At 40.1% G+C, this 140,478-nt stretch overlaps 3 protein-coding genes across 17 annotated transcripts in view; 1 reads left to right on the plus strand and 2 right to left on the minus strand.

Moving 5' to 3' along the window:
- sez6l (seizure related 6 homolog (mouse)-like) overlaps positions 1-19,488 on the plus strand; it is a 111,614-nt gene extending 92,126 nt beyond the window's left edge. The window contains exons 10-17 of one of the 8 annotated variants that reach the window (XM_005449465.4): positions 1-126; positions 7,183-7,377; positions 10,396-10,587; positions 11,209-11,403; positions 15,530-15,565; positions 15,915-16,023; positions 16,399-16,504; positions 16,666-19,488. The exon at positions 1-126 is cut by the window's left edge and continues 71 nt beyond it. In XM_005449465.4, the coding sequence (XP_005449522.1) occupies positions 1-126; positions 7,183-7,377; positions 10,396-10,587; positions 11,209-11,403; positions 15,530-15,565; positions 15,915-16,023; positions 16,399-16,504; positions 16,666-16,695 (989 nt within the window). In that variant the 3' untranslated portion in view covers positions 16,696-19,488. Of the gene's footprint in view, positions 127-7,182; positions 7,378-10,395; positions 10,635-11,208; positions 11,404-15,529; positions 15,566-15,908; positions 16,024-16,398; positions 16,505-16,662 lie in introns of those variants that run through there. The other 7 variants (XM_005449463.4, XM_005449466.4, XM_005449464.4 and 4 more) reach the window with 7 other exon arrangements.
- Positions 19,489-53,890: 34,402 nt separating this feature from the next.
- Positions 53,891-121,173, minus strand: slc4a5b (solute carrier family 4 member 5b). 3 transcript variants are annotated; one of them, XR_003221138.1, is made up of 28 exons: positions 121,109-121,173; positions 117,079-117,143; positions 116,279-116,494; positions 98,799-98,928; positions 98,562-98,722; positions 93,633-93,788; positions 93,352-93,459; positions 92,593-92,648; positions 84,880-85,037; positions 84,706-84,793; positions 84,472-84,626; positions 84,013-84,138; positions 83,751-83,925; positions 83,538-83,671; positions 83,266-83,446; positions 82,765-82,855; positions 80,506-80,564; positions 76,238-76,429; positions 75,177-75,290; positions 71,655-71,816; positions 71,061-71,239; positions 70,619-70,691; positions 70,447-70,515; positions 68,340-68,513; positions 67,517-67,681; positions 63,455-63,566; positions 63,090-63,142; positions 53,891-54,475 (listed from the first exon to the last, which is right to left on the minus strand). XR_003221138.1 is itself a non-coding variant. In XM_025909319.1 (28 exons), coding segments are annotated over exons 2-28 (3,393 nt in total). In that variant the 5' UTR covers position 117,143; positions 121,109-121,173; the 3' UTR covers positions 62,375-63,140. The 3 variants fall into 3 exon arrangements, 1 of the variants encoding a protein (XP_025765104.1); XM_025909319.1 differs by lacking the exon at positions 53,891-54,475 and adding an exon at positions 115,338-115,430 and having other exon boundaries at positions 62,375-63,142; XR_003221139.1 differs by lacking the exons at positions 116,279-116,494; positions 117,079-117,143; positions 121,109-121,173 and adding an exon at positions 100,923-101,525.
- Positions 121,174-124,047: 2,874 nt separating this feature from the next.
- On the minus strand, positions 124,048-139,449 carry scarb1 (scavenger receptor class B, member 1). Of its 6 annotated transcripts, none has more exons than XR_003221099.1 (15): positions 139,109-139,449; positions 137,829-137,989; positions 136,310-136,451; positions 136,009-136,212; positions 135,768-135,863; positions 135,552-135,667; positions 135,302-135,468; positions 133,629-133,747; positions 130,096-130,169; positions 129,881-129,932; positions 129,593-129,739; positions 128,497-128,547; positions 127,730-127,799; positions 124,713-124,904; positions 124,048-124,611 (listed from the first exon to the last, which is right to left on the minus strand). XR_003221099.1 is itself a non-coding variant. In XM_019360752.2 (15 exons), exons 3-15 carry the CDS (start codon positions 137,948-137,950, stop codon positions 124,900-124,902), a joined length of 1,365 nt encoding a protein of 454 aa, XP_019216297.1. In that variant the 5' UTR covers positions 137,951-137,989; positions 138,141-138,177; positions 139,109-139,449; the 3' UTR covers positions 124,675-124,899. The 6 variants fall into 6 exon arrangements, 4 of the variants coding, with proteins under 4 accessions (XP_005449531.1, XP_019216297.1, XP_005449529.1 ...); XM_019360752.2 differs by lacking the exon at positions 124,048-124,611 and adding an exon at positions 138,141-138,177 and having other exon boundaries at positions 124,675-124,904; XM_005449472.4 differs by lacking the exon at positions 124,048-124,611 and having other exon boundaries at positions 124,675-124,904.
- Between the last annotated feature and the right edge of the window lie 1,029 nt (positions 139,450-140,478).

Below are 140,478 nucleotides of genomic sequence, written 5' to 3' on the forward strand. Positions count from 1 at the left end.
GCTATGTTGGAGGCAGCAGCCCCTTCAAGCTCTCCTCAACGACCCCTGATCTGACTGTGACCTTCCACTCTGACCCGGCGGGGCTTGTCTTCGGCAAGGGGGAAGGCTTTATTATCAACTATATAGGTGAGAATAACCGCTAAAGGTCTATCTTTGCTTTATGTGTTAAAAAAAGAGTATAAGCTGCGAAAAAGAATCTTAAAATCTACCCATCCATCCATCCATCCATCCATCCATTCTCTTCTGCTTATCCAATTTTGGGTCATGGGCTAGGGGGTTGGGCATTGGATGTGTACTTCTCACAGCAATCTAACATTAGATTCCACACTCAGTTATAGTTCACTATTTTAGATTTACACTGCATCTTGGCAATAAATCTTACGGAGTTGGAATGCCTGTTTGACTTCCCCTTAATGGTGCCACATTTGTACGGAAAATGGATTTAGGGTTTAGCAGCATTTTAGCAAGATTTTTTTACTCAACTCTGTAAAAATGATTTGGGCTTTATAGATAATTGGGACACTTTCTGAAGAAAACCTGGTCTTGTTAGGAGACATTGCAACTATCCCAACTATAGTGAACGGATACTGGATGGAACAGCTGTCATTTCTGGAAATCTGGCCAAATTTATTAAAGTGCCAAAACTTTAAAAAACTAGAACATACCACTATTCATCACTGAATCAACACCATTGATATTTATTTAGATTCTTTTTCTATAATCGATCTTTCTGAGTTAACTTCAGTAATTATTTCCTCCAAATCATCTCTTTTAGACCCCATTCCTACAAGACTGCTCAAAAAAGTCCTACCATTAATTAATGCTTCAATCTTACATATTATCAGTCTATCTCTTTTAATCCTGAAAAAGTTGATTCTGTTCATCTCGACGTAGCATTTTCAGTTGAAGAAATGTTTTATCACTCATCCAAATGACTCCTTAGGTCTCAGCTGACTGCAGTTTTCTCCAACCTTTTAAACAGTACATTTGCACAATGACTGGAACTAGCAACACCGGTGAACAATGGGCTGTGAGGTCAGTTCCTTCATTATTATGCAAATTTTTATGACCACTGATCAACAACCAGTACTCAAATATCATTAATCAATGACAACGATCAATGGCCATGAGTACCAGAGTTGGGGAATCATAGCATTGTGAAAGATGTATTCTTAGGCCTCGATGACAAAAGACGATCTTTCCCTTTTCATGGAAACGGCCTCCTTGACTCCCTTCTCAAACCAGCAGGATCTGTACATCCTCATCATTGAAAGAGTGGCCACTGGCCTGTAGGTTTGAATATGCTGTGTCCTTGCCTCACAAGTTAGCTCTTCTATGTTCTGCCATCCGCTTAGCAAGAGGATGTTTGGTTTCCCAATGAATGTATCAAGGCAATGCTCCTGGCACTTAACACTGTACACTATATTGCTCTGTTTGTGCCAAGGGACGGGTTCTATGCACAAACATGCCAATTTTTGGCACAGTGTGTTTTGGGGTTTAAAAGCCACACAGACACTGTGTTTAGATAAAATGCGTCTCAACTGTTCCGATACTCCTGACACATAAGGGATCAGTAAGGGTTTTCGCTTAGGCTGTCATGGTCCTGGGTCTGGTGACCCAGAGTTCATGTGTTTTTGAGTTTTTGTTAATATTCCAATGTCATTCATGGTTTACGTTCTCTTTATGGGTTTTGTGCCTATGTATAGTTTATAGTCTTTAGGGTTGTGTCTCGATGTCTTCCCTGTGTCACCGTGTTTCATGTTTCCTCTCGTCTCTCCAGTTAGTAATGTCCCCCTGTTTGGTTCTCCCCCGTTCTTGGTGTTAAGCTTGTGTGTCTTTGTCTGGTTTTTCATATTTGTCGTGCTTCCAGTTTTATTTTGATAGTCCTTGTTCTTCGTAAAATGTATTCAGTTTTGCTTCCCCTTTGTCTCCTTATGTCAGATTAGTCTCCAGCTGTGTTCCCACCTGTTCCCCATCCTCTCGTTATCCTGTGTATTTAATCCCTCAGTCTCCCTCTATTTGTTGTCACATTTTCCACGTTAGTGGTATGTCCAGTCATTAGTGGCCAGTCAGGAGTGTCTTAGTTTCTAGTTTATGTTTGGTTTGTTTCTTTAGTATTCATGTATTTTGTTTTTTAGTTAATTTTTCCTAGAAAATAAAGCTGCTGCTTTGAGTTAGGTTTTCCATATGAGAGTCCTGTGTTTGGGTCCTAACCCAGCCTGCCACACAGCTTACCACACAGCTCACCACATAGGTAGCAGTTGTCCTTCTTCTCTCCTGGATTGCCTGGAGCTTTCTTTAGGCGCCTTCCCAGCTTTGATTAATGCCCAGCTTGAATAACCACATTTACTCAGAGCCTTCTTGATATGATGTTCTTCTGCTTCCCTTGCCGCCTTATCTGTGGGGATCGTGTTCGCTCTGTGTTGTAGTGTCCTGATGACACCCAGTTTGTGTTCCACTGGATGATGAGAGTTAAACCTTAAATAGTGATTCATATGTGTTGTCATTTTTCATATCCTCCCTGGTGAACTTGATGTGTTGGTCCAGTCAGTTAATGTGATCAGTGAATTGTGGTATGTCCGGAGAGTTGATTCTCACCCATGTGTCATCCACATACCTGAGCCAATGACTTGGTGGTGTTCCACGATAAGGATAACAGAGCCTTCTTTTCCACTTCTTCCATGTACAAGTTGGCCACAGTGGGTAAAACTGGGGAACGCATGGCACGCCTATGTTTTTGCCTGTAGTACTGACTCTTGGATGTGAAATATGGGGAATGAAAACAGTTCTAAGAGCAAACACCTTTGGTCAGTGCTGAGAGTTCAAGGTTCTTTATTTGCCATTTGTGCATAAAACCAGCAGTCAAGGCAGATTGGAGTTCTTGTGCAGAGCTCTCTTAGTCATAGTAAGCATGTTAGAAAAATAAACAAGACAATACAATGCTAATATAAATTGTAAATTCTAAATTATACTCCCTTTACAAGAGGGGTGGCAGTATATTCCCAAGAGTCTAATTAGATATTAGACTCAGATATTGCACAATTAGGTGTGCACATTTCTCACTTGTCATTTACACGTGTAAAGTGGCATGGTTTTTGTTTTGCCATCAGTCTGACTGTGGTGGGGAAGAAGCTATTGAAAAACCTTGTTCTGTGAGTGATGATGCTGTCCGCTCTGCTGTGTCTTAGGTTATGTGTGCAGTTCTTGGGTCGGAGCTTTTGTCTGGATGGAGAGAGTCCCTGATAATTCCCTCTTTTTCCCTCTTTTCCGGCAGCACTGTGTGTGAGTCCATAGATGGAAGTTTTGTTGTGTTGCTGAGATTGGGGTTTATCCTGTAATCTCTTACGAACTACCTCCACTGCTTCAGTAAATGGCACACAAGTGAAGAGCGATGTAGCATCATACAAGGCCATTGTTTCATCTGCCTCCATAATGACATCTTTCACCTTCCCAACAAAATCCAAGGTATTCTGGATGTGGTGTTCAGAGCTGCCTACCAACGGGTTGAAACTTTGAGATGTTATAAGTGACTGAGTTGATCATACAGACAATTGGTCTTAAAGATAGACCCTGTTTATGTATCTTAGGTAAACCATACAGACTTGGTGTAGCTTCCCCTGGGTCTCATTTTAGGGGCTCATAAGTATTTTTGTCACTGAGCTGTGACAAAATTTTCTCATGATAGTCTTTCTGGTTTAGCAAAACAACTACCCTTGTCTGCTGGAAGGATGATAATATTGTTGTATTTCTCTGTTTGGGTGAATTGCCTGTCACACATATTTTTTACCCACTTGTCCTCATCCTCGTTGTGGCATTTCTTCTAGCTGCTGAGGGCATTCTCACTTTTCATGCTGTGCTAGAAGAGCCTTTTCAGTTAATTTAAACACCTTTCGAAGAATATTCTCTAGAAGCATTGTAAGACACTGTCAGATCTGCTCCTCTTTAGATTTTAGCACATCGATGGTAAAGATGTATTTGTCTCAGCTATTCATTGCGGATCTGGTTCTGTGCCTTCTGGAGGATTTTTGCTGCCCGGAGGCCCGATCAATGGTCATTGATCAATGATCTTTGATCACTGGCTGTTGATCATTAGTCATGACAATTTGCATATTAATGAAGAAACTGACCAGCTCATTTTTCACCAGCAGTGCTAGTTTCAGTCATTGTGCAAACTTACTGTTTAAAAGGTTGGGGAAACCTGCAGTTAGCTGAGAGTGAAGAAGTCACTTGGATGTGTAACAAAATATTTCTCCCACTGAAAATGCACAGATGAACAGAATCAACTTTTTGGGATTTCCTTTTCTGAATGATTGAGCATACATCAAGATATCTCTATTAATCACTAACAATTTGCTGCTTGGGGATTATAAAGATATTGATAATTTTATTTCTCGCGTTTGCTATCATGGATCTGGGCACAGAATAAACTAGGCATGAATCATAACAGACATGTGTCCGATATTAGATCTGTATATCTGCACTAAGGGTATCAGTTGAGGGAACAGCTTATATAGACTGGCACTTAATTGATCTGATCTGCAGGGATTGAATTTGTAGAGTGTCTTATTTAGCACTGTGCCTAATTTATTGTCTATTATTCTTTCAAAAGTTGTGGTAGGTTGTGGTAGAAAACACTGGGTTGCCAGCTTAAGCCCAAAAGAAGGGAACTCAAAAACATTAAGCGCTAATGCATACTTGTTTTAAACTTTGGTTATCACTGACAATCTGAACAGAAAATAAAAAGGCACTGGAATTACCATTTAAACTTTAATTTACTTTTCTAACTCATTTCAGTTTTGTCCATTCTCAAGTTGTCCACTTTACTTTTCATCTTCTATTTTCTGTCCTCTCATCTTTACTTGTTTTTTACTTATATTACTCTGCTCCTATTCAATCACATCCTATTTATTTCACCATCTTGAAATCATGCTCACAATCCTGAAGTTTCACAAAAACCCTAAAGAAGCTCTCCTGCTCTTTTACTATTCTGCAATGCTTCCCTTATCAACACCTTATAGTAATTTCTATGGGGACTTAGACACACTGTACAATTTACTCATGACACGCTCACTGCAGGTTTCCCCAGGGATTAAATCAAGTTAACAGTATGAATACATAGTCTGCTGTCTTTGACTATATGTGGGTGTTGCAGTGTGTGTTTGTGAAGAGAATAAATGACAGAGCACACACACTGAGGCTGCACAGAAGAAGAGACACAGCTCAATAGAGAATGAAAAACTGATTCAGGAACTTCGGTTTACAAATCCCTAGAGGCCCATTATATCCTACAGTGTAATACAATACTGTACACCCTCTGATCAATCATCAGAATTACATATCTACAGTCTGCACATTGGTCCCAGGAGGAGTCTGCTTACGTATGTCTCTCTTGGCTAACTTTTTAAGTATTCAATATTTAGTAGGAGCTGCTGAAATTGGTTTTGTTTATTTTTTTGTTTGCACTTGAGACATTATAACTTTATATTACAATGCATTACAACATCATAGGGCGAATAACAATAAACTGATTGTAAAGATATTAATTGATATTAATATTGATCATTAAATTTATCTGTGTTTGCTATCATGACTCTGGGCATAGAATAAATCAGTCATGAATGATAACAGACATGAGTGAGAAACGACATGGGGTGAAGGTGGGTCGCAGAGTGGCTTGTAGAGGAAGCTGCAACCGTACGCAGGCCAAAGCAAGCTTAATAATGTGTTCGATATATATAAATATAAAGCATCTTGAGGCAACTACTGTTGTGATTTGGCGCTATATAAATAAAATTGAAATGAACTGATAAGGTCTATCTGCATTAAAAAGATATAGACAATGCTGTATATGATTGATCACATAATTATATTTTGTATGAACTGCTTTTCAATACTGACATCGGAGAACAAGTCAGAATAGACAAATCATAGAATAATGTAATTTTCTCTGCAGTCCTTTATGAGTCTTCGTAAGTCACATTTGGAGGACTTGTTTAAATGGTTGTCTCCCAAAATGTGCCCTCTGAAAGGGCAAATTCTACAAAAACCTATGCCATTAAGACAGTTACAAAAATAAGTGTGTCCATGTCAGCTTTGTTCCTCTTTATAATATTAAAATAAAAAGCCAGATCTGCCCAAGAGCTAACATAGCAGGAGGGTTTGAACTGCACACTTTAATGCTGGAAAGATCAGATGAAATCCAAGATCAAATCAGTTTGTTTAAAAAAGCTACTCAATGATGAGGAATGCATTGATCTTGCTGAATCTCATTCTGTGTAATTAATTCATGATGTCTGAGGGCTTCTCACCATAACCGCATTAACGCAGCAAATCTCCATTAGCGAGTTAGCGCGGATCGCCCCGTGTGTGGGGCTGTGCGACGCTAATGTGTTGGGGCCAAAGTGCTGTGTTGTCTAAGCTGGCTATGTTCATCTTTTATAGTATAGTATTTGTTTTTTCTTTCATTAGAGCTCTTTGAGGGAGCACAAAGTCAGCCATTTGTATTGTTTTAACTCAAAGGTATGACTTATACTGTCCAGAATCTGCTGGATTAAGGCAGCAGCAGAGATTCACATGAGAATGTGTTAATTTAAATACATTCTGTTACTTTGCAGCAACCCCCCAAAATTATGACTGGTGGCACATCAACACAGCCAAGACAATTGCCTAAGAGCTTTTAATAATTTTGTTGAGGACACCTTCAGTGGAAATTTGAATTCAAACTCTGTCTTTTCATCAGCAGCTTTAGTAGCAAGGTGTCTGTGCCAGAGTGAATGTGCTGGAGAGTTGATATTTGAAGACAGTCCAACACTGAGGAAATCCATACTTCCATCACATTCTATCATATCGGGGTGGCTGTAGCTCAGGAGGTAGAGCAGATCATCTACTGATCGGAAGGTTGGTGGTTTGATCCCTGGCTCCCTCTAGTCTGCATGCCAAATATCCTTGGGCAAGATATTAGTCGCTCTCCAACGCATCCATCGGAGTATGAATGTGTGTTATTTTAGATAGTAATACAAAAACATTTACTATTTACATGGAAATCAGCTGTGCTGTTGTTTTGACTTGTTTTTTTTTTTTTTCTTGACTTGCAGCTACCTGAACTAAGCCTGAACAATGTATATTGGCATCGTAATAACGAAGCCATTAATCAGACTGTCTTTTCTTTTGTACTTTTGTCAGAGGTGTCTCGAAACGACTCTTGTCCAGATCTGCCTGAGATCCAGAATGGCTGGAAGACAACATCCCATGTTGCACTGGTGCGAGGGGCTTGTATAACCTACCAGTGCGATCCTGGTTATGACCTGGTGGGGCGAGAGACTCTCACCTGTCAGCTGGATCTTTCCTGGAGCTCACAACCCCCATTCTGTGAAAAAAGTCAGTTCTGCTTGTTTTATTTGTTTGTACAATAACCTTTATCTGTTCTTCATGGAATTAATTAATTTTAGGTATTTCCTTGGTCCCTACAGGAGGAATTTTTAATATAGTTGTTGACAAATTGGCCATTCATCTACTGCCATGGGCCTCATTTATCAGTGTGATTCATCAATATTATCATGTGCATGCGCATGAAATTGTCCAAAATGTCTTGGTATGCTGAAGGATTAAGAGTACCTTTCACTGGAACTAAGGGACTGAGCCCAACTACTGAAAAACAACCCCACACTATGATCCCCCTCCACCAAACTATACACTTTGCACAGTGCAGCCAGATAAGTACCCTTTTCCTGGCAACTGCCAAACCCATACTCATCCACCAGATTGCCAGATGAAGAAGTGTGATTTGTTGCTCCAGAGAAGGCCTTTCCACTGCTCTAGGGTCCAGTAGCGGTGTGGCTTACACCACTGCAACTGATGCTTTGCATTCCATTTGCATCTAGGACTCAACAGCTGTCTATCTGCATGGGTGTTGGACTTCCTCAATGAGATCTCATGCGGTAAGAGTGAGTAGGTGTGTCTCTGACAGCATCGCCACTATCTCGCCGCTGCTGTACTCCCTCTATACTTCTGACTGTGTGGCCACTTAAGGCTCCAATACATTGTGAAGTTCGCTGATGACGCAGTGGTGTTGTGCCTCATCTCCAACAATGATGAGGTGGCCTACATGGACAAGGGGACGAACCTGGCATCGTATGCTCCTTGGTTTGCAAGACCAAGGAGCTGGTGGTGGACTTCAGAAGGAGTAAACACAAAGTCTACAAGCCCCTTATCATCAATGGCGCTCCAGTGGAGAGGGTGCTGTCCTTTAAGTATCTCAGTGTCCACATCTCCTCAGACCTGACATGGTCTACTCACATTCAGGCCCAGTCCAAAAAGAGCAAGGCAGAACCTGTACCATCTCCACCAACTGAGGAAGTTCGGGGTCTCTCCAGTGATCCTCAGGACTTTCTATTCAAGCGCTGTGGAGAGCATCCTCACACAGAACATCACATCCTGGTATGGGAATAGCTGTGTTCAGGACCGAAAAGCTCTTCAGAGAGTGATCCATGCAGCAGAACACTGCTGCAAGTAGGTTCTCCCTCCCTATAGGACATTTACACCAGGAGATGTTGGTCCAGAGCAGCTCAGATATTAAAGGACAGAAGGTTCTGCACCATCAGGGCAAAAACAGAGGGACTCAAGAGAAGCTTCTATCCTCAGGCCATCCGAGTCCTAAATCTGAACATGCCCCCCCTCCCCTCATAGCATCCATAAGTGACTGAAACAGGACCTCATATCATATTCTCGTCACATTCCAGAACTGTCACGGTCATCTTTAATACCATATCTGATTCATTATTACATCACAGGCTGCTACACTGATCATGCTGGTCACTCTGTTGAATTACTCTGTTTATATTACTCTGGTCACTTGTTTACTCTATGTGCTATTAATACATTGCTACTATGGCACAAAACACTGTAACATTCCATTGCATGTACATTTTCAGATTTTTAATTTAAAATTTCCAGATTTTTATTTATTTTATTTTATTTATTTACTTATTGTCTATAATGTCTTGCACAGTTAAATGAGGAGCTCAGGGCACATTTCATTGTGTGTTGTACTCGTATGACTATGCATGTGACAAATAGAATAGACAAGAATCTTGAATCTTGAATCCACTTGATATAAGGCTTGGATGCAGCTGCTTGATCATGGAAACACATTCAATGAAGCTCTCTGTGCACTGTTCTTGGCCTAATCTGAAGACCACATGAAGTTTGGAGGTCTGTAGAGGTTGACTCTGCAGAAAATTGGGTACCTCTGCACCGTATGCACTTCAGCATCCACTTACCGCACTGTAATTTTATGTGACCTACCACTTCATGGTTGAGTTGCTGTAATTCCTAACTGCTTCCACTTTGCTATAATTCCACCACCAGTATACTGTGGAATATTTAGTTGCATGGAAATTGTTTGACTTGTTTCACAGCTGGAATCCTATCATGGTACCAGACTGGAAACATGCTAAAAATGACATGCTAAATAAATTTCCTTACCATTTTGTATAGAAGCTTATACAAAATTTAAAAATGCGGTTCATAATGGTAGCAGTAGCTATAACTAGTTTTAGCCTTAAACTACCCTAATGGATTTCCATCAGAATACTCAAGGTTTCTAACACTGAGACAGGCCATTAAGAAAAACAACTTTACCTGATTTACATTTGGCTGATCTTGTTTTCAAAAGTATCTTCTCAGGCATGATGCTACTATATTGCTATTTTTGGATCACTCTCCTGTGTGTAGAGGAGGTAGTGAGCTGTTTTCAGCAGTTTGTAGTTTTTAGGCTTGAAGGGAGTGTATCAGGTGAGGAATGAGTATAGGGTCATGATCCTCATTTGTTTAACTTTCATCTCCCCTTTTGACTTTTGTCTATTCCAGGAGCTCCAGCTGTAACTGGACATTTTAAACAGTATAAAATGGAATTTGGGAGCGGGGGGCGTGTTGTGGATACCCTTAGTTCATTCTTACTCTTACAAATTAACTGGCATTTGTAAATGACCTTTTTTAGTTTTACTGATCGCCAAAGCTTTATGTAGCTCACACAGTAAGACCTCTGCCTCACTGTGCTGATATAAAAGACAGATAAACTTGTCAGAATTTTTGTCATCCTTTCAGCAAAACCAGGCTTGAACATATACACCCTAAAAGTAATAAAACCCCACTCTAAATATGTAACTTTTACTGCTTGGAACCATATTTGTGCATTTTGGATCTCACACAAGTTACCTTGAATTAAAAGAAATAGCCCTAGCAAGTACATTCATGTAGATTGTACCTGCTCTGCTCTGCTCGGCATATAATAGTGTCTATCTCTGGTCTTATGTTATTTTTATCAAAATGTATTATTGTTTTTCTAAAATTATATCTCTTATCATTCATCACAGTCTCTGCTGTCTTCTTTCTCAGTCATGTACTGTTCAGATCCTGGCCATGTTGAGCATGCAACCAGATCCCTGTCTGACCCGAAACTCCTAGTGGGGACAACCATTCAGTATAGCTGCAACACAGGCTTCATCCTACAGGGCGGTGCCACTATCACTTGCTATGGACGTGAGCCAGGAACGCCTGTGTGGACGTCTCATCTGCCTCACTGTGTCTGTGGGTATTTGAAAGAATGTTTCCAGACATAAAAGAAGACATGGGAGGTTAGTCAGTTCTCTACCGGCAATTGCTGATATGTATTTTAGCAAACTGGTGAGCTGAAAAAGGGTCCTGTAGTTTGCTAGTAGTATGCCAGCATCAGAATTTCGGAAGCCTATCATCTGAATAGGCAGTCGCATATGACAGCTAACTGAAGATAAGAGGCTGTTTCCCTGCTTTTTTCAGTCTAACATGAGGGGGTTGGTGTGATTTCTTGCAAAAAAGGCCTGGCTCTCTTTTTCCTTTGCTAACAAAGATCACAGCGTCTCTGCATGCCAGAGACGATGCTTCATCACCCGTATTTTATCTCAGCACTCATGATATTTGCGTACGTGTGTGTGTTTTCAGGGTTATTAATGTTTGGGTGAAGTGTTTGATATGTAAATGCGATGCTAATGCACCATAGCAATCAACCCTCAGCCACCTGGAGGTGGAGGCGGAGATTATCCGTGAGTCATGTCATCTCAGCCAGAGTTTGTCAAAACCTGTCAGTCGAGCTATGACGCAGAAACCTCTGATTTGTGCTGAGAAACTCAATGAGTTCCATGCAGTTTCTTTTTCTTTCTTCTTTTTATCTAGCTGAGGATTCTGTTTCCTGTGAAAACCCCGGTGTCCCTGACAACGGCTACCAGATCCTGTCCAAGAGACTTTACCTGCCTGGCGAGTCCCTAACCTTTGTCTGTTACCAAGGTTACGAGCTCATAGGAGAGGTTGCAATTAAATGCATCCTTGGAAATCCCTCTTTTTGGAGCGGCCCACTTCCACTCTGCAGGGGTGAGAATTTTTGAGGACATTTTATTTTAATATACATTATCATGGAAAATTTTTAGAGGCTTTGGATTATCCTAATTCATGAGAACTCATAACTCCTGTAACAGATGGTTTGGTCCCCAAAGCTCAGTATAAGTTGTTTTCACACAAACTCCAACACAGGGCAGCAGAATTAGAGCCGGCTGTCTACCAACTGGAAGGTCATTGTTCTGTCCAGAGCTCCTCCAGCTTATGTGCTGTAGTGACCTTGGTCAAGCTATTGAAAGCCAGATACATCTGCCACATGACAGTTAAAATGCTTAAAAATATAGAATGAAGTGCACCATGAATGCAGTTGCGATCAGATGTTTATATCCACCCATCATGCACATGAATGTCAAGGTAATATGGGGTTTCTAATGATTTCTTTGATTTCTTTGAAGTATACATCTAGGCTCATATATACATATATATATACACACATATATACATACTATATATACATATATATATATGCACACATACATAGTGAGAGAGAGAGAGAGGGAGATTGCCCGCAGGGGCTAGAGGGGTATTTTTTTTATAGAGCTATCCCCTCTCACCCCTGGGTGCAATCTATCCTTCAAGCTCGGGTTCTCTACCAGAGGCCTGGGAGCTTGAGGGTCCTGCGCAGTATCTTAGCTGTTCCCAGGACTGCGCTCTTCTGGACAGAGATCTCTGATGTTGATCCTGGGATCTGCTGGAGTCACTCGCCTAGCTTGGGAGTCACCGCACCTAGTGCTACGGTTACTACTGGGACCACTGTTTGTTACCTTCACCCTCCACATCTTCTCCAGCTCTTCTCTGAGCCCTTGGTGCTTCTCCAGCTTCTCGTGTTCCTTCTTCCTGATGTTGCTGTCATTCGGAATCGTTACATCGATCACTACCGCCATCTTCTTCTGCTTGCCTACCACCACTATGTCTGGTTGGTTGGCCACCACCATTTTGTCCATCTGTATCTGGCAGTCCCACAGGATCTTAGCTCGGCCATTCTCCACCACCCTAGGGGGCATCTTCTATTTTGACCTCGGGACTTCCAGGCCATACTCGGCAAGATGTTTCTGTATACTATGCCGGCCACCTGGTGGCTTGTCTGGTGTGATAGACCCCAACTTCTATGGACTTTATGCTCAGAGCTTGTTCCCGTGCTGCCATGATTAGTGCCTCTGTGCTGTCTTTCAGTCCAGCTTTGTCCAGCCACTGGTAGGATTTCTGGATGTCAGCCACCTCCTCTATCTGCCGGTGGTACAATACCGTACAGGGGCCTGTCATTCCATGATGGTTCCTCCTCTTCCTTGGGTTTCTGCTGCTTGAGGTGTTCACTGAGCATGCGGTTGGTTGGGGCCATCTTCCTGATGTATTCGTAGATGTTTGTTCTCTCATCCTGGACGGTGGTACTGACACTTACCAGTCTCCAGGCTCCTTCCTTCCGCTTAGCATACAGCCTCAGGGTGCTGGACTTGGGGTGAAACCCTCAATGCATGGTCAGGAGCTTCCTTGTCTTGATGTCAGTGGCTTCCATCTCCTCCTTTGGCCAGCTTATTATCCCAGCATGGTACCTGATCATGGGCAGGGCGTAGATGTTGATACCCCAGATCTTGTTCTTAATATTCAGCTGACTACTCAGGACTTGCCTTACCCACTGCAGGTACTTGTTGGTTACAGCTTTTCTAGCGGCCACTTCCCATTTGCCTGTGGGATCCCCAGTTAGCTGTAGCTGTCCTCTATGTCTGCAATGTTACCTTCTGGTAATACAATTCACTCAGTTCTGACTACCTTCCCTCTCTTTGTTATCATCTAACTACACTTCTCCATTCCGAACAGAATTCCCATTTTATTGCTGTATATCCTGGTGGTGTGGATCAGTGAATCGATGTCGATCGATGTCTTGATGGTGACTTGTGCCGTGGGCTTGAAGTTGGCCTCTAGTGTTGTACGCCACATCCCCATTGAGTTCCTCATGAAGGCTCTTCGGGTCTTGTTGATCTTGTACAAGTCTAGGCATTCCAGAATCAAAAGGTGTGGAGCATCGAGTCATAGGCGTTCTTGTAATCAGCCCAGGCAGTGCACAGGTTGCTAAGTCGACTTTTGCAGTATCAGGCGACTACTCGGTCTACCAATAGCTATCTATGTGTATTGCCTCTGTACTATTTTTAATTCATTATGTAAATCTCCAATAAACTAGGAAAATGAAGGCCATGTCATAGTTATTGTGTGTCTTTTCCATGCTGTTATCCTTGTATAGCTTCTGCTGTTGTGCTGAAAGCTTAGAAAACTCAAGGAGATGAGTGCAGTCCAATCCAGTCAGGGTGCTGTCTTACTGCAGGGAATCTTCAGGCTCAATCTTCTTAGAATAGAATAGAATAATCCTTTAATTGTCCCACAAGGGGAAATTTGGTTGTAACAGCAGCCAAAAAGACAAACAAACAGTACACAGGACACAGAACAGAAACATACACAATTTTTTCTTACATATTTACAATGGACAATGGTTACTATAAACAGTACTGTACAGTTATTAAATTAAATATAAATAACTACAGATAAGAAGCAAACCAGGTTGTAGTGCGAATCGGTTGATTAACTTATTGCAGTTACAGCGCAGATGTAAACATCTATGATTGTTGGGAGCAGTTCTGATTGTACAGTCTGATAGCTGCAGGGAGGAAGGACCTGCGGAAACGCTCCTTCATGCTTCTAGGATGCAGCAATCTCTCACTGAAGGAGCTCTGCAGTTCAGCAACATTTACATGCATGGGGTGGGAGACTCTGTCCATCAGAGATGTTATTTTGGCCAGAGTCCTTCTGTCTCCCACCACCTGCACTGGGTCCAGGGTGCATCCCAGAACAGAGCTGGCCTTCCTGATGAGTTTATCCAACCTCTTCCTCTCAGCTGCCGATAAACTGCTGCTCCAACATACCACACTGTAAAAAATGACAGATGCCACCACAGAGTCATAGAAGGTCTTTAAAAGCGCTCCCTGTACTCCAAATGACCTCAGCCGCCTCAGCAGGTAGAGTCTGCTCTGACCCTTCCTGTAAAGAGCATCACTGTTGTGGCTCCAGTCCAGTTTATTATTCAGGTGAACACCCAGGTACCTATATATTCTTGAAGGTTCCCAAGCTCAGAGAGAGTTAGGAGACAGAAAAACACAGAAAATGTTAGACATACCTGTGCAGGTTGGTTAGGTAAATTCATCAGGAGATGATATGTGTGGGGGTTTTTTTTTTTTTTTTAATTACCCAGCTTATTTTAGTGTAATGAATTAATAAATTAGTTGTCCATGTTAAACAAAGTGTCACTAGTCACTATTAAGTTATGCAGTCAATATGTACTAATACAGTGATTAATTGGATTAGTGTGATATTTAGTTTAATTCATAATTTATTTTTGATTCTTTTACAACTTACTGTATATGGGTAATTTTTTAAAGTTGGAGGCATATTTTAAATGTCTTTTTGGTCTTTCACCTTCCCTCTGCTTTTACCATCAGCTGAGCTGCAACATAATATAGAGGGCAACATTCCATAAAATTGCAAAACCTAAAAACAAGAAGTCTTGAATATGCTCTGTGAACATTTATTTATAGACATTTATCACAAAAATAGCTGGCCGTGTCACTGAATATTTTGCAATTATCATTTTATTATACCAGGTCATACTCCCAGTGGACCAGCATTATGGTGGATGGGATGGATAGGGCTTAGTGCTAAATTCTGGAAATTACTGTGAGGCTCATGATTCACCTTTTCTGAGAAAAAAAAAAAAAAGCATCTCTTGCTTGCTTAAAAGCTCTGTTTAACTCAAATCTCAATCTTTTTTAAACTGGAACAAAAATAATTCCATGTGCAATTTCAGAGCACATGGAATTAATGTTGATGGATTAAATAAAACTGATCAATTAAATATTACATAGTCCCCTAGTTCACAAAATGCTGTGAGACAGGGTTGAATTGGAATACATAAGAAAAGAAAGATTTCCTATTGCCCACTTCTGTCAGAGTGGGCATAAGCAAACATACAATTCAAGAGAACGTTATGTAAATAAATTCAACACAAAAAGTTATGTCAATTTTCATATGCACTGACTGACAGAATGATGTCTTGCAGCCAACCAAGACTGCTTTGGCAACCATGCTTTGGAAGGTGAGTGTGTCTGTGTACAGTATGTGCTGTGGGCTAAAACCCTATACAGTCTGTTTTATAGAATTTAAAAAACAAACAAACAAAAAAAAAAAAAAACAACCCTCAAACAAACCACCACACAGGCAACAAAGCTTTACCTATCTGTGTGCTCTCCCTGCATTTGCATCAACTTCATTCCCATGTTTTGTTTCTACCACCAGCTGTGTTTATCCATGTGGTTTCACAGAGCATCCATCTATGTTTGCTAAACCACCTCTAATGAAAGCTTTAGAAGCTTTATGTATTCTCTCGATAACGATCTCCGGTTAAATAAACCTTGTTTTATTCATGTTTTGTCTGTCAGTTGCAGAAGCGACTGCGGGTTCCCCTTTGAATGGAGGAAACATAGCACTGGCCATTTTCATCCTCATTTTGTTGCTGTCTGTGCTGCTGGGAGGAGTGTACGTCTATGTCACTCGGTAAGATCCTAGACCATGAAATTTATATACAAGGGTGAGACCTTAATTGTTTCTGACTGTTATTCTCTTGATAACATTTGTTTCATTAGCACAGTCTGAGTCACAGCTCATACTATGCAGGCTCTTGGTCAGAACCCCATTCGTGTCACCTTTTAACTCACTTACTGCTACAACTGTAGCAAAAAGTTAGGGGTCTTTCACATAATCTAGACCTCAAAAATAATGCAACATATTTGTTTCTTAGAAAACCAGAAGCTAAATCTTTGACAGTCGCACACTGGCGCTGATCCATTGTGAAGGAACAGGTTCTAAAACTTCGATCTCTGAATTTGTTTTTTTGTGTGTGTGTCTGTTTTTGCTCATTATGTGTATTAGGTGCCGATATAACTCCAACTTAAGGCTGCCTCTTATCTACCCCCACCCTTACCGACAGATCACTGTGGAGACAGAGTTTGACAACCCGCTCTATGAAACAGGAGGAGTAAGTTCTATTCAATTCAGTTCAATTGAATTGAATTTTAATTTAGATACTGCCAAAATTACAACAAATACCTCAAGTGTGGGGTAAAAGCTGCAGGAGTACATTCAATGTGTCTACGTGTCCATTCCTTTGATTTAACAATTCTCTTTCAATTACAGCAGGACACTCGAGAGTATGAAGTATCGATATGAGAATCTTCTCAAAAGATATTTGTGAAGCGTGACAAGACTGACCGCCCTGACCTAACTCTTCACACTCTCCTCTCTCGCTTCTCCACCCAGGAGGAGGCGATGTAAATACAAATAATGATGTCCAGCCCCTTCTGCATTGATGGATCCTGTTCTCTCCTTCTCTGATGTGACAGCTTTTGTAGACATTATGGGAATTATGAGAAGTCACTTGAAGCAAAAAGGAGAAAGACAATTGATAGTCAGCAACTGACCAGTCTACCACTCTGGGAGAGGTTGAATGATAGAGGACATGGGGAAAAGGCCCAAATAACATCCGAGAACATCAAACATGGGTCATTTTCACACATGTACTGCAGTTCCTAACTTCTCTACAAAATGCCTAACTGAGGTCCAAGAGTTGGATTGAACATTAGGCAGTCGTTAACTTGCCAGCTGCCTAGTCCGTGTGATGGCATGATAGTGCAGGTATTATAGCAGGATTAGTGCACCCACTAGTGCAAGTAAATGCACAAGTGTGTGTCGTATGTGCTGCCTAATGCACACTCTATACAAGCAGCTTTCTCACCTAAAACACATGAATCATTTTCCAGAAAAAGCAAATACCTCTGAAGTATTTCTTGTTGTGTATTACATGTAAGGAAAAATGTGGAAAATATTCCAGTTAGGTTCTTGTAAAATTGTCTGAAGTTCATGTGTGAAAGTGGCTATTGTGGGAAATGAAGGAGGGAGAGATAGGAAATGAGAGGAATGTGGGTATCAAAGCACTTTTTAGTATTTTTTCCTTGACTGTAAAAGTCTGAAGTTATAATCCTTAAGATTTTTTTATCATATTTTTGAAACTATTTATCATGATTTTTTCTGCAGTAGTCTTTGAATAGTCTCAAATTCTGTAATCTCAATACATTAATTACCAGTTCCAGGCAGGATTCTAATTGTCTTCACACAAAGAAGACATTCACAGAAATCAAGACTCACAAGTATGCACAGCAGAGTGCTGTATCATTAATCAAATATCTGCTTAAATGTTGAGAAATTTCCAGAAAATCTGCAAAGGGCCCACCTTGTTATGTAAATATTAAGAGCTGGTTTATAGAGGTTAGCAGTTTTGTTTTGTGTTCCTCTCACTGCAGAAGAACATTTAATGTGAAAAACAGCTCTACTGTATTTATAAGTTCCTTTTCTGTACCAGATTAAGCTTAATGTTTATACTTCACTCTGAAACACTGTTGAGCTAGTTTCAGTTTGGAGACTCTAGTTTTAAAAACTGAGACGTTTGTGAAACAATCAAGCACACATGGCTGCCACCTAGAAACTACTTATATATTTCAAATTACACAAGTATGTCTTTCATTCTTCTTCTGTTGGTACTCTTTTCCCATTGCCATGCTTCCTCAGGATATGGACTGCTAACATTACCATTGCATTAACTTTGCGATTAATTCCTATCTGTGTTTAAGCAACTTTGACTGATTAGTACTTGTGTGCTATTAAAACTTTAAACAGTAAAACTTTACCTCAGCACACGTATGATCAGTGTACATGAATAGTCAGTGTGATATGCTTGTGTGTTTGTATAGACACAGGCTGTTTCAGAAACTGGATAAAACAGCATTTTAGATAACATTTTTAGTGCGAATCTGTGGATTTATATTACCCATTGTGTAGTTGTAAGCTAGCTTTCTTGTTAAATTCAGCAATTGACTGAATTTTGCAGAAACTCCAAGAAGCATTTACGGTATTTCCTTAAAGTCTCTCTCCTTTTTTCTTTTCATATTTGTATGTTTATGATTCAGAACTTCGTATACACTGGTCTCCAAAAGTATGCGAACACTACGGTAAAATTTCACTTTACTTTAGCATCATATTTATCACATCATGCTAGCATACCAACTTGATGGATACAGAACTTCTGCAGAATAAGAAAAATTATTATGAAAATTATAAGACAGAATTTATAGTGACCATTGTAATTTTACTGGCAGCCTGTTTCAGATGTACCTCAGATGTTGGTGCCCAGTGGAGCACTTTTAAAGGAGTTATATGACGAACAATATGATCTGCTGTGTGGTACAGCCCATCCAATAGGTTTGGATATTTTCACTAAGGCTATACTATATAATCAATCTAGTACTTAACTCTAGTTAGCTGATATTTGTGTCTTTATATTGTACACATAAACTTTAGGAAAACAACATGCTAAGCATGCTCACTAGCATTAAAAATTATTTTATGGCAACACTGATCTTACTTAACACATCTATGTTCTGGTAAAAGCGGTGTTTGTTATTACTATGGTAAACACAGGTGTTGTTAAATTACCCAGGACTGAAATCTTAAGGATTACAACTTCTAAAATGTCATATAGAATGCTAAAGGTGGGTTTATTTCACATATCCATTTCATATCCACATTCATGGGTCATGAAAAGTCCTGTCTTTTCATAAACTGAAAATCAATATTTAGAAAAAAGTAAAGGTCAGTGCTTTCTTTTATTTGTTACCCAGTCTGACACAGGATTTGCAGTACTGTTGTTATATTTCTCTCACATGTAGTTCAATTGATGGACTGTAACAGACTGGCCTCAGTATTGCTGGGTCTGGACTAGCAGCGTAAATAGTGTAGCTGTAGTTAACTTATTGGTCTTCTGGTACAAGCTCAGCAAACCCACCAGATAATGTATTTATTTTGATGTACTGTACATGTGATGTTTTATGCGGACGGATAAATGTACATTTTCATTATGAGAATACAAATGTTAACAGTTTCCCTAAATAAATGGTAAAACCTTAAAAACTTCAAATGATTCTTTTTAAACACTGAGGTATTTTGTTTTGTCTTATTTTGTTAAAGGAAACAAATGCAAAAATTATTACACCTTTTTTTTTTAATCCAGCGTCTAGCCAGACAAGACATCTGATACTCCCAAAAAGTTGATTTTGTTCATCTGGATGTAGCAATTTCAGTGGGAGAAAGATTTCAAAACTCATCCAAGTGACTTCTTAAGTCAGCGTCCCTCCTTGTCCAGGATGTGACTTCCTTATCATTGAAAGTCCTGCCTAGTCCTGGCCTGACAGTTAGCTCTTATGTGTTGTGCCATCCACTTAGCCAGAGGTTGCTTGGTTTTCCTGATGTATAAATCATGGCTATCCTCCTGGCACTTAAAGGCATACACTATATTACTCAGTTTGTGCCGGGGAGATTTCCATCAGTAATGGGGGGCGTTTAAGACGTATACTGTAAACCAACGCATACAGATAGTATTGACTCTTATTGTACAAGTATTGACTCTTACTCTGTTTGTGCCAGGGAATGAATCCTTGGGGTGGACCAATTTTTGGCGCAGTGTATCTTAGAGCTTGAAAGCCACAGAGACACGGCGGGCTGGCTGTAGCTCAGGTGGTAGTGCAGGTTAGCTACTAAACGGAAGGTTGGTGGTTCAGTCCCAGTCTGCATGCCAAGTATCCTTGGGCAAGATACTAACCCCATGTTACTCTCTGATGCATCCATCAGAGTGTGAACGTTAGATAGGAAGCACTTAGAAACAGCATTAAAAAGTGCTTGTGTGAATGGATGAATATGCAAGTTGTGTAAAGCCCTTTGAATGCTCAGATAGAGTAGAAAAGTGCTATATAGGAACTAGTCCATTTACCATTTTGGGAGAAAATGTATCTCAGCTGTTCCAATAATCCTGACACATAAGGGATCACTGAGGGTTTTCGCTTAGGCAGCAGTTGTCCTTCTTCTCTCCTGGATCGATTGGAGCATTCTTTAGGTGCATTCCCAGGTTTGACAAATGTCCGGCTTGGATAACCATATTCACTTAGGGCCTTCTTGATATGATGTTCTTCTGCTTCCCTGGCAGCTGTTTCTGTGGGAATGGTGTTCGCTCTCTGTTGAAGTGTCCTGATGACACCAAGTTTGTGCTCTAGTGGACGATGAGAGTCAGTACTATCCGTATGCATCGGTATACGGTATACCTCTTATAATCTCCCCCATTACTGATGGAAATCATTAACTTTTTTTTAACTAACATCTTAACTGTCTTTAGTAACTTAATATATCTTTAGTTATAGTATTGCATTATATTCAAAAGGTAAAGCTAAAAAATGACTATATATGGAAAAAAAAAAAAAACATATTATATGGAGGACCAGGGCACCCATTAGAGGTGAAGTATGACTACCTACCTCTAAGTCAGGGATAGGGAACTCCAGGCCTCGAGAGCCGGTGTCCTGCAGGTTGTAGATGTGTCCTCCAACACAGGCTTAAATGGTTCTGATTTCTAATTTAAAGTTCTACAGAGGCCTGGTAATGAACTAATGATGTGATTCAGGTGTGTTGACCCAGGGTGAGATCTAAAACCTGCAGGACACTGGCACCAAGGCCTGGAGTTCCCTACCCCTGCTCTAAGTCACAGGTGTCGAACTCCAGGCCTTGAGGGCCGGTGTCCTGCAGGTTTTAGATCTCACTCTGGGTCAAGACACCTGAATCACATCATTAGTTCGCTACCAGGCTTCTGGAGAACTTCAAGACATGTTGAGGAGGTCATTTAGCAATTTGTATCAGCTGTGTTGGATCGAGGACACATCTAAAACCTGCAGGACACCGGCCCTCGAGGCCTGGAGGTCGACACCTGTGCTCTAAGTGTATTAACATTAACAACCTCAATTAAATGTAGGTAAATTATGCTTAATATATTATAAAACACACACCACACAAGTTTTCCATTAATGACTTCTCATTTATTTTGTAACAATTGTAACAACAATTTAATACAATTTCTCCTCTGTTATTTTCTTCAATGCCATGTTCCACTACAGATCAGAGCAGCTACCTACTGTAAACTCTACTCTCACAGAGCTTGATTATCTTGTTAGTAGTTTTAGATTTTCATATGCATATGCATATACATACAACTTTGGATACTATGGCTCATCTGAAAAAGAATCAGAAATAAAGGCTGAAATGTCACCTGAAATGTAGATAACTTGTGAGCTGGAGAGGAATGGTTCTCACTAATTTAGAAGATCTTCACTTATCTTGGAAAATAGTTTGTTGCCCTACAAAAGAAAAAAACATCTGTAAAGCTATAACACCTTATAATATCATCAGTAAGAACTACCCAAGGTTTCCCTTCAGTACTTCTCACAACTCTGCAGAGCAAGGTTTTCCTTTAACCTTAACTTGTGATGACTTCATGAAATTCTTCACAAATAAAATTTTAAACACTGGTGAAACAAATTATTCGTAACCATCTCACAAATGTATTATATACTGCTACTTTCAATGCCATTGATATTTATTTTAGCTCTTTTTCTCCAGTTGATTGCAGTTAACTTCAATGATTACTTCCTCTAAACCAGTGTTTCCCAACCTTTTGGAGCCACAGCACATATCTCACATTAGAAAAATTTGAATTTTCTCCAAGACCCAGGTCAGATTGACTACTTTTTCTTTTCAAATATTCATCTATTGCTATTATGCACTGCGTTGTCTCACTCACAGCATGAATATAGTAATCTTCCACGGCATACCTGATCATGTCTCACGGCACACCACAGTGGTTGGGAAACACTGCTCTAAACAAGACTGTTCAAAGAAGTCCTACAATTAATTACCATTTCAATCTTTGTTATCTCAAAAATTATTGAAAGAGTGGTTGTAAAAAGGCTATGTGATCATCTGCCTGACTGAAACTCTTATTTGAAGAGTTTCAGTCAGTTTTCATTGCTGTTCACAGTACAGAAACTCCTTCAGTGAAGGTTTAAAATGATCTCCTTATGGCATCTGACAGTGGACTGTCATCTTGTTAGTTTGTCTTGCTGGACCTTAGAGCAGCATTCAATACTGCTAACCATAATATTTCATTACAATGATTAGAGCATCTTGTAGGTCTTAAAGGTACTGCGCTACAATAGATTGCATCATGTCTATCTAATAAACTCTCATTTGTTCATGAAAATGGGGAAGCTAAGCATCGTTGGCCTAATTAGCACTTAGATCGGAGACCGCCTGGGAATACCAGGTGCTCTAAGCTTGAGAAAGACACCCTTAAAGGGAAGTTTTTCCTTCTCACTGTCACCAAAGCACTTGCTCAGAGTGTGTCATATGATTGTTGGAGTTGTCTCTGTTTTCTTTGTATTATTGTATGGTCTTGTTTCACCAAGGCAGTATGACTAGAAGGCATAGCAGGCATTTTCATTGCTATGCAGATGATATCATGGATAGATAACTTTATTTATCCATGAAGCCAGATAAAACAGACCAAGTAGTTAAACTACAGCACCTGAATGACCTCTAATTTCCTGCTGAGGTTTTTGCACTCGGCACAAAAACCTTTCTTTTCTTCAATTTGTGCAGTAGCTTAAAATTAGAAACATCCTGTCCCACAGTGATGCTGAAATACTAGTTCATGCATTTATCTCTTCTAGGCTGGACTGCTGGAATTCATTATATCAGGATATTCTGAAAACCCCTTGAAAAACCTTCAGTTCATCCAAAAGGCTGAAGCAAAAGTACTCAAAGGGACTAAAAAGAGAGAGCATATTTTGTCCATACTTCAATGACTTCTTTTCATTGAACCCTTGAATTCAAAATCCTTCTCCCACCCATACAAGGTCTTGAATATTCAGGCCCCATGTTATTTTACAGACCTCAAGTACCGTATCACCCCAATAGAGCATGCCGCGCTGTGGTTCATAGGTCATTTGAAAGTAAAACGAGGGGCAGAGTCTTCTGTCAGCCTGGAAGCTTATATCTGTTAATCAAGTGCAGCAGCGGATCATCATTCTTCGCCAGATCGTCTGCTGATCAACGCTGGTAAATTGGCTTAGTAACTTCCTAACTTTATTTCCTCCAGTGATTTCTCTGTTTAATCTTGTAATCTCATCTCTTCAGTGATCAGCACCTTCTCCATTCCTACCTGGCCCCTTTTCATGTGCTGCTGCCCTAACTCTTGGACTTCACACCCGTGACTCTTTCTAAGGAAAAGAACAGAACTCACCTGCCTGCCCTCCAGCCCTCTGCTGCTGTCTGCTGCACCTCTGGAAGACTCACCAGATTACTCCTCTCCGCTGACTGCCCACCGACTCCCACAGAGCTTTCCCTCACCTCCATTGCTTCACTCACCTGGAACCCAGGTAACACAAACCTCTATCTACGAACACACATATCTTATCATAAGATCAGTACAGAGACTATCTCTGTTCTCTTCCATTACAGAGTAACCTGCCCCTGTTAAACTCTCCTAGTGTCTGGTTTTGCCTGTCTGACAAAAAAATCAGTTAAGGACTTTGAAAATTTGACTTTTGTGTCTGGTTTTGGGTCTATCCTTGCACCACTCATGACACCTTCAGCTTTCAGACCCCTCTTCTGTGGAACCAGCTTCCAGTTTGAATTTGGGAGACAGACACCCTCTCTTTGAAGATTAGTGTTATAAGGTTCCTTTTTAACGACACATATAGTTAGAGTGAAGAAGAAAATCCAGCCCTATCTTCTTGTTTTTTTGTTTTGTTTTGTATGTATGTTTGTTTGGTTTTTTTAGAACTCACCACATGTTTATACACCACTCTGTATTTAATCATTAGTTATTATTCATCTCTGGCTCTCTTCCACAGAATGTATTTGTCCTATTCTGGTCCTCTCATCCTCAACCAAGCTTTGTATTAATTTAAGGTCTTTACATTACAAAGTGCCTTGAGGCAACTGTTGTTGTGAATTGGTGCTATATAAAAATATAGCTGAACTGAACTTAACTGAATTTGGAACGAAATTCCCAAAGATACAGATTGTTTTAGAGTGTCAGCAAAGCGAAATTCTAACCTTGCCAACTTAACCATTTACATGTAACAGGTCACTTCTGATAGGTATGGTGAGGGTTAGGTCAGATTTGCTTTAAAAAAAATAGCTTCAGAAGAATGAAATGAAAATGCAATCTCATTAAATGCATGTTGGCATCACAGTTCTTCTAAGATTTCTATTTGGGTGTCAGAAAATATGGGCTCAAATTGTGGTCATAAATATTTTGTACTTGTAAATCAGGATTTGTATGTGTAAAAAGAATTTGTGTGTGTGTAAAAAAGATTTGTATGTGTTAAAAGAATTTGTGTGTGCGTAAAAAAGATTTGTATGTGTAAAAAGAATTTGTGTGTGCGTAAAAAAGAATTTGTGTGTGTGTAAAAAAGATTGGTATGTGTGAAAAGAAATTGTGTGTGCGTAAAAAAGATTGGTATGTGTAAAAAGAATTTGTGTGTGCGTAAAAACGATTGGTATGTGTAAAAAGAATTTGTGTGTGTGTAAAAAAGATTTGTGTGTGGACTTGGCCAAAAAATACGTGTGAAACTCTGCACTCAAGTTTCAAGTTACAAGTACGAATTTTGACCCCAATTTGAGTCCATACTAAAACAGAAAAAAATTCCATTACAAGTGTGGACGTGAACCTAACTCTTACACATCTGCAACACTCAATAGTAACCTGGTGGATGTTAGGAGGTCAGGTATAAACTCACTTTCCCTACTTCATACAGTTTTGACTAGCTTTCTATTTGACAAGGAACATTTCTTTGAACAGAGAGCTGTTGTCCTGCAAATACACACCAAAGGGTTGGAGGCAAATCCTGCCTTGCAGCATTTTCCTACCGCCAACCCAGATTTCATCTATTTCATCTATGAATGCTAAAATAAGAGGATCATTCTTGGCATAATAACAATTTCCACAGGCCTACCTGCTGAGTGTAATTCTGCTGGTGAGAAGGTTTTAACCAGATGCTAGACAACTGCAGATGCTCTGAACAAACCGAGTGCTCGCAACACAAGTTTAATCATCATTAACAGAGAGTGAAGTAAATTACTTTAATGTATGATTTTAAGGGATTTAGTTGGTCTCATTATGCAGAGAAACTCATAATGAAAGCAGTAATAGAACAAAATCTTTATTATTACAACCAGCTAACAGCGTGGGTCAGTTCACTGAGGCAGAAAATGGAACAAATACTGTGTTCAAGTGGTGCAAGTGAAACTTGTGAATTCCATCAAATATATAGAATACTTGAGATACATTTAAATATATGCGTTTATATGTGAGAATTGCAAGTCCTTAACCTTTTTCAATAGTTAGTTTTTTGTCCTGCTTGTTATTTTTGGTCTTTCTATGTTCCTCTTCCCCCCTCCTCACCAAAGTGGTTATGGCAGATGACCAGCCCTCCCTGACCAACTGGAAGAAGTGGTGAAAGTCAGCTGTTGTTGTGAACTGACTATAGAAATGTAATTCAGTTTCATTCAATTCAGTTTCATTTATGTAACTCAAATTCACAAGAACAGATGCCCCAAGGTGCTTTACATTGTAAGGTAGACCCTACAATAGTACATACAAAAACCCGAATAATCAAACAAATCTCTTTGAGCAAGCGCTTGGTGACAATAGGAAAAAATCTTCCCTTTTGACAGAAAGAAACCTCTGGAAGAACCAGGGAGGGCAACTGGTTAGGGGTGAAGAGAGGGAAACAGTACAAAAATCAAGCTATGTGAGAGAGAGTCAGAATATAAGTGAATAAATAAAATTGAACTGAATAGTTTGCATCTCTTTTTGATTCCCATTATTGTTGTTTCTCTTTGCACAATGTTAAATCTAGTAGCATTTATTTTTATTCTCTTTACAATCCTATTTAAATGTCTTTGGAGTAATTTTGTCACATGCCTGGTGTTGCATTCATTTATGTTGCTGTGTTGGATCCATTTTCTAGTCACTGTTTTGTTACTGTTTGCTTGACTTTCCAATAAGCAAGCAGGAACAAAACAGTTATGTCAAACTGAAGCTCTAGATAAGAACCCCCATTGCCAAATGACCCCCTGCGTGCCCCATGTAGTCCCATTGTGTAATTACTCTTATGAAGCTTTTGAAGTGTATCTGTTGTTGTGTATAATAAGAACACAAAATGTGATTCTTTGGGGCTCAAATTAAAGGTCGCAAGTAGTTTTTTTCATTGGCAGCTTATTTTCACAAATACTGTGCTCCAGGCAGAAGATGAACTTAAGACCAAATCTTGTGTTAGTGATTGTCTGAAATCAGAAGGTAATTAGAAAGCAATGTGCAAGTGATACAATGTACTCCTCTCCCAGAGCCTAATCATATGTAGTTAGTAATTAGTCTTTCAAAAGGTGCTTTATTGCCTAAAAACTGAGTAGTAATGAAGGGTAACATAAAATATTAAAATTTTCCTTCTGTTGGGAACAAAATGCATAAACACTGAGACAGTGCATGACTAATGACTCGGGGTAACTTGCTTATTTAACTGTTTTGTTTATTATGTCCTTACCTCCAAATATGAACTGTGCCATCATTAACCTACTTCTTAAACCAGGCAAAGATCCCACACTCCCATCCAGCTACTACCCAATCGCACGGACAACCCAACTGTGAAAGCCCCTCACTTTATACAGCCTCTAAGAACAGGACAGGTCACTAACATTCTGGAAACTAAAGATTTAAGAGTGAACATAGACCTTTAAATACCCCTCAAAGCCCTTGCCAGAAGTTTAGAAAAAAATCATTCATTCATAATACGTCCTGATCAGACAGGTTTTATCAAGGGCAGACAACCAACCAATAATACACGCAGACTAATTAATGTAATAGATTATTGCTCCGTCAAAAATTTGGAAACCACAGTTGTCTAGTTAGCTTAGGTATACATTTTTCCACCAAGCTCTCAGACTTGGCTCGATTCAATCCTAATTCTCTACTATCAGTGGTAGAAGATTATCTCACACACTGGAATACTTTACCTGTATCACTCATGGGAAGAGTCGCCACAATTAAAATGATGGTTCTGTCTAAAATAAACTAAAAAGACTCAAACATCTTGAATTTTTTTATGGAAAAACAAACCATAAGTTTGAAAACTCCACAAAACCCCAAAATACAATGGCGGTCTAGAACTACCAAACTTTTATTATTTCTTATCCAATAGATTGCTATATGTTTCAAAATGCATCAAACCAAGCACACTATAGAGCCCAAGGCTGGACCTAGAGCGAGCATTCTGTGAAAAAGTAGAAATCTCGAATCTGCCTTTCATGAGCTTCAACATTTAGCATCAGAACTGCTTTAAAAGCCTTAACATAAATACCTTTCTGACAGTCTTCCGAGGGACTGAAATAACTAAATCTCAATTTGCTCAGTGTAAACTAATGCACATTTGGAACAATCCAGATATCTGCCAGGAAAGAGAAGGACTATATTTTCCGTCATGGCAACAAAAGGAAATGAAAAAAAAAAAAAAAAAATCATTAAAATGTTATTCAAGATGGAAACTTTATTTCATTTCAGGAACTCATATCAAAATATGGAATCAACAGCAATAGGCGTCTTGAATATCAGCAGCTATAATCCATAACACAGAAGAAATTTCATCTCAGTGAACTGAACTTACAAATAACTACTTGGGTAGCAGAGTTTTTATATTTCAGCACCCATAAATTGTTATCAAAAACATGTGAGTTCTTATTTAAAATTGATCATTCAATCTCCCTCCCAACCACAAAGATCTTTCCATCAATCCAGATCAAAACTTCTGGACACAAATATGTTTAATGAAGTGCTTTCAAAATGACTAAAAGCACCAACTTGTTATGTGAGGGCTGCGTGTAGGCAGGAATGGTGGACCCAAAGTGCAGATGCTCGGAGGCAAAAGGTGAACTCAAAACAGCTTTAATGCTGAACTCCAAAAAAAAAAAAAAAAAAAAAGTGTAACAAAACTCAGACTCCAAATAAACTCAGGCAAGCAGATAGAACACACAGCATAGTAAATGGTAGATCGCGACATGGACACAGAGAAACACAGGGCTTAAATACACAGAGGGAGCAATCAGGGAATGGGTAACAGGAGGGAAACAGCTGGGGCAAATCAGGCCTAACGAGACAAAGGAAGCAAAACCAGACGCATTTACATGAGACACGGACTTTCAAAGTAAAACAGGAAACATTACACAGACTCACAGGCAGGCACTACAACAGAGGGAAGAGAGACATGGGACCAGAGCAGACAGACACTGACTGGAGATGGGGAGATAGCAACAAAGGATTACACAGAGACATAAACCAACAGAACTCTAAGAAACCAAAGACTAGAAATGATAAATAATATAATAAACTCAAAACCCTGGGTCAACGACCCATGCATCCTAACAGTACCCCCCCCCTTAAGGACTGGCTCCCAGACAGCCCAAACCTGAACAGCAAAACAAACAAAAAAAAAAAAAAAAAAAAACACACACACACACACACACACACACACACACACACACACACACACACACACACACACACACACACACACACACACACACACACACACACACACACACACACACACACACACACACACACACACACACACACAACCCAAGCAGGGTGGGCGGTGGGGGAAACAGGACGGAGGGGTCGCAACAGAAAACAAAAGCAGGCCACAGGAAACACCAGAGCCCAAGAAAGTAGCCCAAACACAGTTCAGTTCAGTTGTGCCGACCACACGGAAGGCAGTGGCGGCGACGTGGAAACCGTTCAGGGGCCGACCGTGCGCACGGCAGCGGCGGCGACCCAGGCGAAGGGGTCCGGAGGCCGGCCAGGAAAACAGTTCCGAAAAAGTTCAGGGGGCCGGTCCGGAGGCCGACGGCACAACAGTCCAAATCCGGGCGGTTCAGGGGGCTGGCCACGGAGGGCGACAACACAAAAGCCCAAAAAACGGTCCTGGAGGCCGACCGTGCGGAAGGCAACGGCGGCAACAACGACGATGTCCAGCCAACGTCCTGGAAGGCGGCCGGACAGGACGAGAATGTGCAGGCCGGACAGGACGAGGTGAGGCAGAACCACACAGCATGGAGAACTCAGGCGCAGACGAAGCAAGACGGGGTGAGGCAGGACCAGGCGACACTGAAGGCGAAGACACGGAGGCAGCCGCAGGCGAGGGTGACGAGTCGCAGGCTGGACCAGACGAGGATGGCGCTGCAGGCGACGAAGGCTGGACGGGCCCCTCGGACCCTCCAGCGGAGGCAAACAAAGGCTGGTGCGGTTCTCTAGAACCCCCAGCGGGAACAACAGATGAAGGGCGGACGGGCCCCTCGGACCCTCCAGCAGAAACAGGTAGCTGGACAGGCTCCTCGGGCCCTCCAGCGGAGACAGAAGGCTGAACGGGCCCCTTGGGTCCTCCAGCGGAGACCGAAGACAGCTGGAGCGGTTCTCCAGAACCCCCAGCAGAAACAGACGGCTGGACGGGCCCCTCGGTCCCTCCAGCAGGAACAGGTGGCAGAACAGGTGACTGAGGAGAGGAGTGGCGGTGGCGCCGTTTCCTTCGGGATGAGGGAACAGGAACTGGTGGAGAAACAGAGACCACGTCCTCACCCTCCAACCAAATAGCTGCCAGGAAAGAGGCTGGTGAACGGACAGGCAAACAAGGTCCCGGCTGGCGTGTGGAAGGAGAGGAAGTCCGTGGCAGCGTAGAGGCAGGTGAGCAGTGTATGTGGCACTGGGGCAGCAATGAGGAAGAGTTAGTGAGAGAGAGAGCAAGCTCACTAGCCCTGACTTGCTCTTTCCACGCAGCTATAGTGCTGCCCAGCTTTGTGTCCTTAGCAAACTGGGTAAGCTGAGGGTTATGTCGAATGATGGTATCTACTGCACTCAGCCCGACTGCCATGGTCCTCAAATCTGGGGATTGGGCGATGCGGTCGAGCAGGCTCATCATCCGCTCCATCTCAGCGTTGTACTCCGAGGCGAAAATGTCTGCGGGGTCCATGTTCTGGTCGCGATCTTCTGTTATGTGAGGGCTGTGTGCAGGCAGGAATGGTGGACCAGACGCTCGGAGACAAAAGGTGAACTCAAAACAGCTTTAATGCTAAACTCAAAAAAGGTAACAAAACTGAGACTCCAAATAAACTCAGGCAAGCAGACAGAACACACAGCATAGTAAACGGTAGATCGCAACATGGACACAGAGAAACGCAGGGCTTAAATACACAGAGGGAGCAATCAGGGAATGGGTAACAGGAGGGAAACACAGCTGGGGCAAATCAGGCCTAACGAGACAAAGGAAGCAAAACCAGACGCATTTACATGAGACACGGACTTTCAAAGTAAAACAGGAAACATTACACAGACTCACAGGCAGGCACTACAACAGAGGGAACAGAGACATGGGACCAGAGCAGACACAGACACTGACTGGACATGGGGATATAGCAACTAAGGATTACACAGAGACATAAACCATAAGACAGAACTCTAACAAAGAAACCAAAGACTAGAAATGATAAATAATATAATAAACTCAAAACCCTGGGTCAACGACCCATGCATCCTAACACAACTTACATCTCATACAATACAAAACCCTCCACAGAATGCACTATACAGGACAAAGTATGTTATTATTGCAGTCTCTCACCCTAATTTTTTTAAGTACAATCTATGAAAAACACTCATACATAGACACCTTTTCTCTCTCTCTCACACACACACACACACACACACACAGCAAAATTGTATATATGTTTTTGAACCTCCTGCTGGTTTGTCTTTTGGGTGCTGTGTATCATTTGAGCATTCCGTGTTTTAAAAAAAAGCAGCAGTTGGAGACCAAGCATGTCTGTTTACTTCACCCTTGACTTTTTCCTCCATTTCCATTCTTTTCTATTTCTCTGCTGTTTTCTTATCTTTGTTCAAATCTGGCCTTTACCCCCTGTCTGCTCGTGCATAACATCCACCAGACACTAATATGAATAATGAAATAAAGTAAATAAATAAAACAAAAACAAGAGGAGCCTGCAGAGAGTCTACAGTGCTCCTTGAGGGAAAGCAAATATGTCTGGCACTACAAAGCATTCAGACAATACTTCTGCTTGCTACAACTGCTGGACAGGACACGTTTTTAAACACAAAAAAGTAAAACTTAAAAGAGATAGATCTAACATTTCTCATCCTTCATGTTTATTAAAGTGACTTTCACTCAAGATGTGAGGCAGTTTAGACTCTGTTTAGGAGAAAATTGGCACATGGCATTAGGTTTTCATTTTCACTCATATCTAGCAGCATTTGTGAGCTCTTTCAGTCAACCAACTGAATTAAATGTAATTGGAGAAAAGTGTCAAGAACAGAGCTACCGATCTTTTTGTCTTCATTCAAAGGCATTTTGTCTCCTCTCTCCTCTTCTTAGCTACAGGAAAGCTGTGAAGACTAATTTATTTCCATTCCACTAATAAGTATGACTGAAAGCAGCAAGGTGACAGTGCAGTGTAGCTTTTGTACACCTAAGACCCACAAGTTCAGTGACTTTGTGTTTCTTTTAGGGTATTATGCTCCTGTAATTGTAATTGACTATATCCAAAAGAATCAATCCAATAATTTCTGAGCTGTATTGACATATATCAACCTTGTGACCAATTCAAATCAATTCAGTTTTATTTTTATAGCACCAAACCACAACTATTGTTGCCTCAAGCTGCTTTATATTGCAGGGTTAAGACCCTACGATATTACAGAAAAAATGGAGAAAACCCCAACAATCATCTGATCCCCTATGAACAAGCACTTTGGTGACAGTGGCAAGGAAAAACTCTCTTTTAACAGGAAGAAACCTTTAGCAGAACCAGGCTCAGGTAGGGGTGGCCATCTGCCATGACTGGTTGAGGTTGACTGGATGAACACAGTACAAACACATGCTGTGCAAGAGAGCCAGAGATTGGTCCTAACACAGAATCCTGTGGAAGTTAACCTCAGTGTGTGAAGAGGACTCTCCATTTACATGAACAAACTGGAGTCTAATAGATAGATATGATTCAAAGCACTGCAGCACAGTACCTTCAATACCTGCTCTAATCACTGTAATAAATTACTATGGTCAACATACCATATGATGCAGTATCCAACGCCGCCCTGAGGCTTAGCACTATAAGCACAGGTTAGGTTTAAGCTTAAGTTTATAAGGTCCCCATTAGCTACAGCAATGCAGCACATATTTTATGGGCTCAAAATGTGGTCATAAATATTTTGTACTTGTAAATCAGTTTTGTACTTGTAAATCAGGATTTGTATGTGTAAAAAGAATTTGTGCGTGCATAAAAAAGATTTGTATGTGTAAAAACAATTTGTGCGTGCGTAAAAAAGATTTGTATGTGTAAAAAAGATTTGTGTGTGTGTAAAAAAGATTTGTATGTGTAAAAAAGATTTGTGTGTGGACTTAGCCAAAAACCCCCCTGCAAGTCACAAGTACGAATTTTGACCCTATTTTTCTTCCTTTCATCTGATTGGTCAATGTCATGTCAATCACAAATGTAACAATCCAATCAGAGAACAGATGGGTTTGGCTGTCGGAGGGGCGCTTTTTTTGAACTGCAGGTCTTTGAAGGGAATAAATGCCCTTTTACATGCCAACCCAGCGTTTTCCTTCATCACCACAAAGGAAAACAGTCTGTGGTCGTCCGAGTTTGGTGATTTTTGTGTCACAGGTCTACGTGTTTAATACAGCGCTGCGGACCGCGGGGGGGGGCAGTGTTTTGGAAATGACAGTCTTCATTACAAAGCTTTCTTCGTTATGAATTAGCATACATGTTTTTATTGAACATTTGAAGAACTAGCAAAAAAATCAGAAACTCTTGTAGAGGACATAAAGTCAGAGATAGAAACGACAAGGAGCAGGTGCATCTAGTACAGGTAGAGCTGCTGCAAAAACCCACAGAGCTCAGCAGCCAGTGCAAGAAATTCTGGATCCTTTGCTTTTAGTTAGCAGTTAGCATTAGCAGCACATCCTGCGTCCGATGTGAAAGGACCTTTATGCTGCGCACTGTGAGTCACAGCAATGGTCCTGGGTCAACCCTGACTTTGTGTTAAACTAATCCTAAAGTAATAATGGTATTTCTAACCACTGATATACCACAACTTTATCCTTTCAACAGCTGCTGAAAGTTAGCAGACCTAGCTGCTATCGGATATTTATATAGAGATCCTCCAGCTTCAAACTGTCTTACCCTTCAAGGACCTGCAGTTCAAAAAAGTGCCCCTCCGACAGCCAAACCCATCTGTTCTCTGATTGGATTGTTACATTTGTGATTCAATTCAATTCAATTCAATTTTATTTATATAGCGCCAAATCACAACAAAAGTCGCCTCAAGGCGCTTTATATTGTACAGTAGATAGCACAATAATAAATACAGAGAAAAACCCAACAATCATATGACCCCCTATGAGCAAGCACTTTGGCGACAGTGGGAAGGAAAAACTCCCTTTTAACAGGAAGAAACCTCCGGCAGAACCAGGCTCAGGGAGGGGCGGCCATCTGCTGCGACCGGTTGGGGTGAAAGAAGGAAAACAGGATGAAAGACATGCTGTGGAAGAGAGACAGAGATTAATAACAGATATGATTCGATGCAGAGAGGTCTATTAGCACATAGTGAGTGAGAAAGGTGACTGGAAGGGAAAAACTCAATGCATCATGGGAATCCCCGGCAGCCTACGTCTATTGCAGCATAACTAAGGGAGGATTCAGGGTCACCTGGTCCAGCCCTAACTATATGCTTTAGCAAAAAGGAAAGTTTTAAGCCTAATCTTGAAAGTAGAGATAGTGTCTGTCTCCCGAATCCAAACTGGAAGTTGGTTCCACAGAAGAGGGGCCTGAAAACTGAAGGCTCTGCCTCCCATTCTACTTTTAAATACTCTAGGAACAACAAGTAGGCCTGCAGTGCAAGAGCGAAGTGCTCTAATAGGGTGATATGGTACTACAAGGTCATTAAGATAAGATGGGGCCTGATTATTTAAGACCTTGTATGTGAGGAGCAGGATTTTGAAATCAATTCTGGATTTAACAGGAAGCCAATGAAGGGAAGCCAAAACAGGAGAAATATGCTCTCTCTTTCTAGTCCCTGTCAGGACTCTTGCTGCAGCATTTTGGATTAGCTGAAGGCTTCTCAGCGAGTTTTTAGGACTTCCTGATAATAGTGAATTACAGTAGTCCAGCCTGGAAGTAATAAATGCATGAACTAGTTTTTCAGCATCACTCTGAGACAGGATATTTCTAATTTTAGAGATGTTGCGCAAATGGAAGAAAGCAGTCTTACATATTTGTTTAATATGTGCATTGAAGGACATGTCCTGGTCAAAAATGACTCCAAGGTTTCTCACAGTGTTACTGGAGGCCAAGGTAATGCCATCCAGAGTAAGAATCTGCTTAGATACCATATTTCTAAGATTTTCAGGGCCGAGTACAATAACCTCAGTTTTATCTGAATTAAGAAGCAGAAAGTTAGCGGCCATCCAGGTCTTTATGTCTTTAAGACATTCCTGCAGTTTAACTAATTGGTGTGTGTTACCTGGCTTCATGGATAGATAGAGCTGCGTGTCATCTGCATAGCAGTGAAAATTTATGCTATGTCTTCTAATGATGTTGCCTAGGGGAAGCATGTATAATGTAAATAGAATTGGTCCTAGCACTGAACCCTGTGGAACACCATAATTGACCTTAGTGTCTGAAGAGGACTCTCCATTTACATGTACAAACTGGAGTCTATTAGATAGATATGATACAAACCACTGCAGTGCAGTACCTGTAATACCTACAGCATGTTCTAATCGCTCTAATAGGATATTATGGTCAACAGTATCGAACGCAGCACTGAGGTCTAGCAGGACAAGCACAGAGATGAGTCCACTGTCAGAGGCCATAAGAAGATCATTTGTAACCTTCACTAAAGCTGTTTCTGTGCTGTGATGAGCTCTGAAACCTGACTGAAACGCTTCAAATAAGCCATTCCTCTGCAGATGATCAGTTAGCTGTTTGACAACTACTCTTTCAAGGATTTTTGATATGAAAGGAAGGTTGGAGATTGGCCTATAATTAGCTAAGACAGCTGGGTCTAGAGATGGCTTTTTAAGTAAAGGTTTAACTACAGCCAGCTTGAAGGCCTGTGGTACATAGCCGATTATTAGAGATAGGTTGATCATATTTAAGATCGAAGAATTAATTAATGGCAGGACTTCTTTGAGCAGTTTTGTAGGAATGGGGTCTAAAAGACACGTTGATGGTTTGGAGGAAGTAATTATTGAAGTTAACTCAGAAAGATCAATTGGAGAAAAAGAGTCTAACTTAACATCGATGGTACTAAGAGTAGCTGTAGATAATATTACATCTGTGGGATGATTATTGGTAATTTTTTCTCTAATGATAAAAATTTTATTTGTGAAGAAGTTCATGAAGTCATTACTAGTTAACGTTAAAGGGATGGTTGGCTCAGTAGAGCTCTGACTTTTTGTCAGCCTGGCTACAGTGCTGAAGAGAAACCTGGGGTTGTTCTTATTTTCTTCAATCAGTGACGAATAGTAAGATGTTCTGGCTTTGCGGAGGGCTTTCTTATAAAGCAGCAAACTATTTCTCCAGGCTAAATGATGATCCTCTAAATTTGTGACACGCCATTTCCTCTCCAGCTTACGAGTTATCTGCTTTAGGCTACGTGTTTGAGAATTATACCACGGAGTCAGGGACTTTGGATTTGAGGCCTTAGTTTTCACAGGAGCTACAGTATCCAGAGTCGTACGTAGTGAGGAGGTAAAATTATTAACAAGATAATCGACCTCTGTTGGAGTAGCGTTCAGATAGCTGCTCTGCTCTATGTTGGTACAGGGCATTGAAGATGATAACAGTGGGTGGATTATATTCTTAAACTTAGTTACAGCACTTTCAGAAAGACATCTACTTTGATAAAGTCTACTCTCCACTGCTGTGTAATCAATTATTGTAAATGTAAATGTTATCAGGAAATGATCAGACAGCAGAGGGTTTTCAGGAAACACTGTTAAATATTCAGTTTCTATGCCATATGTTAAAACAAGATCTAGAGTGTGATTAAAGTGGTGGGTGGGTTCTTTTACATTTTGAGAGAAGCCAATTGAGTCTAGTAACAGATTAAATGCGATGTTGAGGCTGTCATTTTTAGCATCTACATGGATGTTAAAATCACCCACAATAATTATTTTATCTGAGCTGAGCACTAAATCAGATAAAAAGTCTGAGAAATCAGAGAGAAACTCTGTGTAAGGCCCAGGTGGACGATAGATGATAACAAGTAAGACTGGTTTCTGAGTTTTACAGCTGGGGTGGACGAGGCTAAGCATCAGGCTTTCAAATGAATTAAAAGTCTGTCTTGGTCTTTCGTTAATTAATAGGCTGGTGTGAAAAATTGCTGCCACACCGCCCCTCGGCCTGTGCTTCGGGATTTCTGGTAGTTAGAATGACTCGGGGGTGTTGATTCATTTAAACTAACATACTCATCCTGCTGCAACCAGGTTTCTGTAAGGCAGAGTAAATCGATTTGTTTATCAATTATTAAGTCATGTACTAACAGAGACTTGGAGGAGAGAGACCTAATATTTAATAATCCACATTTCACTGTTTTACTCTTTGGTTCAGATGTGGATACTGTATTGTTCTTTCTTTGTGATTTTTTATGTTTAAGTTGTTTATTGCTGGTTTTTAGTTTGTTTTTTGTCTGTTTGGGAGCTGACACAGTCTCAATGGAGATGGGTTTTTGGGGGGGTAGCAGGAGGAGAGAAGCTGCAGAGAGGCGTGTAAGACTGCAACTCTGCTTCCTGGTCCCAACTCTGGATAGTCATATTTTGGGGGGTTTAATGAATTTGTCCATATTTCTAGAAATGAGAGCTGCTCCATCCAAAGTGGGATGGATGCCGTCTCTCCTAACAAGACCAGGTTTCCTCCAGAAGGTTTGCCAATTATCTATGAAGCCCACATCGTTTCTGGGACACCACTCAGACATTGTCATTGACATGACATTGACCAATCAGATGACAGGAAGAAAAATAGGGTCAAAATTCGTACTTGTAACTTGCAGGGGGGGGTTTGGCTAAGTCCACACACAAATCTTTTTTACACATACAAATCTTTTTTACGCACGCACAAATTGTTTTTACACATACAAATCTTTTTTACGCACGCACAAATTGTTTTTACACATACAAATCTTTTTTACACACACACACAAATCTTTTTTACAAACATACAGATTTGTATGTTTTTTTACACACTGTTGAAAGATTTTATTATGTTTATGTTTAGAAGTACATTTCATTTAAGGTTTTCTAGATGTGTTTGCTCTTTTTACTAGAGAAGTTACACTGTGCAAGCTCAACAGGAAGCCTGCACACTGTGCAAGCTCAGCAGGAAGTCTGCACAGTTGTATGTTATCTCTTCCTGCATGTTTCTGAGACGCAAACATGCTTGAGTATAAATAAAGGCTGACAACTGCTCCAGTGTGTGAGTCTCCTTCGAGCTCTCACCCGTGTGCACGTTAATTTGTAAAACCTGTCTGAGTGTCATTTATTCCAACCTGAGTTGCATTACAGGGAAACTCCTCACATTTCTTGGTCCTCCGAGCCGGAGGAACTTAACACTTTTGTGTGATCCCACGGGAAAACCTCATCGAGTCCTGACATCGTGAGAAGCCCGCGCTGAAGTATGTCGACAGCTCCTGTCTAGGTACAGGATAAAAGACCAGAGATGTGAATTCGGGTTCTGGCCAGCGTTTTTAGAAGTGGTCCACGACGGTGGGGGTCGATGAGGAGGACCTGACAACCCGGCAATAACTCAGCAAGCAGGTGAATATTGACACTCTGAGACACGTTGCGTAAAACCGTGTAAGCTCGCCCAGAGGGGCTGGTAGCATGTAAAAGCTCGCCTGAAGAAGGCTGGTAGCATTTTAAAATAAAATAGAGCTCGTCTGAAGTAGGACTGGTAGCTCCCCTATAGTGGGTAAAGTTAGCGCGCGCATAAAGGTATTTATTGTTTTATTTTTGTGTTGATGGAATAAGTTGATTTTACAGCACAATAAGGAGGCTGAACTATTCCACTAATTTGTTTACTGTTGGCCACCCAAGTACTGGTGAAGAGAGAAAAAGGTCGTGTTTTATCACGTAAAGCTGACACCGCTTTCAAGAATAGCTTGAAAGTAGAAGGCCGTGTCAACTACCTCTCTCGATTCTCGTGCCAGAGAAGGTGCCGCAGTTGTGTAGTTGTAAAGGATTAAAATGGGTAACGAAGCTTCAAAACTCACTGCTGACGAGCAGTGGTTAGAGAAAAAATGTCCAGGCGCCGGACAAATTAGTGCATGTAGATGGAGAAATCCAAAAAAAACTAAATGTCCCACATGGGAGGGAAAATGTAGCCCCTCCGCATTGACTAAATTAAAAGAAACCCTCCAAGTAGAAATAAATACTGAAAAGAATCCAAAAAAGAAAACAAAACGTATTCAAGAGTTGCAATATTTTAAAGCATGGAAAGAGGAGGAAGAAAGACGTAGTGAAAATAGACAAAAAAAAACAAAAGAAAAAAGAAACAGCGTTACAAAGCCCACAGCCACCCCCTTATGTATCAATGCCGTCAGCACCAGAACCGCAATCAAAAAATCCGTTTATCAACCAACCTAACCCCTATGCTCAAGCCCGAAACGCATTAAACTGTATGACTGTAAATAAAAATCCACAGGAAGACATAGGGAAAGATCCGTCAGGCAGGGACATGGGAGGAAGTGTTGACCCCCCAGGACCCTCTGAATTATTACCAATGATAGCCACACCTAATCCTAGATTTGGACAGCTGACCAGTGGTGCAAATAATGAGCGAGATGAGAACCCAAACATATTTGTTTTTAGACCATGGTCACAAAAAGATAGACAGAATGTACTCAAAGATGTCCCACCTTTAAATGAAGGCTTCATACAGTGGAGAGAAGCTGTCGAGTTAATTAGAAGACAGTGGTATTTAAATGGCCATGAAATGCTCCAAGTGATACAAGACTTGTTAGGATTAAAAATGGGAACAGTGAGGGAAGATTTTACAGGATCAGACGAACATGGTAGGGCCCTAGCTCCTGTATCTGCTGACTTACAAACTGCCATAACACACTTGTATGAGCGGATTAGAGTCCGCCTGGCCCCCAGAGCAGATTATGCAAAAATAGGAGAAGTAAAACAAAAGGAAACCGAGACAGCATCAGACTTCCTCGACCGGCTACGCCCGGTTTTTAGACAGCGTTCAGGCCTAGATTATGAAGAAGGCCCAGAGAGACCATACCAACAGCAATTAAAGAATGCATTCTTAAATGGTCTCCTTCCCCCAGTTAGAGCCCATGTTGAAAAACACTGGGTGACAATGAACACCGGTAACCTAACAGATGCTCTGCAGTATGCAGAACATGCAACCCGAGTTCTAAAAAAGAAAGAGAAAGGAGGTGTTTTCACTGTGGATCCTGAAACAGCATTCGTGGCATTTGCTGGTGGATACAGAGGACAGAGACAGGGACAGCAGAGGAACAAAGGAAGGAGAAGAGCAGGTTTCAGAGGAGATAGAAGGGACAAAAATGATAGAGACAATCGCTGTTATAACTGCGGAAAGGAAGGACACTTTGCAAGAGACTGTAGGAATAGAAGTGAGGATCAGAGTAAGTGACTAGAACAGGAAACAGAAGATTAAACAGAAATTTTCAACATAGAACAGTTGCTCCTAGGTTCTGAACACAAACCCACAGTAACAATCCATGTCAGTGGCCAACCTATAACCATGTTATGTGACACTGGAGCATGTAAAACCGTGCTAAATCAAAAGCCCCAAAATTTTAAATACTCAAGTGACACCCTGATAGTTAAATCTGCGTCAGGCCACACCAGTGTTAAATCATTAACAGAAAGGATTGTTGCTAGCAGGGCCGTTGCTAGCCATTTGGGTGCCCTAAGCACAAATGCTTTATGGTGCCCCCCCCCCCGCCACTTAAAAAAAAAAAAAAAAACATTAATACTTTTGAATTTCTCAGTGGAATTTGTTTAATTAAATAACAACAAACATGACAGTTAAACAAATAAATAAGGTTAAAGGAGGTTAAAAATACTGTTACAAATAAATACTCAGGCCCCTTTGGAAAATTAAAATCAGAGCTGACATTAAAAGGACCTCTCCGCACAATTTCAACACGATCAGCATCTACAATGTGAGCTGGCCAAAGAGCAGGATCGGTTGAAGGGGGCACACATGTCTCCACAGTGTCACTTTCTGATAGTCTCTCAGTGACAGGACTCTCAGTGGTACTTGTGTATGGAACTGTACCTGAACTGGTGGTTGATGGTTCTTGTTCTTCTTGGCTAGGGATTGTTGCAGGGTCTACAATGGCTGGTGGTTGATGTCCAGGGATGGCACTACTACTGGATGGTTCATCCTGTCCTTGAGATCCTCCTTGAACATATTTAAGCATTGACCCTGCATACAAGAGAAAATATTCAGGGATTTTACAGAAATACAATTTTGAATCTACAGTAGGCCTACGAAAAATTGCATTATAAGACTAATAAATTAAGTAAGTCACTGGTACATTTAAAAATTACTAACTATATTTTACATGTATAGATTTTCATAATGGCAAATGGCAATATAAACATGCTGTACATAATTTGATATAAATGCGCAAGTAGGAAATCTATATTACTGGAAGATATAGGTTTCATATTACACTGTAATATGAAACCTATATCTTATTTATGCCGCATAAATAAGATATGCGTCTTTATAGATATCCTGAAATGCAGCAACATACAAAGTAATCTTGTCTAATCTGATAATAATACTTGACTGCATCACTGACCTATCCCAAAGTTAAGGTTAATCAGTAGCATGCATGACGTTAGCCAGCTAGCAACCTGAGGAGGGAAATGCTAGTCTCACGATTGCTAACGTTATCTGAAAACCGTCAATTGAGTGACCATGATGAGTTGCTTTTAGTAGTCCATTCTATATTCATATCCACAACGTAAACAAACTACCCAACATCAATCATTTGCAACATTTGTTAACACAGTATGAACACTGCTAACAGGAGCTATCACAGAGTTGACGGACATGAGCGTGCAAGCAAGGGCTACAATAATGAACTTTTTTTATTGTTATTATTTAAACATTGCCTTACCGGCAAGCGACGCCTGAGTTTCATCACGCTTCCTCTTCTTCTTTCTTTTCTCCGCTCCCGACTCCTGTTGCCGTTTCGAGGCCATGTTCAAACAGGTGTTTACCAATACCGAATTGAGGCATTATAGAACAGACCACTGGGAGTGGGGGGGGGGGGGGGGGCACCAGGAGGAGACTGGAGACAGGGCACAAAGCAGATTCACCCCTTTTCTCGGGAAAATTGTTTTATGTTGCTTTTGTATTGTTTAACCATATTAATGCATATGATATTTATAGTATTAATATGGTTTACTTTTTTTTTTTTTTACGACCCTGATTTTTTTGGTGCCCTACCGGCCATTTGGTGCCCTACGCAGTGTGCGTTATGTGCGTTTGCGGAGCTACGGCGCTGGTTGCTAGTACACAAAGAAAGCGGCAGAAGTTGTAAGAACCAATGTATATATGACCCATCCTGCCCAGTCAACCTTTTAGGGAGAGATGCTTTAGAAAAACTAAAGATCGGTGTAGTGCCAGGGCCAGAGGGCATGTATGCTAAATTAATGTTGCATGAAGAGCAAAGTCCTGAGGCCCGTCAGCTTACTGTGTGTGAAGGACAGGGTGAACCCCACTATTATTGGACACTAGACCTGCCTCCATTAGAACCCTTGTAGCATATAGCAAATCGCTATTTGCCAACTCATTCAAGAAAGCTAGACTTTACTGATTACCACAACACCTTAAGGTTCAAACAAAGCCCAGGTCATGACTCCATATATGACCAACAAGTGCACAGACTAGGACCGCAGAAACTCACACTGCAACACCTTTATGTTACCCAAAGCGGCAACGCAGTGTGTTCTGTAATACAGCCAGAAAAGGTACAAGAGCTAAACAGGATGCCAAAACCACATGTGTCAGTAGCACGCAATGACAATACAGACTGGAAAGACTTAGGCCGCATCCTCACTCAGGTTGAAAGGGACAGATATGAGAAAACTGAAGAAACACATGAAGGGTGGTTTCAGGGCCGCAGAACAGGATGTATGAGGTACACATTAGGGTGGGTACTCACAACACAGCCAGCAACCCACATGACTGACTGCGCAGATGCACACATGCACGAAGTTAGTGAGGATTGATACACACTCTCTTTAGAGCAACATCCAGAACTAGAAGAACTACCTGCAAAGCTGTGGTCTATAGGACCAACAGACGTAGGACTAATTAAAGGAGCAGATCCTGTTGTAGTAAAAACTACCACAACTTACAGGCCTTTAAAACCACAGTATCCCCTCACAACAGAAGCCAAAGCAGGAATAAAACCAGTAATTGCAGACATGGAAAAGGCAGGCATCTTAATAAAAACAACTAAAGTAACCTGTAACACACCTATTTTCCCAGTGAAAAAAGCAAATACGGGAAAGTACCGTCTAGTACATGACCTCAGAGCAATAAATGAAGTAACAGAACAAATCCCGCCTGTGGTAGCAAATCCACACACACTCCTGAATCAAGTGACCCCCAAGGAACAGTGGTTTTCAGTTATAGATCTGTCAAATGCATTCTTTTCTGTACCACTGCACCCTGACTCGCAGCATCTGTTCGGGTTCACCTTTGAGAGTCAAAAGTACACATACACAAGGTTACCTCAGGGTTTTCAGAACAGCCCCACCCTGTACGCAGAGGCTCTAAAAAAGTCCATGTCACTGTGCACACTCCCCGCGCCGGGGCAGTTTCTCTTGTATGTAGATGATATACTCATCACAGGGTACACACAAGCAGACTGCAAAGCAAACACAATGACAGTGTTATACCATTTAGTTGAGCAGGGCCATAAAGTCTCACAGCACAAACTACAACTGTGGAGCCCAAAGGTCACATACCTCGGACACACACTCACAGGGGAAGGGAAAACACTGTTAGACAGCAGAAAACTAGCAGTACAAAATGCTCCAAAACCACTCACGAAGCAACAAATGATGAGCTTTTTAGGTCTTTGCAATTATTGTAGAAGTTGGATACCTGAATATGCTTCCTTAGCTCAGCCTTTGCAGAATCTAATTTATGGTAAAAATCTAGCACTGAAAGATAAATTAGAATGGACACCAGAAGCAGAAAAAGCGTTCAGCAATCTAAAACTCGCACTCCAAACACGTAGAGTTTTAGCATTGCCAGATTATGACAAACCTTTCTACTTGCATGTAGACGGAGGTGCAGGCTACATGAAGGCCGTCCACTTGCGTTTTACTCGTGCAAATTAGACTCGGTTGCATCAGGTTTGCCTACGTGCGTGCAGGCCTGTGCAGCTGCAGCAGAGGCAGTTAAAAAGTCTGCTGATATCGTTCTGGGACACATATTGATTATCAAAGTCCCACATGCTGTAACCTCCATCTTGTTGCAAGCAAATTTGTCTTATCTCACACATGCAAGACAACTTTCCTATGTAGGCATTTTGCTTTCACAGTCACATATCAAAATTGAGAAGTGTGGCCAGTTAAACCCCAGCACACTTCTCCCCACTCTGCAAGATGGTGACGCACACTGCTGTATAAAGAAGCTAGATGAGGAAACAAAACCACGCGCTGACATTTACAGCACACCACAAGCTGGTTTCGTTAACATGTTTGTAGACGGTTCAGCGTTCAAAAATAGCTTCGGGCGAAACTGTGTAGGTTATGCAGTAACCACAGCAGACACAATTTTAGAAGCAAAAGCATTAACTTCCTCACACTCTGCACAAAGTGCAGAACTTACAGCTGTTATACGTGCGTGTCAACTGCATGAAGGACAAGACATAAACATACACACTGACAGCCAGTATGTTTTTGCAGCAGTACATCATTTTGCAAAAATTTGGCAGAATAGAGGTATGATTACTTCTACTGGCAATCTAGTGCAACATGGAAATCTTTTAAAGGCACTATTGGAAGTGATAACATTGCCAAAACAGTTAGCATTATGTAAATGTGCTGCACACCAGAAGGACAACTCAGAGGTCACGAAAGGCAATAACTTCGCAGATCAAGCTGCAAAAGCAGCAGCACAACAAACAATAGACACATTAATGTCTGAATCCTCAATGCAAATACCACTTGATGTGCTTAAAAACGAACAAAAAGCCGCACCAACTGCAGAACAAAAGAAATGGTTAAAATGTGGTGCACAGCTAGAAAATGATTTGATGACTTGTAATGGTAAACCAATACTACCAAAATCCCTACACAAAACAGCAGCATTAGTGACACATGGTTTCACTCATGTGTCAACGGGAGGAATGGTAGATATACTTTCTAAACATTTCTTTACTCAAAATTTCAAAAATTCAGCAAAGGAATTTGTCAGAACATGCATGATTTGCCAAAAACATAATGCACAGGGAAACCTCAGACCAAGAAGAGGTAACTTTCCCACACCACCTCATCCTTTTCATACAATTCACATGGATTTTATTGAACTAAATGAATGCCAAGGCTCAAAATACGCTCTAGTGATTATAGACGTATTTTCAAAATGGCCAGAAATTTATCCAGTAAAAAAAGCAGACGCCATCTCAGTAGCAAAATGTTTGTGCAACCATTTCATTCCAACATATGGCATCCCCACTCTGATAAGATCAGACAATGGGACACATTTTGTTAATGAAGTAATCAGCAAGGTCTCTGAAGCACTAGGATTCAGCATCAAACACCACTGTGCTTACCACCCACAAAGTGCCGGACTAGTGGAAAGAACTAACGGCACGATAAAACAGAGACTGAGAAAATGCATGGAAGAAACAGGGAGACCATGGCGTGAGTGTATAGGCCTGGTAAAAATGTGGATGAGACTGACACAAAGTTCTCAGAAACTCACACCTTTTGAAATCATTCACGGTAGACCATTTCCACTACCAATCACAAGTGAGCCCATAGATAAGTCAATAAGAGAAACTACACTAGCTGAATGGATGACTAAATTGCTTGAAAATAAAGAGATTGTACTAAACAACCAACTGCCGAGTGATATCTCTCCAGTGTCTTGCAGGTTGAAACCAGGTGATTGGATCCTGATCAAAGTACTCCAAAGGAAAAATTGGAGCTCACCAAGGTGGGAAGGTCCTTATCAAGTGCTACTCACCACACCAACTGCCTGCAAAATAGCAGAAAGACCGTCCTGGATTCATCAAAGCCACTGCAAAAAAGTGAGTGACAACCTAGACGTTTAGACGCCGACACCCCTAACTTCTGGTGATCTATTGGTGAAGGGAGGGCTGATCGGGTACACCCCGCCCTCTACTTCTTGCCGGTAGTCTACTCATCAGAGGTCACAGGTGTGTCTTGTCATCATGAAGACGCTCGTCCTCCTAGTGGCTAGTGTTGCACTCCTGGTGAGTTTATTGACACTCACCCGAAAGAAAGAAGATGAACAACACCACCTGCAGACAAGATGGACACATGACAACTCACACCTCCGTGACATGACACAAGACCACATTCACCCATGGATGAATAACGCATGGTATCGCTACGTACATGACAGAACTAAGGGAGAGCCTAACAACACTGCATGTTACGTCTGCTCCCACATGCCAAGCACCTCGACACATCCCACCTTTTATGTAGACTACATGAATAAAACACAAGCGAAGTGCGCTGCCAGTTTCGCGGGCATTGGCTATCAACATAAGAAAATCATCATTAATGAGACAAGCTCTACCATTCACTCGCTTAACCTGTTTAGTATGTTTACGGGACCACCACAATATGAGTTGATCACCACTGAAAACGCTGGATTAGATAATAGAACGTGTGATCAACTTTTCTGGATCAACTTCAACGTGACGAACCGGAACACATCCATTCACTTCCCAGTATTCTTGGACCAAACCCCAGGGAAGAACCACTCCATGTGCTACCGGCAAGACAACGGTAACAGACCGCTTGGAAGCACCACTAATTGTAATCAGATCGCTGGAAATGGAGAAGGTGCCCCTGTGAACACAGCCAACCGCTCTAACGGCACTTACTGGGTGCAAGGAATGGCCTGGCTATGTGGACAACGTGCTTATTTCATACTACCCCCAGGCTGGACCGGAGTTTGCGCTCCCATCTTCATATCAGATCACACCTTCAAAATAACTGTGGGAAACACTACGATGCCTCGACGACAACGACGAGACGTCTCTGCAGTCCAACCACACGACCCGATCTGGGGATCAGATGTCCCCCAGGATTTCAAGCTCTGGATCACTGGACAGAAAGTGGTACATGCCCTGTTCCCATGGGTCGGAGTTGGGAAACATGCCCTGCGTATCGAGACGTTGGACTACCGTTTTGGACTTTTTCTGAACGCTTCATGTAAAATCAACGACAGACAGAATCAAGAAATTGACGCTCTGCGCATTGCAGTAATGCAACACAGGGTAGCATTAGACATGATTCTCGCTGAGAAAGGAGGACTATGTGTCCTCTTTAACAACACATGCTGCACATACATTCCAGATAATGTACACTCATCCAACATGACTGATGCTCTGAAAACACTTAGACAACTCAGGGATGCACAACAACAAGACTATGTTACAAACACAGAAGACTGGCTCACGTGGTTGTTAAGCGGCTCTTGGAAGTCCCTGCTGATTAAAGGACTTGTTTTAGTTGGTGTTCTACTATTGTTATTATGTCTTTCCACTTCGTGCGTCATACCTTGTTTGAAGAACATGGTGTCAAAAATGGTAACTGCTTCAATTAATGCTTACATCACCCTACCACAGAATGAAGAAGATGATAATGAGATAGACATTTGGATATAATATATTCACAAAACCCACTAATTAATGATGTCCTGGCTAAAAATGTTTTACAAGTGGCCATAGACTGATACAGTGTTAGTGAGTTGCTATGTATACAGGGAGTGCAGAATTATTAGGCAAATGAGTATTTTGTCCACATCATTCGCTTCATGCATGTTGTCTTACTCCAAGCTGTATAGGCTCGAAAGCCTACTACCAATTAAGCATATTAGGTGATGTGCATCTCTGTAATGAGAAGGGGTGTGGTCTAATGACATCAACACCCTATATCAGGTGTGCATAATTATTAAGCAACTTCCTTTCCTTTGGCAAAATGGGTCAAAAGAAGGACTTGACAGGCTCAGAAAAGTCAAAAATAGTGAGATATCTTGCAGAGGGATGCAGCAGTCTTCAAATTGCAAAGCTTCTGAAGCGTGATCATCGAACAATCAAGCGTTTCATTCAAAATAGTCAACAGGGAGAAGCGTGTGGAAAAACCAAGGTGCAAAATAACTGCCCATGAACTGAGAAAAGTCAAGCGTGCAGCTGCCAAGATGCCACTTGCCACCAGTTTGGCCATATTTCAGAGCTGCAACATCACTGGAGTGCCCAAAAGCACAAGGTGTGCAATACTCAGAGACATGGCCAAGGTAAGAAAGGCTGAAAAACGACCACCACTGAACAAGACACACAAGCTGAAACGTCAAGACTGGGCCAAGAAATATCTCAAGACTGATTTTTCTAAGGTTTTATGGACTGATGAAATGAGAGTGAGTCTTGATGGGCCAGATGGATGGGCCCGTGGCTGGACTGGTAAAGGGCAGAGAGCTCCAGTCCGACTCAGACGCCAGCAAGGTGGAGGTGGAGTACTGGTTTGGGCTGGTATCATCAAAGATGAGCTTGTGGGGCCTTTTCGGGTTGAGGATGGAGTCAAGCTCAACTCCCAGTCCTACTGCCAGTTTCTGGAAGACACCTTCTTCAAGCAGTGGTACAGGTAGAAGTCTGCATCCTTCAAGAAAAACATGATTTTCATGCAGGACAATGCTCCATCACACGCGTCCAAGTACTCTACAGCGTGGCTGGCAAGAAAGGGTATAAAAAAAGAAAAACTAATGACATGGCCTCCTTGTTCACCTGATCTGAACCCCATTGAGAACCTGTGGTCCATCATCAAATGTGAGATTTACAAGGAGGGAAAACGGTACACCTCTCTGAACAGTGTCTGGGAGGCTGTGGTTGCTGCTGCACGCAATGTTGATGGTGAACAGATCAAAACACTGACAGAATCCATGGATGGCAGGCTTTTGAGTGTCCTTGCAAAGAAAGGTGGCTATATTGGTCGCTGATATGTTTTTGTTTTGTTTTTGAATGTCAGAAATGTATATTTGTGAATGTGGAGATGTTATATTGGTTTCACTGGTAAAAATAAATAATTGAAATGGGTATATATTTGTTTTTTGTTAAGTTGCCTAATAATTATGCACAGTAATAGTCACCTGCACACACAGATATCCCCCTAAAATAGCTAAAACTAAAAACAAACTAAAAACTACTTCCAAAAATATTCAGCTTTGATATTAATGAGTTTTTTTGGGTTCATTGAGAACATGGTTGTTGTTCAATAATAAAATTATTCCTCAAAAATATAACTTGCCTAATAATTCTGCACTCCCTGTATATATAGGAGAAAAGATCAAACAACAGGAGGGAATGTTGAAAGATTTTATTATGTTTATGTTTAGAAGTACATTTCATTTAAGGTTTTCTAGATGTGTTTGCTCTTTTTACTAGAGAAGTTACATTGTGCAAGCTCAACAGGAAGCCTGCACACTGTGCAAGCTCAGCAGGAAGTCTGCACAGTTGTATGTTATCTCTTCCTGCATGTTTCTGAGACGCAAACATGCTTGAGTATAAATAAAGGCTGACAACTGCTCCAGTATGTGAGTCTCCTTCGAGCTCTCACCCGTGTGCACGTTAATTTGTAAAACCTGTCTGAGTGTCATTTATTCCAACCTGAGTTGCATTACAGGGAAACTCCTCACACACACACACACAAATTCTTTTTACACATACAAATCCTGATTTACAAGTACAAAACTGATTTACAAGTACAAAATATTTATGACCACATTTTGAGCCCATACATATTCCTTCTTACATTTTGACAGTGCATTGTAAGACAGACACATATATATACAATATAACATTCTGACAAGATAAACCTCACATACACACAACAAAACAGCTCCATACAACACAAATTAGACCTCATATCAGGGTACATAACATAAGACTTATGTACCATGGGTTACCACTGTAGCACCATGTCATTATACACACACATAGAGACAGGCTGGAGCCATTCACTCTGTTCTGTTCTGCCCTGACTCCAACTCTGTTCAGTCTCAGTGCGTCTCTGCTCCTCCAGACCCCAGCAGCTACTAAAATAAGGAAAAAAGGTAATTAGTGTGACAGGCATCAGCTGTTTCTGCCAGCATGCTCTTCCCTCCCCCTCCCCCTGCAGCTGAGCCCCAAACCGCACCCTGCCACATACTCCCATCGCTTGGGGAGCCTATGGATAACCTTGAACTTAAAAGCCTGTAAGGCCAGATACCAAGACATGATTCGGGCATTGGCATCCTTCATGCAATAGAGCCACTGCAGCGGAACTTGATCTGAACAGAGGGTGAAAGACCAGCACAGGAGGTAATATCGAAGAGAGTCAATTGCCCACGGGATCGCCAAGCACTCCTACTCAAGTATGCTGCTGACTGCAGGTTTCCCCAACCTTATAAACAGTACTTCTGCACACTGACTGAAACTAGCCCGCTGAATGAACAATGGGCTGTTAGGTCAGTTCCTGGATCATTAATATACATATTGTCATGTTTGAGTGACGAGACATTTCTCCCACTGAAAACGTTACATCCAGATGAACAGAATCAACCTTTTGCGTTTTGAAAGAGTCCATTGGGTGGGAACCAAGAGGACTGATGCCCGGAGTCCACATCCTGTCGTGGCTAATTTCGGACATTTCAAGCAGAAGAAGTAGGTCAAGATTCGGAGCTGGGGGCTGAAAGGAACAGACTTTAGTGTAATGACCAGTTTCCCAAAGACACAAGGTCCTATTCCCAGTCCGACGCAGCTTCAAGCAGATGGGCTTTCATGCTGCCATCGCCGTGAACTGGCTCTACGTCAATGGACAGCTTTACTGTGACCCCAGCACCACTCCTTGATTGTATTAACGCCACTCCAGATAAGTATCTGCAATATTTTTTTATTCTCTGCTTCTGCAAATCTTTGCATATCTGCATGGCACAATCACGTGCATACACACTCAGCATCAGCATGTCCACTACAGCATCACAGGGCACAGACACATATAGGACACACACACAGGCACGCACACACTTGCTCATATAAGTTAATGGGCACACACATAATTAGACAACACCAAGCACCACTCGGGTCTACGTACTGCACTCTTATTGAACCTCACACCACACTTTTTTACACCTGATGGACTGTTTTTTCTCATTCATTTGAGCATCACATGCAGTGTGCAACACTAGGTACACACACAAACTACAGGCACACTAAGGCTTATCACATGGAATGTGTTTTATTTAGCTCCAGAGAAAAAAGGTTAATTATATTTATCCACCTTAAAAGACTACAGGCAAACATTGAGTCATAGACCTGTCACAGACTCATAGACCTGTCACAGCTACAGATGAGCTTGAAACACCTGAGTTTCGTAATGTGTTCTCAGCCTTCTATAACTCTAGGCAAAGAGTAGCAATTTATATAATACATAAAATTGTTAATTTAACAGTACTGAACGAAGTTAAAGGTCCAGAGTGTATCTCCAAAAGTTGATTCTGTTCTTCTGGACGTAGTGTTTTGTAGGAGAAATGTTTCGTCACTCGTCCAAATGACTTCTTCAGTCTCAGCTGACTCCAGGCTTCCCCAATCTTATAAACAGTACATTTGCATAATGACTGAAACCAGCCCACTGAAACCAGCCCCTTGAACGTCTTCAAGCAACTCAAAGAAGTCCAGACGCTTTTCTTTGCAAACTCCTTTGACAGCCCACTGAAGGAACAATGGGCTGGGAGGTCAGATCCTTAATCTTAATTATGCAAATTCTCATGACCATTGATCAACAACCACTGACCAAAACCCACTGATCAAAGCCCACTGATCAATGGCCATGAGTACCATTCACAGAGAGTTGGGGAATGGCTGCAATCACAGCATTGTAAGATGGTGAAAGATGTACCCTTAGGCCCCCTCCTCGATTCAGAGATGGTCTTTCCCTTTACACGTAAATGGCCCCCTTGATTCCACGCTCAAACCAGCGTTCCTCCCTGTCCAAGATGTGTACATCCTCATCATTGAAAGAGTGTCCACTGGCCTGCAGGTGTAAATAAACTGGCCTGACGATGTTTCTCCCACTGAAAACGCTACGTTTAGATGAACAGAATCAACTTTGGGGGAAAAGTTTTCCGGTGGATAAGAACCCGTAGAAAAGTACATGAAAATCTCCTCCCATTTGCTTTTTTTTTCTTTTTTCTTTTTTTTTTTTAAAGAATTGCTATAAATGAAAAAATAAACAAGGAAGGAAGTCCTTCAAAGGTTAAATACTGGCCTTTTAAAGAAATCCACCTGGCAACTGCAAACTATAGTATTTTTGTTATTAGATTTAGAGCATAGGTGTCTGCCAGAATATGTAAAAAATGCCAGAATATGTAAATAAACTACCTGGCATAACTGAACATTACTTTAGTCATGGCCTTAACTATTACATGCCCTTAACTTTTACTAAACCACTTTACCAAATAATGCAAAGCAGGTAGGCAACGTGACAGAAGTTAATGCAGGTCTTACTTTTTGCAGGGCCTCTTGCAGTCACATTATAAAATGCTAGTAAAATTATTTCTGAGTAGAAATATGAAAAGACAGGCCAATTTGTGTATTTGGTTTTAACGGGTCAAGACAAGCTTGCATTTCAAATTAATAATGCAGATTTTGGTTTCATCATTGTTAAAAGAAAATTGTACATAATGTGATCAGCTACATGAAATGTGCTCTTTTTTGGATCACTAAGCAAACCACATGTCTACGTGACTTCTCACCTAATAACTCTTGTGATGATGAACTTATTCAGCTACTAACGGCTTCCTGTTTTCAGAGAACATTCAGATGTAGAAAAGGGAAAAACCCGCTGCTCTGAGTGACGCTGTTATCTTTGTACACACACACACACACACACACAGACAAATATGAATAAAGCACGCAGACAGTGATGAGACGCAGGTCTTGCGTTCCATGACTGCCCTCGCGAGTAAAAGACAACTGCAGTGTTTGTGTTTTCTAACTCAGGTGTCTCAGCTGAAGAACTACGGGGTGATTTAAAGAAATCCCCTGTCGATCATCGACTACATTCTTGATACTATTTTTTTGTCTTCCCTGAAAAGTGTCTGGCAGTTTCCTCACCGACTAAATTACTTTCATGAAACTGCATTTCTTTTTCCAAAACTGCATTAAAAACGGCTAACTGTGTAAATGCACTTAAAACTGCAGTTTTGTGGTTTTAATGGTTTTGGTTAAAGTGATTTTGATTAAATGTAAAATAATCAGTGTAGAAAGGACAGACTGAGAGCAAGTTTGAGTGTTATCAGTGAAAAATTGCAGATCTTTGTAAGGACTGGTAAAACAGTCACCCTGGAATGTTGAGAACGTGAAGACTAAGATCCGGACCAGCATAGGATCATCTTTGCATTCCTGAACCCTTTCTGACTACAACATGCAGAAGGAGTCCAGCCTCTACCTAGTGCTGCGTCTCCATGGAGGAAACAGAAAGAGATGTGTGCCTATTCCAATGTCCAAAGCACTCCTGATTCTATGTCTCAATTCATTAAAAATAAAATTCCAATAAAGTTTACCATTTGTAAATTTTACCTTAACTAAAACTGAAAGTTCACAGGTTTGGTTGTCTAAAATTTGAACGTTGATGAAAGCAGGATAGCTTCTGTCACTTCTGAACCTTCCACTGGGATTTTTTTTTGTACCACTGAACTGGAAGGTTCAGGAAGGTACATCACAGATTCATACATGAGCTAAAACTGCTTCAGAAAATGTAATGGGTCAAATAAGGCATGCTGGTGTTGTGATGGCATGCCATTGCATTGAACTGATTCTTTCATTAGCTGTGATTAGAAGGCCAAGATGTATTTTATATAAAAGTTCAAATTTAATGAACACGCCGCTGCATGCTATCATTTGTTTTACAAATTGAGATTTCATATTACAGAAAGTACTGCATTATACAGTACATTAAGTATCATTTATTCTACAATACAAGTAGGGAAACTCTGGGGAAAGCATTTCCTGACAAGAAAATGAATTGCATGAACGCTGTTATGACAAAAACAAACCAAAAGCTTTTAAATGGATGTTTCTTTTTTTATTTTTTATATCAGGGTTTTACATCAGAAATGTGCATAAACATGTAGATCATGCTTGACCACTCATCAAATACACTGACCTATTAAACTGACCTATTCATCAGTGACCTAATTGCTTCAGAGAGGGATTGTGCATTCATTAATATGCTTTGGTTTTTATCATTGGAACTACAAGAAGCTGGTTTCCAAAGCAGACCTGAGAGCTGATAATTAAAAAAAATCACTTAAACGATGTTAGACATGATCTGTGATCAGTAAGCAACACTTTGCACCTTTCAACATTCTTTGTTTTTACAAAATGGTTTCAGCACAGGAGTTGTGAAAGTGATCTTGCATTTTCCTGCAAGATTCTTTCTCTATTTTAGGCAGTGGCCGGTCATCAGACAGGTAGACGTTGTGCTGCTGCTGTCTGTAGTGGAAGCCAGACTCCTCGCAATCGGACTCCACACGGATGCTGACCCTGGGCACAGGCTGGTGTTGTGGGTGTTGCAGAGGAGGGCTGAGGCTGAGTTCAGAGTCGGCACGTGAGGGGGGACAGGAGATCTTCAGGTGCAGAGTGATGCTGAGGAACAGTGGTGATGGAACACTTTTACTCTCCATACTCTTTCACAGTTTCTAATTTTCCAATGTTTTAGGAAATCTGACCTCAAACTGAAAGTGCAGTCCTGCAACAAATCATCCCTTTGTAATGTATTTCTATATATTGCCTATTTTTATATATTTTAGGGTATTTATTATTATTCATTTTATAATTTCTTCTGGCTAAAACATCTTTTTATTAGTACCAAAAAATGAAGCTTTATATATATTTCTCTACAGCGGTTGGCAATTACCCTCTGCAAAATGTAACCAAAGGTTTAACCACTGAGGGGCAGTGTTTAATAAGTTGGAGTGTTGAGGGTTTTTCATGTGCTGTTGTTCTTTTAACTTTTAATATTTCTGTATTGCCCCATGTCCTCAAGAGGCTTTGCATTGCACAGGTCATCACTGTAAATGAGAATGTGATCATAACATAGACTGTATATAAATGATGGGCATAGCCACTGTGTCAATAACTAGTGATTACTCTGTGCCACAGTGGCTACATCCTGCCAGAAAACTTGAATGTGAGTGTTTTTGGTATAACCATCTGGTGTTTTGAAGCTGGAAACAAAGAGCACGGGGTAGATCTGACTGTGAAATTAAGGACTCAGGCTCATAAGCTATCAACTTGTAACTGATCAAATCAGTCAATGAGTGTATGCTCGATAATTCTTCTGATTCCAATATTGACCATAATTTATATAATAAACTTCATGTTTTATTGATTGACCTGAAACTAGCAATTGAGTTTACAATTTCATGAAAAAAGAAATTAAGGAATTCATAATTATATATTACCCTCTCGCCCCTGTGGGTCCTCTACAAGAAGCCTGGGAGCTTGAGGGTCCTGCACAGCATCTTAGCTGTTCCTAGGACTGTGCTCTTCTGGACAGAGAGCTCAGATGTTGTTCCTGGGATCTCCAGGAGCCACTCGCACCTAGTGCTCCAATTACCACTGGGACCACTGTTACCTTGACCCTCCACATCTTCTCCAGCTCTTCTCGGAGGCCTTGGTACTTCTCCAGCGTCTCGTGTTCCTTCTTCCTGATATTGCTTTCATTCGGTATCGCTACATCTATCACTACCGCCATCTTTCTCTGGTTTTCTACCACTACTATGTCCTGTTGGTTAGCTATCACCATTTTATCTGTCTGTATATGGAAGTCCCACTGGATCTTAGCTTGGTCATTCTTGACCACCATAGGGGGCGTTTCCTATTTTGACCTCAGAGCTTGTTTCTGTATATTATGCCAGCCACTTGGTTCTGGTGTTGCCCTGCATGGCATGGCGTGTATGCCCTGCCTGCTAGCATCTTGCCCCCGGCTGTTATGTCCTGGATTGTTTCAAGGACAACTTTGGACAACCTGCACCTGAGGTCTTGCCTGGTGTGATAGTCCCCAGGCTCTATGAATCTTGTGCTCAGAGCTTGTTCCTGTGCTGCCATGATTAGCGCCTCTGTGCTGTCTTTTAGTCCAGCCACTGGTAGGACTTCTACATGTCAGCCACTTCATTTATCTGCTGGTGGTACATGCCGTGCCTATCCTTCCATGATGGTTTATATATATTGTGGAATGACATTTGGGAAAATTTTATATATATAAATTATTTTTAAAAAGTCTGAATATATAGAATGAACAATGAATATATTGATTGAAACATTTATAATATAAGATATATTATATATATTACCAGTCAAAAGTTTGGACACATTCTCATTTATTGTTTTTTCTTTATTTTAATGACTATTTACATTGTAGATTTTCACTGAAGGCATCAAAACTGTGAATGAACAGATATGGAATTATGTAGTAAACAAAAGAAGTGTGAAATAACTCAAAACATTATGGAAAGAACCATTTAGCTAAGTAAAAAGAAAAGACAGTCCATCGTTACTTTAAGAACTGAAGGTCAATCAGTCCAGAAAATTGCTAAAACTAAAAGAATCTAAAATATAAAACATGTTTTGAGTTATTTTAAAGAGTGCAGTGGTGAAAACCATCAAGCACTATGATGAAACTGGCTTACATGCGGACCGCACCAGGAAAGGAAGACCGAGAGTCATCTGCTGGTGAGGATAAATTCATCCAAATCACCAGCCCCAGGAATCACAAGTTAACAGCACCTCTGATTAGAGCCATAATGAATGCCACACAGACTTCCAGTAGCAGACGCATCTCTACAGCAACTGTTCAGAGGAGACTGCACGAATCAGGCCTTTATGATCTAATAATGAAATGGACATTAGACCACCTCTCTGTGAATCGCTACCTTATCGTGGTGGAGGGGTTTGTGTGTCCCAGGGATCCCAGGGGCTATGTTGTCTGGGGGCTTTTGCCCCCTGGTAGGGTCTCCCATGGCAAATTGGTCCTGGGTGAGGGACCAGACAAAGAGCGATTCAGAAGACCCTTATGAAGAAAACATCGAGGGAACAGTTTACCCTGCCCGGGATAGGGTTACCGGGGCCCCGCCCTGGAGCCAGGCCCGGGGAGGGTGCCCGAGGGCGAGCGTCTGGTGGCCGGGCCTTAGTCCATGGGGCCCGGCCGGGCACAGCCCGAAGAGGAGACATGGGCCCATCCTCCCGCAGGCCCACCACCCGCAGGAGGCGCCATAGGGGTCGGGTGCATTGTGTGCTGGGCGGCAGCCAGGAGCAGAGGCCCTGGCGGACTGATCCCCGGCTGCCAAGACTGGCAATAGGGACATGGAATGTCACCTCTCTGGTGGGGAAGGAGCCTGAGTTAGTGCGTGAGGTTGAGAGGTACCGGCTAGATATAGTCGGGCTCACCTCTACGCATGGCTTGGGCTCTGGAACCAGTCTCCTAGAGAGGGGCTGGACTCTGTCTCAGTCTGGAGTTGCCCCTAGTGAGAGGCGGCGGGCTGGGGTGGGTATTTTAATATCCCCTCGGCTTTCTGCCGGTACGTTGGGGTTTTTCCCGGTGGATGAGAAGGTTTGTTCCCTGCGCCTTAGGGTCGGGGAAAGGGTCCTGACTGTCATCTGCGCTTATGCGCCGAGTGGCAGTTCAGAGTACCCAGCCTTCTTAGAGTCCCTCGGGGGGGTGCTGGAAGGTGCCCCACCGGGAGACTCTGTTGTCCTGCTGGGAGACTTCAATGCTCACGTGGGTAACAACAGCGAGACCTGGAGGGGCGTGATTGGGAGGAACGGCCTCCCTGATCTGAATCCGAGCGGTGTTTTGTTATTGGACTTCTGTGCAAATCACAGTTTGGCCATAACGAACACCTTGTTCGAACATAAGAGTGTCCATAAGTGCACGTGGCACCAGGACGCTGTAGGCCGCAGGTCGATGATCGATTTTGTAATCGTATCACCAGACCTGCGACCATATGTTCTGGACACTCGGGTAAAGAGAGGGGCTGAGCTGTCAACTGATCACCACCTGGTGGTGAGTTGGATCAGGTGGCGGGGGAGGACACTGGACAGACCCGGTGCACCTAAACGCGTAGTGAGGGTGTGCTGGGAACGTCTAGCAGAGGCCCCAGTCCGCGAGATCTTCAACGCACACCTCCGGCAGAGCTTCAACAGCATTCCGAGGGAGACTGGGGACATTGAGTCCGAATGGACCATGTTCAGCGTCTCCATCGCCAAAGCTGCTGCATTGAGCTGCGGCCGCAAGGTGGTTGGTGCCTGCCGTGGTGGTAATCCCCGAACCAAATGGTGGACACCAGGGGTGAAGGGAGCTACCAAGCTGAAGAAGGAGTCCTATCGGGCTTGGTTAGCCTGTGGGACTCCGGAGGCAGCCGACAGGTATCGACAGGCCAAGCGGAATGCGGCTCGGGCAGACCATAGTGGCTGAAGCAAAAACTCGGGTGTGGGAGGAGTTCGGAGAGGCCATGGAAAAAGACTTTCGGACCGCCTCGAAGAGATTCTGGCAAACCGTCAGGCGTCTCAGGAGGGGAAAGCGGTGCTCTACCTGCACTGTGTATAGTGCTGGCGGAGCGCTGCTGACGTCGACTGAGAAAATTGTCAGGCGGTGGAAGGAATACTTCGAGGACCTCCTTAATCCCACTGACACGTCTTCCGAGGAGGAAGCAGAGTCTGGGGATGAGGGGAGTGACCCGCCAATTTCCGGGGGCGAGGTCACTGAGGTAGTTAAACAACTCCTTGGTGGCAGAGCCCCTGGTGTTGATGAGGTCCGCCCCGAGTTCCTGAAGGCTCTGGATGTTGTAGGGCTGTCCTGGTTGACACGCCTCTGCAATGTTGCGTGGAGATCAGGGGCAGTACCCCTGGACTGGCAGACCGGGGTGGTGGTCCCCATCTTTAAGAGGGGAGACCGGAGGGTGTGTTCCAACTACAGGGGGATCACACTCCTCAGCCTCCCTGGGAAAGTCTATGCCAGGGTGCTGGAAAGGAGAGTTCGTCCGTTAGTCGAACCTCGGATACAGGAGGAACAATGCGGTTTTCATCCTGGTCGCGGAACACTGGACCAGCTCTTTATCCTCTCAAGGATACTTGAGGGTGCATGGGAGTTTGCCCAACCAGTCTACATGTGTTTTGTGGACTTGGAGAAGGAATTCGACCGTGTCCCTCGGGGTGTCCTGTGGGAGGTGTTGCGGGAGTATGGGGTGTCTGGCCCATTGCTACGGGCCATTCGATCCCTGTACAACCGTTGCAAGAGTTTGGTTCGCATTGCCGGCAATAAGTCGGACTTGTTCCCGGTGGGTGATGGGCTCCGCCAGGGCTGCCCTTTGTCACCGGTTCTGTTCATAATTTTTATGGACAGGATTTCTAGGTGCAGCCAAGTGGCGGAGGGCTTTCACTTCGGTGGCCTCAGAATCTCATCTCTGCTTTTTGCGGATGATGTGGTTCTGTTGGCTTCATCAGGTGAAGGCCTCCAGCTCGCACTGGAACGGTTCGCAGCCGAGTGTGAAGCAGCGGGAATGAGGATCAGCACCTCCAAATCTGAGGCCATGGTTCTCAGCCGGAAAAGGGTGGAGTGCCCACTCCGGGTCGGGGATGAGTTCCTGCCCCAAGTGGAGGAGTTCAAGTATCTCGGGGTCTTGTTCGCGAGTGATGGGAGAAGGGAGCCGGAAATCGACAGACGGATTGGTGCTGCGGCTGCAGTGATGCGGACGCTGCACCGGTCCGTCGTGGTGAAGAGGGAGCTGAGTGTAAAAGCGAAGCTCTCAATTTACCGGTCGATCTACGTCCCTACCCTCACCTATGGCCACGAGCTGTGGGTAGTGACCGAAAGAACGAGATCGCGGATACAAGCGGCGGAAATGAGCTTCCTCCGAAGGGTGGCTGGCCTCTCCCTTAGAGATAGGGTGAGAAGTTCGGCCATCCGGGAGGGGCTCAGAGTAGAGCCGCTGCTCCTCCACATCGAAAGGAGCCAGTTGAGGTGGTTCGGGCATCTGACAAGGATGCCTCCTGGGCGCCTCCTGGGTGAGGTGTTCCGGGCATGTCCCACCGGGAGGAGGCCCCGGGGCAGACCCAGGACACGCTGGAGAGATTATATCTCTCGGCTGGCCTGGGAACGCCTTGGTATTCCCCCGGATAAGCTGGAGGAGGTGGCTGGGGAGAGGGAGGTCTGGGCTTCTCTGCTTAGGCTGCTGCCCCCGCGACCCGGCCTCGGATAAAGCGGATGAAGATGGATGGATGGATGGATGGATGGACATTAGACCAGTGGAAGGCTATGCTTTGGTCTGATGAGTCCGAATTTGAGATCTTTGGTTTTACCAAAGAAAAGGTGAACGGATGGCTTCTAAATGCATGGTTCCCACCGTGAAGCATAGGAGGAGGAGGTGTGATGTGTGGGGGTGCTTTGCTGGTGACACTGTTGGGGATTTATTCATAATTGAAGGCAAAATGAACCAGCATGGCTACCAAAGCATCTTACAGCAACATGCCATCCAGTTTGCGCTTAGTTGGGCCATCATTTATTTTTCAACAGGACAGTCACCTCAAACACACCCCGGTGCTGTGTAAGGGCTATTTGACCAAGAAGGAGAGTGATGGAGAGCTGCACCAGATGACCTGGCCTCCAAGGTCAGCTGACCTAAGAGTGTGCAAAGCAGTAATCAAAGCAAAGGGTGGCTTATTTGAAGAATCTAAATTATTAAACATGTTTAGTTTAATAAACATGTTATTTTACACTTTTTTTTTTTACTGCATAATTCTATATGTGTTCAGGAAACACAAAATGGGTTAATAATTTAAAGCTATTCTGTAGCAATGGAGGGTGATCAAACCTTGAAATGTGGTGTTACTAATTCCTACAGGTGTTCCACTTTTCTGGATTACTTACAACTCTCTCTGTCTGCATAAAAGCAGTGTTGAAACGCACTGTGGTACTGTACCCTCATGAGCTTCAGTTCAACAGTATTCTACTTCAGAAAGTAGTGCGTTGCTACAAAAATGGCGAGAAAAAGGCAATAAACAGTGGAAGCGAGACAGACCATCATAACACTTAAAAATGTAGGTCTTTCCTACAGAGAAATTGCAAAGAAAGTCAAGGTGTCAGTGAGTACAGTTTCTTTCACCATCAAAAGGCACTCAGGAACTGGAGCAAACTCTGACAGGAAGAGGTCTGGCAGACCCGAAATAACAACTGAATCAGAGGACAAGTTTCTGAGAGTTAACAGCTTGCAGGATAGGCGGCTCTCAGGACAACAGCTTCAAAGCAGAGCTTAATAGTGGTCATAGTAAGCAAGTCTGTTTCAACTGTGAAGAGAAGACTTCGAGTTGCAGGTTTGACAGGATGAGTTGCAGCAAGAAAGCCATTGTTAAGATGTCAGAATAAGACAAAGAGGCTTTCCTGGGACACGAAACACTGCCACTGGACTACTGAATACAGGAAGTGGGTATTATGGACTGAAAAATCAAAATTTGAAATCTTTGGTTCATCAAGCAGGATCTTTGTATGCCAACGTTAATTCCAATTGCTTATTTGTACTATGCTTTAATTTCAGAGTGGAATGATGATGATGATGATAATTTTATTTTTTTTTAAAATGGAAAAAAAAAGCTTGTCTGTCTTTCTGTTCTTTCATTATAAAAGATGGATGTAGCTACTGTGACGTCCTCCATTGGTTTCTAAAGTCTAATACTGAAGTCTCAATACAATTTCCACTATTACCATCTTTTTAAAAATTGATTTATATCTCATCATAACAAAACAAGCAGTAAAAAAACTAATAAAGAAAGAAGTTGGCTGAAGTTTTCAGTGCCCTCTTTCACAGATTGTATTTGTCTCTGTCCACCAGGGACCCTCAACATGTTCTTTTTTTAAGAATAGTATAAACCTGATCCTATGTTTCTCTGTGCTATAGTGTTTAGCACAGAGCTAACTACCAGATAGCATGACACTAACCCTCAAAACATCACTGGTAGTTTTTCGTTTAGTTTTTGTTGTTTATCTTTTACATTCGAATCCAAAGTTACTGTACAGTATGTTGCATATACTTTTTTCAAATAAGATTTCAGTCACAACATTATCTATATAGATACCAACTGTATAACTAATTTTCTGCTAACTTCTAATCAGCTGGATCTCGTAAATCCTCTCGGATTCCTAAATGCTGCAATTTATTGTGACACCTGGGGGATGTTGTTATTGGAGCTAAAATGGACTGTTTTTAATGTATTTGAAATGGCTAATGACACCAGGCTGAGTGGACTGAGCTGTATGGACGCACATTCAGTCAAAAGCTTCACTTCATCACAAAGCTTTGAGAAAAGATAATTGATTGCAGGACTGTTGTATCAGACTACTAGTTTGAGCTAAACGGAGTGTCATGTGCACATAAACAAGATGTAGGTGTAGTGTGTGTAGTGTGGGGGAATAAAGTTATAGTGGTCTTTTCTTCATCTTCTGGTGTTAATTAGTTTTGAAGAGTTTAAAATGATTTCAATGGACAATTGTGCAATAAGTAATTTTGTTATTGAAGCCTGATTTCTTTTAAGTGTTATACAGTTGTGGGAAAACTCGGCTAAAATTCAGTGAAAAGAATAAAATAAAAAATAATAATAATTGTTGCAGTCACAAACTTACGAGCAATATTTATAGCAGGAATCAGAACAAAGCTATAAAACAATTGTCACGTAGTACCAATGGCTCAGATTTCACTCCTATTGGTGTCAAAATGTCACAGGCGACAACACACGTTTTGCTTATAACTTCTTACTGTTAACAAAATCACAAAGTTACAGTAATGGAGATATCTGTCAAATACCAAACATACAGATCTGCATAGAAATAACAATAATAATAATAACAATTAAAATGACAGTTTCATACACTGCACTACACAGTTTCTATGAAAGCGCACTGAATTACATCTCCTTTGTCTATATACGCCATTGTCTATATACTGTATATCTTTCCAATACAGAAACATTACAAGCTTTCAAATATAAGCTCTACAAATAAAAATGCCTAAGTCTATGATAATCTAAATCATCACCCTACATACTAGGGATAGAAATACAAGTAATACAGAAGCTGATAATTCAATGAAATGTGTGTTTCTGATTTATAACTGTGTTTTGTGGCCCAGAAATAACAGTTTTGTCCCCAATGTTCCTGTCAGGTGAATATATCAGATCACTGTAAGGCACGTGCAATTTCAGCACACAGTACCTGTGGTCTAGCTCATTTTGATCAGATGTGACTGTCGAGTAGGGGTTCATCTCCTGTAAGAAGCCACATGCACACATACGGAGAGAGAACATATGCACAAAACAACACCAAACAAGCATACACAGGCATGTAAACACATAACATAAATACAAACATAGAAACACAAGAAATTAATAAGTACATTCACTGAAAACTGGCAATTACTGTGCATTACTTCAACAGTCAAAGTGAAATCTACAAAAGATCCACTTTCACAAACAAGCTCAAATGCTTTTTGCACCTCATCTGTGTTAGTTAATAACACTGAATATTTACAACATAAATTATGCTGACACATAGGTAATAGAAATGATTAGTGTACTCACAATCTGAGGATAGGCTTTGGGTGGGAGAGTTATTTTGGGAAAGGTCTGACTTTGAGTAGGGCTTTGTGGTCTCCATGTGAATCTTCACTGGAGGGTTTGCAGAGCTGTCAGGCTAAGTGACAAAAAAAGGAAGCAGTTGGCATGCAGGAGAAATTAGAATCTTAAAGGATAAGACTTGATGTTTTTATTAGAGACCTTAAAACCCAGGTACACCAGCATATAGCAGCACGCAGCAACCATCACTCCTGTTCACAAGTCATCTACCTTAAAGTGTCTCAGACCTATCACCTTAATGTCTGCAGTCACGAAATGCTTCGAGAGGCTGATCCTGCAACAAATAAAGGCCTCCCTCCCACAGAACCTAGACTGTCATCAGTTTGCCTACAGCGCAAACAGATCGACAGAGGACGCCATTGCCACAGCCCTCGACACACAGCAATCTGCCACCTAGAGCAACCAGGAAACTATGTTGAAATTCTGTTCATAGAATACAGTTCAGTGGTCAGTACCATTATTATTCCTGGAATACTGGTTGACAACCTGATTAACATCAGTTTACCCCCCTCCACCTGTGCCTGGATCAGGGACTGTCCACCCAAGACTGTCATCAGGCTGGGCCCTGGCTGCCCCAGTCTGCATGCCAAGTATCCTTGGGTAAGGTACTAACCCCAAGCTGCTCTCTGATACATCCATTGAGTCGAGTAGGCAAAAGGATGGTTCCACAGTGTGGGGCCTCAACTTTAAAACATGGAGGAGGAACTGTGATGGTCTGGAGCTGTTTTGCTGGATCTAGGGTAGGTGACTTTTACAAAGTGAGGAGCACCCTGAACCAAAACAGCTACTACAGCATTCTGCAGCGCCATGCAATACCCTCTGGTATATGCCTAGTTGGACGACAAGATAATGACCCAAAACATAAGTCCAAGCAGAACTACCTCAGAAAAAAAGAACAAGATGGTAAGTTCGAAAACATGGAGTGACCAGCACAGACTCCATACTTAAACCCCATTGAGTTGGTTCGGGATGAACTGGACAGTAGAGTGAAACCAAAGCAACCTTCATGTCGCACACATAGGAACTTCTGCAAAAGATATGTGAAGAACTTTCTGAAGAATATTTGATTTCTATTGTAGAAAGAATGCCACAGGTGTGTTCAGCTGTTATATCTGCCAAAGGTGGCTACTGGCAAGGGTGGTTGGCCATCACCATTTTGTCTGTCTGTATCTGGAAGTCCCACAGTATCTTAGCTTGGTCATTCTCGACCACCATATTGACCTCCCATGTCTACCTTGGGACTTCTGTTTATGTATATTATGCTGGCCACTTGGTTCTGGTGTGCCATGTATACCCTGCCTACAAACATTTTGCACCCTGCACCCATTATGTCCTGGATGGTCTCAGTGGCATCTTTACAGGACCTGCACCTGGGGTCTTGCCTCGTATAGACCCAAGCCACTATGGATCTTGTACTTAGAATTTGTTCCTGTGCTGTCATGATTAGTGTGTCTATGCTGTCTTTCAGTCCAGCATTGTCCAACCACTGGTAGGATTTCTGGATGCCAGCCAGTTCCTCTATCTGCCAGTTGAACATACTGTGCAGGGGCCTCTCCTTCCATAAGGGTTTCCCCTCTTGCTCCTCTTTCTTGGGTTTCTGCTGTCTGAGGCAGCCCAACCTTATGTGTTAAAAAGGTGTTGAAAATGGCCAAACTCCTAAAACAGAGCTTTTCCCTATCTGCTAGTAAATAGATCATCTTTATTGTTAATCAAAGATAAATCAAAGCTATAAGTCTGATCAGTATATTAGTAGAGAGATGTCTGATTATTGAACTATCTGGTGTCTAGATTTTGTGTTTGTAGTCATGATCCATCATCCATCAACTTTTTTATTAAAGTTTTAGTTTGAGAAGATAACAACTGTGTCATCAACCCCTCATTATATTTTTCTTCAAGAAAAATAATTTTAAATGTTGTGAGGGGTAAACACAGAATTATGATTCTTATGTGAATTTGCTGATAGTTAATTATGCTCAATAATGATCAGAACACAATCAGTAAATATAAAGACGTTTGAGTTTGGCTAAAGATGATTAATAGGAATAGAAAGTAAAAAAAGGAAAATAATGAGTTTAGAGACAGGCGTAACTCGGGCTTAGCTGACAGCCTGTGAAGAAATAGCCTTGAGAAATATGTGAGTAGTGTGTGTGAGTAAATGAGAGCACACACAAGACACTACACTCCTGCTACACTGCCTGACTTGTAAAGTGTTTTATTTAGTGAGGAATATAATGTGTATATTCTATAGAGTAAACTGTGATTGACAAACAAAGAGTTTTAAAGAGAAACGTATTTGAATTAAAAGGGACTATGCTAAAGTGAATGTGCTAATGAAATCTGAACTGAAGCTTATTCATATGTGACTAAATGGTCAAATGGAATCGGATTTTCCATGTTACAAGAGAGAGATAGAAAGAGTGAACAAGGTGGGGCTGAACATCAGTGAATCATATGCACTTATTGGGATGCCTGGAGGCATTCTGGGTCAGTCTCCAGCACCCTGCAAGATGAGCACTTTGAAAGATTGGATTCCATAAGTTCACCGCTGAAGATTCCAGCAGAGGGGACAAAGGGAGATTTGACTCTGTTCCTGCTCATTGCCGTATCGGAAGATAATTCTGAAAAGGATTTGGGCTTCCATCATTTTCCAAGTGGTTTGCAGCTTCCTAAGACTTTCAAAGTTTTCCCTGTTGATTATAACTTTGAGAAGATGTAGGATCTATCAAAGAATTATGTTTTCCCGATTATTTCCCTTAAGACAGAGCACTGACTTGTAACATAACATCAGTGCTGGCCAGCTTGGGGGTCACTGCACCAAGTGCGCCAATTACCACTGGGACCGCTGTCGCCTTAACCCACCACAACAATACTTTGGAACTTCAGGTTCGGGGTTTGACTCCTGACCAGGACTAACAAGGACTGCGTCAGGTGTTGGGAAACCAGGACACACTGATGAGAAATATCTCTCTCTCTCTCTCTCTCTCTCCATATATATATACATATATATATGTACATGTATTACAAATATGGCGAACTTACAGAGGCTCAGTGTTCCAACATTCAGAAGAAGGAGCTGCTCTCACGGCTAGAAATTACATTTTTTAAATTTATGTTTTCATGTTGTAAATTCTTTTTTGAATCCACATGCTCTATGTGCCTGTTACTTTTCTGCTGGAACACCTGAATTTCCCTAATGAGGGACAATAAAGAACATTTCTATTCTATTTCTATTCTATCTCAGCCATATTTAGATCTCAGTTCCAGCCCACATCAGCTCATGGTTCAGCTTATACCCTTCCACAGATTTTCAAATCTCAGAGAGGGCCGTTTCAGTTCCTTCAGCCGCAACAAGCTGCTTTGCAACCCACATCCACTCCTGCTCCTCCACTTACTTTCATGTCTGTTTTCATGGATGATCGCTTTGGTCTGTGCTGGGTTTGTGACTGAACTGAAGAGTATAGTTTATTAACTGTGTTGCACAACTCTGTAAAACATCTCCCCCAGGCATGAATAGCAGAGGCTTATGAGACAAGAATTTCATTTTTTTTTCAGTGAACTAGGCAAAGTTAATACTGCTGATAGTGACCAAGATAAAGATAGTAATAAAAATTTGATCAATAACACCAGGCTTATCCTTTAAAGCCATCAATGGGCATCACTTGTGCTTCTACACAGCTGTCAAGCAACCCTTTTAGTATAGACAAAGACTTGGATGAAGCATAAATACAAAGGGTACACGTAAGCAAACGCACTGTTTCTAAAGGTTGGAACAAAGTGGGAGAGGTGAAACATGTACTGAAAAGATGATGGACAGACAGGAAGGCTGTAGTAAGAGGGAATGGAGTGCCTTTTCAGCAACACTGTGGGAGAGGAGAAACATACAGTATTAGTTAGAGAACATAAACCCAGGATCGACACATCCACAGCAGATGGAGTGACACACACTTAAATACACAGTTAATACTAAGAAAGACAGATCCACACTTGCCAAATAGTGCATTTCCTCACCTCCTCATCACTCTCAGGCTCTGGTGCTTTCTTGTCTTTCTTCTTCTTCTTCTCATCTTCCTTCTTCTTCTTGTCTTTGTCTGGCAGGATATCATCCAGCCAGGCCAAGTCATGTTGTGAGAACATCAAATCCAGCAGCTTCCGTACAACCATGAGACCGAGAATCTACAAAACCAGGTAGATTAACATTATCTTGTCATTGCTGTAAATTGCAGCTATATAAATAATACAGAATTGAAGAGAATAGTACTACTACTAATACAATTATTATCATCATATCAGTGAATGAGGGCCAGTGGCTCAGTAGCAGACTTTCTGAAATAGAGGGGCCTGGGTTCATTTCTAAACAAAGCAAGTTACCAAGTAAAAATGATACTCCCTGGAGAGATCATTTTAAAGTTGGTTTTGATGTGACAAAAACCAACTTGTTGTACAAGCCACCATTGATTAAGAACACTGGTGATTTACAGTGGCGGATTGTACATGGTATCATTGCGGTTAATGGTTTTGTGTCTATCATTAAGCCTGAGGTTTCAGATAAATATTCCTTTTGCTCAGTAAGAGAAACCATTTTTCATTGTTTTTTTACAATGAAAAATGGATTTATTTTCAGTACTTAGTTGTATTTGGGAACATTTGGAGAATATTTTATGAAAGTGTTTTATTTTCATGTTTTCATATGACAAAAGAAAGAAGAAAAAAGGACGCAAGTTGGAGGAGGAGGCAAGTTGTATACAGTGCTTTGAGTGTTCTGGGAGCATAGAATGATGGTATGTAAGAATCAGTCCATTTACCCAAACAGAAGAACACAGAACACCCTCACCATTACTGGGAAGATGATGGCCAGAAACGTAGACTTAAGGATCCAGAGAACAGCCAGACACACAATCTGGACTAGGGTGAAAAGGTGGACGCGTCTCATAGGGACATGACGCAGGAAGGAGAAGTCTGGCTGGTGTTTTGGTGGCATTAGATACAGCTTGATGCGCTCCCAGAACTGGAACAAAGAAAAGAAGAAAATATTTTCAGGTATTCTTTTATTTAGTGGTTTAGAGTTGAAACAAGGATTACACCAGTCTAGCAAGTTTGGAAAGAAAGTGTCTCACTCCTCATCCTAGATGAGAGGTGAAGTGTAATAATGAAACAAAAGCTGGCTCACTCGACCACAGGCACAATGGCTTCAGTAAATATTGTTCGAACACTTTGAGGAACCTTGAAGTCATTTTTGACCAATATATGTCCTTCAATGCACGTATTAAACCAATATGTAGGACTGCTTTCTTGCATTTGCACAATATCTCTAAAATGAGAAATATCCTATCTCAGAGTGACGCTGAAAACTAGTTAATGCATTTATTACTTCTAGGCTGGACTACTGTAATTCATTATTATGAGGAAGTCCTAAAAACTCCCCAAAAAGCCTCCAATTAATCCAAAATGCTGCAGCAAGAGTCCTGACAGGGACTAGAAAGAGAGAGCATATTTCTCCTGTATTGGGTTCCCTTCATTGGCTCCCTGTTAAATCCAGAATTGAATTCAAAATTCTGCTCCTCACATACAAGGTCTTGAATAATCAGGCCCCATCTTATGACCTTGTAGTACCATATCACCCCATTAGAGCACTTCGCTCTCGCACTGTAGGCTTACTTGTTGTTCCTAGAGTATTTAAAAGTAGAATGGGAGGGAGAGCCTTCAGTTTTCAGGCCCCTCTTCTATGGAACCAGCTTCCAGTTTAGATTCGGGAGACAGACACTATCTCTACTTTTAAGATTAGGCTTAAAACTTTCCTTTTTGCTAAAGCATATAGTTAGGGCTGGACCAGGTGACCCTGAATCCTCCCTTAGTTATGCTGCAATAGACATAGGCTGCTGGGGGACTCACATGATGCATTGAGTTTTTCCTTTTCAGTCAACTTTTTCACTCACTATGTGTTAGTAGACCTCTCTGCGTTGAATCGTTCTTGTTATTAATCTCTGTCTCTCTTCCACAGCATGTCTTCTATCCTGTCTTCCTTCTCTCACCCCAACCGGTCGCAGCAGATGGCTGCCCCTCCCTGAGCCTGGTTCTGCTGGAGGTTTCTTCCTGTTAAAAGGAAGTTTTTCCTTCCCACTGTCACCAAAGTGCTTGCTCATAGGGGGTCATTTGATTGTTGGGTTTTTCTCTGTATGTATTATTGTAGGGTCTACCTTACAATATAAAGTGCCTTGAGGCGACTGTTGTTGTGATTTGGCGCTGTATAAATAAAACTGAATTGAAAAACTTAAAGCAGTCCCGTCACTGTCTTCCCAAACTCCTTAGAGCCTGGTTCTAACAGAGGTTTCTTCCGGTTTCCTGTGTAAATCATAAGGGGTCATCAGGGGTCAAGCGGTCATTGGTTTTCTGTTTTCTCTGTAATATTGTAGGGTCTTTAGCTTATAATATAAAGCACCTTGAGGCAACTCTTGTTGTGATTTGGTGCTATATAAATAAAACTGAATTGAGTTTAAGTGCTTTAATTGATATGCAAGTTATATAATATTAGAAGTTATTATAAACTAATTAATATCCATAAGCTTGTACAATCTGGCCCTCTGAGAAAAAACAAAATTGTGGTCCACCTTTTTCTCTTCCAGAAAATAATAATAGTATAACATTTGAAAAAGCAATTTGTGTGAAAATGTGACACATTACAAACACAAATTACTTTTGAGTCTAGACATTCTTAGCAGTTTCTTATTCAGCTGCTATTTCTGCCTATCAAGTAAAGGTCATGTAATGTTTGAAAATTAATTTGTATACACTGAAAAATGCTATGCATGTTGTTATTCCTGTTTTTTTCTTGTCTGAATTTTCATCTATGCACAATTTTCTTTTAGTATATATAGTATAAATCATATAGTACATATAGTTTCCATTAAAAAAAACATATCTATGTATTTTTTGTAGTATACCTGGATGCCACTAAGTGAAGCCACTCCCATGTAGAGGAAGACACCATAAAGGACAGGCATGGGGATGTACTGAAACAAACAGAACAAAAGTTTTAAAATAAAACCACATGATGCAATGAAAAGTGATCATATAAACTTATCATATAAATATCAGTCTCATCTGCAAACTTACCTGAAGTATAGGTGCAAGAAAGACTGAGAGTCCTGTTAGAACAAACACCAAAGTGCCTGTCAACCTCTGCTCTCTGGAAGTGAAGAATCAAAAGCATAGTATAAAACTTTATTCTAGGTCTACAAAAAAATAGATTTAGGCACCAATGAGAAACCACACAGACCTTAATTTGAAATAAGGACTCTTTTATATGCAGTATATCTTTCAGATCACTGTCTAAAGCCTTCCTTCAAACAGCCAGCAAGGTGACACTCCTCTGGTTCCAAAAATATGTTTTACAGAATTTATTCCCTCATTTAGTCCCCCAAATTAATTCCATCAAACTTAATTGATATATTAGCAGCCTATGAGCATGCAATGTCTCTTCGTCAGCAAGTGTCATTTGGTTTCAAAACACCAAGCTGGTGATGGTTAGCTTTTTTTTGGGGGGGGGGTGTCCTACCTGACTCCAAGGAACTGTGGTTGCTCTCCAGGGGCGCTAGATTCACTCTCCATCTTCAGTGAGTCGATATGAGCAATGGAGATAACAGTGGCTGCTACATACCATGGCATGCCCACGAAAGAACACACGGCCATCAGTACACCTACCCAGAACAGGTCCAAGTGGTAGCCACAGCCTTTCTGAAATTGGGTGCAATAACAGGAAATTACCCAGAAGTTCCACTCCATGTAATCCTGAACTGCATAAACAGTTCAAACATTTAAATGTTAGTTACCAAAAAGGCCAATAATAAATTTGCTTTAAATTTGAGAAACAAATCATGACACCTTCATTGCTGTAGTATAGTATTGTATTGAAGCAGTAGCGTAGTACTGTTACAATTCAAGTTACAATTGTTCAAGTTGTAAACATGTATTTTTTCTTGTCATTACCTTCCCCCTCATGACCAGAACAATTCAACAAATATATGTCCAACTGCAAGCTACTTACCAGAACCGATATCTATAATTTTTAACGTTTAGGCAGAAATTAATTTTTTATGTACGCTATATATTTATCTCTTCTGTGACCATTTCATCTTAGGTGTTTGCAGACCTTTAATTTGTTTTCCTTGCGGTTGACAATGACAGCACTAATCTGCTGGTCCATGAAGATGAGGATGGTGACCAGAAGAGCAGGAACGAAACTGGCCAGATACCACCACCAGGGGTTCTTACCAAAGGGCATCACCAGCCAGCCCCGGTCACTACGTGTAGGCTGTATAACAACAAAGAAGAAATATCTTATATTTCAAACCTATATAAATACAGTGAACCTACCATACTAGCAGAAAATAGTGAAAGAGGAAATGAGAGAATTGTGTTACGTTACAACAGCAAAATAAAAATTGCATTTTCTAGAAAACATCAAAATACTGCAGTATCTGGTATAATTTTTAGTTATACAGATGATTAAATGCTCATCAATCAATTAGTCAAGGCAGAGATAACTGGCTCGTCTCAGCCACTATGATGATGTGTCAATTTCTTTCTAGACTACAATTTTTAAACCCCAAAATCTGTGTTTAGCCATTTTATTTATTTGCTTTAACAGGGGTGGAACATTAAGGATTCACCTTTTATCAGATTTGACCGATAATAGTGATTAAGGTGGCATTTACTGATATTTGTCTATTATGCCATATTACTTTTGCATTGAAGAACAGAGACTGAAATGGACACAAAAAGGGGAACATGGAAAAAATAAAGCAACAAAATTGGCCAAAATTTTATTTTAGACACTGAAAAAGAATTGCACATTGTATCTCTGTATGTTTTATAAACATGCACATGATGAGCTGCACATATAAACGATAGCATATTTATATAGCTTAGATAATTTCTATGGGTTTGTAAAATTCCATTCTAAGTGGGCCAGTGCCATACCTTAGTTAAACTATTTAAGTCTTTTTTCTTTTTGGTGTTAAATTATTTTTAAAAAGTAATTGCAGTTGCCATACACGCTCATTGGTTGTTTAGGTATACCTGTTAAAATGCACACACATCTAGCACAAATATCTAATCAATTAATCATATGACATAAATCAATTGATTTAAGACTGTAGACTTGGTCAAAAATTATTGTAAAATGTTCCCTGGTATGATGAATGATTATTCTTCTTTGATCAGAATTTGGCACAAACAGCATGAAAGCACGATTCACTCTTGCCTTGTATCAATGGTTCAGGTTGCTGCTGGTGTAACTGCATAGGGGACCATTTCCTGGCACACTTTGGGGACTACCTGACAGCCTACCTGATTATTATTGCTGACCATGTCCATCCCTTTAGGACCACAGTGACTGCATCCTAGTAGCAGGAGTTGGTAGCACCTGCTACTAGCATAATAACGAAGGAGAAATTTTCAGCGTGAAGCCCCGAGCAGCTTAACCTAATTGCAGCATAACAAAGGAAGGATTCAGGGTCACCTGGTCCACCCCTAACTATAAGCTTTGTCAAAAAGGAAAGTTTTAAGCCTAAACTTAAAAGCAGAAAGTGTGTCTGTCTCTCGAATCCAAACTGTGGGCTGGTTCCACAGAAGAGGGCCCTGGAAGAAGAAGGTTCTGCCTCCGTTTCTACTTTTAAATATCTTAGAAACCACAAGTAAGTCCACAGTCTGAGAGCGAAGTGCTCTATTGGAGTGATATAGTAATATGAAGTCTTTAAGATAAGGCCTGATTATTTCAGATCATGCAGTCTTGAGATCATTTACCAGGTGCCTCAACCCCACTCACCCTTGGGACTAATAAATTCTATATGACCTTACTCACATCTTGCATCAGGTGACCTCAATAGGTCACATGATAGGGTGAGGCAAGGTCTCTCAGTGATTTCACCCAAAACCTCTGATGGCAATGACCCATGCCTTTTTTTTTTTTTTCGCACATTGGCTCACCTAATAATGCACATCATTAATAGTGGGTCAATGACCACCTTCCAAGGGACAACCTCCAGTAGGGCTTTAATACCTGGAACTCTTCACCTTTTGGTTTAAAAAACTGAAGAAACCTCCTGCCTGAGAGGTGAAACATATTCCAAAAGTTTAAAGTCCAATTGCTTTAGCCTACCATGAGCTGGATGAATGAGAACCTATGTAAACATATTTTCCACCACCTTGTTGAATCTATTCTACAAAGCATTAAGACTAAAGCTAAAATGGGGTTTACACTGCAAGGCATATCTAATAAAGTGTCCAGTGAATGTTAATCTGGAATAGTTCCCTCTAAAGAGCTACATAGATGGCGATATTGGAAGCATAATTCATATCATGTTGAAACTATAAGAACTTGACCAATATGATAACAAGAATATAACAACAACTACATTAATAAACCTGCAAAGTTATTTTCTGACCATTGCTAGCATGCACCCAGAATTAAGGAGGGAATAAACCCAAAATTAAACATATATATAGATAGATAGATAGATAGATATACACACACACACACATGTATATATCTATATATCTATATATATCTATATATATCTATATATATATATATATATATATATATATATATATATATATATATATATATCTATATATATATATCTATATATATATATATATATATATATATATATATATATATATATAGAGAGAGAGAGAGAGAGAGAGAGAGAGAGAGAGAGAGAGAGAGAGAGATAGATAGATATATAGATATATAGATATATAGATGTGTCAAGGACACAGCACGTGTGAAAATCAGTAAAAACTTTATATAACCCACTATTTTTTATGGTTTTTAAACTTCACATTAATATACTAGGCCTTGGGGGACATGAGTACCATTTGATGCAGAGTACTATTTGATCTTCACAGTTAAGGCTCAAGGTCAAAGTTGATTTTGGGAGAAAAAAAATTCAAGGAAACATATTGAGTAACTTATTATATGAAACGGCATGGAGAGAGATGTATTTCTATTTTTTCAATGCGACGACCTATGATGTCAGAATAATGCCATGAAGTTCCACAAAAATCATACACTGCATTGGTAAATGGTAAATGGACTGATTCTTATTTTTTTGCTTTTTTACTCTACCTGACCATTCAAAGTGCTTTATACAACAATATACTTTTGAAATATATTAAAATCTCAATTTTTTACAGCTTATAGAAGCCAAAGATTTTAGCCAATTCTGGTCCAAACATATAGGTAAAGATAACAAAATATAAGGTCAGGTTCCCACAAATTAGGAAAAAGCTTTAGTTTCCATTGAATCATTTCCAAACTTTAAAGATTGGGGACATAAGCCCTTTATTTATTTGAGCTCTTCAAAAACTTTTTTCTTTTCCACTACAACATTATGACTTCATAATGACACAAAAAGATTAATATACTGCAAAAGATTTCCATATTGTTCTGACATCAGCACAAATTATCTACGAAAGCAATGCCAATGTCATGATTGGGGATTTCACCATTACCAATGCTGACATCAGTATAAGTTTTAGTATAGCTCTTGCTGTTTGGGGGGAGTTGGGCTCATTAAGTGCTCTTGTTAGAAGTATAAATATTCTTTGAAGTGACAGAATACATATATATTTTTAAAAAATAATTTTGTGAAAAATCAAATACCTTGAACTCTGTTGGCACGATAAGTTTGGGTGTGTCTAACCCCATCAGCATATCGAGACCCACAAAGGACATGATTGACATGAAGATGGCAAAGTCACTGATTAGCTTCCTCAGCTATAGGTCAGCCCATAAACAATAACACAAGACAAAAGGAGGGCAAAGACAAATGTGCACAGTAAAAGTGATGATGGGAAACATACGTTCAAGTATAAGAAAGTGGTAGATACATGAGGAAAGCAAGACAGTGAAAAGAGAAAAGAGATTATTTACTCAGTTAAAGTGTAAAATTGATAAATCCACACACTCCAAAACCTGTTTAGATCTGTAAAAACTACATTGCTGAGGAAAGAAATGAGTGACCAGCAGTGTCCTAAGAACAAGGTCTGACAAGATGGGAGAGGTATTTAGGAAAGGGTGGACCTTGAGTTCAGTGGGTACATGCAGTTTGGGTGTGTCCAGCGCCAACAAACAATCCAACCCACAGAAGACCAGGATAGAAATGATGATGGCAAAATCACTGATCAGTGTGCGAAGCTGGAACACGTACGTGGAGGCAGTGGGGGGAAAACAACATGGAGAGAACATTCTGGTAAACATATGGAAGTGTAAGGTTGGTTGTCTGGATAAAGAGCACGTACTGTGTAGGTGAAGTTTTAAAGTAAAAAGCTGGCAATATTCTACATTTCTAATGAGTATATTTAGATGGACTAAGTAGGTAAGTAGACAAAGTACATATAATTATACATATACATATGTACATATACATATAACCATTCAGATCCCAAACATAGCTAAACAAGCAGATCATCTCATTTGAAGAGGCTCTAAAACTAGCCTTTTAGTCTAAGTGGCTGATTATAGTAAAAATGAGTTTTACAATAGCCTACTTGGTTGACCTTAAAAGGAATATCACCAGCCTTGTTCTTTAAATGTCACTACTTTGATGCTGTAATTATAGGCATAACACCAAATTAAAGGAAACCAGGATTTCACATGCAGGAATTAAAGGCAGCCTGGGAGAGTTTTCTTCCTGCAGTTATTGAGTATAAGGATTTGCTTACCTTTGTTGGGAAGTAGCGGCTAAACTTGAACTTCTTAAGAGAAACTGTCATGGAGTAGGTGCCAAAGAAGAGGATGAAGGACATGAGGGCCAGGTCAGGAACATACTTACAGGAGTTCCCCACCAGCATACCACCATACTTCACACATTCTTTCTTACTCAGCTGACTCCAGTCCAGATCTGTTAAGTTAAACTAAAAACGACAATGGCAGGAGAAGCAAAAGTAGAGAATCGAGAGGATGAAGGACGGGGGGGTTCAAGAAACCAACAGATGAGGAAGGAAGAAGCATAGCAGAGAAGGGAAAATTGATGGATAGGTAGCGGAGTGGAGAAAAAGCAGACACAAGAAAGAGAAAAAAAACAAGCAATAACAAAAGAAAAAAATACAACACATATAACTGAGAGCCACAGTGCTTTCTGATGGCTGAATTAACACCCCTGTCTCGGCCCATATTTATCAAGCAACTGGACTCAATCATAGGAATCACACTGAACTTCATTCAGGAGCTTTACATTATTTTTAAAAAATGTTGCCACGTAGGAGAAAGCACTGTATCCCAGCTTTATGAAATTTAGAGTTGCAAATTAAAAATCATGATGGAATTTGTATCATTTTCCTGCTGCTTTCTGTGGAATAGACTAATACAGGGAGTGCAGAATTATTAGGCAAATGAGTATTTTGTCCACATCATCCTCTTCATGCATGTTGTCTTACTCCAAGCTGTATAGGCTCGAAAGCCCACTACCAATTAAGCATACTCATTACAGAGGTGATGTGCATCTCTGTAATGAGAAGGGGTGTGGTCTAATGACATCAACACCCTATATCAGGTGTGCATAATTATTAGGCAACTTCCTTTCCTTTGGCAAAATGGGTCAAAAGAAGGACTTGACAGGCTCAGAAAAGTCAAAAATAGTGAGATATCTTGCAGAGGGATGCAGCAGTCTTAAAATTGCAAAGCTTCTGAAGCGTGATCATCGAACAATCAAGCGTTTCATTCAAAATAGTCAACAGGGTCGCAAGAAGCGTGTGGAAAAACCAAGGCGCAAAATAACTGCCCATGAACTGAGAAAAGTCAAGCGTGCAGCTGCCAAGATGCCACTTGCCACCAGTTTGGCCATATTTCAGAGCTGCAACATCACTGGAGTGCCCAAAAGCACAAGGTGTGCAATACTCAGCGACATGGCCAAGGTAAGAAAGGCTGAAAGACGACCACCACTGAACAAGACACACAAGCTGAAACGTCAAGACTGGGCCAAGAAATATCTCAAGACTGATTTTTCTAAGGTTTTATGGACTGATGAAATGAGAGTGAGTCTTGATGGGCCAGATGGATGGGCCCGTGGCTGGACTGGTAAAGGGCAGAGAGCTCCAGTCCGACTCAGACGCCAGCAAGGTGGAGGTGGAGTACTGGTTTGGGCTGGTATCATCAAAGATGAGCTTGTGGGGCCTTTTCGGGTTGAGGATGGAGTCAAGCTCAACTCCCAGTCCTACTGCCAGTTTCTGGAAGACACCTTCAAGCAGTGGTACAGGTAGAAGTCTGCATCCTTCAAGAAAAACATGATTTTCATGCAGGACAATGCTCCATCACACGCGTCCAAGTACTCCACAGCGTGGCTGGCAAGAAAGGGTATAAAAGAAGAAAAACTAATGACATGGCCTCCTTGTTCACCTGATCTGAACCCCATTGAGAACCTGTGGTCCATCATCAAATGTGAGATTTACAAGGAGGGAAAACAGTACACCTCTCTGAACAGTGTCTGGGAGGCTGTGGTTGCTGCTGCACGCAATGTTGATGGTGAACAGATCAAAACACTGACAGAATCCATGGATGGCAGGCTTTTGAGTGTCCTTGCAAAGAAAGGTGGCTATATTGGTCGCTGATTTGTTTTTGTTTTGTTTTTGAATGTCAGAAATGTATATTTGTGAATGTGGAGATGTTATATTGGTTTCACTGGTAAAAATAAATAATTGAAATGGGTATATATTTGTTTTTTGTTAAGTTGCCTAATAATTATGCACAGTAATAGTCACCTGCACACACAGATATCCCCCTAAAATAGCTAAAACTAAAAACAAACTAAAAACTACTTCCAAAAAAATTCAGCTTTGATATTAATGAGTTTTTTGGGTTCATTGAGAACATGGTTGTTGTTCAATAATAAAATTATTCCTCAAAAATACAACTTGCCTAATAATTCTGCACTCCCTGTACTTTTAAATAATGCTTAATGGTATTATACAGTTTTTTAAAAGCTGTATAATAATCAGGGTAGCCATCAGAAAAATCTGCTTTAAAAACACATGCTTGACTTCCAGCCAGCCGAGGTCACCTATAGTCAGTATCAGTACACTGATTCTGAGTATTTAAACACTCTAAAATAACCATCTTTAAACACAAGTCAGCTAAAGCTATTCATTTAATGTAGGTTAATAACAGAGCAAAATTTCATCATTATTCATACAAGAATTGTGAAGCTTTGAGGATCTTATCACACACTATCATTGTTCAAGTTTATGAGTAGCTGGACCCAGGGGAAGAGTGCGTACGCTACATGGCGTGTGCTACCAGCCATATATGATCCTGTGCATAAGTAAGGGTGAAATGCAGCAATCGCTTCACTCAGAGGATTGCAAATCTGCAAGCCGGCTCTATTTCATGTTTGCTCTGACCATGCTGGAGATGTTGATGCGAGCCAAAACTGAATCAGAGGACACGTTTCTGAGAGTTAACAGCTTGCGTGATAGGCGGCTCACAGGACAACAGCTTGAAGCACGGCTTAATAGTGGTCTTAGTAAGCAAGCCTCAGTTTCAACTGTGAAGAGAAGACTTCGAGCTCAGGTTTGACAGGACGAGCTGCAGCATAAAAAGCCATTGGTAAAAAGTCAGAATAAGGCAAAGAGGCTTTCCTGAGACATGAAACACCGCCATTGGACTACTGAAGACCGGAAGAAGGTATTATGGACTGATCAATCAAAATTCATCAGTCTGTATATATGTATGTATCACTCTTACAGTAACTCTTTAGTAGTAGTATCTGCCATCTGTAGGCGAACTTTAATGGTCATATTTTTTTTCTCTTGTGAATATAGAGCAAAATATAAAAGCTCGTGTTTTTGCCTTTTAACATTAATGAATGCTATGAGTGTCATTCAGGAGGTCGTCCACTATATAAGATTGTCATTAAAACTGTGGCTGCTCCTGTCTACATCGCAATCTCTCTATGTAATATACTTACGATGAAAAGTAGTTTAGTCTCGGCGAAAAACTTCCTGTGTGACTATGGCATGTAGTATAAAAGGAGGTATAATTTTAGATCTGGTAAAACAGAGTTATACTGACCAGCATAGCATTTTGTGGTTGGAAAAAAAAGAGACATCTAGAACTGTACATCATAGGTGTAGCTTCCAAATCTAAAAATTAAAGCCAAAGTGGAAGTGTCTTAAGCCTCAGCAGTTCTTTCTAATAGCCAGGTGAGGAGTCAATGGAAAAAAATAGATTTTGGTTTCCTTAATTCTCTAATGCCAGTAAACACTTTAGAGTGAGTTAATGGACTCCATTTCAAGTTGTTTTGAATGCAATGTGATATTCATTTTTTTAAATTATGATCCTTAGGAGTGTCCAGAAGGATGAAGAAATGGGTGGGCCTTCCTTGACAGTTAGTGACAGGTTGCTACTGATTGAGCGTGGACTGTCCAGAGCCTCCCCTCACTCCAGTGAAGAGCAAAGATTGCAACACAAACAACATTTAATTCTAGGCCACAAAAACTTGACTTTGCAAATCAATGTGAGATATTTTAGTAACAACATAGAGTTTATGTACACAACATCATAATTCTAAATGCATTAAATATAAACCATTTTGTCTGAAAAAAAGCCAAAGCAATTTGTTAAAAATGGATGACAGCCATTTTTTCTAAATCAAAAGGGTTCAGTTTTGTTTAGTAAATGACAAAAAAATAAATAAAAGTTAATTATGATTAAATTAGATTAGGATTCATTACATAATTTAAGAAAGCTGAAAAAGTGTTTAAAGTTGGCAGATCTAAAGAATTATTGTCCCAGGCTAACTTCCTTCACTAAAATGCTTGATAAATAGGGGCCTCAATTACTTCACTCAGTCTTCAGTTCAAATTTGTTCATATCATACCATGTGCAGATCAAAACAGCCAAATAAACTGAGATACAAATTATTTTCACCAATGGGAATAATGAAAATTCATGAAAGTGAAGCCAATTTCACTCTTTGCGGTCTTCTGTCACTTACCAGCAGAGTCATATTATCATCTGCAAGTGGAGCTGAAGCATTCAAGCCCAGTGCAGGTGCTGAAGAGGAAAATGCATAAGTTGAAGAAGAGAAAGAAAAAAAGAATGAATGCTGGATAATATAAAATGTAAAGCTTTAAGTAATAGTGTTAATAATGCAATATAACTTTCTATATCCCAGTTCAATCACAATTTTTTCATTATATTGGAATGTTTACAAGAGATATTTAGATGCGTACTCACTTTTTTAGTGAGCATTCAAAAATGAAGCAGAAAAAAAAGTACACAAAATCATGACAGAGTAAAAACTAAACACATGCTTCTTATGCAATCAAATATGTCCATCAGGAACACAGACAACCAAACATGTTTTAATATTAGACAAAGATAAAATAAATAAATACAAATACAGTCTTTAAAATGATGATTTCATCCCTTAAGGAAAAAAAAATATCCAAACCTACCTGATACAATGTGAAAAAGTAATTACCCCTCCTTGTAAATCAAGTTATTTCTCAGGCTTTGGGACTTCACCAAACCATGGTGAGAGCCAAGATCCACAAAGGAAAAACAATTTGGAACAGTGGTCACTGATTTCTTAACAAGAACATTATAGCCATAGTCAAACTTGGTGGTAGTAGTGTGTAGGCTACTTGAAGACCTGGACGATTTACATAATTGATAGAATTAATGAATTTTGCTCCTGAATCCTGAAGGAGAATATCCAGCCATTAATTCATGTCATGATGCTCAAGCACACTTGAGTTATGTAGCAGGACAAAATACACCAGCAAGTCCATCTCTGAATGGCTCAATTAAAAAAAAGAAAAGAAGGTTTTGGCGTGGCCAAGTCAAAGTCCGAACTTAAATCCAATTTAGATGCTTTGGACTCAGATCCAGAGCCATAAGAAAGATTCTCTGGTAGTTATCGCAAATGCGTGATAGCACTTCTTGCTGCCAAAGGTGGCACAACCAGTTATGAGGGGAAAATTACTTTTTCACAGATGGTATTGATTATTTTTTTTTTTACCTTAGCATGTGCAATAATCATTTAAGAACTGCATTTACTCAGGTTATCTTTGTCTAATGTTAACATTTGTTTGATGATCTGAAACATGCAACAGTGACAAATAGGGGAAAAAAATAAAAATGAAATCAGGAAGGGAGCAAATACTTTTTCACAGTATCCTAATAATTCTTTGCAATGCATTTAAAAAGGTAGAGGGACTTCCTAAGTCTATTAATGATGCTAAAAAGTAACTTAATTAAATGTATCCAAAATTGATTCCAAACACCTTATATCCACACATTGTATAACACATGGACAAAAGTACTGAGCCATCTACACATTGCCTACAGGGGCTGCTCAAAAACCCATACAACAAAGCTCTTGGTGCACTGTGCTGATGTTAACTTTTGGTTTTTGGGACGCTGCAGTCAGTGCTGGGAACTATTATTTAATGTGAACTAGTGACAACACTCTGTAAATGTACATGGTTTGTCACTTTATGTCAAATTTGCTGTGGTTTCTAAATGCTTCCACTTTGCAATAAATATCATTTATAGATGATATTGGATATTCCACGATCATCTATAAATGATTGTGAAATTTAGTCTTGGAAGGGATGAAATTTCACAGGTTGAAGTGTTGTGCCAGTGACATCCTGTTACAGTACTATCCCCAAATTCAGTGAACTAATTAGAATAACCCAGAGCCAGGCAGACTGCATGGCTAGGTCCCTTACTTTTATACAATTGTGGCAATGGGACCAAAAACAACTGAATTCAAAAACTAAGAGATGTGACCTGGTACTTGTGGCCATTAAGTGTGTATGTCACATAACAATAATAATAATAATAATAAATTTTATTCGTGGGCCACCATACAAAGCACAGAAGACATCATCTTCTATGTTTTGTACGACATCATCTCATTGCTCGCCCTTTTTCCATACTGACATGGAAAGACCAATATCAATCTCGTGGGGATTTCTGATATAATTAGATATATCAACATACAATTAAAGGAGCTCAGCATTGCAAATGGAGTGGAAGCAGGAAGAAACAGGTAACCCTCTATATTTCCAGAGTTCAAAGACACAGCAATCAAATCCTCTGATGCTCATGTATTAACAAGCTCCATCTCATTTCTGTAATCTGTACCTGGTCATTAATGTCCACCCCACCCCGGCAATAACAGAAAATAAAATTAAATAAAATATTAACATAAAATAATAAAAAAAATAGTTTGAAGACTCACCCTGGTCTGGAGCGATGCATTCACACTTATAAGCTGTAATGTAATCAGGTTTGAAGCCACGGTTGATTGGGTAATATTTAAAGGCTCCGACCTGCGAAAAACAAACCATTTTTCTCTTTGTGTAACACCTAAATTCCCATTGTAATTTTTTTTTTCTTGCACAAGATATTTTTGCACAAATGTATATTCTTCTACACAGAAGATTGGACTATAACTTGTATGCATAAAATAATAATTTTTATGCACAAGATCATCTGTTTTCCTGTAAGAACCTTATCTTGTGAGAAATATTTTTTCCTACAAGATAATTATCTAGTGTGTGCCAGATTTTTTTCAATGTCAGCTTACTGGACTTTATGGGCTCTGTACTATGGTGCATCAAAAGTGTTGTGTCTCTGTTGTGTTAAATGTTTGCAGAGTGTACGATAAAAGGAGATGCAAGGATAAAAGCAAAAAAAACATTGGATGCTTAACCATATTAGATTAAAGAATATTACCTACCATCTTCTTGATTGCATCAGAAATGAATATAAAAGAAATGAGGCTGGAGAAACCCTCCTCCGTGAACCGGGTCATATATTTGATGATGTAGCTAGCATCTGAAAAAACCAGTAAAAAACACTGCAGACACGAGTGAAGGCCAATCCACAGACGAAGCTCCATATAGTCCACATCATTGTTTCTGTATTGACAATGATATAAGGTAGAGATGTTTATGTTTATGTTAGACTTTTTTTTTATATAGAATTCAACTGTGTTCTTGTGCATCTTACTTGCTGAACTCATAAAGCAGTTTTTCAAAGATGAGAATGGGCCCAGTTGAACTCAAAATGATGAGAGGCTGTCCTCCAAACAAGCAAAAGACACTTCCTGCTAAAGCAGTGCCAAGAAAACTCTCCATCACTCCCTATGAGAAAAATAGGGAACAGATAATAATAGGTCAAGTTTTGTGCTATGTGATATGTATTACTTTGCAGCTCTCTGACCTGGTAATTGTCAGTAGCATCCCCTAGTAGTCCTCCAAAGGTGATAGCATTGGTGATGCAGCCTAGGTAGATGAATAGCACAGCAGAGATGGACTGGATATGGAAACCATCATAAATATCACTGCAATACCATGGGATCTTCCGTTTGATATCCAGCCATAATCCACCACCAATCCTGGTTAAACAGAGTAGGGTGCTCATTTAGAAATGCAGAATTAAACATACTGTAACTGGAGTAGTATAATCCTTTTCAGTTATATACCTCCCAGTGAATTTCAGCTCCTCTCCCAACTCATGTGGGGCTGGAAGCTCCTCATCTTCACCTCCAGCTGCTCCGCCAGCTAAACCATTCACCTGACCCAGCTCATTCAAGTTCAGCACTGACTTTCTGGGATGAATGCGATAGAGAAAGCAGGTTTTAATTCAACTCTGGAATGTTAAATCTCCAGTTTTGACATATTGTCATTATACATATTATTTTTTTAAAGTCCATTATGGTTTTTAATGTACAAATAATAAAACTGCTTTATCTAAAGAAAGGGCTTTGGGAGAACATGAAGAAGTGGACATTCCTAACATGCACCAGATTACTGGCACCCAATCTAGGACTAGGGGTATTATTTGAACTGGTTAGCAACCTTCCTATTTGCCATTTAGCTAAAATACATTCCAACAGCAATATATCTGAGGTCAAAATTAAAAGGTAATTTCATGCACATGCCTCGTTTCTGCGGATGGAACCTTTTTAGGGGGTTCAATACGGATCTTGGGGTCCCATTCTCCTGGAGGAAGGACAATCACTTCATCCAGAAACTCATCAACACCTGCAATCAAGTCTTCACGGTCCCTTGCCTTATAGGCAACATCACTAAACAACTGAAAAAAAGAAAAAGAAATAACTCATAAAATCTATTTGATGCATCCATATCCTGTTGGGTTAGTGCTAGTCACTTACATCATCCACCATGAGTGTAGCAATAGCTCTGCCAATCTCGTTGTAGGATTTGGTTTTGCCATGAGGACCCAGAAGAATGAAGAGAAATCTGCCAGAGGGGGAAAATGTTGATAAATTGGTAAATTAATAAATTCAAAGACACACCCAGATGACAGTGAAGCAGAAAGAACCTACCTGGTTGGTACAGGAACCTCAGTAAGCCCCCCCAGAGTTGTAGCTTGAGCCAAGCGTACAAAGGAGACAAAGGGTTTATCCAGAAAATCAACTTCACCAATCAGGACATTGGATGCTTCTGCATCACGAGGTATCTTCTTCATGAACTTATTCTTAAGCTGTCAAACGAAAGAATAATGCAAAGAAATGAAACCTTTGGGCTAAATGCAGGAGTGTAAGATGTGTTTCAACATAGTTGACATTTTGTAGTTGCTTATGCATGTCATAATCAGCTTGCTTAATCATGTCTATCAGTAGCTAATCAGGTCACATGAGCTAAGTTGAACAAAATGCAACAGCAGCTGGACAACAACAAAGCTCACAAAACTTTCTTATTGACTTCTTTTTTATTGAGGGAACTCCTCAAAAAAACATTTTGACAGATAGTGTCCTGTGGTCCTGCAATGAAATTTCTTGTGACAGATTTGAACAAGTAATATGATAATATGGTACACAGATGTAAACATTCAGGATCTATAGAGGCTGAGTCCTAGATTTTCCTCTATCCCCTTGAGCATTTACCATTTTCACTTGAGACAGCACCAATAAGAAGATGATAATGAGGGAGAATGAAAAGTACTTTATCTGTCCCAAATGTTGGAAAATAACGATGTTACAGCACCAAAAACATCAAAAAACAACTTAGCTCAAAAAACTTAATAAAATCACGAAATAAAATAGTTCAGGGAAGTAGAAAAAACACTAAAGAAGGAGCTCAACTGAACAAAATACAAAAAGTGAAGCGTTAAATCAAAATCTAAATATAATACAATAAGGAGCTTAAAATAAATGCAGAAAATTTGGTATGAGATTGTAAACTTTTATGTATCTGGCCTTGTGACAGCATTATTGATAAATAAAATTTGGACATTATATGGATACAGAGGATTGTCAGAATCCACTGATAAAATCATCCACAGCCATTCATCACAGCCACACTCATTTGGATTACTTCTGCATCAGCTGATGAAGGAATTCTAAACTGTGTGTTGGCTTAAACTAAATTCCACCAGCAACACCATTGAAAAGTTTCTTGGGAAGTAACATAGATGCATTGCCATGGCTAATAGTTAAAATTAAGACCAGAGAAGTGTTCCTTCAGAATAACGTGTCCGGAACTAGACCAGCTTTAGACTGGTATAACCCCTTCACATTTCTATAGCAAGCGCATAAAATTAAACTCATCTCCAGCACTGAAACCCTGTTGTTTACTCTTCTTTCTCTGTGATTACAGTAGTTTATTCTAAAGCAGAAACACTTGGTCTTGGAATGGCGGTGCTTAAACTAAAATCTCTTCATAATCTGCTAATGCTGCTCCTAACTTCTTGACACTAAGAAACTATAAACGACACATTTCAAAGCCACGTAACTTGTCACACATTCCAGAATTTTAGTTGCCTTTGGCAGTCATACTGTACACAGTTAACTTATTATTCTCCTTCTTTCAGTTGTTATGGTGTTGTAGAGGGGTTTGGTTAAGCTCAGCTGCAGGAGGTAATATTAGTTTGAGTCATTCAGGGAAAAGGTCAGGTAAAGGGAGTCGAGTTAGTACATGTGGTTTGTCTGGCCTAATCACACTCTAGTTGTGCAGTAGTGTACTGGAATGCACAGCCTTAAGAAAGACACACAGGTAGCAAAATGACTTGTCTGCTTCATTTGAGCAAAATAGCCAAGTTAAACTTGTTGTAGTTACTTTACCTGTGCTTCTACAGGCTGGGTGTCTTAAGACTTGCATGGCCTGCCTTATTTTCTTGTTGTTTCAATAACGATGTTATCTCTGACAATTCTTGAGTACACTCTGCTTTATCCTAAAGAGAAAGTATGCCCAGCAGACACATCTATACCAGTGCAAACCAGTCAGATCAAAGAAAGCTGGAAATGTGATTTACAGCTCTACCAAAATTAGAGAAAAAGAAGAAGAATCCTTTATGCCTTCATAAGATGCACACAACTCTCAAGAGGTACTTTATATATACACACTACCAGTCAAAAGTTTGGGCACCTTCTCATTTAATGTTTTTTCAACATTGTTGATACGTACTGAAGACATCAAATATACGAAGCAAGATATGTGGAATTATGTAGCAAAGAAAAAATGGAAAAAATGGATAAATATGTCTTATATTAAGTCGCCACATTTTGCTTTGTTGACAGTGCTACAAACCCTTTGCCTTGAGCTTCATGATGTAGTCACCAGAAATGGTTTTCATTTTACAGGTGTGCCTTGTCAGACAGAATTATGTGGGTTACAGTTGCTCCAAGACAATAACAGTAACAGACTAAATTAATTAAATAATATAATATATTACAAAGTTTACAAAATATAAGAGATAGCTTTAATATATATACAAACAGCTCAATTTAAATATCAAGAGTATTAAAGAGGTGAAATATATATGATTGACATTTACCTCTAACCTGTGAAACTTTTTCATTTCACTGTAGAGCATGTGCAAAAGGGTGTAACTACTGCAGTGCGTACTGTGCATTAGATGGAGGAGTTGTACAGGGAGATAGCCACAGGCAGGAATGACTTCCTGTATCGTTCAGTGGTGCATTTGGCTAATCTCAGTTTCTCACCGAACGTGCTCCTGTGACTGGCCAGCACGTCATGGAGTAGGTGGGAGGTATTATCCAGCATTGTCCTTATTGAACAACATCATGGATTGGACAACATCCGCCTCTCTGACACCACCCTAAGGGACTACAGCTCTGTCCCCACAACATTACTGGCCTTGCGAATCAGTTTATTGAGTGTGTTGGCATCTGCGACCCGTAACCTGCTGCGCCATCATGCAATAGCATAGAGGATGGCACTGTCCACAACAGACTCTTAAAACATCCTGAGCATTGTCCGACAGATGTTGATGACTCTGGCCCTTCCTGTAGAGTGCATAGGTGTTTTTAACCCAGTCCATTTTATTTTCTATGTGTACTCCGAGGTATTTATAGTCCTCTACAATGTCCACATCGACCCCCTAGATTGAAACAGAGGTCAAGGGTTTCCTGGTCCTCCTAAAGTCCACAATCAATTCTTCAGTCTTTGTCACTTAGCAGTCAATCACAGCTCGGTATTCCATCTCACCACCGTGACTGCTATTGTGGTCTTCCTGTCAGGTAATCAACAATCTATAATGAATGAGTAGTTTATGAAAGATACAAAGCTAGGGAGCATAGGACTGAGGAGATGGGGACTCATTCTGTCTGGGCCGGCAGACTTGCCTGAGCAGAGTCTTCCCATTTGTCTCTGAACCTGGTCGTGAGTGATAGTGACAGATGGAGGAAGGGTGTCAGGACTTTTACAGGAGGCAACGGTGCAATGTGGAAAGGGAGGGAGAGAGAGTGGTGTGGCTGTGGATTGCAGGCTGACTACAGGTAAAACAGTAAGGGGGTGAGCATTAACTGCAGTGTTGAATCTGTTGAAAAACACATTCAACATTCATTACTCTGTCCTCACTGCCCCCAGCTCCCTGGGACTGTCAGACAGTTGTCTAACCTGAAGGTTACTGCATTAACAATCTGTTATGCTCCTGATGCATCTCCACATATTTTGTGGGTTGTTATTGTGGAAGTACTCCTCAGTGCGCTGTTTGTGCATGTAATTTGCCTGCTAAATTTCTTTTTTCAGTTCTTTCCAGGCCCTGGTATAAGCCAGCCTATCACTTGAGCTGTCGGCAGTATCTTGAGCTTTGAGCCAGGACCGCACTGCACTGTCCAACCAAGGTTTCTGATCTGGGAAAAAACCTTGGTAGTCTTTGTGGGAAGGACAGCATCTGTACAGAACTAACCCTCAGCCATGATCGGGATGGAGCAGAACTCCCTAACCATTTTGAATGGTTTGCATTTTGCTGCCAAGTATTCTAGGTCAGGAGAGCAGTATGCACCAATAATGTGCTCAATAATGTGTTCATAGCTGTAGACAGGAGTTTTTTATATATAGCGCCAGACTTCCACCATTTAATCAAAGCTGCAGTCCCATCTGCCCAGAACAGAAAGCACCCTTCTAGCTCCACCGCGGCGTCCAATATGTTGTTATTTAGCCAGGTCTCGGTAACAATCGCCACACAGCTGTCCATCCTGCATTAGATGATCCCCAGCCAAAGCTAGTCTATTTTGTTGAAGACCGGGCATCAATGAGGAAGAGACTGGGAAGAGCCAGTCTGTGTGGGTTAGCATGTAGCAGAGCGTGCAGGGCACTGCTCTTACCCTGCTTTTGTTTGTGATGTATCCTCCGTCTCCTAAGCCACAGATGGGGAATGTTGCCAGCCCCGGGTTGTATCTCTGGTGGAATAAAATCCACCTTTGGGGATGTAAACAGTCTGTACACTTTCCCACTGTACCTTTCATACTTTATTGCAGCTGTTTAATGAGCATGCATTTTAACAAATCAAATCATTGCTTATTGAGGCACAAATAAAAACCAACAGTGGTGGTATTTTCATTGTTATTCTGTTTGAGCAGAGAGCAATTACATTCGGGAGTAGAAGATTTCGGAAATCTGCATATACACCCACATTCATAAGAACAATCATGCTTGCAGTTAATGTTTTCAAGGCTGTTTGGATTATAGGATTTATTACTTCTCATAGCTCTGTATTCTCTAAATAAATGTTTTTCATTAAAAACAAAAACAGTAAAATAAAAATTAAAAAAATACAGGCACATACCTCACCTCCCAGCCACCTCACACAGCAAAACTGCTTACTGTCACCTCTGTTCATTTCAGAAGTCAGCACCATAGTTATTGCTACCTTACCCAGAGTAAATTAACCAGACAGTCACCCCCTGTCCATCTTCTACACCAAGACAAGCTCATGTAAGTGTTTATGAGCCGTTAAGCCATTACCTCTAATTTTAAAATCCCGCCATGCGTCACTGTCAGAGCTTCAGTTCAGAGTCAAGCCAAATCGCTACCTGATCAAGGGTTCCCCTCATTCATCTATCAAGGTTTTCAATGTCCAAAATTTCCTTTGACTTCTTCTCCCACCATTCCTTCTTAATTTTCCAAGCTCATCCTCTCCACTCGACCACATTATTAAGCCATGGGCTACTTATCTTTGCTAGCCTGCCTACCAGTTATATTACTGCAGAGGTCTTTGATCTTTGTAATTAGTTATTACTGCTTCTAGGGAATGCCTTCTTTCTTTCTTTCTTTCTTTCTTTCTTTCTTTCTTTCTTTCTTTCTTTCTTTCTGTTCATTCCCATTTCCATGCCCCACCCTCCTTCCCCTTTTTCACTTCTTTCACTTGTTCCGTTTCAGTGTTTCAGGAAGCCTTGCTTCACCCATCATTACCAAATATAGAGCAGCCAAGGTAATAATCCTGTTGCTTCCACCAGATATAACTTGAGGGTTTGTTATGTGGTTTTGAATCTAAACAGCAAGATGGAGGCAGCTAACTTTCTCAGAAGCACCTGTACTCTCAGCACATTTACTCTCACACAAAACATTTTTATTATTTTAGGCTCTACCTTACAATATAAATTACCTTGAGGCAACTGTTGTTTTGATTTGAAACTGTACAAATAAAATTGACTTGAAATCAAATATATATCAAATTGATCACAATAGTGACTCTACAGTTGTCATGGTCCTGGGTCTAGTAGTGTTTATGTGTTTGTACTTTTGATCCTGGTTTATTTAATATTCTGAAGTTAAGATTGTGTTCCAGGTTTTGGTTCTTACTATAGTTGTAATTTCACTATACTTGTTGTAGTGGGGGTGTGGTTGGTTGCTCAGTTGAGGGGAGGGGTTGGATAGCGGTTTCAAGGGCAGTGCTTACAGGAGGCTGGACGCCACAGTTTTTTCACCCTATTTCAGTAATATGTCAGGTACTGAAAGGAGGAATGTGTGGAGGATACAGAGTACAGAGCACAAGACAGGCAACACGGCTTCTGAGCAGCTGAAAAGCTACCCCTAGTTAACGTGCATGGACTGAAACAGAAAATAAAATATTGTTGTGTATGGGTCTTGCATTCACACTTAGTATTTATATTTTAGGTTCTTAGTTTGGTTATATAGTTTTCAGATTGGTTTTGTTCTTTAATTTTTGCTATCATGCTCCCCTGTGTTGCCTGTGCCTTCTTGTGTAGTCAGTCTTGTCTCTGTGGTTGTTTCCCTTTCTGTGTGTCAAGGTTGCCTCTTTGCATTCTATACTTCCAGTCTTATTTTGCCAGTGCCTTGTTTTGTGTACCTTGTGTTCGGTTAAAATCGGTCACTTTCTATGTTCCCTTCCTCCTTTGTCAGTTCCCTTCTGTTTAGTCTATTCATGTTTATATGTTCTCTCTTATTTCCCTTCCCACTTCCTTTGACTATTTCCTGTGTTTCGGCCTTTTGTGTCTGATTGTGCAGCCAGTGGCGTCTCTCTTTACCTTTCGTCTATGTCAAGTTTGTGTGTTTTTGTCTCTGTTTCGGTGGTTATGCTTCTGTTTTATTTTGGGGGCCGGTGTGTCCTGTGCATTATATGCAGTTTTGCCTCACCTGTTACTCCTAATTTTCCCCTGTCGTCTCCACTTTCCTAATCACCCTCCTATGTGTACCTGTTGTCTGAGTCTCTCTTTGTCCCTGATCAGAGTGTCAGCTCACTATTTCCCTGGTGTCTCCTAGTTCACACCCAGTTTAGAGCTTTGTAATTTGACGTTATATATTTTTTCTGTTCTTCATGTTTTGCATTGTATACCACGTTGTCAGCCAAATTAACAGCTCACTTTTTGTTAAACTATCTTGGCTCTGCATTAGGGTCCTCTCACTCTTTGCACCCCACCCGTGACAACAGGTTTCAAGCCTAAACGTCCATCAGTGTGTTACCTGTTGATGATGTTCAGTTATTTGGGTTCTTGAGTAGCTTTGTGTTAGGCTCCTGTCTGTGTAGATCAGGTATCTCCAACTCCAGTCCTCCTAGTTTAATAGTTTTCTTTGCTAATAAAAATGCTACCTCTCTTTCTAAGCTCTATTGCAGCCTTATTTCTCAATATAACACCTATCATGTTGGAACTCATTAGATTTAAATGCTTATGATCACCAGCTGCTCTAGGTACTGTTGGTTTCAGCTAAGCAGAGTGCAAAATAGCCTTTGTTTTCAAGGTTTTCAATTAAAAAGAAAAAAAGTTGCCTGCTGTAACTCAACAACACACCAAGGATGGGTTAAAGCTAAGTGGCGCTCTACAACTCTTTATGAATCTCATGCAGGTTCATGAATTTTAAATTTGTAACTGAGCAAATTGTATGAGCTTAGTGCTAGTTCAGAAGGGCATAATGCCAAGTTTCCACAGTCCCGGCTGGCACCCATTTGGCTGTAGCATGCCTACAATTGCTGTGCCTTTGCAAGCACCTACTCCTTAGCTCTCCTGTTTCAGACTTAATATTGTATTGTTATCACCAATGCCTTCTCTGTTCTGTCATACTTTGCATGTAATCAGCTCCTCCCACCTTACCTCCTTAAAATTAGTCAATCATTTATTATCCAATAGCTTTATTTATTGAAAGTATCCGAAACTTGTAGTTATAGGCTCCTTAAAGTACAACAGTGGCTCAAAAAGCTTTTTCAGATTGTTTCCATATTTGAATGATTTTATATAGAAGGACCCTGATGTATAGCATGAACAAACATGTAAGAGACACATGTAGACAAAAAAATAGAGAGTAGCACACATGTAAAATATTGAAAAATAAGTTACCTGATCAGTGCTTGGTGTGTCTGAAATATCATTCATGCTTCTACTCTGGGCATTATCTGTAAAAGGAGCAAATGAGACCTTTTGGATTAGATAAAAATAAAAGGAAAATAGGTTTTAATGCTTGAGTGATGTTTCCATCAAGAACATTTTGTTTCATTTAGTGAAAATTGTAAATAAACCCCAATAAATGGTCCTTTGAGCAACAGAAAGAGCAGCTTTGAACTTCATCATGACCAGCCTTTTCTGTTGGGGATTATATTTTAATTATTTGCTTCTCTTTTTCCCCCAAGGAGATTTGGGAACAAATACAATTAAAGCAAAAGAATAAGAACATACTACACAAATCCTTTACTAATCCCTTTCACGCAGATGGCTGCACATAAGAAATCAGCAAAGGTGCACACAATAGGACCAATAATCTCTCAAGTAAACACACTTTTTGCTTAACACATTTCACATATATACATATATACACACACACAAAGCCATCGCAGGTGTTGAAATCATGCAACAGCTGGGAGTTGGCTGGGATAATTTTTCATCAAAAAGAAGATGTAAAGCATAGATATTAAGAAAGGAAGAGCTAAGAATTTAAAATCTGGCCACCAACTGGAAATATTAACAAGTTCTCAGTAATCAAATTTCATGGTGTACTAATACACCAATGAGTACCTATTTAGAAGTAAAAGTCAATCTTGTAAACTTATGTATCCTTGTGTAGTGGTGCATGTATTACATGTGTGTGTTTGTGTGACTCACGCAGGCGGCCAAGGCTGCTTGACTGCCGAGAACGTAGGTCTTCTGTGGAGCGGTGGATCCCAGAAGCTGAACTAGTGCTACGACTCAGATTAACCTGAGGACTACGGCCTGACAGAGCAGCAGCAACAGCAGTGATTTTGTGAGGGAAGGTGAAACAGGTAGTGAGCAACATGGTGGAGAAAACAAAGGTTGTCAGGAGTTGATTAGAAGGTTAGATCACTTTCTTTCATAACTACTAATTGGTACATAAAAAGGCATACACACAGAATACACATGCTTACTAGACGCAGCATTGGATGACTTTCCCATGTCGGCCAGAGAGCGGTGGATTGGCTTCTTGGTCTGATGACGATGCTTCCTGAGCAACACAAAGATAATCTTCTCCTTAAGATCAGGAGGAATGAGACCATCAGCTATCTGCTGTTCCACAATCTCCTCTGAAACAGAAAGATTCCAACACAGTTAATAATGTAACATTATAGTCACATCTTCTCACCAATTTGGTCTATGGAAGTCTTATCACTGCTTATCACTCTTATAACTTATTTAAAATTCACCGCAAGGCCACCCGGCCAAACACGGGATCAATATCTGGAGGACTGAGAAGCAGTTAGAGCTTGGCAAGTCTCATTCCTGGCTCCATCTAAGCGCTCTTTGCCTAGTGGGTAATACTCAAAGAATCAGAGACTCTTTAAACAGAGAGTCAGTTCCAGACTTCCCTGTATTCGGGGTGCCTGGTCAAAATTCAACATTTGGAGCCGTTACCCAGATCCAAATTAGAGACCTTTCAACATTAAGTCCCAGAAATTTGGTAGACAACAGCTACAGCCAAGAGAAGGTGTGCAGCCAACTGGATGTCGACCCAAAAATACAGCTGGGGAAATCACTGCTACAGAGACAAAACCTCGAGATAAAGAAGCAAAGCCTTCCAAACCCACATCAAGGGGACACAAGCCAAGAAATGGGGATGTATAAACACGGGTTGTTTAGGAAACTGATGTAGGAGCAGCAGAAGGTCATCCTAGAGGCCCACCAGACCGCCACCTCAGGGGTTGTGAAATAACGGCTTCAGAGGCATGGGTCATGATGTCTATGGGTCAGAGAGGATATCTGCACATCAGCCTTCAAAAGGAGGAATACAGCGTGTTATGTATTTAGCAATAGCAATACATTGCTTAGTGGCACTATTTTATGTTCTTTGCAGAACAATACCAAATGTGGTGCACGTGTAGATTGATCTGCCTGTGCTCTTCCACAACATGTTTAATAAAGTAAGTCATGTTTGACTAAAAGGTTTTCAATGTATCTAAATAGTTAAGTTATATAAGAGAACATAACAAACTGGTGATGAGGTGTGCCATTATTTGGACGTGACTGGTTGAAACACATCCACCTCAGCTGGAAATAAATAAAGTCAATGAGACTGGCATGAGGCCTGAGTGCACATTCTGTGGCTCAAAGACTGAAACAGATACTTAATAAAACATGCTCAGATGTTCAAAGAAGGAATTGGCACTCTGAAAAATATTATATACTGGAGGACAACGCATAACCAAGATTTCGCAAGGCACGTCCTGTACCTTATGCTGTACCGCCCCAAAGTCGAAGGAGAGCTCCAACGCTTGGAAGAGCAAGGAATACTTATCATGCATGCACCAGTAACATAAGTAAGCAAGAAAGCAAGTGAAAGTGATTTTAAGGTTTCAGTGAACCCAGTCCTCTGCATAGATCAGTACCCACTTAGTGTGTGATAGAAGTCATATTCACAGCAGTGGCAGGTGGCACACACTTTTGAAAAATTGATCTCGCCCAGGCTTACCTTCAGATGGAAGTAGAAGAGACATCCAGGAAATATCTGATGATAAACACTAACAAAGGCCTATATCAGTACAACAGACTGATATAGACTTTGTTAGTTTCACTGGCAATCAACAAGTTGCCTCGCTTCTAATTTTAGCTAGAAGCGAACCAGGAGCCCAAATGGCCAAGGAATACACCAGACCTCTGAACTGTGGCTAAGCTCTGAACAGGCAGAGCCTTGAAGAAACTGGAATTAAGCCAGGATAAGATAAGAAAGAAAACATATAAGAAAAACATGCTTGCCCATCAAATGGACGAAGACTAAAAATGGAGTGACAGGAGAGGTAAGTGATGGAAGTGACGTAAAGGTAAGTGACAGAAAGGAAATGCCTTAAGTGAGACTTCCAAAGACTTCAGAACTGAATGGTAGCTCAGAATTAAACAAACATTTTTTAAGCTTCAATTATACCAAAGTATACCAATCTTTTGACAAATGCTTAATCATTTCCAACACGCTGGAGGACATCAATGAGAATTTGAACACTCTTCAAGATCTCCAAGGCCCAGAGCACATCTTCCCTGACCAAGAATGAGATGCCATCTTCCAAGTCACCCAGCTGACCCCCCTGGTACAACATCGCTGGCCGGCAAAGACTTTGCCAACATCCTGAATTAAATCGATAAGCGATTGTCCCGCTTCAATGCAAGGTTGTCCCTAACTGAGATTTTACACCAATTTAAATCCCTGAGGGAATCTCTGAAATTCAGCCATCAGGAAGTGGAAACACTTGCTGCAGTAAAAGCCTCGCTATGGGACTCAGTCGGACAAATCTCTGAGAATGTCAACCATCTCCACCAGAGGCCAGCGCGTGGTGGGGTTCTGCACGTTTGGCCAGATGGCTACCCAGCCTCAGTCAGGCGATAGGGGTATGTGACGGGGCGTGGTCTGCAGTGCTGCTGCAGGGGAGGTGGACGCACCTGCACAGCAACTGCAAACATGGCCTAAAAGACTGAACTAGGTCCCGATCTTTCTAGAGTGAACTAAATTAAACCGCATCCCACTTCAAAAGAAAGTAGAAGACGATCTGGCTAGATGGAAGTCTCCACCCATATCGTGGGAAGGGTTGCTTCAATAAAAATGATGGTCTTGCCAAGAATCAATTATTTATTCTCAATGATCCAGAGTAAACCATCACTAGACTGGGGTCGATCTCTGGATTTGTCTATTTCTATATTCCTTTGGAAAGATAAAGTGTATTAGCTTAAAAATGCTACAGAGGACAGGATAAAGTAGGACTGGGTCTGCCTAACTTGGTTATAAAATACCCTCTTAGAGAAGCCTGGCTAGATGTAGAACTGGCACTATGCAATAATATAGAGATTTTGGATCTACCATTCATTAGCTCAAACATCAAATGACGCTTTAATATTGGTATTGATTTTGATGCTTCAAAGGATCAAAATCATTCCTTTGACAGCATGGTGGGAATTTCTAAAAATGACTGAGTCTTCACTAATACCATGGAACCATACATTCATTTGGAACAATCCTGATATACTACAGAACAATAATATGATAAACTTCCCAGTTTGGAGTTGTAAATTTCCTTAGGGATTAATAAAGTATTCTGATGTCGATTCTGATTCTTAGAAACGAATGAAATACTTGGAACATATAATGAAAGGTAAAGACTTTTCTGACAGATCAGTTAAACAATATGGGATTATCAAGAATAAAATAAGAATATTTTTAGAATATCAACAAATTAAATCTATATTAAAAAAGAAATTTAAGCCTACTCATATATAATATACATATAAATGAAACATATATACAAACACATATATACACACACACACACACATATATATATATGTATATATATATATACATATATATATACACATATACACGTATATATATATATATGTATATATGTGTAAAATAAAAAAAAAAAAACACCCAACACGCCCCTGCGGGCGGTTTATCCTTCAAGCTCGGGTCTTCTACCAGAGGCCTGGGAGCTTGAGGGTCCTGCGCAGTATCTTAGCTGTTCCCAGGACTGCGTTCTTCTGGACAGAGATGTCCGATGTTGTTCCCGGGATCTGCTGGAGCCACTCGCCTAGCTTGGGAGTCACCGCACCTAGTGCTCCGATTACCACGGGGACCACCGTTACCTTCACCCTCCACATCCTCTCGAGCTCTTCTCTGAGCCCTTGGTATTTCTCCAGCTTCTCGTGTTCCTTCTTCCTGATATTGCTGTCATTCGGAACCGCTACATCGATCACTACGGCCGTCTTCTTCTGTTTGTCTACCACCACTATGCGGACATAGTGGTGGTAGACAAACAGAAGAAGACGGCCGTAACCATGGTTGGTTAGCCACCACCATTTTGTCCGTCTCTATCTGGAAGTCCAACAGGATCTTAGCTCGGTCATTCTCCAACACCCTTGGGGGCATCTCCCATTTTGACCTTGGGACTTCCAGGTTATACTCGGCACAGATGTTCCTGTACACTATGCCGGCCACTTGGTTATGGCATTCCATGTATGCCTTGCCTGCTAGCATCTTGCACCCTGCTGTTATGTGCTGGATTGTCTCTGGGGCATCTTTACACAGCCTGCACCTGGGGTCTTGCCTGGTGTGATAGACCCCAGCCTCTATGGATCTTGTACTCAGAGCTTGTTCTTGTGCTGCCATGATTAGTGCCTCTGTGCTGTCTTTCAGTCCAGCTTTGTCCAGCCACTGGTAGGATTTCTGGATATCAGCCACCTCCTCTATCTGCCGGTGGTACATACCGTGCAGGGGCCTGTCCTTCCATGATGGTTCCTCGTCTCCCTCCTCTTTCTTGGGTTTCTGCTGCCTGAGGTATTCACTGAGCACTCGGTCAGTTGGGGCCATCTTTCCAATGTATTCTTGGATGTTCATTGTCTCATCCTGGACTGTGGTGCTGACACTCACCAGTCCCCGGCCCCCTTCCTTCCGCTTAGCGTACAGCCTCAGGGTGCTGGACTTGGGGTGAAACCCTCAATGCATGGTAAGGAGCTTTCTTGTCTTGATGTCAGTGGCTTCTAGCTCCTCCTTTGGCCAGCCTATTACCCCAGCAGGGTACCTGATCACGGGCAGGGCGTAGGTGTTGATGGCCCGGATCTTGTTCTTACCGTTCAGCTGACTCCTCACTGGTTGTTGCAGCCTTTCTAGTGGCCACTTCATGGTTCCCATTCGCCTGCGGGATCCCCAGGTACTTGTAACTGTCCTCTATGTCTGCAATGTTGCCTTCTGGTAGTTCAATCCCCTCAGTTCTGACTACCTTCCCTCTCTTTGTTACCATGTGTATGTAAATATATATATATATATATATATATATATATATATAGGTGTGTGTGTGTATATATTCTGTATGACTCACCCACGATCTGTGGCAGTGAGTAGCCCTCTAGGTCGAGCAGAATACTTCCTGTCTGCAGGCAGGTTCTCAGCTCAAACAGACTATGGAGGGTGAGTGTGGAAACATGAGGCTTGCTCCATCTTTCTCCTCCCTCCTCCACCTTCTCCTCAAACTTCACCCATCTACAACAAGAAGGGCAAATTAAGTTTTAATTCCCAAATTCAAGAAATAGTTACATTAATGTGTGTATGTGCATACCTTGCAGACTCTTTCCACTCTAATTCACCACCCTCCTGCTGTAATGTATCCATCTCAGTGAATATTGTTGGTGTTGGAGTGCTATCATCTTCTCCCAATATGTGGCGCAGCCTTTCGGCAGCAGGGGACACTACAAACAAAGGTCAAACAAGAGACAAAGTTAGCTTCAGATATCCAGTATATCCCAGTCAGCCAGTTTAAGATGGATTTATATTCATCATATACAGAAATCATATAAAATTTCCATTGAAGGGTCTGTCTAGGCAAATTACATAACATTACATAATTACATAACAACAATATTTTCATGGGACTTCAGGGACTGAAGAAGTCACTTGGATGAGTGATGAAACATTTCTCCCACTGAAAACGCTACATCCAGATGAACAGAATTGGGAACAATATTTTCATTAAATTCTTATTTTTTTCTGTTGTCATCATTGTTTTTAAGGGAATATTTTAGGGTTTTTTTCTGCTTCTGGAGGATTTAAATCCAGTATTTTCCACAGTATTGGAAGCTCCCAATTGATTACAACACCATCTAGGGGTTAAATATCTTGCTTCAGGTGTTGGTTCATTGCCACAGGGAATAGAATAGAATAGAATAGAATAGAAGAGAATAGCCCTACAAAGAAATTGCGGGTGCGCCACACCAACTGTGCTGGAATAAAATATAAAATATAAATATATAAAATATAAACATAGTAGGGCTGGTATTCAATCTGGATTGGCTGTAGGTTTGCTAGATTCTGATGAAGACTCAGTGTCAATACAAACTGGTCTATGCTTTCCTGCTAAATTTCTCCTAAAATAAACTTGTATTAACTTGTAATATAATATAAGGTTAGACTCATATTAAACTTATATTATTTTCCAAAATAAAATAGAATAATCTGCCCCACTGATAAAGCTCTGCACCGCTCACATAAACATTTAGATTCTTACAGCACTTCCTTTTTTCTTTTCTTTTAACGGTAAATAATTATATGTTATATAAACAATCCCCATTAGTTATCTTAAAAAGCAAAACACATGAGTCAGTTCTCTAATGACTATTTGAGAGTAATGTGCACTATTTTCTAATTTTACCCTGAGCAGATCAATCTCTATTAACATCCTTAGCCTAGAGGCACTACTCATTTGCATCCCACTGTTTGTGTGCGTGTGTGTATGTGTGTGTGGGTGTGTGGGCAGGGCGTGGTGGGGGTGGGGGCACTGGTCTCAATTTATTCCTCCTTACAAAGAAGTAAAAAAATAGTCAAAAATCAATAACTCATACAAAGTGATAAATCTGAGAAGTTCCTATTATAAGCACAAGTTTCACAGACCTCTTGCGACAGTGATGTTGACAATTTCAGTTATCTTTTTATTACAATTATGTAATCTGTGTTACAGTGTGGTGTATATTGAAAATACAATAAAATGTTCCATAGTGCAACCAACAGAAGTTTCCATTACTGAGTTCTGTCACCGAGATTTGATTATGTTCATCTCTAACCAGCCAGTATAACTCTACAGAGGTTGGTCATGGTGAATTATGATTGCAATGTTAAGGATCAATTTGGACCACTGGACAAATACCCTCAAGCCAGAAGCTGACCTAACAGACAAAAGTCATAGATAAAGAAAATTTCGATTCATAAATCACAAAACAAATAACTAAAACTTTAGATAAACATTAGGAGCTCTTTGTATCATAGTCTTCATGAACATAGTTGAATAGGTGTAAATGTTTTCTTTTAGTTCTAAATGCTACATGATAAGGTTATAATAAATCTACTCAGAATTCTGAATTTGTTAAAATCTTAAAATAGAATCTTGTTCCTTCAGGTGCTGTGATTTGTGCTTAATTTAAAATCATGGGGGATACTTTTCATTGTGATGGGCTACTTTATTGATTCAATGATGTTATCAGCCATTAATGCCCTTTCAGAATAATCAAAATCTTTGTATTATCTCCAAAGCTAAGAAAGTGCACACTATCTAAGCACTAGCAATATAAAATGTAATGAAATGCTATGATACTAAAGGTAAAACTAGTTAGCTTCCAGCTTGTGCTTATTTATTTCAGGTTAATACGGTATTTTTTTAATATTACTTTTTTATTCATTTATTCAACTTTACCTATTTGGGAGCCTGGCAATGTCCACTGGGAGGTTGTAATTGATGGAAAAAAGAGCCCAGAGTTTTCCATGCTCACTAAATCCTTAGACCAGAGACGCCAAAATCCCAAAAGTAATGGGTAAGATATCCTCAGAAAAAAAATATAGCCCTCCAACTTACTCTTGTTAAAGTTTACTGTCCTTGGCTCAACACTACTTGAGTGGAGACAAGTGACATACATTCACACTTTTTTCATATGTCTTTTCAGCTTGTCTTTTGGTATTTCAGTTAGCTGCGAATGTTTTGGTGAGCAGACCTGCACCAGTCAAGCAGCTACAAAAAGGTTTCTGTAAGCTGTGAGAGAAATCCACTAAAATCCCAAAAGCTGCAAAGAGCCAGAGGCTTTAAGAGGGCTGATACACACCAGAGAGCCTTCTAGTACTCTGCTCCTGAACAAAACTACTAACACACTCAGTTGCAAGAAAAACAAGGACATTGTCCCCAACATAACTTCTTCTTGTTGTCTCTGATTACTGCATCAGTGCCTTAACCTATCTATGTCAGACCTTGTGTCTGCTCTACATTAATATGAATCCTGATAGGAACAGGTGAAAATAATCTGCATACCACACAAACTTACAGTCACACCAAATAATACACACTGTGTGCGTAGGCTCAGTTTTGAGTTCCTCAGCTCTAATCAGCTTACAGGCTTCAGACTTCATGGCCGCTTGAGAACAGGACCATGCTCCAAAAACATTCATCACATACTGTGCATATACACACCAACTACGTAATTACATTCTGTTCATGCAGGTGAAACTTTGGATTACCTAGCTAATAGCATAGATAAGGCCAGATCTTGTGCCTCCACCACTGCTGTGTATATATTTAGCTGTGTTGTTAAAATACCAGTAAATTCTAATATGTTTCTGTGTTACTTATTTTCTAAATACTAGCCAGATTGCTATGACCCACTTAAGGTTGGAACTGAGGATTTTTTGTTTTAGGGCATTTTTTCAACTACACATGTCATGCTCCTGGTTGTTGTTTCTTGGTTTGTTTAGTCTGTATTTCTTTCATGTATTTATGCATTTTCTTTTTCTGTATTTTCTGCTAGTTTCATCCCTTGTGCCTTGCTTTAGACAAGTCAAGTCACATGGCTTTATTGTCATTTCAACCATGTGCAGTGGTACAGTACACAGTGAAGTGAGACAACATTCCACTAAGACCATGGTGCTACATATTACATATAACAGACAATCAACACAGGGTTACATAAAGTGCACGTGTGCAAAAATTGTAAAAAAACAAACAAACAAAAACTAAACAAATACACGGCAACACCAGACAGAACAGAATGATACAGACATAAGACAGTGCAAACACAACAGTAAATTACAAAAGTCCAACAATGACAGTGTGTTGTGCAAAAGACTGAGAATTGTGCAACACATAACGTGATGTTTGAAGTTGTGCGTGTGCATGCGTGTGTGTGTGTGTGTGTCAGACCAGTCACTGATTCTTTAGTAGTCTGGCGGCTTGGGGGAAGAAACTGTTTCACAGTCTGGCAGTGAGGGCCCGAATGCTCTGGTACCACTTGCGAGAAGGCAGCAAGGTAAAAAGTGTGTGAGCGATGTGTGGTGTCCTCCACATCGCTGGTGGCTTTGCAGATGCAATGGATGCAATAGGTGTCTGTGATGGAGGGAAGAGAGGTTCCAATGATCTTCTCAGCTGTTCTCACTATCCGTTGTAGGGTCTTGTGATCCAATACGGTGGAGTTACCATACCAGACAGTGATGAAGCTGCTTAGGAAACTCTCGATACTCTTTTCTCAGCTTCCGCAGGAAGTAGGAACGCTGTTGGCCCTTCTTAGTTATGGAGCTGGTGCTGAGGGACCAGGAGAGGTTCTCCGTCAGGTGAACACCAAGGAATTTGGTGCTCTTGCGACCTCCACAGAGGATCCACTAATGTTAAGTGGTCAGTGATCTCTCCGTGCTCTACTGAAGTTAGCAATCATCTGTTTTGTTTTGTCCATGTTCAGACACAGGTTGTTGACTCTGCATCAATCCTTTAGCTGTTGCACCTCCTCTCTCGATGCTGACTCATCATTCTTGCTGATGAGACCCAAAACAGTCATGTCGAACTTGATGATGTGGTTCAAACTGTGCTTTGCTGCACAGTCGTGAGTCTGCAGAGTGAACAGGAGTGGGCTGAGCACACATCCCTGAGGGGCTCCAGTGCTCAGTGTGGCCCTCACTGTTCCTAGGACCGCCTTGTCGTCTGCTCTGAAGGCGGAGTCTCAAGTCTTTAGCAGTTCACGCACCTCTGATTCATAGTTTCTGGTTGGAGAATATTAGGATAGTCTTGGAGACAGTGACATCATCAATGCACTTACTGATGTAGCTGGTCACAGATGATGTGTTGGTGTGGTGTTGCAGCCTCCCTGAACATGTCCCAGTCAGTGTGCTCAAAACAGTCCTGAAGAGCAGAGAGAGCTCCTGCAGGCCAGGTTCTCACTTGTCTCAGAACCGGTTTGCAGCGTTTGATGGGCGATCTGTATGCCAGAATTAGCATGACAGACAAGTGGTCTGAGTAACCAAGGTGGGGGCAGGGCTTCGCTTGGTACGCATTGGGAATGTTTGTGTAAACATGATCCAGCACGTTTTCCCTTCTCGTCACAAAGTCTACATGACGATGAAATTTCAGAAGCACTGACTTGAGATTTGCATGGTTGAAATCTCCAGCGATAATAAACGGTCCAGTTCTGCAGCTTGCTGATAGCCCTGTACAGCTCGCAGAGCGCCTCTTTAGTGTCAGCACTGGGTGGGATGTACACTGCAGTAATGAACATAGTAGTAAATTCCCAAGGTAAATAAAAAGGCCTGCATCTAAAGATGATAAACTCTACCAGCGATGAGCAGTAATTGGAAACTAGTACAGAGTTCTTGCGCCATTTCATGTTGATGTAGACACAGAAGCCACCACCGGGATTCTTACTGGACAAAGCTGCATTTCTATCGGCACGAAATGAGGTGAGTCAGTGTAACTGAATATGATGCTTGTAATTTAGGAGTATTTGCCATTAGTAAACATGAAGACCGCTTGTTATGGTGTCCATGTGGCTCAGAAGTCCAGATGAAAAGGCCATAGAAAGCACTACAACAACACCATTTTGGTCCGGAGTGGCCACTGCGTGCTATTGCTGCGCCGCTGTGGGAGAATAAGGTTTTACTTGATGGTACAGCCCTGGCCATATTTTGGATCACGGTGGCTGGATTTTATTCTGTGTGTATCCTCTGCCTTTAGGAGTCTCTGCAGGTCCTTCCTGATTGGAGAGCTGGCAGTTGCTGATTGGTTCTGTCATCTGATTCTGTGACTAATTGCTCTTCTGTGTGTATTTATAGTGCTGTGTTTCCCCGGGCAAGATACCAACCCCAAGTTGCTCTCCAATGTGTTTATCAGAGTGTGAATGTTAGATAGAAAGCACTTAAGTATAGAAAAAGTGTTTTTTTGAATGGGAGTGAATGGTTTCAATGAGACACGTTGTATAGAATGCATTTGAGTGCTAAGGTAAAGCAAAATAGCTCTATGTAATTTAATTAATGCTTCAATCGTAAATATGATATGAGGTTACAAATGATTAAGGCCTCTGACAGTTGACTCATCTCTGTGCTTGAGCTGCTATACCTCAGTGTTGACCATGATATTTTATTGCAACAATTAGAGTTTGTTGTAGATATTAAAGCTACTGCGCTGCAGTGGTTTGAATCATATGTACTTCCAATAGACTCCAATTTCTTCATGTAAATGAAGTGTCCTTTTCACACACTGTCAGGAGAGGATATTGTACAATGTGATCAGCTATATGAAATGTATCTTTTATTTTATCATTAAGCACATGTCTATGTGACTTTTCACCTAGTAACTTGTGTGATGAACCTATGCAGCTACTAACCGCTTCCTGTCTTCAGAGAACATTTAGATATAGAGAAGCGAAAACCTCAGCTCTTTTACAAGAACATGCAAATGTAGAGAAGGGGGAAAACCCGCTGCTCTGAATGACGTTCTTACCTTTGTACACACACACACACACACACACACACACACACACACAGAAATATCTTGTATAAATAAAGGACGCAGACAGTCAATAGCCGCAGATCCTGCGTTAATGGCTGCCCTCGCGAGTAAAAGAAAATCTGCAGTGTTTTTGTGTTTTCTAAACTCAGGAGTCTTGGCTAAAGAAAAGAACGGCAGGGTGATTTAAAGAAATCCCCTGTCATTTAAGTTGGTCCTTCAAGCCTAGCGATGGAAACAACAGACACGTTTCTGTGACTCCAATAAGGTCTGACTTCTGCATCCTGACGTCATGGGTAAACCAGCACCGAAGTCTGTCGACAGCCCTCTCCAGGTAGAGGTGAGAGTCCTGGGCGTAAATTCGCATCCAGGCCGGTCCTGGTCCACGACGCTGGGATCCAGATGACCTGAACAACCAGCAAAAGACGACTGAGGGTGAGAAAACACTGTTGGTTTTAACCCGACGGAAGGGTTTGAAGAAATAAACGCGTGAAATAAGGTTTAAGTTCGCCACAAGGAACTGTGTTTAGAGTGGTTTTAGAAGTAGCCGTCAAATACTTTGTGACAAATAAGGTTTAAGTTCGCCACAAGGAACTGTGTTTAGAGTGGTTTTAGAAGTGACCGTGAATTACTTCGTGACAAATTAGCGCGCAAATGTCTATCTGTGTGTATGTATATGTGTTTTGGAAGTAAGTTGATTTTACAGCACAATAAGCTGCTGAACTACTTCCATTGTTTTTTATTGTTTTCTTTGTGTATCCTGCAAAAGCTCAAGTACTGGTGACAAAGGGGAAAAGGTTGGGCTTTGTCTCATAAAACTGACACTGCTCCAGGAATAGCCCGGAGTAGAAGGGCGTGTCAGCAACCACCCCCGAGTCTAGCACCAGAGAAAGCTTTGCAGTTCTGTGATAATGGGGAATCAGCCCACAAAACTCACTGCTGACGAGCAGTGACTAGAAAAGAAATGTCCAGGCGCTGGACAAATTAGTGCTTGTAGATGGAGAAAGCCTAAGAAAACAAACCGTCCCACTATACATTCACCCATATCTAGGAAGAACATAATAATCCCTCATCAAGTAAAAGATTAGAGATCAAAGTTTAAAAAGGGCTGGATACAGACCCAACTGAATACATATAAATACAAGAAAAATAGGTGTAATAAACAAAAGGTTAAATTAAATTAGAGCTTATCTTTAGGGTATTCAAACTGATAATAGGAAGGATAATAACCTGTAAATTGGTATTAACAATGAAACAAAATTGGGAAGACAACCAAGCTGAACGAATAGAATAAATGAAAGCAGATAATTCACACAAAACATTTTAAATAAATTAGAGAAATGCATAAGGTATATTAAGGCTGTGTCATTGTTCAGCCAAGGAAAGAGTGTGAAAAAGCAAATGTCTCCAGCTTGGGAAGGTGTGAAACTGCAGGTCACACAGGCCCAAGATGGATACATAATAAAATATAAAATAATAAACTATTGTATATTAGTAGCAAAGTAGTGTATTGTAATATACTATAGCTGTTATAAAAAAGGAAAAACAAAACAATAATAATATTAATAATGACATACTATTAATAAGAAGAGGCACCTCAGTCAGTTATGATGTGAGGTGGATAATTGTTAAAAGTAGTCTGATTCAAGCTTAAGGTTTGCTCAAACTCAGTACAATAATATATGAGATGAAGAAAATAAGGAAAATACCTAATCTAATCAAGTGCATAGAGACACTTGACCTGGTTGTAAACCTGTCATCCTAGATGAGACATTGTTGAGATGAAGAGCAATCCTATACAAACAACTAATAAGCTAAACCCTGTATACAACAGCTAAAGCAACAGGTTTGAGAAGCTGAATTAAATATGTGGACACTGCCAAGCTGATGAGCAAGTTACACATTTTTTATTTTTATTTGTTTTTTAGAGCAGAAGCTGCATATTAAAGCTCACACATGCAGCTGTCTGTGAGCTCAGTTTTTTCCTCACGCATGCAAGACAACTGTCATATGTTGGAATCTTGTTGTCACAATCACACATTAGAATCGAGAAGTGTGGTCAGTTGAACCCGAGCACACTTTTGGCCTCACCCAAAGAAGGTCATCCACACTGCTGTATGTAAAAATCAGATGAGGAGACAAAGCCACGTGTTGACATTCACAGTACACCACAAGCTGGTTTCAGTGATGTTTTTGTAGACGGCTCAGCGTCTAAAAATAGCCTAGGACGAAACTGTGTAGGTTATGCAGTAACTACAGCAGATAGAGTCATAGAAGCGAAACCACTAACATCCTCATACTCTGCACAGAGTGCAGAACTAACAGCAGTCATACGTGCATGTGAATTGCACGCAGGCCAAGACATAAATATATATATACTGACAGTCAGTATGTTTTCTCAGCAGTGCACCACTTTGCAAAAATCTGGCAGAACAGAGGAATGATTACATCTACTGGAAAGCCAGTACAACATGGAAATCTTCTGAAAACACTATTAGAAGTGATTACATTGCCAAAACAGTTAGCATTGTGTAAATGTCCTGCACATCAGAAAGATGAATCAGAAATAATTAAAGGCAATAACTTTGCAGATCAAGCAGCAAAGTTAGCTGCACAACAAACTGCAGACACATTAATGTCTGCATCCTCTATGCAAATACCACTTGATGTACTTAAAGATAAACAAAAAGCAGCAGCAATTACAGAACAGAAGAAATGGTTAAAGTGTGGAGCGCAGCTAGGAAATGATCTTATGACTTGTGAAGGTAAACCAATACTCCCCAAGTCCCTGTGCGGAACAACAGCATTAGTGACACATGGGGTGACCCATGTGTCCTCAGGGGGGATAGTCCAGGTCCTTAATACACACTTTTATACTCTAGTGATTATAGACTTATTCACAAAATGGCCAGAGATTTATCCAGTGTAAAAAGCAGATGCAATCTCAGTTGCAAAAAGTGAACCTTTAGAAAAATCCGTCAGAGAAACAACTCTGGCAGAATGGATGGCAAAACTACTAGAAAATAAGGATATTGTTTTGAACAATAAACTGCCGTAAGACTTTTCTCCAGTCTCTTGCAGGCTGAAATCAGGCGAAAGGGGTGTTCAAGAGGAAAAATGGTAATGGAGGGCCAATATCAAGTGTTATTGACAACACCCATAGCTTGTAAAATTGCAGAGAGACCCTGCTGGATACATCAGAGCCACTGCAAAAAGGTTGAGGTCCCGGGAGGCCCCGAGACCAAGGAGGAAGCACCTACGCTTGGTTGTTCCGGGGGTGAGGGTGGCAAGTGCGTTTTGGGCCCCCGTGGGGTAAGCCCGCACTCCAATCTCTATCCGATCAACTTTAGGGCAGCCAGGTGTAGGTGTGATGGACCTATGTGCGACAATGTGAAGGGGAATCCTCCTGGTTACCTTGACTACAAAGCTCACCCTTACAGGATCCCAGCTGATGCCAACAGCAGCCGAGCCACGAGGCAGACAGAGAAGATGGACGTACGACAACTTACACCTAATGGACATGACACAAGATCACATCCATCCTTGGATGAAAAATGCCTGACACAGATACATGTTTAACAGAACCACAGAGAAAGACTGTTATGTCTGCTCGCACATGCCAAGCATATTAACACAACCATGTACGGGAAACACCCTGGAATAAGTGCACTAATTTTGATCTCCGACCACATCTTCAGAATGACTTTTGTAAAGTGCACAACAACATCATCATTGTCAACCAGGAAGAAACGCTCAACTGCAACACTCAGACCACATGACTCAATGTGAAGAACCGACGTACCTGAAGGATTCAAACTCTGGACATCTGGACGAAAGGTACTCAACTCACTCTTCCTGTGGGCAGGAGTTGGGAAAACGTGCTCTCAGAAGTGAGATACTGGACTATAGATTCGGCTTGTTTCTCACAGCATCCTGGAAGGTCAACGAAGGACAAAACCAAGGAACAGACGCTCTCAGAATTGCTGTAATGCAACATCGTGTAGCACTGCACATGATCCTGGCTGAGAAAGGAGGATTGTGTGTCTTATTCAACACCACATGCTGCACTTACATACCAGATAATGTACATTCTTCAGACATGACTTCAGACTTTAAAGAGACTGTTGATTGTCGTTGGACTTTTCCTGATTTTATTTTTCTTTGAGTTATTCCTTGTTTAAAGCTGTAATTTCACAGATGATAAGGTTATCATTCACAGCATACGCAGATGTACCAAAACCGATGAAGATCATGAAGACTTCTTTTCCTATTTGTCAGATGAAGATGAAGTGTAACTAATGATGTAGTAACTGAGAATGTGAAAGACAAGTAGTTACTCACTGATGAAATGTACATTTCATTTCGTGATCAACAGGAGGGAATGTCAGGAGAGGATATTGTACAATGTGATCAGCTATATGAAATGTATCTTTTATTTTATCATTAAGCACATGTCTATGTGACTTTTCACCTAGTAACTTGTGTGATGAACCTATGCAGCTACTAACCGCTTCCTGTCTTCAGAGAACATTTAGATATAGAGAAGTGAAAACCTCAGCTCTTTTACAAGAACATGCAAATGTAGAGAAGGGGAAAAACCCGCTGCTCTGAATGATGTTGTTACCTTTGTACACACACACACACACACACACACAGAAATATCTTGTATAAATAAAGGACGCAGACAGTCAATAGCCGCAGATCCTGCGTTAATGGCTGCCCTCGCGAGTAAAAGAAAATCTGCAGTGTTTTTGTGTTTTCTAAACTCAGGAGTCTTGGCTAAAGAAAAGAACGGCAGGGTGATTTAAAGAAATCCCCTGTCACACACTAAAATTAATTATGGAGTTCTACAGGGTTCCTGTAGACAAGGATGACCTCTAATTTTCAGCTTCTAAGTTCAGATAAAACTAAGTTTATTGTATTGGGCCCTAAAAATCTTAGAAATATGGTGTCTAACCAGATGCTTGATCTGGATGGGATTACCTAGGCCTCCAGTAACACTGTGAGGAATCTTGAAGTCATTTTTTGACCAAGATATGTCCTTCAATGTGCCTGTTAAAAACATATGTAGGGTGGCTTTCTTCCATATTCGCAGCATCTCTTAAAATAGAAACAGCCTGTCTTAAGACTTTCGTTTTTGACAAAGCTTAGTTAGGGCTGATCAGGTGACCCTGAATCCACCCTTTTATGTTAGCAGTGTTGGGCAAGTTACTTTGAAAAAGTAATTAATTACAGTTACTAGTTACTTACTCAAAAAAGTAACTGAGTTAGTAACTAAGTTACAATATTCTAAAAGTAATTAATTACTTGAAAAGTAACTTTTGCGTTACTTTAAAAAAAAAAAAAACTCCGGGATCCAGGGTATAATTGCCCATTTTTAACTACTTTTGATTTTCCCTCTACATTTCACCTTTAAAAACGATTTACTTTGCCTTGTTTGATATCATCCTTTTCAACACAACCTCATGTGTCTGAATTTACAGTTATGTTTTCATTTTGACATACTGTATTAACACAATTGATCTAAAATCAGACAAAAAACATAAAATCCGAGTAGAAAAAGTTATATTTTTTACTGTAACAACCACAAACATGTTTATTGAATCATATTTAAAAACTTTAAATGTAAATATAAATTGTCAATTTTAAAATCATATGCACAAGTTTTGCAAACAACAAAGTTATTTGCAGCCATTTACCTTTTACCCCTTTTTTTTAATAACCATTTCAAACTATTTACAGAACAGTCAGCTGCTCTGCATTCAATAAGATGCCACACAAATTATTTGTGCCACTCCAAATATTTCTGTCTACTATAAAGGAGAACATCACAGTCTGATACCTGCAGGTCTGACAGCAGCAGGTGTATCACTCCTGTTCTCTAACTGGAGACAGCAGTCGCCTCATTGTTCTGACACACAACACAAAACTATCCACAACACTACACACTAACTACAAAAGACAACACATTAACTACACACTCCAAACACGCTAAACTTCACAAATCTCTCACATCTCAAAACTCCCTCTCTCTTTTTTTCTGCTGTCTTTCTCTCTCTCTCCCTAAAACATCCCCCTCTTCCTAAACAACCATGTCATGTTACCACATCATTTTTGATTTGTCGGCATGGTGCATTTTTCCACCAAGACGAAAGGGCAGGGTGTTTTTTTTGTTTTTGTTTTTTTGTTTGTTTGTTTTTTGGTTTTTTGGTCATAAGCAGAAAGTGCTTGCTAGCACTGTCCTTAGACGTTAAACGTGACGAAACTATTCAGGGAAAAACGCTGAGTAAATATATTGTTTATCATGACTCTGGTTTTACGTGGCCTATCAACACAATTTAAAAACTGGTATATATCACCGTGTTGCTTTGTCATCTTGAAGTGGTCATGTGATTGGCTTACCACGACTACTTTATTCTTCCTCAGTCAAACAGCAGCACTCATGTGATTGTTTTGCCCCCTAGCTCCAGGTGTTGTGCCGAAAAGTGATCGTCGGGCAGAAAGTCCGCCGTCCGCGGGAGCGCGCGCAGCTGCTTAAAGCTGTAGCGTCTACATTATTTACATAGACAGCTACTTCCGTGCAACTGATATAAGGTGCGGTAAGCTGAACACAGCTTCAACCGTCTGTTTGCTGAAAAATAGTAACGCGACCGCACCGCATTTTCTTCTTAGTAACGGTAACGGCGTTGTAATGATAGAAATAGTAATTAGTTAGATTACTCGTTACTGAAAAAAGTAACGCCGTTAGTAACACCGTTACTTGTAACGCCGTTATTCCCATCACTGTATGTTAGGCTGCAGAATGCCTTGCCTTGATGAACTCCATCTGCTTTTTTGGGTGCTCAGCTTTACGATAAACTTAGTCTGCATTATCTGCAGACTGTAACAACACACCAAGAAAGCAATTAGGCATAGAAAAAAGTGTTTGTATGAATGTGAAAATGTCAAATTAGAAGTTATTTTTCAAATTCAATTTCATACATGCATTTTGATCTTGAGGTTTTTCTGTTGTTTATGTGGACATGCAAAACAAGTAAAAAATCTAAAAAAGGTGTGGATGTTTACCAGTGAGTCTTGTTGTTAATTTGTGGCACACAGTGGCCACTAAAGGATCTGCAGCAGAAAAAATACCTTGTTGCCAAAAAGGGAAAAAAAACAGTACAGTTTGAAGGGCAAAATGAATTTCTTCAGTGCATTCATATAAGTTCCATCTACTTTCTACACATTATCCAAGTCTGATAATCAGATAATAAACACACATGTACATGTCTCCACCAGAAGGTAACCGGGACACAAATCAATGTTTTCCAGTAATTATCCTAACTTCAGAGTGATGTGTGAAGATCGTCTAGATTGACCATTAATGAAGCTTCAAGCTTCACTTTCTTTACCACTAAAAACTACTAAAGCATCCAGTCTGTCCAGCCACCCCTCCACTTGAGGCGGTAATCCAGAAAAAGCACCCTTTTCCTATTGCATACACACAGACTATGAGAGAAAACTATGAGAGAAACAACCACATTAGGCTGTAGGGCTGCCCAATTAATTAAATTGATAAAATTTAGCCTTCCCAAAATTAAATGAGTGAGCAATATTTAAAAGAAATTAAAATACACTCTCTTTAAAATGCAAAGTAAAAGCAACTAGGTACTCTCAAAATCAGTACTTGGCCATGTGTCTGCATGTGCCAATCACAGCTGTTCCCTGCACCATGCAGCTTGAAGTTTCATGAACTGGGCCCTATACTGTGAAGCTTGTTCAACATACCCAGGATATCTTTCCCTTATCTAGATTCTCTTACCCTAACATTGGCGATAAGAATAAATAGTCACATGAATGGGGTGGTTCACATGAAAAGGGTGACATTGTCAGAATCTAACCAATCATTAAGGGGATTTGACAGATCATATGACTTCCACAAAAATTGTCCACATGACTACCATCTACTCCAGAGATGTTACCAAATAGTAATAAAAATCTCTAAAGAACATGAAAATATATCAGTAAAATGGAAATTCCCATGACAATGTGATGTACACTTTGCACTTCATTCAGTAGTTTTAGGAAGGTACAGCTTAACAACTTGCACTTATAAAATGTATTCCCCAAGCAGAGTGTGCTGGGTGTGGTTTATGGCTCAGCTGCAATGGAGGGGTGGAGTGGTGGGTTCAGGGGACAATGCCAGGGAATGCTGGCCAGGACTGCTGATGGTCACCACGTTAACCACACCTTCCCTATTTCAGTAGCTGCTGGGGCCCTGTGGGAGAGCTGGTGTTTGGAAGTGAAGAAAGTGGCTGGAAGCTGCAGAGAGGTCACAAAAGTGAAAAGCATCGTGAATAAACACATACTTACCTTTCAAAACTGTGTATAGTGGGTCTTTTTATCACAGTGGTGCCAAAACCTGGGCTGTGGTATGGTGGACCTGTGACTGGCCCAGCCAGTTGAGGTGCTGGCCCCGATGGTGGTTGAGCTGGTGGCCATGCATTGGGAGCAGGTGGTGGTGCATCATTGGCAATTAGAACAGCTACAAGACCAGTCAAAGAGCCACATAGTTGGAGAGTCTGGTTGCTCTGCTTGTTCCTCCCTGACACCACTAGAGCCGATGGGGGAAGGAGATGATCTTCAGGCTTTCTCAGACTTCTTTCAGGCCATGGCAGAAAGACCTGAGGAAAAGTAAAGGCTGAGAGTATTCCCGCTGCCCAGGTGGTGACTCTCAACTTAGAGAAGCTTTGAAGATGGCCGCTGGCTGGTAGTGGACCAATTAGGCCTCGCACCACCGAATCAGTGAGCGGGGCTCCTTGCAGATACTGCAGAGTGGGTCCACTGCCACTGACTGGGCAGCTTGGATGTTGTTGTGACCCTACCCAAGGATCACCTTTCAGCACAGCTGAGGGAGGTGGTGGGAGTCACAACATCGGCTGGAAGCCGCCCAGTTCTCAGAGGAGGAGGAGACAGAAGGGCCTTCTCTGGAGGCTCTGTCAGCTCCAGCTATCTAGTCCACAGGAGATTTCCCATTACAGTAGTTTGGTGATGACACTACTATAGTTATCATTTGACTAAGTGATAAAAACTGATCACACACGGATCAAAAGTACACTGACGTTATTCTATGAATATGGGATAAGAGGTCATATGGGTTATGACAAAACTTAGGAGCAAATAATGGTCCAATTTTATTGGCCAGCCATTTGGGGAATTCTAAAAGTGTCTTTGTGCTTGACTGTTCTGAGGTTCTGTTTGAGGGCATCAGCTTGGACCTCATATGTCATTTAACCGAGGTGCATGGGGATATATCTTCTTTCTGGTAGATTATGCAACACAATATCAATTCAGTTCAATTCAATTTTATTTATGTAGCGCCAAATCACAACAATATTATGAAGGCTATCCCGAAACAGTGCCGCTACACACCATTTCTGTAAAGAGTGTGGCACAGGCACTGTTTCAGGAAATCTCCCGAGTCGGCATCTTGAAAGAGATACTGACTGACCAGAGCTCATTATTCATGTCTCACACACTAAAAGAACTATGTGAATTACTCTGCAATAAATCTGTTCAAACCAGCTTCTACCATCCACAGAACAAATTCCACCATTCTTGCCTCCCTCCATTGTAATGGCAGTCTCACACAGGCCGAGAGAGCGGATGTTGCTGTAGCGTTTTGCAGATGTGTTCTCCCCCTGCCTGATTATACCAATATCAGAGAGCAACAATGTCTCTCATGTCTGTCAATGTCTCGCATAGCAGAAGGTGAAGAGCCTGCTTCTCAAAGCAGATCACCATACTTCAAAATAGCTCAGATTTAGCATAATGAATATTAACCCAAAATATTCAATTGGTTGAAAAGACATCACAAACTGCAGTATAATGAATGTATGAACGCCAAGTGCAATGATTTTTAATGTTAATCGTCCAGTAACAGCTCACAGCTAATGAATTTCAGCCTTTACAGCATGTCAGCATATCCATTCAGCTTGATAGGCTGAAAAACAATCAATCTCATTACATTTGTGCAAATGATGTTGTACCATCCAATAAACACAGTGGTTAACAAAGGCTTCAGGAAAACATATCAAATGAAAGAGATGTTATCCCCTATACCTACCATGATTTTCCAACCTCCAGACTTCACAGGAGAACACTATAATGTTTCTGGGGTGATGTTCAGTGCGTTTTGACCTTCGAACATGGTGTGTATTTTGGCATCTAAAGAGTTCAGTTTTCCTAGTATTTCACAGGCTTGTCTAAATGCTTCAATATAGTTTTTCTTCAGGAATGGAGTCTTGCATGGTGAGCATGCATACAGACCATTGCAGTTGAGTGTATTGCTTATTGTTTTCTTTGAAACAATTGTACCTGCTGATTCCAGGTCTTTTTGTAGCTCTCCAGAAGTGGTCCTTGGCTCTTGGACAACTCTTCTAATAATTCTTTTTACTCCTCTGCCTTTTCCTAGGGTGAGGAAATCTTGCTTAAATCAGTTGGGACAGAACCAGCTGGTATTAATATTCACTAAGTAGCAGGAATGCTTTCTAATTACTGAGAGAGTTCAGCTGGTGTAATGACTTTTCAAGCCTTTTTGCATGTGCATTTAATCCTTTTTTCCATGTGTCATTTATCATAGTTAGTCATAACTTATGAGTACTAATGACAAATAACACAGCTACACAGTGCAGGAAACAGCTGTAAATGGCACATGGAGAAAATGTATGGACATCTATGGTTTGATTTCTTTGCATGTGTGTACTGGATGGGTTGTTACTGACATCTGGTGAAAATTTTAAGTCAGTAACACATTGGTGACATGTTCAGTTTTACCCACTGTATATATGAATGTATATGATGAACTGACTGTGAAACACAATACTCTTTCACCCATTCACTTATTTCTATGTCAAAGTAATTTCTGTCCAACAGTCACACACACTCACACTCTGATGAATGCATTGGAGCAACTCAGGGTTCAGTATCTTGCCTAGTGATACTTTGGCATGAACTTGTTTTCTGATCTTTTGTGCATAGTGAATTCAATTCAATTCAATTCAATTTTATTTATATAGCGCCAAATCACAACAAAAGTCGCCTCAAGGCGCTTTATATTGTACAGTAGATGGTTATATTTGTTGCAGTTTAATTACTGTTATTTTTAGTTATACAATAATTGTAATTATTATTATATAAATACTGGATGACAGAGTAAATTAAGTATGTCAATCTTAAAAATTCACAAGAAAAAAAAGGCAGACAGTCACTTTTATTTAACACTTATGGATACTTTTATGAAAAACTTGATTTCTAACCTGTAGGATCGGCATGCTCACGACACTCTTCACCATCCTCTTCATCATTATAGTGCTCGTCTTTGTTATAATATCCTCGATGTGAGTGTTCTCGCTGTGTATGGTGATCATAGTGTGTATGTCGTGAATCACGGTTGGCATCGCTGGCATAGGAGTGATGTCTGCGCCTTTTCCGCCGGTGGGAAACTGGAACACCGATGTAGAATGGCTGGGCCTCTGAGACGGAGAGAGAAAGGGAAACATTTCATTTGGATCTGATCAATGCACTCAGAGCTTGAGGGGTGCTCTGAAAATGGGAACGTATTCTAAAAACTTCTGACTGGTTTCAGCATTATGCAGCATCTAACAGGTTTTAAAAATCAGATATCAAACATGAAATGTATCTGTTTTTCAATTTGTGCTCTGCCCTCCTAGAAGCACAGTTCACAGGTAGACGTATTCAGGGGAATACCACCTAAATTAGTTTTCTGGGTTTTTAACTTAAGTGGAGCTATGTTGTCAAGGATAATAAAGCAAAAGGAGGATGTCACCTATGCTTAACAAATTTCTGAAGACACTGGAGAAACTTTTAGCAGTAACTGGAGTAATAGAACAAACAGGGGATAGTGGCAGGAAGAGGTTGAGGAAGCATGTACCTTTTGTGTTTCTCCAAAACAAAGGTTTAGGGTTCAGGGCAAGGGTTGGGATCATCACCAAAGATGACTTAGACCTCAGAGTTTTAAAAAAAATTCAGGGCAGTTCCTCAGTTTTCTCTCTCATGACAAAACTTTTTTTTCAATTAGTGTTTTTTTCTTACTCACCATCATCATCATCATAGTGCCTATGACCCCTACTTCTTCCCTGTTGCCAGTCATGGTGATCCATCCTGAAACAGAAACAAGATGACAGAAGATTACCTTGGAAATATGCATACTGAAGCACGAGAAAAAGCACCAGGTGGCAATTCCCTATGTGGTCTTTTTTTTTCCATCAACGTTTTGTTCAAAATGAAAGTCTGAAGTTTATATAGAGAACATGTCTGCCTCCCAAACCCAAACTTGAAGCTGGTTCCACTGGGGAGGGGCCTGGTACCTGTAAGTTCTGCTTCCATGGTCCTTTTGGAACATCTAAGAATCACAACAATCTTGCACTCTTACAGAGAAGTGCTCTATTGGGATGCTGTGATACTATGAGGTCTTTAAGATGTAATGGGCTTCGTCACACAGGACTCAAGGTGCTGTTAGCAAAATGTTAGAGAGGAAATGGCAAGTGAACCCCTATGAGCACTTTACGACAGTAGGAAGGAAAAATTCCCAGTAGAATCAGGCCATCAATGGCAGATGGCTGCTAGTCTTGTGCACCATTCAAGGCTCTTCAGGTTAAAAGCCATAATTAACCCATTCATTACATAGCCAGTGTACAATCACCCATTAAGCAAACATGCATGTGTTTGGACTGTAAGTGTGAGTTCTCAATGTGTACTCAGTGAGAACCCAAAAAGGAACAAGAAGATCATAAAAACACTACATTCCAGCTGTGAGGTGACAGTGCCAACTGTACCAACTGTTGCTCCAACATACTACCAAAGCTTACAGCAGCTGGTATTCCCAGGTTGTGTCCCATCCAAGTATTAGCCAGTGTTAACCTTGCTTAACTTCCAGGATCAGACCTGCAGTCCTGCCAGCCAAGACTACACTTGTCACAGCAGTAAGATCTTGTAAAAGGCAGTAACAAATTCTGTACTGAGATCTAGCAGATGAGTCCATTGTCTGAACTTCAATGCTGTTTCTGTGCTATGATCAGTAGGAACTTATGAATGAATCTCTTCATCATTTCCTCTGCAAAAGATCCAAAGATTTTAAATTGAGAATCAATTGCAAATTATTTACACTTACTATCATAAGTCACCTACCCTCTAAAGGCGGGACAACAGATATCAGTGGCAAATAAACATTTTGTTGACCAGCTTTATAAACCATTTATATGAGCTATTTTGGTTGCAATGTTATGAAATTGTACCCATTTGTATTAGGAGTCTTCTATGAAGTGCTTACATATTACAATATTTACAATGTACAATATTAAAATGGTTAATAAAAACATTTCCTATTACATATATAAAAAAATCATTATTTCAGCATTATGTGCATTATGACATTGACAATGTGCTGTCAGTTTATTATTGCAAAAAATGAAAAAATAAAAATCCTAGTTGCACAGACATATCATTGCTTTTAGTACATGGTGAATCTATCACTGGGTGTCTCTTTCCACTAATTACATAACTTTGTCTTTCTAAAGCTATTGCTTTAGGCTGTTTTCTAGGCTGATCAATACATGTCATTTGTAATTACTTCCTAGTTACTGAAGTCTGACCACTGACTGTGAAGGACAGTCACATGAGTGGATTCATGCACGCACACACACACATGCAAACGCACACAAACACACACACACTCACTCGCACAATAACATGCGTACAACTCGAATAATGAGAAGCATTGTAAGCATGCAGTTATACTGCGCAATTTCAGAGCTTGTTAGTAATATGTGCATACAGTGAACACCGCAATTAGGTTACAGTAAATAGCTGAATTGTGTTATCTGTGCATTATCACTGCCACATGATCAAATTAAAACAGAAATGTCAGGTTGGAGTCATCCTACTTGAGCTGTCCTTTTGGCATCTGCCCTGATTTGAGCAGTCAAGTGTTGCATATTTTAAGGCTGGGCTGAGTCACAGTTCTCTGCCAGATTGTGCCAACATTGTGATTGCCAGGCCTCCTTTGTTACCTGTTTTGAATTAGTGCTCTTCTTTGTTTAACCCAGTTTTTTGGTCATCCCTCCAGTTATTACTTTAGAGTTCTAGAAACCATTACTTACTTTGTGACTCCAAGACTCCAAGACAAGATCTACAATAACCTCATCTTGACCTTTGTAAACATTATCTCTCTTCCCTGTCAGAGATCCTGGTTATGTTCCTGTAGTGAAGTCACTCACCTATTAGCCAAACATGAGTTGAAATGTTGTTGTCATTTCATATTTGCCTGCCTTTCAGTAATTATTTTAAAGCAGCCAATGGTTGCCAGAGTTTACTCCTTGAATCAATTTTAAACCAAACTATGAATCTGTTTAGCAGATTACACGTTGGGGAAAAACAAAATAGTTGTAAATAACTTTGACTTTATTACTTCATAAAGGTAATATCACTTTGTGTTCAGGTTGGGATGCTTTGATTAGAGACATTTGAAGGTTTGATTAGACTAGAATTCCTAAAAAAGGCAATGCTAGCACTTAAAATGTATCAAAATTTTAAATAATGGGTTTAAGGTGTGGTTCAAAGAGGCTTCTCTTGGAAAATTACATGTGTACTCTATTCAGTTCAAATCCATTTTATTTATATAGTGTCACAACAACAGTTGCCTCAAGGTGCTTAATATTATAAGGTAAAGACCCTACAATAATACAGAGAAACCCTAAGAAACAGACGACCCCCTATGACCAAGCACTTTAGTGAACTTGGGAAGGGAAAACTCCCTTTTAAAAAACCAGGCTCAGGGACAGGCAACCATCTGCTGTGACCGGCTGGGGGTAAGATTGTATGTTTATGTAAATAAAATAACACATTTAGGCTATTTCAATGAAAATGTGTTTCCAAATACTCTTAATGTACATGAAAACCAAGAACCACAGAAATTCCAGTTAAGCCACTAATTAAGATATTTTCTGCAAGATTTAAAGTAGACACCCCAAGTTCTACTGCTGCATCCTTGACCTTATGTACAGCTCATACATGCAGCCTCTTATTCCATTTTTCTTACACAGGCTTTTTATTTTTGCAGCATTATATCAAATTAATTTCACTGACACTTTTGTCTAGTTATGGGTACAGTTATGAATTGGATATGTAAAACTGTGCGTTATTTTCTTGAGATAAGCTCATGGTTGAGAGAACCATTGGGCATGGTTGAGCTTATCTCAAACATGCCAAATGGTTGAACTTATCCCAAGCAACATGCACTCACCATCACTCTTTTAGTTTATACCTCACACTGTAATTTCCATTGGGAAGCAATCGGTAAAAGGTAAATAAATGTTAGGATATGCAAATGTTGTGCAAAATAAAGTACTAAATTTTATGAGTTTTCGAGTTACTCATTACAAGCCTTAACTTACAAAATTGTGTAGTACAATAACAAACTTATGATTCTATAGACAGAGACAATATGCAACTTGTCACAGGATTTATATGGGACTGAGTTCATTTAAAACAGTTCTCCACAGAATCTGCATTTGCAACATTAGATTTAACATGTATAGATTATTTTGTTTTGCTGCAGATGTAGCAGAACCAGAACTATAATTTTAATGCTCAAAAACCTTGGAAATTACATTTTTCAGTGCAATCCATTCATTCAGCCGTATAGATGCAGGGAAAATTTCCTACTAGTAGCTTAACAAAGCATAACACTTCTGTATCTATAGCCTAGAGCTAATAGCTAAAATGTTCACTGAGCTTTAAAGGTTACAGAGAAAAGCTCTACAACCCGTTTAACTCCTTTTTTTCTGTTGAATTTCTTTAACGTTTAACTAAGTGATCATCTAAAAAAGCTAAGCGGTAGAAAAAACAAATATGCATTCACGCTAATTCTTACGCTTTCCTCTTAAAACTGACAGCTGTCTACTAAACCCTAAATGATTTGTAATTTATGTTCAAGCTACTTAAGATGGAATATAAAATATGTTTTAGCATTATAAAGAGGTAAATATCAAAATATCAATTTAATAGCAAAATACACTGACAAATATGAACAACATGTAGGTAAAGATGACGTTTTAATGTCCTCTTACCTGATGTGACAGAAGCTGAATCTGAGATTGCCTGTGTAGAGAAATTTATATTGCCTTTTGTAAGGTAGAGTAACAAACTACAAGATGCCAAAATTTTCAGTCCTATTCTCTATAGAGCCTGTTAAGGAAAATGCTGCAACTACACACAACCAGACTGTAAATGAATGTACAGATGATCTAAGTATTGACTATTACATGTGACTAGAGTGTGTGTATGTGTTTGTGTGTTTGAACGAGTGCACACCCAATAAGATTAGAGGCATCTATTTTGCTGTTTTAATGGGGACCAATAAGCAGAGCTGCCTCCTGTAGAATTGGTTTATATTGCCTTCTTCATTTCATGAGGACATAAAACACTGGGTTCATTTCTCTCTAAACCTGCTCCTACTATGTTAAAATTCTTGAAAGCAAGGCTTTCATTTTCATTGCTATAGAGATTATGTCAAGTTTTATTTACCACTTGCGTTTAACTGTCCATCTACTCTTCCTCTGTTAAACAAACCCTCTATGTGTCACAGTCTGGGTGAGTAGCTGGAAAATTCCACTTTTCTCCTGAGTCACCTAGTATCCGCTCCTGGGCAGGGCTACCATCCTCTCACCTGTTCTCCACAACTGGAGCTGGTTTTGAGACAATCAGGTCGGGAGACTTAAACACCACATTGACGTCCCCTCACGGCTAGTTTGTCAACTATCCAATGTTGGTATGCGGCTCTTATGACCTATGCTTTTGTCGTTAAGAACTTTACTCACCTTCTTCTCTTGTGCTGTAGTTACCTGGAAATCCACTCGCTGTGGCTCTAGCCCACCTCCCGCACTCCTAGATAATTCACTGTCTCGCTTGGAAATCTCTCAGTGCTTCACCTGCCTGCCCTCCTGCCACCACCACTCATCAGAACCTTTGGAACTGAGGTCAGCCCTCTCGTACCATTCTGCTCACCGGACTAACATCACCTCCCCGCAAAGCTCATCTCTCTCCACCTGCAAGTAAGCAGTCAGTTTACTTATAGTCACCATCTCCGGCACTCAGTAGCCATTACTACACTAACCCCTTTCTCCTCTCTCCTCAGTGTGATCACTAGACATTACCTGCCACGCTCCAGTCCCCCACCTCTGGTTCAATTATCCCCCTCTTGGTCCACGCCTAGGTTGCCACATCCCCACACCAAGTTATCCCACACCACGCCATGTCAGTCCTTGTTGTTATTGTGTTAACATCTAGTCAAACAAAAGTTCTTAATCTTTCTTATTAATGTGCTCTCTCCTTTCTGATTTATTTTTAGTGCTGATTGGCTGCAGAAGGCTCACCACACTGTTATAAAGCCAGAGACGGTGGAGCATAGTTGGGTTCTCCCTCATCTCCAACCCTAAACCTGACCATCAAAATAACACAGAAAACAAACACTGAGACAGAGACTGAGATATACAAAACAAGGAGCAGGAGAGTCCCATTGATCCAGGAGGGTGAAGGAGGCCAGAAAGGAGGGAAAGAAAAACAAGAGCTTTGGCCAGAGGCTCAGAACCCTTGGATTGCAGTTTAGGCTTTGGCTTGAGGTTCTTTGGAGACACTGGAGGATTCTCTGGAGGTGCTGGAGGGCACTTTGGAGGATTATCTGGAAGAAGTAGTCTTCTGGAGAAGACTCAGGAAGATCTGGGGGAGGCTGGAGCTTTGCTGGGCTCACAGCTGACTCTAGAGGCTGGGTTAGGACTGTGGGAATACCCATCCATTTCCTCTGTCAGTTGGGGCTGTTGTTAGGGTCTAGCCTTCCTCACTGAATAGATGTGGGTGCTGAGGAAGACTGGATCTTAGCTGTCCTTACTCTGGAATCAGGTAAGTTTAAGCTGGATCTTACTTGCCCCACCTTTGGAGTTGGTATGGGCTTGGGATTAAGCTGGGTCTTAACCATCCTCACTCTAGGAAAAGGCTAAATTGAGCTGGACCTCGACCACCCTTGCCCTTGGAATAGGTACGGGAGTGGGGCTAAGCTGGGTCCTAGCCATCCTCATCTTGGAAAAAGCTATGATATTAGAATGCAAGTAGCTAGAAAGACCTTGGTCACCCCCTCCCAGGGAAATGGAATGAGAATAGGGACCCTATCTGCCCTCTCTCTGTCAGTGGCTACAGGTGCAGGCTTAGATAGGGTCCTGACCCTCATTGCCCTAACTTAAGGAACAGATAGGTGTGTTTCTTTTCATGCAGTCTAGATAATGTTTCTGTTGTAGGTGTCACTGAAACCATTTCCTTCAACTTCAAGAAGTTTGTCATTTTGTATGGTATTACACAGACTGAAATGAAATACTGTTTCTCACCAGCCTTTACAGTGCAATAGTCAGTACAAATTAAGAAGTTTAAACAGAGCAGTAAAAAGGCAATAATAAATCCTTTCCTGTGGAAGAAGAGTCATGATTCATAAAATACCTCTTTTGTAGATTGGTCAGATGCTGCCAACACCACCCTTGTTTGGGGAACATGCCAGGGAAATCCTTGGTTAACGTTTATTCCAATCAACAATCTTAGGGAAAATAAATTCAGATAACAGAAAGATAACCTGGGTATGTTGCATGAGCTTCATAGTATAGGGCCCTGGTAGTCCTACCTTGTCCACCACTACAAGCCAGATTCCCAAATCTTTACTGGTTTGTTGGAGAACTGCTATCACTGACCTTTGGGCCTATTGTTGCTGTTGCTCTCTCTTTGTGTACCTGGTCTGTCACAACTGAACAGAGCGATTCGGAGTAGACAAATTAAGAGTTTTTCAGCCCATGTTTTCTATTTGCATGCAACATGTAGCATAGATAACCTATCCAAAAAAAAAATAATAATAATAATAATAATAATAATAATAATAATAATGATGATAATAATAATTAAAAGAAAAAAAAGAAGCTTGAATTCAAATATGAAAAACAAAGACACACCACATAATGACAACAGGGACACATTTATACTTAACCTCCATGTTTCTTTTAATTTATTAACTTTTTTTAAGAAGGTGCTTGGCACCAAACTGCATTATTCTCATACATTTCAAGAAATACAGCTTTACAGAATACAGTGATATAGAAACATGAGTGCATCAGCTCTGCTTGACTCAGATTGTCAGACGATTGACAGCTTGAGCCTCGACAAGTAGTTCCAACTTCTCTCTATAATCCTCAGTGCATATGAAAATTAAAGCAGATAAATGCTTTCATGGCACAGGTAAGACAGTGATGTTGGATGGTTCCATTTTTTTTAACTCACAGAAACACTTCTTTCAAGTTACCATATAAATAATCACCACAGTAATTATTGCTGACGCATAAAATGGTAAAATTATAAGTTGTTCCATGTCAAATGTGATGATGATCATAACAGGTTCAATGGGTTTAGACTGGCAACTGGAAAGAATAGCCTATTTGTTTTGGAAGATTTTAAAGTAAAGAAAAAAAGAAAAAAAAAAGTGGTTTTCAAATCTTCTCTTGTTCTGCCTTGAGAGACAAAAACAGTTTCAGCCCATGCAGCCCTAAAATAAACGCATACTGAGCTTTAGAGTTTCATAAATCTTATTCTATATGAAAATATAAAGAAGTAAAGCAATAATGCAATATGTATATAAATACACACAATTTGCAAAACCACTTGTGACAGTGTTTCAGTTAAATTATACTTGGAGGATGCTGGTGAGTCCACAACAACAGCTGGATGGGCTTATTTGCACATCATTCAGTTCATGTCATCTTGTAGCAGAGGGTCCCTCTCTTCAGCTGAACTACATTTGATTCCATCCGGTAGGTTGCTTTGGCCAGGTTGATTAGTCTGTGTTAGGAACAAAATAAAAAGGTTATTAGGTGAATAATAAAATCACCCTGTGGTCTAGTCATGGCCAACCTGAAAAGGTTAGAAGTTTGAAGAAATTGTTGATAAATCAATTGGTTGGATGAAAAAAAAAAAAAAAAAACCCATATAAAAGACTTTATAATATCCAGGGTCATTTGAGCAGACACTGTATACACTCAGCCCCAATAACTGGGCAATAAATGACTGCTTAGACTTTTCTGGATAGTCCAAGGCAGCAGTAATATGAAAAAGAGTAGCCACTGCAACTGCAAAGGGTTAAAACCTCGTCTGACAAACACACTGCCATCTATCCATCCATCCAGCTCTCCTCTCCCTTGCCACCTCCTCTAGCTTGGGACAAGCACACTGAGATATTCCGAGGAAACACAAAAAAATATATTCTCTCAAGCGTGTCTTGGGTGTCCGCATCTTTATCAGATACTGAAACCACCTCAATTGGCTCCTTTCAATATGGAGATCAGCAGCTCTACTCTGAGCCCCTCCTGGATAGCTCCTCACCCGCTCTCTAAGGGAGAGACCACCCACTCTTCTGAAAAAGCTAATTTGGCAGAAAGCTGCTTGTATCTGCAATCTTGTTTTTTGTTCACTACCCAGAGCTTGTGACCATAGGTGAGGGTAGGGACGTAGATTGACCAGTAAATTGAGAACTTCGCTGACGTACTGGTACAGTATCCACATCCATGTAGCCGCAGCTACAGTGATGTGGATTATTATTTTGCAAATTGGATAAGGTCAAACATCAATATAATAGTACTAGTACTGGGAATTAAAACAGTGTTAATGAAACTGAGTGTGGTCACATTTTGCATTTTCCTAATCAAAAATTCCAGGAAAAGATTCAAATAAGTAATGTTAGGAAAAACGTAATATAAATCCTTGATTTTTATTCCTTTCACTTTCATTAAAGTCACTGTAACACTATAATAAAACAAAAATGAAGACATAAAACACATCAAAAATGCCAATAAATACCTTTATGCTCAATAACATTGTGCCATGTATTGTGCAGAGTTTCCAAGCTCCAGCTGCCTATCTGACCCTTTAATTTACAAGCAGGTCATATGTCAATCAGTAGTATCCTTTGCTCTTATTGGCAGTTTCTCCAGCATAAATTTCACCTGTAGTCGCTTTAAGTCATTGAACATCATTCACTTTCTACGATCTCTGTTTACCACAAGTTGCTTCCAATATGTTCGCTGCTTAAGAAAAATCTGTCCCCAGTTTGGGACAGACTGTGGCTGTAGCTGTCTGTAGGAGGTAGAGCAGGTCAGCTGCTGATTGGAAGGTTTGTTCGACCCCTGGTTCCCCCAGTTTGCACGCCAAATATCTTTGGGCAAGATACTAACCCCGACTTGCTATCCAATGCATCCATTGGAGTATACATGCGTATGAATGACAGTTAGAAAGCACTGAAAGTATAGATAACAGTGCTTGTGTGAATGGGTATGTATGGGTGATTGCGGCGTGTTGTATAGAGCACTTTGAATACTCCAGGAGAGTAGAAAAGTGCTATATAAGGCTACGTCCACACTAATGCGTTTTTGTTTGAAAACGCATCATTTTCTCTCTGTTTGAACCACCCGTCCACACTGAGACGGCATTTTCCTCAAGGAAAAACGCAGCGATTTGGAAACGCTCTCGAAAATGCATACATTTCAAAATGGAGCTGTCCCGTCACAGTGTGGACGCTCGAAAACGCAGACTTTCTAAAACGATGACGCATTTTAGTCATGTAATGCAGTCATGCGACCAATTAAAGATAGCGGAGTGCATTATACAGCAGTTGTTTTGATTGCTCTCAATTTTGACAGCCCTAAAAAAGATTAATATCAGTTTGTACATGCTCCAGATATCTTTTTTTCACATTCTTTAATTCTCACTCGCTTTTGCGCATGCGCAGGACTGGAACGTAAGCGTTTTCAGCCATTTCAATGTGCACAACTCTGTGAAAACGACTGAAAACGCTAGTGTGGACCCGGAGCATTTTCAGACGAAAACGCAGTTTTCAAATCTATCCGGGCTAGTGTGGACGAAGCCTAAGAATGTGTCCATTTACCATTCCCAGCTTCCTGATGACCTTAACACCTTCTACTGCAAATTTTAAAGACAACCATTCACACCTCCCATCTGCTCATACCTACAGAAAAAGACTACCTGCAGCCCTTACAACCCTCACACCTCTCTCCTCTGACCCGTTATTACTAAAGATCTGTGAGGAGGAAGTGTGTTCCTTCTTCCAAAGAAAGAGTTTTAAAGAGTTTAATGACATGCCAATTTTTGGTCCTCATGAACATGCTTAAAACAAGTACAAAGACACAGGTTCCTTTACATCTGTAGTTAGTTAGTATAAGACAAAATGGTTACATTGATAGTAAACCTATTTAAAAAAAAATAAAAAATATTTTATATATATATATATATATATATATATATATATATATATATATATATATATATATATTATATATATATATATATATATATATATATATATATATATATATATATATATATATATATATTATATATATATATATATATATATTTCACTGACCACAATGCTGTAAAAGCCCAAAAAGGTGATTGTTCATCCATATTGTCATGGTTGAACTGCAATACTAAATACTCTATCAGTTCCAAAACCATAGTTTGACAGTTACCTTTTCAGTCTAGGCAGAAAATGTGCTTTTATTGCCAAGGTGTTCTAGGTTTTAAAAAACTTTGAACGTAAATGAACAATACATTTATAGGGTACATGTGTTCACCTGCATGTGTGCACCCACCTGAAGTACTGATACTTTTCTTCTTTGTTTCAAGGCCATGTGAGCCTTTTACCGGCTCTTTCTGGGCTGCCTAAAAGATGACCAAATTGCCTTAAAAATCAGCCAATCCGAAAATTGAAATAGAGAAGGTTGCCAACGGGATTTTGATAGTCATTTGGGTTTTGAATATTAGACTGCTGGAGATTGTGTAGAGAGATACTGTAAGGATTCATGCAGGGAGTCATTTGAGGTGATAATTGATTTCACCATGCAATTAATCAAAGGGACATGCAGTTGGTTAATTTAGTCTTTTTAAAATGATCGGATACTTATGAAAATGGACACTGTCAGCTTGTTTACATGGAAGATTATAATTCAATGCAACATAAAATTAGAATAAATAAATAATAACAGTAATAATTTAATGAAAACTATCAAATCAAATCAAGTGCAAAAAAAAATGTTCAAGATCCAAGTAAAAAAAAAGTAGGTTGTAAAATCAAAACCATAGTATTCACATCAGAGAACCTAAAGCCAATAAATGTTTGAAGAAATTTGGATTCTTAACACCATTATATTCAGTGTGTACTTTCATGCTAATAACAAAAACCTGAAAGCATGAAATCTCTCCAATTTCAGGATATAAACCACACATCTTTTCCCCTCCATTCTAATCAGTCTTTAAAAACTCCATTCCAAAAATGAACTCAGTCACCACAGTTTAAATCAAATAATCATTTGATCTGGCAAAATGATTTAGGTTTGAATGAGTGAAAAGTTTTACACACCCCAACATTCTCAATAAATGTGGAGCTCACTGAAACATTTAAGTTAGACCGCTGCAAAATAAATAAACAAATTAATTAATTAACAACAACAAAAAAATAATTAAGTTTGATATTAACAACTGCCACTACTCAGTTAATAACTTTACTGAAATCTGAACTTCTCAGCAAGTACACTTCAGCTCAAACAAAAGGGAAAAAAAAAAAAAAAAGGCAAACCACATTTTGGTGTTACATTTTGGGGCCAGTGTTGCTACTACCTTCTTGACTCTCATAAGCCTAGAGACAATTTTCATACCTTAACAAAATGGGAAAACAATTATCTAAACTGTTAAATGTAAAATAAGAAATAAATACATGCATACATACATACAATATATGAAGAAATTGGGGGGCATGCCATGTCTACATTTAATTGGCAAGCAAAAAATAAAAATTAGCTTAGTATAAACAGCTACAGCTTTATATCTGGCAATACAATACCTACCTTTTCATGTGTGATCAAATCCAAAAAACTACTTGTGTTTTGGATTTGTTTTTTTAATAACAAAAACAAAAGACAATATAACATGATGACTCAACACAAGAATTTTTCCCTTATGCTTACTGACAAGCACTACTGTTTACTGTGCCACACCTAATTAAGTCATAGCTGATATTTTGCATGGCATTAGTTTGAAGATCAACAGAAAGTAATAGTAATAATGTGATGGAGGTTACCACAGTAACATGAATCGATGTTGAGTCAGTCGGGGCGGGGGTGGGGTGGGGGGGGTTAGATATCAAGGTAATGATTCTGTCACATGAATGCCAGAAAAGGAGCAGAAGTGAATGCAACTGATCGAGATACTTTATTAATTTACTAATTAATATTAATTACTACCAATTTACTTTTTTCTCTGTTTATTTACTTATTAACTAATTTACAAATTTTAATCCTGAAACTCAATGAGAGCATCTTCAGGGCTTGCTTTCCTACTCCTTTTCTTTCATCGCTGTAGGGAAGAAAAAAAAGAAAAAAAAAAAAAAAACATAACAAAATGCAACGTGCAGTTAAACAAGATAACATGCTGGCCTGAATCCTGTGTGGCAGCTTTACCTTCACTTTGTGATACACCACAGCAGCAACGATGATGGTTGCCAGACCAAGCCCTATGAGGATGTACTGTAGGTATTCCAAAACAGTAGGTAGAACAACCAAGTTTGTATGGAATGTATTGACGATGGGGCCATCAATATATCCGTTCTGAAGAGGATAAATAAAACATTTACAACATTTTAATTTAAACAGAGAACCATTTTGTAGAATTTTAATCTGTGAGTGTACAAAAGAATGCAGAAGAATAGATGTAAAGACACTACATCATCTATATCATTAATAACTCACCTCCTCAAACCAGATCATAGGCATCACCACATCAGAAATCTTTCCAGTTTCACTAGAAGGACAAGGACATTCAGCTTTACACTCCAAGGTTACATAGCAAATGGTAAGAAAGGCAGGAAATATCTAAGACCCTTTCATATTTAATGATCACAACATATAAAACAATACATGACAATGTCTCTGGCGTGATAGTGGTTAAGGGAATAGTTTCTTACGTAATTCCTGAGACTTTTTTCATGTAGAGGTTCAGCTGCAGGCGGATGGACACATTCAGAGGGACACCTGTTTGCTGCAAATAGACAACAAAAATATACAGATCTCACACTGGGAATAAAAAAAGGAGGGAATTACACCTCAAACACCATAAATGTGCTGGAACATTTAAATCTCCAGGTAACAATTAAAGATATGGTCACATAATTTTAACAATAAACTCAAGGAGGAATTGTTCTGTTTGACTGGTTCATCTGAGGGTGGATTCACATAACTGCTGTTCACTTTTAGCTTCATATTATTTATTTCTAATCTCTACAAAATGGCCTCAAGTAATTTTAACTTTAAAAGCTTTGCCAAACTCAATGTGGGTGAGCCTACAAGCCATTTCCAGTACAGGACATTTTGCATAGTAACTTGAAGCTGAAAGGAACCATTTACTTTTTGAACCCACAGAAAATTACATGTAGCCTAGGCACAGACAGCACTTGCTTTACTCTCTACATGAAAAGAAGTGCTTGAAAGGAGAAAACATGGTCTGCTACACTTAAAAAAAAAATCTATAGAAGCTATACACAATTTTCTCATCTTTTATTGACATTTTTTCCAAGAGATTTTAGCTCAATGTGTCCATAAAACAAACTACAAAGTTCACTTCCAGACATGTGGCTCTGATAAAAAGTTAATATGGGCTGAAGGCAGGAGAAAGACGACAGCTGAGGATAGACAATAGGAATGCAGCTGTTGGCAGAGCCAACAGAACAGAACAGAAGATCTAAAAGAAAAATGTGCATAATATACATGTATGACAGAAATGAGTGCCATACATTCTATTGTAATGCTAAAGTTATATTTTTTAAGTCATGTGTCTCATGTAACATTACATTTTCAAAAATACCACACACAAGTTCCCTATCATTTCCTTGATATTTTATGTCAGCACAAACTAAATGTACCAATCTCTTAAGATTCAAATTTCTGGCACTGAGAGAAAGAGAAGAAAACTAAGAGATAAAACCAGTGTCCTCAGTGCCATGTTCAAGAGTCAGGATACTTGGCTCTATCGTACGATAGAGCCATAAAAATCCCAAGCCATCTGATGTTTCTTAATTATTAACTTAAGTGTCAATGTTGCCCTGCTGAAATCCATTGAACATCTTGTGAGCTTTTATCCGGACAGTAAAAACTCTTTCACTATCAATACTGACTTTTTATTGGCATCATAGAACGTTTTTAATAACCCTTTAACTGACAAACAACAGCAGTTATACAGGAATAACCCAATTTCCAATTACCTTATCTTAATGACCGTTATAGAAAAAAAGATTGTATTAGGAATTCAAGAACAAAATGTACCAATTGTAGTGTTTTAGCAAACTCAACATTTAACATTAGCAATAAAGTTTAAAGACAATGTAATTTTTAAAAGTTGATTATAATACCTTAATGCATAAATGACTTTAAATGTAAAAATATGTTGTACATCTTTTCATAATAAATAAAAAAAATCTAAAATAATCAGAAAACAATAGTCTCTGAAAAAAATCTCTTAGCAGCAATAAAAAAGAAAAACACTTTTTTAGAGTGAAAACATGCTTTTTATAGTTAGTTTTATTAAATGTTCATTTGTTTTTATTGTAAAGAATTAAAAGCCATTTTCTAACAATATTATAATAACAATATTTTCTAATAAGGAAGAGTTCAATTATGTCTTTGATTAAAATGTAATCAGCATCAGGAAATGGTGACAAATGCAAATTATCTAATGAATCCATCAAATTGAGTAAAACCTTGCAATTCATGAGAATCACTCAGCAGCACAAAGTGAAAATGATGATATTCAAGCTCTTGCAGACTTCTTTGCCTGTGAATGTACTGTTAATTGTTTTTTCATTAAGATATTTAAATAAATAACTTTTTTTATGTTTATCAAATCACTATCTTTGCTCTTAAATAACATGGGGCCTTAAGTAAAGAGTGACTCTTCACAGGTGCAGTATTGCCTTTCCCAATCTTCTTTAAACCGCAGTCTTAGCTCAGAAGATGGCCTATAACCATCTTTGTTCTTATATAAATTCATCTTTAAATGAAGAAAGTGCCATTTCTTGTTTTCAAAATTTACACCCTTAGTCACAACAACAAACTAAACACTATACTTAATGGAACCCCATGCCGACTGATGTCCCTTTATTATTAACTTGATATCAACGTGGGCTTGATGGAATCGACTGAACAATCTTGTAAGGTTTAATCTATGAAGCAAAAATCATTTCTGTATCAAGTGTGATTTTTTTATTTTATTGAAGCAAAAGATAATATGGAGAAATAATCCAATTTCCAATTACCTTATCACAACCACAGCTATCACTAAAAACACTGCAGGTGATTTTTACACAGGCAGAGTTGCATAAGGAATGACACATGGGAATATCTTTTTAGTCTTATCAGTCATTGGCTTTTTCTGTACTGTAGCACACAGGTTACTGCGTGATTGTACTGTCATAAAACTATATATCAATTTTCCTATTGCTTTACCATCCAGAAAAATAAACATTAACTTTAAACCTCATCCCCTTAGCTTACCTCTTTATCACTGCTATTTTCCATTAGTGATGACTGAATGATTGCAATGTGATAACACTTCTTTTGTACTCAAAGGAAACTAACTTTAAGTGTTTGAGAAAGACTGAGAAGGTGACTAAGACTTAGATCTTTTCTACAATACAAGACCAACAGTTGGATCTACGTAAGTGATTATGGTACGATACAACCTTTAATCAAAATCTTCCACAAATTTGCTATCAGGATGGCCTCTTATAGGTTAAATGTCAAAATGCACCCTACATGTTTCTCTCTGTGCCATAAAACTTGACGATGACAAATAAAAAGGTCTATGATATGCAAGAGTCCAGCTACACTCGTGATCACAGCAGGTTTCAAGGACAACGGGGCTGACTTCTAACATCCTTGCAAAAATATTGCAGACTAATGACATTCATTTTAAATATAAGCCAGTTTACAAAATGTTACACACTTTTCATTGATCACAAATGCACTTTCACTTGCGAGTCTTGCAAGTTTGTCTGTTCCAAAATAAAATCAAATTTTTTAAAAAGAGTTGCAGTTTAAGTTGGAGTCTTCACAGTAACATGAAAGCATAAATTAAGTAATACGATTTCTAATAAGCAATGGGACGAGATGTGTTTTTTAAAAAAAACAAACAAACAAAAAAAAGCCCACAAATAATTACTGCATTCAGTTTCAGTAGAAAATTTCTTATGTGCTTATGCTAACCTATGAGCTTTGAATCAAAATTATGATGACCAACTGTACACACAGTGTAGAGTTTTAATTACAGTTTACCATCTTTTTAAATGTCTACTTTTAAAACCCTATTTTGTCAACAGCAATTCACATTTTTTATTTTTTATTTTTTATTAAGATGTATTTTTAAACCATTTTACAATTATTAATTATTACATATCCTGTCCATATATGTAGCTATGTGTGAGTGCTGTGTGTGCTGTGTACTCACTGGGTGAATGTCTATGAAGAGGCCGTGCTTCTCCTCACTGGGATTAAGACCCTGCACGTAGTCCAGCAGCACAGGATCAGCATTAAAGAAGTGAGGATGAGAGATGAAAACTGGAGAGTCTAAAATATTCAAAGAATGGCAACATTAATCAACTGGACCATTGAAAAAAAAAAAAATCTATCAAGTACACTCACAACTCATGGCTTGTTGGCAATCCCTGCCATATCTCTAAGATCACATTGGTTTAAGTTAAGGATGTTTTCACACCTGTGGTGTTGTTTAGCCTGTTTAAATCAAACTGATTTGTTTGCCACTTGGTGTGGTTTGAACATGTGAACACAGCAATCGCAATGCAAAAAAGGTTGCTTTTGGGGTTTTCTTTGTTTTCTTTGTATTATTGTGGAGTCTTTACCTTACAATATGAAGCGCTTTGAGGGAAAAGTAAATGAACAATAGGTGTGAAAATACCCTAAATCCATTTAAAATTTATATTTCAGCAACGTTAGCCAAAGGGACAATAATTTTTGGAAACTTATGAGGTTTTTAGGCATTTTCATGCAATGCCTAACCTTGCATGAAAATGCTAGAAATTGCTCTAATTGCTGAGAACCACCGGCAAAAGCCAGCTCACATGGTTCTAACACTGTTTCGAAGCTCAACAGAGCGATTAGCTTTAGCCCCTTTTCCATTAGTGCCTGCTCTTATCGACCGTTTTCCACTCCAATCGAGTGCCATCGAATGTGCGTGGCCATCATCATAGCAACGCAGCTGAGTGTCCCATGATATAATGAGTATGTGACATGAAGGCTACAACAAAGGTGGATGTCGAGGCAACTATATACCTGCTGCTAGATCAGATTCGGGGACCACAGTGTTGTTTTTGGTAGCCATTTCCCTTGTTGCCTCGGGTTTCAAAATTGGCAGTTTTTATTTTCGTGGACAAAAATAAAATTTCGTGTTCTGTGTACACACAAGACAACTTTTTAAAATTCCATCTTTAAGAATTTTATTACCAAGAGCCTGTGAAAAAAATAAAGAAATAACATAAATTGTTCCAGAAATGTCTTTAGACGAATCTACGAAAAATTCCAAAAGGTCTAGCATTTTGTCAGTGCATAGTTTTGTGCCATCAAGGTGATTCACAAAGTGGTATTAACTGAAAAGTTAATAAGCCTTGGCATACCAACTTGTGTGTAGTGAGTTCTTATAAAGATGTTAGGAAACTGGACAGGCAGAGGACCAAATAAGAATAAAAAATAATCAGGGTTTAAAAACAAAACAAACAAAAAAAACAAAAACAAAACAAAGAACGACTCGACAGCAGACAATCATTATCTAAAAGTCATGCCCTTATGACATAGGAAAAAAAAAATCCAGCAGAGACCTTAGATGGGACCTGAGAAATACATCTGTACCATGAGCTAACTGAAAATCAGTGGCAACAGGTTTCATGGAGTGATTAATCTAAATTTGGGATTTCAACACCCCAAACTTCCAACACTATTGTACTCATTTCGTATTTTTCATTTTTCAAAATATAAAGAAATGGGTAGTGGCTCAAGACTTTTACACAGTCAAAGTCTGTTAGCCATTTTAAGACCTTTCTAATAACCTCTGGGAATGCTGTGATGGAATTAATATTTATTTCTCCTACACTGATCATCATTACTCACTGTGGCGGCATGTGCTAACATTGAGGAGTCCAGACTGTCTACAGGGGCAGAAGCCTTCATTGGGAGCATAATCTGTCCCATTGGCAAAAAGGGTCTTGGGTGCAACATATCGATATAGAGGGATCCCGTACATCTCTCCAGGACGCTGATAAACCAGCTCCATAGACCTGGAGAAACAATGGGTAAGTATATGAAGGAATAATGGGAGAGGCAGAATTGAGAAAAAGTACAATTCTGCAAAGCATTTTACCTGCAGGCGTCAGGGCTGTAGAAAGGCAAAGTGCTCTCTTTTGTCATGAAAGGAGGCCACATCTGCCCAGCTGTTCCATTGATCATGTTAGACTGAGCAGTCCTCCAGTACGGCAGCTGTCACCAAAGAGAAAGAGGCCAGTTACAGTGTGAAAAATAAAATGGTGTGAGGTGAAGACAAAAAACAGCAACAAAACACAATCTGCTGGCATCATACCTCTGTCAGACCATTCCAAGAGTCCACTCTGTGGACTTTTCTAATGTCATCTTTTCCAGTAAAGACAGTGAACAGGCCAGTGTTGGAGTTGTTGAACTAAAGAAAGCATAAAAGGCAGACACCTTCTTTACCTGCTCAAAGAAATTTCATGCCAAAGACAAAACTGTTCTTTAAACTGAAAGTATTATGCTCATAGTAATCAGATAGATAGAGAGCATAATGAAGCATTTCTAATAGTTACCTCTGAAAAGAGGCCAAATTTTCCTGATGTGGGAATCATTCCTGGCAGGTATTGATTTAGAAAATCCACTAGTCCACTGTCATAACCCCACATAAGCTCCCCTACAGGCTTGGTCAGGAAGGCACCTTCTTTAAAAGTTTTAAAGGTTGCACTCATCATGAGGCGCAGCACGTAGGGCAAGTTTTCCATCATCACTGATGCACCCTAAAATTACAGAAGCCACAGGCAGTGAAAAAGCAGAAAACTGAGGAAATTATTGAACCAAACAATAAGTAGTGAGGAGGTGGCAACAATGTCTTACCAACACCAACATGTTTGGAATTGTGACAACATCAGACTCGTTTCCAGCAGACATGGAGGGCTCGAAGTGGTACTGTCTGTATTCCCTGTAGGACACTGTACCATTGGGATGGAACGTAATGTTTTCCTTCTGACACTGCTTTCTGGAAGAAAGGTAATATGTCGACTCAAAACCTGTGCTTCAAGTCCACCTCTGTACACACATCTTAAGGGTTAATGGATTCAGTTATAGACCTCAAAACATCAGACACAGAAAAGACAACAAACCATAAAAAATAAAAAGCTCTTCTGGTGTCTCTGTCTTGTTGCAGCTAAATCATTTTAATTTATTTCTGGAATGTCCTGAAAATTGTTTTCAATAGAAGAGTCTGAAGTGGTCTACCATTTGCAACCTCTCTCCTTTAAATAAGAATCACATCCTTCCAGAATGTTTTTTCCCCCCATTCAAATCCCAAAAGGTGCACAAAAGGTGAACACATGCTCTTGTGGACATGACCAAAAATATTGGACTGAAACATGCTCACTGTCATATTACAATATGTAAAAACAGTTTAGCCATATATTTTAAAAAAATGTATGATTCTTAAACACCTTTTGGATAGATATAAATTGTAGCTCATGCTTATGACGCTTGTTTAAAAAAAAAAAATTTAATTAGTTTTCACTTTTACGTTCGCTAGCTGATAGGTTCAGAAGAAAAAAAATAAAGTTTTGGTTAAATTGGGTAAGGCTTCAGTTTAACGTTATCTGTTATACTGATGAATGGCATTCAATGAGATCTGTAGGTGGCAATAGTTGCAATTAACATCTAACCACCGATTCCTCAACCAGTTTCTTAAAGGCAAACAGGAGCAAAAATTGAGTATTTAAGATGAAGTTGTAAAAGAGATCCTGCTGCAATTTAAAACAAAAAATGTGGGGTTTTTTATTGTAGCAAAGGATGTAAACTCCTAGAACAGTAATAAGTCTATCGAAAGCAATTAAACAGCCATTATTATTGACATTAATAATAAATTTCTTTTGCTGGTGTCTTTCAAAAACACTCAAGGTCCACTTACTGCACATAATTAACAATATCATAAATTAGCAAAATAGCTAGAAAGATTTAAAATCCAGAAATAATGCACAAAACATAAACAGCTGGAGCACTGATTTTAACTGAGTCTAGTTTCATAATAACCTGTACAACATACACCTCCAACCCAGCATTATCTAGCCACCCTACACTATGCTATCATGGTCACTTAGCTCCAGTTTACCAATGAAGTTTCTTCCAGTAAAATGGACCTTTAATTCTTTTACATTTTTTAAAAACAGAAGTTTTCTGGGACATACAGAGTATTATACCATTCATAAAATTTCTAATTTATTAATATTATTATTAATTTTATCTAACTTTACTACAAAAAATAAGTACATTTGGAGTTTCACTGTAGCAAACTTTATTGAAGTTTAAGTATCTAACAATTAAAAGTTTTTAACTGATAGTTAAGGTTGTCCTCAGGAGTTAAATTGTGTACCTGTAAACATAAGGTCCTCTCTGTTCCACCATCGGCTTTTCTCCCTTCAGTATCTCAGCAGGATTGAGGACATTGAAGAAGTAGACCGACATAAAGAACGGCACAGGGATGTCTTTCCACATGGTGTATGTGAGATCATTCTTTGGATCAATTACTGTGTTCTGATGTGAAAGGGAGGGAAAAAAACAAAAGCAAAAGAATGAGCATTTTCTGGTTGGTTGGTTTTTATACATTTCCACAAACTAATAGAGAAAAAAAAAAATCTGAATTCAAAGTGACACCTTCAAATTGCTTTTTTCTTATTTTATTTACCTAAAAGGTCCCAAATCCAGAGATTGTGGTTCATCATCTTAAAAGTTAAAAAACATTACATTTCATTATAATTTTACTCAATTATTTAAATTTAGGTTTTGTTGTTATAGTCACAAATGTTCAAATATGATATGATATGAACCTATTCCTTTTAAGAATACTTCTTCGTGCTGCTTCTTATGTAATTACTGAATTGAGTACGTTGAGTGATTAGTTAGAAAGTAAAAACACTTTGTAACTGTATGCTTTTTGGACTTCTATAAGTGAAAAATGAAAATAAAATAATTGAATACATCCAGTCTTTGAAAGTGCAGTACAGTTCAAACACCTGGTATGTAGAAATGTGTTATTTCTCACCATGTTTATATGTTTTGTAGCCTCATATTTAGCTCAAACAGGGTAGGATGACAGCGGTCTGCATGTGCCCTAACTGCAAAAGTCATTTACCTTAGTTTGCAACTTACAGAGTTAGCTGCTAACGGGCAAAAGCAGCACTGTGAATCGACAACATAAGCAAAGCAAACTAAGGAAGTAGGCAATACTTTTGCACGTATTTTTCCCTATTCTGCACATTTAAATAATAATATTACTGGTATCGTTGTACCGGGATATATTGAGTGAAAAGAAAGTTGAAGAACCTCTGTTGTGATTTTTAATATGGAAATAAATTACATTACCAATAATAGTTTAGTTAGTTAATCAAATCATTTTACTAACATTGGGCATGCTTGGCTCTTTAAAAGCCTCAGAAAGTTTTTCCGGAGCTATTAGCATTGTTACTTAATCTGACTACATATATTTAGTGATTAGCTTATCTGCACGCGCCTCTTATCATTTACTGGTTAACTCTCGAGGCTCTTTGAAGTACTTGAGTCCTCGAGTACGATTAAAGGTGAATCTTGCTTGACTCAGCACATTAAAGCACAGGTTTAAAACATGCTAACTATCCGTGTCAGGACGTTTCTTACCTTTACTATTTGATCGTCGATGACTAATGGTACCACAAAACACATAATTGTGCCGAAAACCACCATCAGCACACCTGCCACTATGAATCCAATAGCGACTTTAGGTCGTTTAATTGCCATATTGACAGGCTATCAGTGAGTCTTCGTAGCTTTGTTTTGTCCGTGTTCTCACTTTTTGTCGGTAAAGATAAACGGAGTCAGCTTAATGACTCCACCAGAGTCTCGGCATGAAACAAAACTTATAATTAAACGTATATTCCTCTGAGATCTCTGCGGGTCGCTCATCTCTCTGATCGATATTGTTGTGACCTGCTTTTTATTGTCGCTGAATTGCACAGTTTGACACGCCTACCGAGGATTCTGGGAAATGGAGTTCCCGCTCTCTATATCAGGTTGGGAAAGAACGCCTTAATTTTTCCAGATATGGCTTGCGATTCTTTACGTGTATTTTTATGTCCGGGTTTCCATAGAAATGAAAGCCATAACTAAAAGTTTAAGTAACTGCCAGATCTTTCAAGATGTCTCCCAAGTGGCAAGAGCTTTTGGTATGCTGTAAGCTTAGTGTATGCTTACATTCACTTTAGTATTAAAGGAGGAAAATAAGAAAGAGCTCAGAAATGAGCAGAGCTGCTGTAACAGTCTGCCACACACGAGGGGCGCCGGAAGTAACCATATTATTGTATCATTCAAGTACAATTTCAAAGACAGTCTGTGGTTACATACTTTTATTCAGATTTATTTGATATTCTTCAAGGAAAAATATTTTGCCACCTTTCATCTATAATTCTACTTTAATTTTAAAAGTTTAATATTCAGATCAAGTATTGCATTTGAGGATGTTTTTTTTAATTAACCGAACTCAGGACCTTCCTGCTGTGAGGCAACGGGGTGCTATGGCTTATGGCGGTCTGATCCTGAATATTAAGCAGTGTCGGGCCTGGACAGCACATGGATGGGATACCGCCCGGGAATACCAGATGCTGTTTTTATGTGTTAGGCTGGCAACCTGTGCAGAGTGTACCCTGCTTCTCGCCCTATGGAAGCTGGGACAGGCTCTAGCCACCCTTCGACCCTGACCTGAGTTGGATAAGCAGAAGAGAATGGATGAATTGATAGTCTATAAAAGCTCACATGAGGTTCAGTCTCCTGCCAAAAAGATTTCTGCCTCATTTAGATAAAGCAGTGGGTCCAGATATAAGAACGTGTTTGAAGCAGCTTTTAAGAACACTTAAGAGCCTCCTTTTTTAGATTGCAGATGTTTTACTGGAAATATCATTCCATCTAGATAAGATAAGACTTTATTGATCCCACGGCGGGGAAATTTGTGCGCTACCTCAGCTCAGGTACAAATAGCAGGAGAAAAATACAAA

Source organism: Oreochromis niloticus, linkage group LG7 (assembly GCF_001858045.2).
Source record: "Oreochromis niloticus isolate F11D_XX linkage group LG7, O_niloticus_UMD_NMBU, whole genome shotgun sequence".
Taxonomy (NCBI): domain Eukaryota; kingdom Metazoa; phylum Chordata; class Actinopteri; order Cichliformes; family Cichlidae; genus Oreochromis; species Oreochromis niloticus.

Bases quoted from the DNA above. Each gene is read 5' to 3' on its own strand.
- slc4a5b (XM_025909319.1), bottom strand. From the start codon at position 117,142: ATGGATCACCATGACTGGCAACAGGGAAGAAGTAGGGGTCATAGGCAC. The intron at 93,789-98,561 runs GTGAGTCATACA...TTTCTGTTTCAG, and splicing joins CTCACTGCCACAGATCGTGG to AGGAGATTGTGGAACAGCAG. The intron at 80,565-82,764 runs GTGAGTCTTCAA...TTTCCTCTTCAG, and splicing joins ATGCATCGCTCCAGACCAGG to CACCTGCACTGGGCTTGAAT.
- scarb1 (XM_005449472.4), bottom strand. From the start codon at position 139,228: ATGGCAATTAAACGACCTAAAGTCGCTATTGGATTCATAGTGGCAGGT. The intron at 129,740-129,880 runs GTGAGTTATTAA...TATCCTCTTCAG, and splicing joins CTATGATCTGGTTTGAGGAG to AACGGATATATTGATGGCCC. The intron at 127,800-128,496 runs GTGTGTAAAACT...GTCATCTTTTAG, and splicing joins CATTTATTGAGAATGTTGGG to GCAGCCCAGAAAGAGCCGGT.